This window comes from Vitis vinifera, chromosome 1, assembly GCF_030704535.1.
Source record: "Vitis vinifera cultivar Pinot Noir 40024 chromosome 1, ASM3070453v1".
NCBI lineage: Eukaryota > Viridiplantae > Streptophyta > Magnoliopsida > Vitales > Vitaceae > Vitis > Vitis vinifera.
This window is the reverse complement of record NC_081805.1, coordinates 22,356,319-22,500,497: the sequence shown is the minus strand read 5'-3', so window position 1 is coordinate 22,500,497 and position 144,179 is coordinate 22,356,319. Positions and strand designations below refer to the sequence as shown.

At 36.1% G+C, this 144,179-nt stretch overlaps 1 protein-coding gene across 5 annotated transcripts; it reads left to right on the top strand.

Moving 5' to 3' along the window:
- The first annotated feature begins 46,181 nt into the window (after positions 1-46,181).
- On the top strand, positions 46,182-140,294 carry LOC100261572 (ADP-ribosylation factor GTPase-activating protein AGD4). Of its 5 annotated transcripts, none has more exons than XM_010656264.3 (20): positions 46,182-46,355; positions 49,218-49,294; positions 61,801-61,901; positions 62,557-62,627; positions 74,797-74,859; positions 78,325-78,369; positions 84,305-84,370; positions 94,343-94,390; positions 94,478-94,573; positions 94,668-94,709; positions 105,205-105,420; positions 106,457-106,588; positions 111,456-111,674; positions 113,027-113,113; positions 113,189-113,473; positions 125,232-125,353; positions 129,006-129,096; positions 137,545-138,005; positions 139,022-139,160; positions 140,001-140,294. In XM_010656264.3, exons 1-19 carry the CDS (start codon positions 46,305-46,307, stop codon positions 139,134-139,136), a joined length of 2,388 nt encoding a protein of 795 aa, XP_010654566.1. In that variant the 5' UTR covers positions 46,182-46,304; the 3' UTR covers positions 139,137-139,160; positions 140,001-140,294. The 5 variants fall into 5 exon arrangements, with proteins under 5 accessions (XP_010654566.1, XP_059595074.1, XP_002272175.1 ...); XM_059739091.1 differs by lacking the exon at positions 140,001-140,294 and adding an exon at positions 139,873-139,985; XM_002272139.4 differs by having other exon boundaries at positions 46,183-46,355; positions 113,210-113,473.
- Positions 140,295-144,179: the final 3,885 nt, after the last annotated feature.

Genomic DNA, 144,179 nt, shown 5'->3' with positions numbered 1-144,179 from the left:
AAAGAATGACAAAAAAAGGTACAATATCATCAATACAAAAAAGAACAAATTAAAGAGCATTTACGAAAAATATTACTCATCAATCATTGAAACATTTGTGACACATTTTTAGTCCAAATGACATTAAATTCCATTCATAAAATCCACACAAACATGAGAATGTTGTGCATGGTTTATTTCTTCATCTAACCTAATCCACCAAAATTTGCTTTTACAATCTAGCTTAGCAAAGTATTTATAACCTTAAACTTTATTTGGTATTTTGTAAATATCATCAAATGTACTATCGTTTAATCTTTTATAATTAATTACAATTCTAGATTATCCTAGTTTTTCTTCACTATGGTTTTTTACCAAAAAAAGTTACTAATCTATGTGAATTAAAACTTCATCTAATAAGATTATTTTGTAGTAATTCTTCTATTTGGATTCTAAACTCCTTTGTGTCCATAAAATTACATGCTATGTCTTTTATTTTTATTGTTAGATATGGGTTTTTACTTGGTGTTTTACAAGCTGTTTTATTTCTCATCCAATTGTTTTTTAGGATCTTCACCTATAATACCCATTTTTCTACCTAAATTAAAAGGTTTTTTTAACTTATTTACATTTTTAGTTGTAAATAGTTATTTATTATACTATCTTCTTGTTGGCCTGTTTTATTAGTTTGATGAGAGGTTAAATTATAAGATTCATTTTAATATATTTTCAATATTTGTATAAACTATTATTGTAGTTTTAGAAAGACTTGGCTACCTTGTATTGTTATTCCTCTTTATAAAGAATATATAAAATTTAATCCTAAAATAAAATAATATAGACTTATTTTAGGTACAAGACAAGTTTGTAGTAGAATTAAAATTATACTTTTAATTATGATTAATAAGTTTGATACGTACTTGGTTATTGTTATATTTTCTTAGTAGTACTAGACTAATGCTACTGGTTGAAATAATGCATGTTGTTCGTTTTTAGGTACTAGGTTTTCAAATAGAAGATTTTTACCAACTTTGGTAGCTAACATAACATCTATTTTAAACTCTAAGATTATGTTTAATTGGTTGGACATAGCATAGGATAGGATAAAATAAGGGATAACATATTCTATCCCACCTTTAGTTAGCTCAAGTGTTCATTTGGTTATTAAGAAAAATCAAGAAAATAAAGAAATGAAATCAAAGTATTAAATCTCAAAATTCTACTTTCCTTTCATCAATCGAAGGGAAAATGAATGAAATGAGGGAAAGAACCGAGCAACCATCAAAAGCAACTTAGGAAGTTGAACTGAGAAAATCCGATGGAGTTAGAAGAAAAAATGATAGAAAACTGATAATAATTTTGCTTCTCCCGTCAAAGAGAGCTAAAAGAACATTAAAATGATGATTCTCTTGCACTCTCCATCAATTTTGCTTTCTCTCTATTTAGAGAGAGGGAAAAGCCCTTTAATTGTCTTCTCTCCTTTAGTTCGGGAAATGAGAAAATTAGAAGGGCAATTACATTTGAGGGAGAGATGGGGTTGATAATTTCATTTTAAAAAAAAATCAGGCAAAAATGCCATTTATCATTTACACATATCTATTTACATGTCTTTCTTGATCCTTAGTTTGTTTTCGATATCAAATCACCAAAAATATCATTTACACATTCATAAATTGTCAAATATAATTTTTAAAATTTATGCATATGCTCAAGGCACTTGTTCTAAAATGTACAAGACATTTGTACTATACAAGACATTTGTACTAAGTGTACAAGACTTATACAAATCTACCTATTTTGAGGGTCATTTTGAACCAGTTGTGATAGGAAGGTTTATAAATGCGAATCATTTAGAATCTCATGGTCCAAACATATTGGTCAGTCCAATGCGAATCAATCAAGTCGATTTGAAGAAAGAATCTCAATTATATCATGTGGTAAAAAACTTGTCATGAGACTTACCCCCCAAGGCCTCTATTGTTCATGTGCTTCAATTGGAATTGCCATAGACTATCGTTGGCATAAATCGAGTCCCCTATTTATTTACACATCCACCATGGGCATTCTAGTAAATTCAACCCAAAAGAAAATGCTACTCACAATTTAATTTTGGAACATTTGTGCTTTAGAAGAGATGAGGCTAATAATGGCTCTAAAGGGTATAAAGTTTGCATAACTGATGTGAAGAGGTAGAGAAAGTTTGGGAATTGCTATAGAGGATATAAGCCCATTTTGTTAATAAAAAATGCCCAAAATACCCTTCAAATGGTTTTTAAGAAATGGACAATAAAGTACTCATGATAATTAATATATTAAGATTCCAAATAAATTTTTAAAAAATATATTTCTCAAAATCTATTTAATATTCCCATAGTTTTTATTTTGTTTATTTTTTTTTTCAAAGTTTCAATTTTTTATTATATTGTATTCTCCATTATAGTATAAGATATTTGTTTTCATTTTCTTTCAAGTTCCAACTATTAATATTATTGATTATTATTATTTTTTATTTTGAAATTTAAAAAAAAATAATTAAATAACAACTATGTACAATTATTCACTTAAAACTAAAGAAAAAACTATCTCTCTTAATCAAAATTTAAAAAGTCTTCAATTATTAAGTCAAAACACTATTAATCATCATAAGAAAAAATTTAATTATATTCATTTAGGATTAGTTCAAGTTGCAATAAAACCTTTATTTCGTTTAGATTTAGATATTCTTGTGTTTGTCTATCTAAGAGATGCTAGGTCCACAAAATTTATTGATTCTATTCTTAGTATGATTGATTCAAACCTTGCAAATGGTCCTATTTATTTTAATTGTTTTCCCTTACTTTTCCATGAACATAAATGATCCAAGTATTCTTTCAAGTTTAACTTCAAATATTAAAACCAAAAATATGAATTTTGTAGAAGAAGCTCAAACCATAACAATAATTTATAGGATATATTATAAAGTCATGACAACTCAATTAAATCCTAGAGTTGTATGTCAATGTGTTAAAGATGGAACATTATTATTACAATATAATCTTAATAATACTCAAGCTTTTGTTCCTAAAAAATTAAAATGGAATGAAATTACTCAAAGAGGTCAATGGGAATTAAAAGATTTAACCCAGCCAAAACCAATTAAACCTCTAACAATTCCTTCAAAAATTATATAACATACAGATGGTACTATTCAAATAGAATTCAGTCCAACTTCTTGATATTCATTTAATCAAGATTTTATGTCCATGAGATCTTCCACTACTAATACAAACTTAAATAGTGTCGATTTTACTCCAAAAAATCCTATTCCTGTATATCAGCAACAAGAATCTCCTCCTATGTCATCTACTCATTCTGACATGTATCCTAATCAAGTTAACATTATTCATAAGAAAAATTATAAAAAAGACTCTTTTTACACCTAATGTAGAATGGATAAAATCAAATTATTTTTCCTCTCATAATAATACTAAAAGAGCTTATTTTCAAACACTTCCTTCTCAAGCTGAAAATGCATTAAGAAAACAATATGAAAAATACATGAATCAAAAGAAAATTACTATTCCTTTTTTCTATTGGTTTTTCAAACTCAAAAAGCAAAGAAAACAACTCATGACCCTAAGAAATGAAGAAGGACACCAATTAGCAATAAAACACTCAGAAAATATTCAAAAAAGAATTTTAACAATAACCTCATAATTAGGTTCCCAACCACCCTTAAATAATCATCAATTTAATTTTGATAATAATTCAATTTCTGTCTCACCCTTCAAAATTCCAAGAACCAAAGATGAACAAAGTCCCATAATTTACAAATATATTAGATAGGTTCAACAACAATTAAATCATACAAATCATTCTCTTCAACATTTAAATCAACAAACAACAAAAATTTCTCAATTTTTGTTTTCTTCTGCCCCAAGAGGGAAGATAGGAGAAACATCAAAAATCAACTTTTTCTTCAAAATTTTCTCCAACTTTATCATCATCATCATCTGCTAAGTCTTTAGATCAACCTTTTATTATTCCTATAAATGCTGCAAAATCAAATACACAACTAGCTACACCAATAGAAACAAGGTTAAAAGAAATACAACTTAGATTAGATAAACTTAGTATTAATGGTATTAATCAAAATAAGAATCAAATTCAAACTATAACAACAGGAAAATCATAAATCAATAAAATAGAATAAAAATTCAAAATGTCTCTTGATTCAATAGTTAAACCCCTTGCAATAGTCAATCCAATTTCTAATAATTTTGTAAATAGAAAAAATTAACATTCAAAACCCTCTTTTCCTGATGTTCAATTAGAAGAAAGAAATTATCAATTAGTTGCTATCTATAATGGTAGTAGTTTTTATTAATGGAATATAGATGGAATGAGTGAACATCAAATAATTAATTTACTTCATGAAATGATGATGGTCGCTAATGCTTATAGAATCAAGACTAGTAATTCTGACTTTCATGCTGTCGGTGCCTTAGTCATAGGATTCACTGGTTTGCTTAAAGGTTCGTGGGATCATTATTTGAGTCAAAATGATAGAGAATATATATTAAATGCAAAAATAAACAATAATCAAAGAAGAAGGAACATCAGTCCAAACCTATGAAGAAGACGTTGTCAATACGTTAATATTTGCAATAACAAAACATTTTATAGGAGACCCTGTCTATTTTCAAGAAAGAACTTCTGAAATTCTTAATAATCTTAAATGTCCAAAACTTCAAGATTTTAAGTGGTATAAAGATATGTTTTTAGTTAAAGTTATGTCAAGACATGATTGTGGAAGCCATTATTGGAAAGAAAAATTTATCTTTGGTTTACCAACTTTATTTGCTGAAAAAGTTAGACAAAAAATAAGAAATATACATAATGGAAGAATTCCTTATAAGTCATTAACATATGGAGAATTAATTACTTTCATCAATAATGAAGGTTTAGCTCTTTGTACAGATCGTAAATTAAAGAGTCAAATGAAAAAAGAAAAACAAGATAGTAAAAAAGAATTAGGAAAATTTTGTTCATATTATGGTTATGATACAACAATAGCCCCTTCAAAAAGAAAAAATAAACATAGTAATATAAAAGGTTAAAAAACCTTCAACATAGTCAAAATTCCAAAAGAAATTTGTAAAATTTAATCCTAATAAATCAAAATCTTCAAATAAATCAACTTTAATAAAGAAAACACCCACATGTTATAAATATGGAAAAGTAGGTCATTACTCAAAAGATTGTCAATTAGAAAACAAGATCAATTCATTAGAAATAAGTGATAAACTCAAAAATTTAATGATGGGATTAATGATTGATAAAGAAAATGAAGATTCTAGTGAAAATTATGAATTAGAAAAAGATAATCAAATATTAATAACACAAGAAATATCAAGTGAAGAGTCTAATCAGGATGAAGAATAATCAGATGATAAAAAAGATTGTGATGGTATATGTGCATGTTCATATAAACCAATAAATTTGATTTCAAAGAATCCAAAAACTCCCTTAAATATTCTTATTCATAATCATGTGCCCCTCATAAATTCAATATATTTTCAATTTTGGTATATTAAAGATAAACTCATTAGATATCTTATTTATGCTTCGAAATGTATACTAAATTTTGAATTTTCTCTATAAATGGAACAAGAAGGGATTAAGTTTGAGAAATTCACTCTTCCAGCGTTTCCTAAAAGTAATCTGTCATTTCATATTCATAAAGATATAGAAGGATTAGACAAATCACAAAAATGCATTTTAGACAACCTCTGGAATGAAAAAAAGTTATATTCAAAAGTTGGAAGCTTTAAATGCTTTATCTTTTCATTTTAAACAGTTAAATGATAATTTAAACAATTTTCCTAACCCTTCAAGTTTTGATATGCATTGCATCCCAATGGATACAAATCTTGAAAGTTTCAATTGTAGGAAAAGTCCAAAAGAATCTAAAGTTACCTTTTCAAAATATTTTCAAAATGAATTTTCAACACTTTCTGATGAAAGCTTAAAATTTCAAAAATCAAGATTTTCATTTTTCAGGCAAAAGAATTTGAATCTCCCTCAAGACCTTAGAGAGATAATCAGTCAAAAGGCTCAAGCTACAGGAGAAGCCAAGCAAGAGCATATAATGCAATTTCTTGCCGACTAAAGCACTTTTGGAGTTACTATTCAAGGGATGAGTTTCACTTGGATTACTCATTATGGCAACACTACTAATGATTGTCCAAAGTTTGATCCCTTGTGTAGGGAAATTCTACTAGAAAGGCATGACTGTAAGTGTGCTCTTACTTACAGTATTTGCAACTCCAATATTGACTTAGATAGTTAAAGGTCGATAATCATCAAGTTCAACAATGAGTCAATAGAGCTAGCTCTTGCACTCCTTATGGATTATGGAGTGCTTTATCAACTAATTTTCTCTCATCCTAATCAAACCGATGGATTTGGAAGAAAATTAGCAGTTTGTGTTTTAAATGCTTTCATCCGTGATTTCAAATTCGTTGAACTCATTATTGAAAGCAAGCCTCCTGAATGGTTGAATAATGGAGGAGTTTATCGTGCTCAACACCCGATCCTTCTCAAAGTCAATCATAGAAAACATCAATTGTTTGGTACAGAAATCCTTTGGCCCTATACTAAAGTCAGCCTCAAAAAACAAATCAAATATTGGAGGTCAAGAATGATCGCAAGAAACCTTGATTTTGAGATTTATAGTTCTTCAAACTATAATCTCATCGTTGAAGACAATATTCAAAAGATCATTTCTACAAACGATTTTTCATAAGTCCCTTTTCTGTTCCAAACTCAATTTTCTTATCTTGTTGATAAGTACAAAAAGGATTACGTCCATGAAAAGGAAACTCAACAAGTTTTCGAGAAATATCTCTTAGAAATGCTCAGTTAAGAGATATCAAGAATCTTTTGTACATCTGTATCTTTGTACATTTGTCTCCTTGTATTTATCCAGTAAAAAAAATTATGTAAAAAAGAGATTGTGAATAATGCGTATAAAATGCATGAAAAAAAAATCAAATAGTAGTGAATAGTGTTAAATAGTGACAAATAGTACTTGAATAGTTCAAATAGTAAAAAACAACTTGTGAAAAGAAAATAATTTTCTTTTCTACCTTACCTAAAGACGTTTCCTTCTACCAGAAGACTTTATTTATCAATGCTCCAACTGTCCTAACACGTGGTGGCGGATTTCAAAATTTTTTCAAGCATGAAGACTCAAAATCGACTCAAGTCTGATTTCTCCTTCTATAAATGGAGGATCAACTTTCATCATCAGGCAGAACTTGGGAGAGAACTTGAGAGCTCAAGAGTGCAAGCTTCTAAAATTCCCTCTCTTGCCTTTGTAGTCTCCTCTTCAAAAATTCTAGTTCTTTGTATTCATCTCTTTGTAATTATTATTATTTTTTATTTTTGAAATTTAATTACACAACAACTATATAAGACATGTTTATCTTAATTTATTTTTCATTAATTTAATGTTCTATTATAAATTTTTTATTTTGAAGATTTTATAATTTTTTATTTATTCAATTTAATTAAATAATAATTGTATAAGGCATGTTTATATTAATTTAACATTCAATTATTATCATTTTTAATATTAAAATTTTGAAAATTTTTATTTTTGAAATCTAATTAAATAACAACTACACAAGACATCTTTACCTTAATTTACTTTTTATTAATATAACATTGCACTATTTTTTTAAAAAAAAATTAATTTTTATTTTTGAAATTTAATTAAATAATAACTATAAAAGACATATTTATATTAATTTATTTTTTATTAATTTAATGTTCAATTATTATTATTTTTTATTATGAAATTTGGAAATTTTTTATTTTTAAAATTTAATTAAATAATAATGGTACAAGATATGTTTATTTCAATTTATTTTTCCTTAATTTAATGTTCTATTATTATTTTTATTTTATTTATTTATTTATTTATTTATTTATTATTATTATTATTATTATTTACTATTATTTTTATTAAATTTAATTACATAACAATTGTGGGAAGCTTCCCTCCACATGTCTTTCACAAGCTCAAAACCTTTTGGTCGTCCAAGGTAAGCAAATAATCCGTCTAGAAGCAATCCATCTGGACTCAGACAAGCTTCGTTTGGCACAAAGGAAAAACGGATTTCCTTCTTACCCAATGCCAGATGGAATGGATAGACCAAGCCGACTAGGGACTTCCAGACAAACAAACCAAGCTAGTCGAAAATTTCAAGCATTGAATGGATGATTAATCATCACCAATGCCTAAGTGAAAATCAAGACGGCATTTACACCCAAAAATGAATGTCACCCAATCATTACATGCAATCAACAACATTGAAAAATGTAAATGCACAGTTAATGATATGGTCTGAGATTCTTACATAACAGCCAACAAATGGCACTAATCAGTAGCTCTTGTCTAGTACAATTGCTCAATCCGCGATAAGATAATGGTGTTGACTACCTTATTAAGGCATAGTATCCACCACAATGGCATTCATCAACGTAGGAAAGGCATGAATGCACAATCAACGCTATGACGAAGGTGCCATAAGTTTTACAAAAACCCCTCCAGATGCATGAAAAAGGTACACGCGTACATAGCTATTCAAAAAGTTATATTCACTTTTGCTAGATTTTGACTTAAGCTTTGAAGAGGCATGCCTAAACCACCTGTCCGGACATCCTTTTGTGCAAGGAAAAAGTTCATCTGACTCTAGTGAAGCTAGACGGGCCTACATCTAGTTAGCACAACACAAACATTGGCATCATATGTGAGAAACGACTAAGGATGCCCACATCCTTAAGAAACCAATCATTAGCTATGGGTGATGAATACTATTTTGTCTGGTGTAAAAGAATGGAAAGACGCCAACGAGAAAATAAGCGGCAGATGCAAACTCTACTCCGCCAAACGGAAAGACTAAGAAAAGAGAACGAAGAGTTGTGGGCTCAAATGCCAATTATGGGCCTCTCTCAAAATCGACACACTCAAAGTTGGCAAACAACCTCACAACAAACTATTGAGGCATCTTTCATTGGGGGGCACAAAATTCTCCTTCAGTAGCTACTCGAGACAATCCAAGGAGGAGCCTTCTTCAGCTCGTCAAATGTAGTCGGACGAAGGCACTAGCTCTACTTGGGCATTAAAGAAAACGAGGCTCAATAGAAGGTCACATTTATCTGAAGTGATACGAGCCCGACTAGGACCCCAAGTACTAGGTGTGGAGGGGCAACCGTGCATTTTAAAGACCTTAAGGGCACGTTTAGGTCAACCAACCGCAACAATCACATCCGAATGGCTCTCTCAACCACCAAGGTAACAGCAAGCAAGAGTGTCAACAACGTGAGCCCCGTCCAACCCTATCAACCGATGGTTGGATGACATGCTCTCCACGCTGTTCGACGCCCATATTATTAGCTATGAGTCTCCCGGAGGGTTCGTAGTGTCAAAGCTCACAAGGTACGACGAAACGAGCAACCCGTTTGACCACATCATGAACCTCAAACAACTCATGACCCTTGACATGGGGAATGATGCACTGATGTGCAAGGTCTTTCCAGCTAACTTGTACAGCTTAGCTCTTTACCGATTCCACCGTCTCCCGTAGAGTTCTGTGAACACATTTCGGAACATCTCAAAAGTCTTTGTAGACCACAACCTATGTTCTACTCTTGACGAGCCAAACATAAGCACCCTACGGAACATCAAGATGCAGGAGAATGAAACGCTAAGTGATTTTATGAAGCAATTTGGGCAAAGAGTGTTTCAAGTTGAGTCTTATAATATGGATGTTATCCTGCAGATCTTCATGCGAAGCATTAGCCTAGGCATTCCATTTTTTGAGTTCCTCACAAAGAAGCCGCCCACAACAATGGATGACCTATTCAGGTGGGCGGACAAGTATTCTATGCTTAAATATGATGTTTGATCATCCTCTCAATAGGTCTTGGTCATTAATCATTCAACCAAGAATGATAAGGCAGGGAGTTTTAAGCCCTCCAACCAATCGAGCCAAGGTAAGAGGAGGCAAGACGGCCAGCAACAACAACAAGTGTGACTCACCCCCCTAAACATCTTCTATGAGAGACTCCTCCTGCAGATATGCAACCTATCGACTTCAGATGGCCAGAGCCAATCAAGACAGATCTGGTTAGACAGGACCGAAACAGAAGGTGCTTCTACCATAAAGATCACAGTCACACCACTAAACAACGTAAGAGTCTGCATTACTTGGTGGAGAAACTCATCAAGGTTGGGCACCTTAAACAGTACATCCACACAACCAATGGGCAAAGAAAGACGACACTAGAGGTAGCCCTCCAAACCCCTGCATCTCCAACAACTCCCAGAGTTGTCATTAACTATATACATGGAGGTCTAATAGATGACAAGCATGGCTCTAGGTGGCAAAGGCAAAGGTTGTTTTTTGCATAGCTTCTATAAGAGAACGGATTAGTTTCACCCAAGGCACTTTTGTAAAAGGAAGTGTGCATCCAATTGACGAAACAATCACCTTCTCTCTTATAGATGTTAATCGGGTGTTGCAATTGCATGAAGACACCTTGATCCTAACGTTCGGAGTGGGTGGATTCGACATGCGGAGAATTCTAGTTGATCCGGGCAATTCAGTTGATCTCTTGCAAATGTCAACCTACAAACAAATAGGCCACTCACCATATGCCCTAAAAAATCCAGGACATCTGCTATTCGAATTCACTTGAGCTACAACAACCTCCCTAGGCAATGTTGTGTTGCCCATTCAAGCCAGCCCAGTCACATTGAGCATGTAGTTTTCGGTGGTCAATGGTTTGTCTCCCTACAATGCTATAATGGGACATGCATGGCTTCACAAAATGAAAATCATTCCTTCTACATACCATCAAATAGTAAGCTACCTCATAGAAGTCGTGTGAATGTCGATCTCCTTGGCATCCAACTAGTCGTGTGACAATGCTATCAGGTGGCATTAGAGTCCAAACATCCGATGGACGAGAAGGTGCATTTGGAGCCATCAAACGCAAGGGAACAATAGCAATTATCGAGCTCAACGGAAAAAGATTCGTCCGTAGTTGATCTGCTCTAACCACTACTCTTTTCACATGACACAGATTAAATCACATACACCAGCTCCTTACTTGGGCAAGATAAACTAGAACTACTAGGGAATATATTTTGGAGCAATAAATACCTATTTGTCTGGACTCACTCTGACATATCGGGAATCCATCCAATCGTGGCCTCTCACAAACTCAATGTCTCACCCACCTCAGGGTCTGTCTAGAAAAAGGTCTGACGCTTTCATCAAGACCGTCAAAAAATCATTCAAACGTAAGTTAACAAACTATTGGTAGCCAAATTTATAAGAGAAGTCAAATATCTGAATTGGTTGGCGAATGTAGTGGTAGTTCCAAAGAAATGGGGGAAGTGGCAAGTCTACGTTAACTACAACAACCTTAATGATGTTTGTCCAAAGAATAGTTTTTCTTTGCCCTGGATGGATCAAATAATCGATGCCACCGCCAAGCATGGGATGTCCTCCTTTCTACACACTTTTTCTAGATACCACCAAATCCCTATGTTTCAGCCAGACAAGAAGAAAACAACCTTTGTGACACCACAAGGATTATATTGTTACAAAGTCATGTCGTTTAGATTCAATAATGCTAGCGCTACCTACTAAAGACTAATGAAAAATATCTTCAAGCCTCTGATTGACCAAACTATAGAAGTCTACATTGATGACATTGTTGTAAAAAGCGAGACTAGAGCTAAACACATCCAACACCTAGAAGAAGCATTTCGTCTTATGCAAACATATAACATGAAGCTCAATCTGGCTAAATGTGCCTTCGGCATCAGTGCAGAGAAATTTCTAAGGTAAGAGGAACTGAAGTTAATCTGGCTCAAGTGAAAGTCATCCTCGAAACACCAATTCCAAGCAATAAAAAGGAATTGCAGTGCCTCACATGCCATCTCGTGGCTTTCAGACGTTCATAACTCATTTCAAAAATAAGTTGCGACCTTTCTTTCTCATACTTAAGGGGGCAAGCACAGTCGACTAGATAGATGAGTGTAAGCAGGCATTTGAAGAAGTCAAACGCTACCTCACTAAACCACTCATTCTAAGCAACTTCAAGTTCGACGAAGAACTCTACATGTATCTAGCCTTATCTAACTGCGCGGTCAGCGTCATCCTGTTTTGGCATATACGAGACAAGGAGTAGAGACTCATCTATTATGTGAGCAAAGCAATGGTAGATGTTAAGACACGGTATTCCCAAGTAGAGCAAACTACTCTAGCATTGAAGAGTGTCACTCGAAAGCTCCACCCATATTTCCAGGCTCATCAAGTGACTGTACTTACAAACCAGTCGCTCTAAGTCACCTTGCATAAACCGGACCTATCTGGACAAATGTTGAAATGGACAATCGAGTTGAGTGAGTATGGGATTAAGTATTAGCCGCGGTTATCCCTAAAAAAACAAGTTATGACCAACTTTATAACTGAACTCCCTCAAAAAACAAACACATCTATTCAGCCGCCTTAGAGAGCAATGGTGGATACTTCATGTAGATGGAGCGTCCAGGGCATCTAGATCAGGGGTAGGTCTAGCCCTATAGTCACCCATTAGGAAACTAGTAAAACAAGCTATTCACCTCAACTTTCCGACTTCAAACAATGAAGTAGAATATGAAGCTATGTTAGTTGGACTAGATCTTACTCTAATGCTTGTTGTTGTCTGGTTGGAAATTAGAAGCGATTCTCAACTAATTGTCGAACAAATTTAACGAGAGTACGAAGCAAAGGGTGAACGCATAGCCCGATACCTCTCCATGGTGGAAGAACACCTGAAAAAACTAGACGACTAGATCATCAAACGGATGCCACAAAAGGAGAACAAAAAAATCGATACACTAGCTGAGGTAACTGCTACTCTCGCTATAAATGGGATGGTAATGTTGCCCATCTACCCCAAAGTCGCGCCTTCCATCACTCTTAGGTCAGTATGTAATATCGATCAAACAGACTCAGGATGAATGCTTGACATCATAAAATACCTCCAAACAAGGGATGTACCAGAAGATGAAAAACAAGCACACAAACTCCACATATAAGTAGCACGCTTCACTTTAATTAATGATCAACTTTATAAATGATCATTTAGAGGCCTATACCTAAAGTGTTTGAATTAGCCAAAGACCAAGTATGTCCTAGCCAAACTCTACGAGGGTGTATGCAGCAATCACCCAGGTGAACGAACTCTAGTGCACCATGCCTACACACAAGGATATTATTGGCTCACCATGAAATGAGACATTGAAAGCTATTTCAGAAGGTACAATTGATGTCAACGACACGCTCCCATTCCCTATGTACCTTAGGAAGCCCTCAACCCAGTCACAAGTCCTTAGCCATTTGCGGCAATGAGGGATGGACATAGTTGGCCCTTTGCCCACTAGAGCAACACAAAATAAGTTTTTGCTCATTGCAACTAACTACTTTAGCAAGTGGGTAGAGGCAAAAGCTTATGTCAGTATCAAAGACAAAGATGTCTCCAAGTTCATTTGGAAAACTATTGTATGCCGATTCAAAATTCCACGAGCAATTGTCAGGAGTAATGGACCCTAGTTTGATAGTGTCGTCTTCCGAACATTTTGCTTAGAATTAAACATCAAGAACTTGTACTCAACACCCCGCTATCCACAAAGCAATAGATAGGTTGAGGCAACAAATAAAACCCTGTTGAATGTTTTGAAAAAAATGTTGGAATGAGCAAAATGAAACTAGGTAGACAAATTGCCCAAATTTTTATGAGTCTACCGAACAACATCTAAACAGCCAATAGGAGCCACTTCCTTCACCATTGCTTATAGGATGGAAGCCATTATTTCAACCAAAATTGGAATGCCTACTACCAAAACAACCGTGCAAGATCAAATAAACAATGACGAAGAACTCATAAGGCAACTAGATTGGGCTAACGAAAAGCAAGAAACTACAGCTATCTGGATAGCTTCTTATTATCAGAGGGCAATCGCTCAATACAACAAAAGGGCATGACCACAATTTTTTCGACTAGGATCTTTGATCCTCAAAAGAGTCTTGAAAAAAAAGTTGAAGTAGGAGTCAGAAAGCTACAAACTAATTAGAAATGATCGTATGTTGTAATTAAGGCAAGAAACTTAGGGGCATACCACCTCCAAACACTAGATGGTGTGCCCCTACTCCGCTCTTGGAACATAACTAACTTGAAGTAATATTATCAATAAAAGTTGCTTATAGAAATAGTGAAGCAAGAACAAATAGTTAAAGAAAGCACACTTAAAGACAAATTAATAAGTGTGGTCATATTGAAGAAAAAAACAACAAAGAGCATACATTGTACGCACAAGTGTGAAAGTCCAAGCCACAACCAGCCAAAGTAAAGAAATAAAAAAGAAGTCAAATCCGCTCACCATGGGAACCATCTTCAGCGGAAGGTACATCTCCTGGAGCATGTCGGTCTCCTAGCATAGGCTTGTCTCGTAGGGTAGTGCCACCCAAAAACTCATCATCATCATCATCAAAAGGAAAGTTGGGAGTATCGTTAGTAATGTCATGTTTTTTCATACAACAACGATAGCCATAGAAGAACATGTCATCAACCTGCTTCTAGTAATTCGTTTCCAGATCCTTTTTCTAAGCGGCAAACCTTGCTCAGAGATCTTGTAGCTCCCACCTCAACTGGGCAATCTCATTTTTAGTCTTCTCCTTCTTGGTCATCATAGTCGTCTTTTCCTTAGCCAACTGGCAAGCCTCGACCTAAGACGCTTCCTTCTCCTCATTGGTCTTCCTCAGCAAACATGCGCCCTCCTCAGCCAACTTCCAGGCAACAGTAACCTTGCTCTTTGCCATCTCCAAGTCGACTAGGAACTCCTTGTTTCTGTCCATTTTACGGGCAATGTATGTCCTCATGGTTTTGGCTGCTTCCAATCGCTGGAAGAGGGTACGCTCGCTATCACATGAGGTTACAAACTCCGGCTATCACCTAAGGGCAACAAAGATTATTATGAAACAAGAAACCAAAGCAAAAACGAGAAAAATCACAAGTGATAAAAATGAGGACAACTTACCACTTCTGTTGTCTCAAAAGCAATATAGTCCTTCATATGAATGATGCGAGCAATGGTAGTGTACGAAGTATCGCAAGGAAACTGTGCCATGAAAGACTAGTTAGGATCTTCATCCACCTCAATTTGAATTCGTTGTGTAGCCGGAAAGAGCACCTCCATGTCTTGCACTGGTGGCTCCATTTCAGTAAAAGAGAGGATACGCCTCATAACTTTGAACACTTCCTCCCAACTAGGAATGTAGATCGACTTTGGGTGGTGGGGAGAAGGGTTTGGACACTCGAATGAATCCTCACTTACGCTCCCCGAGATGATAAAGGGCTTTCTCATCTTGTGGTAGGGAATGTCGCCAATAGATGAAAGTTTTTCATTCGAGCCCGAAGCGACGGTTGCAGCAGTATTAGGCAGTGTTGGTTTGGACGGAGAGTTTAGACTGAGTGCCGGACGAGCCTTCTTTGAAGGAAAGGGGTTGATAGCAATAGATTCGGATAAGCGCTTACACTGCCTCTCGCGGAATCCGACTTTCAAGTTGGAGGTCATCTACTCTTCTTCCTCTTTCTCACAAATAATACGAGGCACTAGTCGATTCACCCCTATTTCTACTTTGTCGTTGGAAGATGAAAAGAATGGAGAAGATGAACGAGACGAAGAAGACAATGAAAACTAAGTGGTAGGAAGCAGAATCCTCGCCTTTTGGACGAGACAAGTCGTAGGCTTCTCCTTTTGGGCAAAATGACAGACTGCAGAGCTGGAGGTTAGACGACTAGCAATTGGAGTTTGCCTCAATGTTCCCTCAATGCTTTTTTTCTCATATTCCTCTGAACAAGTCTAACATGCATCACAATCCGCCAACCGAGCAACCTCATAGAAAAGTAAATCATTCAACACAAAATGTTCGTTGGGCACTAGAAACAAAAAAGCTAGCAAGGGAAACACCGGGATAATGAAGGGCTTTGGATTTTCAATCAAGACCTAGAAGTTCTTATCCAATAGAAGAACGTTGTGAGCTCATTCAACAACATCAATCTCAAACAACTTGTTTAGACATGAAAATGAAGCCTTCTCCACCCACTCTATAAGATGTCCCCGCCTTTCCTTACCTGCATTAGACGAACAGAAAGATTATAAGTTAGTAACAAGGTTGGAATAACAATAAGACAAAATGAAAGTGGTAAAAGCATAGTCTACTTGGAATCTCCAACAAGCACTATGGAGAAAAAACTCCATTCGGACCCTTAAACAAACTGCTCCAAGGGTTGGACACCAAAACATGCCCCTTGGCACAGTTTTCACTTGAATCGGAAAGATTGGTCACAAGCTAGAGAGAAGGAATGTGAGCAAACAAGTTAAACCTCTCCTTTAGGCTCATCTTAAGAGTATAGATGAACAATACTTCCATTAGGGAGAGATCTAACTGGAAGAGCATGTCCAACATACTGCACTCCATCAATATCTAGACAACATTCAGATAAAGGAAAGCAGGCGAAATTTGTGTAAAATGAAGAAATTCTTTAAGAAATGACAAAAGGAGAAGATGGAGCCCTACAACAAACTGCTCATTGGTATAGTATATCATGTTATTCAGAAGATCAATTGATGATAAAGTTTCACCATCTATTATCTAAATTGAGATGGTGTCCAGAATATAAAAACAAGCTCGAAACTCCTGCTTATACAAGTTCCCAATTGGGTGATCCGGCCTAAAGTACTCGACTCTAGCATTTTTTTTTGTCCTCCTTTCTGAGGCCTTCCGCTAGTAGAAGTAACTAATCCTCTATCCATTAGATCAAATGGATCTGGGCCATGTGGAAACCTGCACGGATTAACGCAACTGTCAGAACCATCACCCGATTCGTCCGTTGTTTGATGTTGCCCTAGTGAAAAACACCTAAGCCTAAACAAGCTATAATTTGAATCTAAATGAATTTGGCTATGGAAACTTGCAAAACAATCTCCTTCGTTGACAGCAGACGAAGACTCGCACACATCACACCATCGTGACAACAGTAAAAGTGTGAAATGACAATACAAATACAATAATGGTGTAGAAGCAAACAAGAAGCCTAAAAAGCCCTAGATCTAAACACCAATACATCCACTCCAAACAAGCAAAAGGAGCGAGCAGGGAAACCGAAATGCCTCAAATCTAAACATTGATATGTTCATTTTCTCTCCAAACAAACAGCACTAACACAATTGGAAAAACAAAAACAAACACAATAAAGAAATAAATCGATAGTAGAAAATTTACCAAAGTCAAGATTGAAACACTTTATGGTGGAGAAAAAATCCTCCGGTAGCAACCAATCGACGATGGCAATGAAGGTGAAAAGGAACAACCGAAAATAAGCACAGTGATGGTGAATGAGTAGTGCAGGAAAGAGAACACTAAACGAGAGAAAGCCAAAAGGTGAACCAAATAGGTGGAACCTCACTATTTATAGAAAACAAAAACCTAGGCAAACTAAGAGACACGCTGCCTAAGAGCGCTTACCAAGATTAGTGAAGGGACACACCGTCTGACAACCAGCCTTGGTCGATGTGACCCATCATTAAAGCACCAAATGACATGCATCCCTTGAAGCCCAAAAACTTGAAAAAACAGACAATCCACCATGCATCAGCTCGTCAACAACCCGACCGGACAGAGGCAAACGAATTAGGGGGCATTGTGAGAAGTTTCACTTCCTACCACATGTCTTTTATAGATTCAAGACCTTTTGGTCATCCAAGGCAAGTAGATAATATGTCTGGAAGCAATCCATTTAGACCAAGACAAGCTTCGTCTGGTGCAAGAGGAAATATAGATTTTCTTTTTTCCCAATGTCAGACGGAATTGATAGACCAAGTCGACTAGGGACTTCCAGACTGACAAACCAAGCCAATAAAAAATTTTAGGCATTGGACGGATGATTAATCGCCACCAATACATAAACAACAATTAAGATGGCATTTACATCCAAAAATCAGTGTCACCCAATCGGTACACACAATTAGCGACATTGACAAACGCAAATGCACAGTTAACGATATGGTTTGAGATTCTTGCATGACAGCCAACAAATGACACCAATCAATAGCTCTTGTTTGGTACGATTGCCCAATCCATGCTAAGATAATGGCGCTGACTACCTTATTAAGGCATAGTATCTGCCATGACAGCATTCATCAATGCAGGGAAGGCATGAATGCACAATCAACATTGTGATGATGGTACCATAAGTTCTATAAAAACCCCTCTAGAGGCATGAAAAAGGTACGCGCCTACATAACTATTCAAAAAATTGGATTCACTCTTACTAGATTCTGACTTCAACTTCGAAGGGGGTATGCCCGGACCACCTATCTGAACATCCTTTTGTGCATGAAAAAAGTCCATCTAACTCCAGTGAAGCTAAATAGGCCTACATCCAGTTGGCACAACACCAATAACAACTATATAAGACATGTACAAATTTGTAAATCATGAATTTATGTATATATATTTTTTTTCATTTTCTTTGTTTGCTTTTCATACCAAATTACTAGAAAATTTATTTACATACATGCATAAATGTTAAATATAATTTTTTTTCATATGTTTACATAAATACAAGACAATTATACTAAATGTACAAAACATTTTCTCATTTTTATTAACATTCGTAAAAACATGCAAATATATTCACGATAGATATGCTTGTGTAGGCATGATACACCTAGTGCAAATACCTTATACATTTAGTACAAGTATCTCCTACATACATAAAAATATAAAATAATTGAATTTGACATTTATGCAAGTGTGTAAATTAATGGGATAAATACAAATAATGCACAACCAGGTTTTATCCCCTCTTATGAGAACCTAATATGAATGAATCAAATAGAGTAGCAAGAAGACACCCAATCAACAAGTATATGAACACTAATGATTTTAGCGTGGAAAACCTTCTCCAATATGAGAAGTAAAAACCACGAGACCCTTAGGCCACTTAAAAACTCCACTAATATAATTAATGGGTTACACAATTCTCTCTAGATAAAACTAAAGGCATACATCAACCATATCTCAAGACAAATTGATCTTGGCAATTTCAACAACTTTGCATAAAAACAATGGAGAGATCTCACCAAACACACCACTATTCTCAGACTAAAATATAACTTTTCAGAACTCCAAATCCAATCTCCATCGTTCAATATGAAGATCAGTGATTCTGAACGTGCTCTCCAAAAATCGGCTCAATCGAACCATGGATTAACCTCGATCGGAGTTCATGATCAAAACTGTCCGGATAGAAAACGCATCAAAACGGAGGCTCTGTTCTTGGACTGAAAGATGACCTTCCGAATCTCCAAATCTGATCTCCACCGTTCAAAATGAAGATCAATGAGTCACGAACCTCTCCTCCAAATTTCAAGTCGATCGGTCCACAGACGAAGCAGGATCGGACCTTTGATGAAATTTGGGCAGTGAAGAAAAAAACTGAATTTTTCTCTCTAACTTTAAAAATGGTGGTTCTCCCCTTTCTCTCTCTTTTCTCCTACATCTAATGGCTGCAAAAAATTGGAAGAAGAAGAAAAAAAATGATTATTTTTCTAGCCCTTTTATATAAAGGCCTAAGAGGCCTTAAATTTTGGGCTCTTAATTTGGGTCTTCCACATGAGAAAAAACCCAACATAAATAATATTTCCAATGATATAGAAAACAAACAAAGAAAAGGTTATAGACATCCACATATCTCTACACAAGGGTGATAGACAAGGGAAAGGTATGGAGGCTTCAAGAGAGTTTTAGAGAATTCTTGTATATAGCATTTGTGTAAGCATTTTTACATAATTCTTTAAGGATTCCAAAAAGTTCCTCAAATGCCTATAAATATGGAATGGTTTCATTTAGTCAAGACACCAAGCACTTGAGATCCTTCAAGCATTTTAAAGAGTTTTATTGCAATACAATCTTCATTTCTTTCCAGTGTTGTCTTCATTGTGCATTCTAGTTTATGAGGCTTAGCCTAACTAGCTAAGTACATGGGAAAGACTGACTTAGCAATGTCAAGTAGCTTAAGTTGTGGCTTGAGTTGTCTAAGTATCGCACATGAGCTTAGGAAAAGCCTAAGTCCATGACATCATGCTCTTATAAATAGACTGCTTCAAAAGAGATAAAAAGAAAGAAAGCATGGTTCAAACAAAGAATAGATGAAACAATAGAGAATCCTAATGAAAAGTGACATCCCACTCTTATAAATAGGTTGTTTTAGAGGAAAAGAACACAATTTGAAGCAAAGAAGACAGAATAAATATAGAATTTTAATGAAGGAAAAGAGAAAAACATCTAAAAAGCAAATAAAAGCAAAGACAAAGGCAAGTGGGGAGCAACTATGAGTACTTTCTCTCTCAAGGAGCACATGTAATTATTTCTAAAAATATAATATTGTAATAGTCTTTCTATGTTTTCTGTTAATGTATTTAGTTTGTACACCTCTAATGAAACAAATAGGTTAAGATAAAATTGATGTATTTTCCCTTGATCATTCAACTGTCCTTGATGGAAAAGTTAACAAAGATGGAAAAATGAGAAAGTATAGCATCCAATCGCTTTTGTGTTTGTATAAGTTGTTGTTCCCTTACTTTATAAACATTCAAGGATATGATTGCATATTTTACCTGTTGTTTTGAGGTTATAACTACATATTTTACCTATTGTTCTTTTTTAGGAACTAGGGTTTCAAATAGAAGTTTTTTTACCAACTCCAAAGCTAACATAGCATCTATTTTAAACTCCAAGGTTATACTTAGTTGCTTTGTTATAACATGGGATAGGATAAAACAAGAGATAAGATAAGTTATTTTGTTGTTTAGCTATTCTATATTCAACTAAATATGGAATAGGATAAGTGGTAAGATATATTATCCACCTTCTTTTTTATATCGTACATAAGATGCATTAATCCTAAGCTAAGATACAAGATATGCATATCTCATGTATTATAAATTTGGTTTTTTATTAATTTTTAAATTTTTATATTACTTATTTTTCAAAATAAAATTTTTTATTAAAAAACATTATTAATATATGTATTATTATTATTATTATTATTATTATTATATATTCCATTTTGTTTTTTAATTCATTTTATTAACTAAATATAATCATTGCATAGCATAACATATCTTGTTGAATATGCTATATTAAGTTATCATGTACATTGGATAAAATATCATATTCCATTGAAAATGATGTCTTAAGATATGCATTTCTTATCCAATAAGATACGATATCCTAGGATAAATATATCTTATCCTATCTCATCCTGCCAACCAAGTAGCCTAAGACTTTTAGCTTGATGATTGTTGGAAATATAATAGATTTGAATTTCTTTGTCATATTCATTATGTGGTTATATTCACAAGATTTATTGGTTCTTTATTATTTTTTTGGGTTTAGATCGTATACACTTGAATTTTCAATTTCAAAATCTAGTTCACTAATCAATTCTTCTTCCTCACTATCTATTCAATGTTCTTCTATTAGGCTAATTTTTGCTAGAGTTTTTCCACTTTGCTCATTTGTCCACATAATCTAAAATTTTCCTATTTCTTATATCTTATTTGGAAAGGTCATTTTTTATGGTAAGTTTTTTATTTTCTTCTCACAAATTTATTGTACTTCATCTTATATCTAAGTTTTCTCCTATTTGTAATGTATTGCAAAGTTATTAGTTTATATCTTGTTTCTTTAATTGGCTTTTTTTCTCATATACCTTTACATTCCCTTTCTAATCAATTTTTTACAAATTCTATTGTAGCTCCTATGAAATGAGAGTTTTTTAGTTCTGATGTTAAGAATTCATTCCATAATCTCAATCTAGGTCCTTTTATCTTTAATATGTATTTATTTATGTATTTGGGTGGTCTATCTACTCAAGCAAGAATTGCATATTTCCTAAATTTTGGTTTATATTCTTCTATATATATAATATATGTCACAAAATTTTAGTTGTTCTAATTTAGGAGATGTATTTCAAGTTCATTTGCATCCTATAAGTAGTTGTTCCTAAAAAATATAACTTCATTAAATTTATAAACGTATCCTTGTAGTATTGTTCCTCTAAGTGTACTTTTACAAAATTCATATATTTCTTAAAGAGTTTGAGAGATCCTTTTGGTTTTCTTAACAATTTTTTAAATAAAAAATTATAGATTGATTTAGTTTTATATTTAGAAAATTGAAATTGGTAAAATATTTTAATATTTGATCGATTTAGTTTGGTTTGATTTTTTGCATATCCAACTTTGAATAGCTTTATATTTTGACAAACAAAGAAGTAAACTTTCATTGATTGAAAATTTAAAATTATAAAAGTTATCTTATTTTTAATAATTCCCACACTTAACGTGATTATCCAATTTTTACAAAGACTAAAGGATTTGTTTTCTACAAGGAATAAATAAAAACAACCTTTTATTATATTGCACATCACAAGTGGTAAAGCAATTGTGCATATAAACGGTCTTGTCCTTAAACTTATTAAGAAAAGCAAATTTTTGTTTATCTAGAATTTTAAATTTTTAAAAATTATCCTTATTTTTAATAAATTTGTTATCACCATTTTTTTTTTTTTTTACTTCTTTACAATGTGTAAGGTCATGATCAAATTTAAAAAAAAAAAAAAATCATTTAGGTTATGTTTGATTCTTGGAAAATACTAAGGAAAGAAAAAAAAATGTAAAAGAAAATGATTTTTTTCATATTTGGTTATCCTATGAAAAATATTAAAGAAAATAAAATATAATTAAAACTAGTTGTTAAATATGTATTTTTAAATTATTTAATCTTTATATCAATGAGTTAAAATAAGTAAAATGAGTTTGAAGTAGCAAATAAAAATAATTTATTTACTTTTAATCTATTTTTTATTTTTCTTTACTTTTTCTTTTATTCTACTTTTCCTTTGTATTTTCTTTCCCTTATATTTTCCCTCATATTTTCCGATAACCAAACATAGCCTTAATAAATAAGATTAAAAAAAATCCTTTAACATCTTTTAAAATTGATAATTGAGCTTCAAATTTTCTTTTTTTAATTTTTTGTAGTACAATTATAAAAAATCTTTCTCTTATGTCAATTCACTATATTATATCATAAGTATAAATTTATTTCATGTGGGTTAACACAAATCTAAGAAGAAAACTAGATAGAACAAGCTAGAGTCAAACCTCCACTCATCAAGGAATTGATTAGGGGGGGTGTTTGAGAACCCAAAATCTTTCCATTACCTTGTATCGAGCTAAAAGAGAAATGGCTAACAAGGAACTGTGTGAGTGACGATTATCATAGCCACACACATACACTTGTAGAAACAAAGAAAAAAAAAAGATTTTAACATGGTTCGACGATTAATATGATTCTTACATAAAAAAGGCATATCAATGCTCAAGAATCTATTAATCAAATGAAGATAGAAATGTTATAATGCTAAAGACTCTCCTTATCCTCTCAATTGAAGCTATACAAAATTCTCTCTCTAATGAAACCATAATTCATAAGAGTATACAATAGAGGCAAACTTGTCATTCAATAAAAAAAAAATATTCAACATAATTGATCTAGGCTTCACAGACCAACAATCTCCCATTTGAAAACTGAAGTACAACTAAATATCCTCCTTCAATGATTAGTGACTATGGTGTGCTCAAACAACCTATCCTTACCGTTGACCATTAAAGTTAAGCACAATTTTAGTTTCTTTGTTTCACTGATTTTGGTCAACAATTTAGCTAGATTCTTGTTAACTTATATCTTCATAAATGTTAACTCTCCATTTTCAAGCAAAGACATAATGAAGTGATAATGAAGTTCTCTATGTTTAGTCCTTCAATGAAATATTAAATTCTTAACCAAATGTATTTCACTTAAGTTGTCACTGTGGAATACATTGATCACTTGTTTGATTCCCAACTTTGCTAACAAAATATAAAAATAAAATAATCTATTTGCTAACTTTTGTCACAATCATGTCTCTACAACCAAATCTCTTTCTATCTCTAGAATTTTTTTGGAAAACATCCACATTAAACAGACAAATTGGGGACCCCGCATTTCGGCTCATGCGTCTCCTACTTGATGGCGAGCTCAACTTTTATTTGAAAAATGATTTTAATTATTTAAGAAAACTGACTTGGATTCGCCACTTATTTTTGTTTTATTATTTTTTTTTTAAAAAGGGTAAACAAAATAAGAAAGAAAACCCTAAGTGTAACTCCTTGTTTTGGAAAAGATGGTCTGTGAAAAACAAGATCGGGCTCGGGGGTCAGGTTACTTATTGGGAAGGTACAGTACGAACCGTAGCACCCCTCTAAGTCCCTAAAGTCGGGTCTCTACTAATACAATGAAGCTGGTGTAGCAATCAACGAGAAAGTCAATGGATGCTCACCTCAAACATGCACAATAGGCGAATCGGAACATGCATAGAGAATGATCAAAATGAAAGTGTGTGCATACCTAGGCCACGAGCCAAAAGGCACTATCAAGAAACGGGGTTAGCACATAATTAATGAATACGGAATATAGTTCATGCATATCAGAATGCAAAACGAAGATCAAACAAAATGCATTAAGTACAACAATTGACGATCAAAAGGGATCAAGCATCAAGGCCCCACCAAAGCCTAATTTATGGTTCATGAATTAGTGTTACAAATTCCGTGTTCTAGAATTATGAAGAATTTATTTTTGCTTATGTAGAATCAAGAAGATCATAAGATTATTTAAGAACCAAAATGGAATTAAAACTTTTCGAGTGAAAATTGGATTCTTGGAGTTTATTTGAAAATTGGAGTATTTGGAATTAAATTTAAAAGATTAGAGCTCCGGTAATTAAATTGAAATTTGTCAAAGAAGATGAGAAATGAACATTAGGAAATTGATCTGCGAGAATATGGATTTTGAAAGTTGAATTTGTAATAATAGTAATAATAAGAAATGAACTTTAAGAAATCGGATTGCGAGAATATAGACTTTGAAAGTTGAATTAATAATAATAATAATAATGAGAAATGAACTTTAAGAAATTAAACTGCGAGAATATAGATTTTGAAAGTTGAATTAATAATAATGATAATGATAAGAAATGAACTTTGAGGAATTAAACTGCGAGAATATAGATTTTGAAAGTTGAATTAATACTAATAGTAATAATAATAATAATGATAATAATAATGATAATAACAGTAATAATAATAATAATAATAATAATAATAGTAATAATAATAATAATAATAATAATAATAATGATAATAAGATTTTGGAAAGTTGAATTAATAATAATAATGAAAATGATAATAATAATAATAATAATAAGATTTTGAAAGTTGAATTAATAATAATAATAATAATAATAATAAGATTTTGGAAGTTGAATTAATAATAATAATAATAATAATAACAATAATAAGATTTGGAAAGTTGAATTAATAATAATAATGACAATAATAATAATAATAATAATAATAATAATAATAATAATAATAATAATAATAAGATTTTGAAAGTTGAATTAATAGTACTAATAATAATAATAATAATAATAATAATAAGATTTGGAAAGTTGAATTAATAATAATAGATTTTGAAAGTTGAATTAATAATAATAATAATAACAATAACAATAATAATAATAACAATAATAATAATATAATAATAATAATAATAATAAGATTTTGAAAGTTGAATTAATAATAATAATAATAAGATTTTGAAAGGGTTTTGGGTTCCATCTCCATCATAAGCCCAAGTCCATAAACCCAAGCCCACGTCCATTCATTAAAAAAAGGGAAAATCATCTAATCATACACCAATTATAAAAAATATGAGATTTTGGAACTTTACTTTTTACTTTTTAATTTTGGTGTAAAATGGGAAAAAATATTGTCTATTCATGCACTCCAATAGTGCTTTCAAATTTGTTCCACAATTACCCTCAAAAGTAAAGGACAAAGTACACACCAATTTAATATCACCTGTTAACAAGTACATATGTCATTTATTTTTTATCATTTTTCTCAAATCAATAAATATCCCTTACCACTTGTCACGTTTCCACTTTTGACTTTTTTTCTTTATTTTTTTTCCTCTCCTACCACCATAATCCATTGTCACCTATTATAATTTTTATTATTATTATTATTATTTCCTTTATATTCTTTTTAACATGCTTGTGCATTTTCTCATAAAATTTCTTTAATTTTAATTTATTTTTACTCTCTAATTTATCTATATTTATTGATTTTAATTATTTTTTTAATATATTAAACTTAAAATGATAATATATAATAAATAATTAATATAACAAATTAAATAAAAACAAAATATATAATGGACAAAAATGAAAAATTATCCCACAAATAATAATGATTTTAAATATTAATTATAATAATACATTTTATAAATTAAGGTTTAAATTTAAAATTTCCATTTTACTATTTAGAACTTTATGATATAAGATTTTTTTATATTAATACTAAACAAAAGATTTATTTATTTTGTAAATTCTATCACATCTAAAAGTAAAAATATCATTGTAATACTATTTTATTATTTACATTATTTTTCTTTTAATTTTCATTTTAAATTTATCATATAAAAATCACAATAAGTGATGGTGCTTTTATCATTTTTCTTATGATTTTAAATTGATTGTGGATCTAACTTTTTTTGGGTTAAAATCTTTAATTTTTAATTAAAATAAAATATAAAAGAAAATCTATTTTTCATAAAAAATTGTATTTAACCTTTTATATTAATCTCATAAAAAATAGGTACATCCTTAAAAAAAAAAAAGGTAAATTAATGCTTAGGAGAACCGGAAACACTATTATACTTATCATGGTGTATATATTCCTTTGGGACCATCGATAAGTAATTGGAGGTATTTGCCCAGCCCCAAAAAGAACTTTGAGATCCTAGGTATATCCATTCTTAGAGGAACCAAGACCTCTATTTTAATTTTCATGTTTCATATATTCCTTTGGGGACCCTTGAAAAAGAATTAGAGGTAATTCCCCACCCTAAAACGGACATTGGAACCCAAGGTACATCCTAAAGACAATTTGGTACATCATTTCATAAAAATTTGGTACATATTTCATAAAATTTGGCACATCCTTAAAACAATTTTGTACATCCAATCCATGAGCTACCAGAACCTCTATATTATTACCCATGGTTCGTTTTTATTTCTTTAGGGATCTTTAGGAGGTAATTAGAGGTCGTTCCCTACTCCAAAACGAACTTTGGAACCCTAGGTACATCCTAAGGAAATTTGATGCATCGTTAAGAAATTTTGGTACATCCAATCCTCGGGCTATCGAGACCCCTATCTATCTTCCCATGGTCCATATTATCATTTGAGGACCCTTAGGTAGTAATTGAAGGTCATTCCCCACATCAGAATGAACTTTGGCACTCTTGGTACATCCTTTACAAAATTTGGTTTATCCTTAAAAATATTTGGTACATACTTGAGCTATTGAAACCACTATCTTATTACCCATGGTCCGTTTATTCCTTTAGGGATCTTTGGGAAGTGATTGGAGATCGTTCCCTACTCCGAAATAGACTTTGGAACCCTAGGTACATCATTAAGAAAATTTGATACATCAAATCCTTGAGCTAACAGAACACTTATCTCTATTTCCATAGTCCATTTTTTCCTTTGGAGACCCTTAGGAAGTTATTGAAGGTCGTTCCCCACCTCATAACGGACTTTGGCAACATTGGTATATCCTTTACAAAATTTGGTACATCCTTTATAAAATTTGGTACATCCTTCACAAAATTTGGTACATTATGAAGGATGTACCAAATTTTGGGCATGATGTACCAAGGGTTCCAAAGTGCATTCTGAGGTGGGGATCGACCCCCAATCACTTTCTTATGAGTTTCTAAATGAAATTATGAACCATCTATGTTGAAATGGGGGTCTCGGAAGCTGTCTGATCGAATGTACCAAATTTAATGAAGGATGTACCAAATTTTGTGAAGGATGTACCAAGAGTTCCAAAGTGTGTTTCAAGGTGGGGATCAACCCCCAATAGCTTTCTTATGGGTTTCTAAATGAAATTATGGAACATCCATGTTCAGATGGGGGTCCCGGAAGCGATAGGATCGCATGTACCAAATTTTGTGAATGATGTACCAAGGGTTCCAAAGTGCGTTTCAAGGTGGGGATCGACCCCCAAACGCTTCCTTATGGGTACCAAAATGAAATTATGTACCATCCATGTTTGACTGGGGTCTCAGAAACAATAAGATCAAATGTACCAAATTTAATAAAGGATGTACCAAATTTAATGAAGAATGTACAAAATTTTGTGAATGATGTACCAAGGGTTCCTGATTACTACCAAAAAGTGCTATTTTTTAGACCTAATTATAATGGTTTTAAGCACCTTTGAGTAGTAATCATATTCATTTAACCCAATTAATTCATTAAGGTCCTTAGTAATTGGTTTTAACCATTTTGTGGCAAGTTTACATGTTTATATCAGCTTATGAATCAATTCAAGCATGCCAAATGATGGAGGAGCTACTTGGACAAGTTAAAGCAAGCTTTTAGCTACACCAAAGCAAGCCAACAGAAAGAGAAAAGCAAAGAGAAGCAAAAAGAAGCAAAGAGGAAAATAGAGGACAGCAGATGCAGTCTTCTTTGGCACTTTTGGAGCACTTCCCGAAGTACATTTTCTACATTCTATATACCATTTCAAAGCTCAGGAAGTCAAAAATCCAACGCTTCAAACCGTGTACGATTTGGAGCTGAAATGAGGAAGATATGGCCTTTGGAAGACAACTGCTCTAGGCTTGTGCGAAAATTTCGCACAACACCTTCCAAATTCGCACAGCCCATGCGTGGTGCGAATTTTCCCCTGTTTCTGCCGACTCCACACGAGATCTTTTCTTTTGGATATTTTTGTATAAATTTCCATTCTTCTCCTTGTAATCCACCAATCATAAGATTTCTTAGCTATGAAGGTTGGAAAAACTTCTCTATTTATATCCCCTTGCATCCGTTGGAAAATATTGATATATTGATATATAGATATAGAATACATATTATGTTTTACACTTAGACGGATTTACAGAGCTCTCCCGTTTCTATTTTCTTAGTAGCCAAACAGCCTTTGAGGGTTTTTCCTCAGAGGATGATTGGCTAAAACTTTTAGTTTCTCAAAGTATGGATGTTATGTGATGACTTGGATGCAATCCCATGGAAATTTCTCGCACCTGGAAGGTAAGGTAGTCGTTTTTCATTAAAGGTTCATTAATGCAAAGTTTGGTTTTTATTTCCTTTGGACAACTTCCAATGGCCAATACTTGATAAGCTTTTGGATTTCTATCCATTAGTTATCTCCTACGAGCTATTGGAAGGTGAGGTTTTCAATTCCAAGTTTTGCATTAATCCGTTAGAACCAATTTCAATAGCCATTGAAAGGTGAGTTTATCACCTGGAATGACTTTGAGTTGCCAATATTTGGTAAGCTTTTGGCTTTAGACCATTAGTTATCTCTTACGAGCCATTCAAAGGAAGTCTAAGGTGAATAACCATTGATGAAATTCACTACCATCTGTTTTGCCATTTTAAAGGATTAAAACTTGATTTGCTAAATCCATACCGGTTCGGGAAGCAAGCATCACCATAGTTGCAACCCCAACGCGAGGAGCCTATCCTGAGATTTCCAATTTGCATAAGAGCCAGAGCATAGCTATCCTATCTTTGAGAAACTTGTTTTTACACCCTTTCATTTTAGTCTTTAATGTTAGCTTAGATTAGTTTAAATCTTTCTAAAACATTTACATCTTCTTTTAAAGCTAACATCCATAAGAAAATCACCTATTTTCCTAATTTGAATATCACTTGTGTTTGCGAAAACCCTTCCCAGTGAACGATCCTAGAACCACTATGCTATAGTAGCTTGGCTACTTTAGTAATAGTATTTAAGGTATAAATTTTGTTGATACGCCTTTAAAGCTAAGCTACCATGAGTCGAATCAGTTCCAAAGTGCGTTCCGAGGTGGGGATTGGCCCCTAATCACTTTATTATAGGTTTCTAAATGAAATTATGGACCATCGATGTTCAGATGGGGGTCCCGGAAGCAATAGGATTAGATGTATCAAATATAATGAAGGATGTACCAAATTTTGTGAATGATGTACCAAGGGTTCCAAAGTGTGTTCTGAGGTAGGGATCGGCCCCAAATCACTTTCTCATGGGTTTCTAAATGATATTATGGACCATTCATGTTCAGATAGGGGTCCCGGAAACGATAGGATCGGATGTATCAAATTTTGTAAAGGATGTACCAAGGGTTCCAAAGTGCGTTATGAGGTGGGGATCAACCCCCAATCACCTTCTTATGGGTTTCTAAATGAAATTATGGACCATTGATGTTCAGATGGGGGTCCCGGAAGTGACAGGATCGGATGTACCAAATTTAATGAAGGATGTACCAAATTTTGTGAATGATGTACCAAGGGTTCCAAAGTGTGTTCTGAGGTGGGGATCGGTCCCAAATCACTTTCTCATGGGTTTCTAAATGAAATTATGGACTATTCATGTTCAGATAGGGATCCCGGAAGTGATAGGATTAGATGTACTAAATTTTGTGAAGGATGTACCAAGGGTTTCAAAGTGCGTTCTGAGGTGGGGATCAACCCCCAATCATCTTCTTATGGGTTTCTAAATGAAATTATGGACCATCGATGTTTAGATGGTGGTCCCGGAAGTGACAAGATCGGATGTACCAAATTTAATGAAGAATGTACCAAATTTTGTGAATGATGTACCAAGGGTTCCAAAGTGTGTTCTGAGGTGGGGATCGGCTCCAAATCACTTTCTCATGGGTTTCTAAATGAAATTATGGACCATTCATGTTCAGATAGGGGTCCCGGAAGCGATAGGATCAGATGTACCAAATTTTGTGAAGGATGTACCAAGGGTTCTAAAATGCTTTTTGAGGTGGGGATCGACCCCCAAACACTTTCTTATTGGTTACAAAATAAAATTATGGACTATTCATATTCATATGGGAGTCCCGGAAGTGATAGGATTGGATGTACCAAATTTAATGAAGGATGTATCAAATTTTGTGAATGATGTACCAAGGGTTCTGAAGTGTGTTCTGAGGTGGGGATCGGCCTCAAATCACTTTCTCATGGGTTTCTAAATGAAATTATGGACCATTCATGTTCAGATAGGGGTCTCAGAAGCGATAGGATCGGATGTACCAAATTTTGTGAAGAATGTACCAAGCGTTCCAAAGTGCGTTCTGAGGTGGGGATCAGTCCTCAATCACCTTCTTATGGGTTTCTAAATGAAATTATGAACCATCGATGTTCAGATGGGGGTCCCGGAAGTGACAGGATTGGATGTACCAAATTTAATGAAGGATGTACCAAATTTTGTGAAGGATGTACCAAATTTTGTGAATGATGTACCAAGGGTTCCAAAGTGTGTTTTGAGGTGGGGATCAGCCCCAAATCACTTTCTCATGGGTTTCTAAATGAAATTATGGACCATTCATGTTCAAATAGGAGTCCCGGAAGCGATAGGATCGGATGTACCAAGAGTTCCAATGTGCGTTTTAAGGTGGGGATCAGCCCCCAATCACCTTCTTATGGGTTTCTAAATAAAATTATGGACCATCGATGTTCAAATGGGGGTCCCAGAAGTGACAAGATCGGATGTACCAAATTTAATGAAGGATGTACCAAATTTTGTGAAGGATGTACCAAATTTTGTGAATGATGTACCAAAGGTTCCAAAGTGTATTCCGAGGTAGGGATCGACCCCAAATCACTTTCTCGTGGGTTTCTAAATGAAATTATAGACCATTAATGTTCAGATAGGGGTTCCGGAAGCGATAGGATCGGATGTACCAAATTTTGTGAAGGATGTACCAAGGGTTTTAAAGTGCTTTCTGAGGTGGGGATCGACCCCCAAACACTTTCTTATTGGTTACAAAATAAAATTATGGACTATTCATATTCATATGGGGGTCCCGGAAGTGATAGGATCGAATGTACAAAATTTAATGAATGATGTACTAAGGGTTCCAAAGTGCGTTTCGAGGTGGGGATCAGCCCTCAATCACTTTCTTATGAGTTTCTAAATGAAATTATGGACTATCGATGTTTAGATTGGGGTCCTGGAAGCGATAAGATTGGATGTACCAAATTTTGTGAAGGATGTACCGAGGGTTCCAAAGTGCGTTATGAGGTGGGGATCGACCCCCAATGACTTTTTTTATGGGTTTCTAAATGAAATTATGGACAATCCTTGTTGAAATGGGGGTCCTGGAAGCAATAGGATCGGATGTATTAAATTTAATTAAGAATGTACCAAATTTAATTAATGATGTACCAAATTTTGTAAAGGATGTACCAAAGGGGTCAGTGTCCATTCCGAAGTAGGGAACGATCTCCAATCACTTTCTAAGGTTGTCCAAAGAAATAAATGAATCATAGGAAGGATGTTAGGTGTGTTGCTAGCTCAAGGATTGGATGTATCAAATTTTCTTAAGAATGTACCTAGGGTTTCAAAGTCTGTTTCAGAGTAGGAAACAATGTTTAATCACTTTCCAAAGATCCTTTAAGGAATTAATGGACCATGGGTAATAAGATAGGGGTCTTGGTAGCTTAAGGATTAAATGTACCAATTTTTTAGTATAGAGATTCAATTGGTACCATTTTATAATATAGATTGAAATTTATGTGAATGAAACAAAATATACTAGCTAGTTTCCTGTAATGAGGTAAATAAAAAAAGTAGTTAAAACTAAAAAGATAATATAAAATAAAATGATAATATAGATTTAAAATAAAATTAAAAATTAAAAATGAACAATTAATTTTTTTTTAAATGATAAATATTTTTAAAAAAATCTATGATTTTAAATCAACAAACAATCATTTCCATTGCTTATTTCATATGAATGTCAAGGGCCAACCTTTCAAGCTATCAACATGCCTTCATTTGCCTTACTACCCAACCCACACTTCAAATCTAGTCATCCTAAAGGCATGCCTCTGACAAAGAGTCATACTTATATTTTTTCCTACTACACATAGCTTAACAAAAATAAGTTTTTCACCCACATTCATGTGTCTTCCATGAAGGTTGTGCTCTTAACTAGTGCACATAGCCTACCAATATAATGGTTTCAGCAATAGGCATGCCTCTAAAATCAAGGGTGTGCCCCTAGTTTGCATATTGCATATAGTACACCAAAATAATGTTATCATACCCATGGGCATGCCTGTGCAATGAAGGGTGCACCCCTACTTTACTTTCTGCATGTAGCATAGTAATATAATGTCATTCACACATAGGCATGCCTTTTAAATGGAAGGTGCGCCCCTAGATTGCCTTATACACATAACATACCAAACTAATGTTATTGTATAAAGAAAATTCCATTGAATCTAAGGGTACAATGTAAACGTTTGAATGCCTTCCGAAGGTGTTAATAGATCAACCTCCCTTTTACTGACTCCTCACATAATATGAAGTCAATCCCCACCTCAACAATTTGGCACATCCTTCACAAAATTTGGTACATCCGATCCTATCGCTTTCGGGACCCCCATTTGAACATGGATGGTACATAATTTCATTTTGGAACCCATAAAGAAGTGTTTGAGGGCCGATCCTTACCTTGAGACGCACTTTGGAACCCTTGGTACATCATTCACAAAATTTGGTATATCCGATCCTATCGCTTCTAGGACCACCATTTGAACATGGATGGTCCATTTCATTTAGAAACCCATAAGAAAGCTATTAGGGGTCGATCCCCACCTCGAAACGCACTTTGGAAGCCTTGGTACATCCTTCACAAAATTTGGTACATCCTTAATTAAATTTGGTACATCCTTAATTAAATTTGGTACATCCTTCATTAAATTTGGTACATCTGATCATATCGCTTCTGGGACATCCATCTGAATATGGATAGTCCATAATTTCATTTTGGAATCAATGAGAAGTGTTTAGGGGTCGATCCCACCTCAGAACGCACTTTCGAATCCTTGGTACATCCTTTACAAAATTCGGTATATCATATCATATCGCTTTTGGGACCCCCATCTGAACATGGATTGTCCATAATTTCATTTAGAAACACATAAGAAAGTGATTTTGGGTTGATCCCCAGCTCGGAACACACTTTGGAACCCTAGGTACATCATTTACAAAATTTGGTACATCCTTCACAAAATTTGGTACATCCTTCATTATATTTGGTACATCCGATCTTGTTACTTCCAGGACCCCCATTTGAACATCGATGGTCCATAATTTCATCTAGAAACCTATAAGAAAGTGATTGAGGGCCGATCACCACCTCAGAACGCACTTTGGAACCCTTGGTACATCCTTCATTAAATTTGGTACATTCTTCATTAAATTTGGTATATCTGATCCTATTGCTTCCGGGACCCCAGTCGAACATGGATGATACATAATTTCATTTTGGTACCCATAAGGAAGTGTTTGGGGGTCGATCCCCACCTCGAAACGCACTTAGGAACCCTTGGTACATCATTCACAAAATTTGGTACATGAGATCCTATCACTTCCGGGACCCCCATCTGAACATGGATGGTCCATAATTTCATTTGGAAACCCATAAGAAAGCTATTAAGGGTCGATCCCCACCTCGAAATGCACTTTGGAACCCTTGGTACATCTTTCACAAAATTTGGTACATCCTTCATTAAATTTGGTACATCCGATCCTATCGCTTCTAGGACCCCCATATGAATATGGATAGTCCATAATTTCATTTTGGAACCAATAAGGAAGTGTTTGGGGGCCGATCCTCACCTTGGAACGCATTTTCGAACCCTTGGTACATCCTTCACAAAATTTGGTACATCCGATCTTATCGATTCTAGGACCTCCATCTGAACATGGATGGTCCATAATTTCATTTAGAAACCCATAAGAAAGTTATTTGGGGTCGATCCCTACCTCAAAACACACTTTGGAACCTTTGGTACATCATTCACAAAATTTGGTACATCCTTCACAAAATTTGATACATTCTTAATTAAATTTGGTACATCCGATCCTGTCGCTTCCAGGACCCCCATTTGAACATTGATGGTTCATAATTTCATTTAGAAACCTATAAGAAAGTGATTAGGGGTTGATTCCCACCTCGGAACGCAATTTGGAACCCTTTGTACATCATTCACAAAATTTGGTACATCCTTCATTAAATTTGGTACATCCAATCCTATCACTTCCGGTACCCTCATTCAAACATGGATGGTACATAATTTCATTTTGGAACCAATAAGGAAGTGTTTGGAGGCCGATCCCTACCTCGAAACGCACTTTGGAACCCTTGGTACATCATTCACAAAATTTGGTACATCCAATCCTGTCACTTATGGGACCACCATCTGAACATGGATGGTCCATAATTTCATTGAGAAACCCATAATAAAGCTATTGGGGGTCGATTCCCACCTCGAAACACACTTTGGAACCCTTAGTACATCCTTCACAAAATTTGGTACATCCTTAATTAAATTTGGTACATCCTTCCTTAAATTTGGTACATCTGATCATATCGCTTTTGGGACCCCCATATGAATATGGATAGTCCATAATTTCATTTTGGAATCCATAAGAAAGTGCTTAGGGGCCGATCCCCACCTCGGAACGCACTTTCCAACCCTTGGTACATCCTTCACAAAATTCGGTATATCCGAATCTATCGCTTTTGGGACCCCCATCTGAACATGGATTGTCCATAATTTCATTTAGAAACCCATAAGAAAGTGATTTTAGGCCAATCCCCACCTCAGAACACACTTTGGAACCCTTGGTACATCATTCACAAAATTTGGTACATCTTTCATTATATTTGGTACATCTGATCCTATTGCTTTCGGGACCCCCATCTGAACATTGATGGTCCATAATTTTATTTAGAAACCTATAAGAAAGTGATTGGGGGTCGATCCCCACCTCAGAACGCACTTTGGAACCCTTGGTACATCCTTCACAAAATTTGGTACATCATTTCTTAAATTTGGTACATCTGATCTTATCGCTTCCAAGACCCCAGTCGAACATGGATGGTATATAATTTCATTTTGGTACCCATAAGGAAGTGTTTGGGGGTCGATCCCCACCTCGAAATGCACTTTGGAACCCTTGGTACATCATTCACAAAATTGGCTACATGCGATCCTATCGCTTCCGGGACCCCTATCTGAATATGGATGGTTCATAATTTCATTTAGAAACCCATAAGAAAGCTATTGAGGGTCAATACCCACCTTGAAACGCACTTTGGAACCCTTGGTACATCCTTCACAAAATTTGGTACATCCTTCATTAAATTTGGTACATCCGATCCAATTGCTTCTTGGACCCCCATCTGAATATGGATAGTCCATAATTTCATTTTGGAACCAATAAGGAAGTGTTTGGGGGTCAATCCCCATCTCGGAACGCATTTTCAAACCCTTGGTACATCCTTCACAAAATTTGGTATATCCAATCCTATCGCTTCTGGGACCCCCATCTGAACATGAATGGTCCATAATTTCATTTAGAAACCCATAAGAAATTGATTGGGGGTCGATCCCCACATCGGAACACACTTTGGAACCCTTGGTACATCATGCCCAAAATTTGGTACATCCTTCATAATGTACCAAATTTTGTGAAGGATGTACCAAATTTTATAAAGGATGTACCAAATTTTGTAAATGATATATACCAATGTTGCCAAAGTCCATTATGAGGTGGGGAACGATCTTCAATAACTTCCTGAGGGTCTCCAAAGGAAAAAATGGACTATGGGAATGGAGATAAGTGTTCCGTTAGTTCAAGGATTTGATGTATCAAATTTTCTCAATGATGTACCTAGGGTTCCAAAGCCCATTTCGGAGTAGGGAATGATCTCCAATCACTTCCCAAAGATCCCTAAAGGAATAAACGGACCATGGGTAATAAGATAGAGGTTTCAATAGCTCAAGTATGTACCAAAAATGGACTAAGAATGAACCAAATTTTGTAAAGGATGTACCAAGAGTGCCAAAGTTCATTCCGATGTGGGGAATGACCTTCAATTACTACCTAAGGGTCCTCAAATGATAGTATGGACATGGGAAGATAGATAGGGGTCTCGATAGCCCGAGGATTGGATGTACCAAAATTTCTTAACAATGCACCAAATTTCCTTAAGGATGTACGTAGGGTTCCAAAGTTCATTTTGGAGTAGGGAACGACCTCTAATTACTTCCTAAAGATCCCTAAAGAAATAAAACGAACCATGTGTAATAATATAGAGGTCCTGGTAGCTCATGGATTGGATGTACAAAATTGTTTTAAGGATGTGCCAAATTTTATGAAATGATGTATCAAATTGTCTTTAGGATGTACCTTGGGTTCCAATGTCCGTTTTAGGGTGGGGAATTACCTCTAATTCTTTTTCAAGGGTCCCCAAAGGAATATATGAACCATAAAAATTAAAATAGAGGTCTTGGTTCCTCTAAGAATGGATATACCTAGGATCCCAAAGTTCTTTTTCAAGGGTCCCCAAAGGAATATATGAACCATAAAAATTAAAATAGAGGTCTTGGTTCCTCTCAGAATGGATATACCTAGGATCCCAAAGTTCTTTTTGGGGTGGACAAATACCTTCAATTACTTATCGAGGGTCCCAAAGGAATATATACACCATGATAAGTATGATAGTGTTTCCGATTCTCCTAAGCATTAATTTACCTTTTTTTTTTTAAGGATGTACCTATTTTTTATGAGATTAATATAAAAGGTTAAATACAATTTTTTATGAAAAATAGATTTTCTTTTATATTTTATTTTAATTAAAAATTAAATATTTTAACCCAAAAAAAGTTAGATCCACAATCAATTTAAAATCATAAGAAAAATGATAAAAGCACCATCACTTATTGTGATTTTTATATGATAAATTTAAAATGAAAATTAAAAGAAAAATAATGTAAATAATAAAATAGTATTATAATGATATTTTTACTTTTACATGTGATAGAATTTACAAAATAAATAAATCTTTTGTTTAGTATTAATATAAAAAATCTTATATCATAAAGTTCTAAATAATAAAATGGAAATTTTAAATTTAAACCTTAATTTATAAAATGTATTATTATAATTAATATTTAAAATCATTATTATTTCTGGGATAATATTTTCATTTTTGTCCATTATATATTTTGTTTTTATTTAATTTGTTATATTAATTATTTATTATATATTATCATTTTAAGTTTAATATGTTAAAAAAATAATTAAAATCAATAAATATAGATAAATTAGAGAGTAAAAATAAATTTAAATTAAAGAAGTTTTATGAGAAAATGCACGAGCATGTTAAAAAGAATATAAAGGAAAAAAATAATAATAATAATAATAAAAATTATAATAGGTGACAATGGATTATGGTGGTTGGAGAGGGGAAAAAAAAGTCAAAAGTGGAAACATGACAAGTGGTAAAAGATATTTATTGATTTGAGAAAAATAATAAAAAATAAATGACACATGTACTTGTTAATAAGTGGTATTAAATTGGTATGTACTTTGTCCTTTACTTTTGAGGGTAATTGTGGAATAAATTTGAAATCACTATTGGAGTGCATGAATAAATAATATTTTTTTCCCATTTTACACCAAAATTAAAAAGAAAAAAGTGAAGTTCCAAATTCTCATATTTTTTTGTAATTGGTGTATGGTTAGATGATTTTCCCTTAAAAAAAAGCTTAGGAGCCTCCACCTCCATCAAGCCCAAGTCCATAAGCCCACGTCCATTCATTAAAAGAGCTTTGGGCTCCATCTCCATCAAGCCCAAGTCCTTTTATTAAAAGAGCTCTGGGCTCCATCTCAAGCCCATAAAAAAAAGAGTGTCAAATAACCTTCAGCTTTAGCAAAGCCCAACCTAGGAGGCCCAAACAAACATTACCCATCCGGCCCAAACTAAAAGAAAAGGGCTTAAGGCCCACATGAACCTACTTAAGCCCACAAGTCAATGCCTTGGGAGCCCACCAACAAGACCCACTGCCCATAATATTAGCCATGAAGATCAAAGAAAGGTTTCACCCTTTTTTCTTAAAAAAAACCCTAGGTTGAGGCCAAACCTATCTGTGTCTTCCAAGAAGGGCATGCATGCGTCCAAACAATCATGCATATGGGTCATATGTTCAAGGGAAAGGGCAAGAAAGAGGTTCATGGGGAGAGGAACTGTGGAATGAGTGGGAAAAGTGGAGTGAGAAATGGGTATGCATGGAGAATATGTGGTGTAAAGAGAGAAAAGGTGGTGAGAAAAAAAATATGAAGGCTTAGAGAGAGGAATGGGTTTAAGGGGGTGTATTTGAATGAGGATATGTATAAGAAGGGGTATGGGATGAAATGGATTAGTTAGAAAATGGAATGCATGAAAGAAGTGTGGTGTAGAGAGAGAAAAGGTGATGATGGGAGAAATGGGTGAGTAGGAAATGGTTATGCATGGGAGGGTGATGATATACATGAAGGCATGGGATGGTGTGGGTACTAGTGAGAAAGGTGAGCAAATATGGTGGAGAGGTGAGCTATCGGCAATGGGCATGAAGAGAGGGAAGTGGGTATGCATGACGGGATGAATAAAGAAATGTCATGAGGGGAGTATGCATGAGCTGTGTGGATGTGAGAGGGTGGAGAATAGGCAAATGGGAAGTTAATGGTGTAGATGAGTACATGAGGTGATATGTTTGCATGGGAACTTAGGTTGGTGAGCAATGAAGGGAAACAGGTATATAAAAAAAACTAGAGAGAGAGAAATGGTGGTAAGAAAACGGGTACATGCATGGGAGTATGTGTCACGACCCAAATTCCGGGCGACCCAAAATTTGGCCCGTGACCCCAGGTCAAAGGTTTGACCCTAAGGGTTTCTCCTATTCCACGTTGGCAATCAACTAAAACACTCTGAATTTTTATTTTTATTTTCATATAAGTCCCACTAGGGTTCTCACCAACTAACAATATTTTAAACCTTACTTAAACACATCAAGATTTAATAAATATCATTGCATCCCAAAATAAAGTTTCATAAAAATCCCCTTAATCAAACTAAGGTCTTATTACATTATCCATAATTCACTTATTATAAGGTCTCAATGCCACAAACACAATAAAAATAAAAAATAAAACTTTTCCACTAAACCGCTCCAAGGGCATCCTGAAGTCCTCCCTGTCCCATCTGTGGATCCTCAGGAGTGATATCTGCATCTAAAAAGATATAAAAATGAAAGGGTGAGCATTTTCACATTGCTCAGTAGGGTGCCTAACACCCAAGGGGTTAATGGGGGATTACTATATTTTGAGAACCCAAACGCAACAGTCCACCAATATAAATCAAGTCACACAATTTAACATATAACATTAAACTCAATTCCACAACATCCAATCATTAAATGAATGCATATAAACATATGACACACAATCATACAATGCACTATCGTTCTCGGGCTTTCACCGAAGGATACGCGTCCGCACCCAAATATACTCCTCATTCGGAGTCTTCCCGGGGTAAACTTTTGGGTCTTTCACCCTAGGGATCTCTCTCCCTTCTTAGTTCGCCTCACACGGGCTTTCACTTTTCATCACTATTTTTTTTATTTTTCCATTTCATACACTTTTCACAATTTTTTTTTTCATACAACCATGATGCAAATGAATGCCACAAACTCCAAAATTCTTTAATAATTTCAACAATTCCAACATTTTCAATAACCCAATAAAATAAAATTTTCACATTAAAATTCCCGAAAATATACCAATGAATTTTCGGAAATTCACACATCAATATACTTGAATTTATATCACAATTTCAGAATTTTTCAATAATTATAATAATTCTTAATATTTGAAAATAACTAATTTTTAGCAATAAAATTACCGCAAATATTCCAATCAATTTTCAAAAATTCATAAATCGCTAGATTTGAAATCTTGCCCTAATTCCAAAATTTTCCTACATTTCTAACAATTTTTAACAACCTAAAATAATTATTTATCAATTACAAAGAATTCCGGAAATTACAAAAATTCGAAAAAAATTCCAAATAATCCAGAAAAATTCATACAACACCCATATTTTCTACTTAACTCATAATCACAATATTTACAATTTTTTTTTTCAAAGGAAAAACACATTAAATTTAAGTTTTAAGGTTAGGGTCCCCTACCACAAATTTGAGAATTTGGCCATTAAAAACGAAATCAACAATCGTAGACTTGTTCCTCTAGTCGAATAGAGTATTTCCTCCGAATTTGGGCCGAAACGGAGATCGTTTGATCGTCCAAACGGCCAATCAAAGATCCGGCGAGTGCCCTAATTTATGCACAGTAGTCTTTCTCTCTCTCTCTCGCCCGCGTGCTGCAGTTTTCCCATTCTCCCCCTTTTCCCTTTTTTTTTTTTTTTTTTTTTTTTAAGACCAAGGCTTCCTACCACCAGCCCATGTCTAAGCCCAACTCCATTAAAAAAAAAAAAAAAATTCTTTTACAACCCATTACCTTAACAACCCATATTCAAAGCCCATTGAATATATTTATTTTATTTTCTTTATTTTCTTTTGTTTTGTTTATTCTAATTATTTTATTTGATTTCCAATTCATTTTTTTTAACACACAAATTTATTTATTAACACCAATTAAAAACTAATTTTCTCAATATTATTATTCATCAATTTAATTTAATTTTTTCTTAATTAATTCTAATTAATTTTTTTTTTTTAATTTTCCTGAAAATTTCAATTTCTAAAATCCTAAGAAATTTTCTACCCTAAGGATGACATGACATAAAATTTCAACTCGTTTAATTGACCAACACAATAAAACGAAATTCGCCAATCTGAAATTGACACGTGTTCTCCAAACACTTTTCTTTTTGACTTTTCAACCATCACACAAAATAAGACTTTTCAAACTAAAAATGCTAACGTAGCATAAAATACCCAATCATTACAGTATGAGTCATGGGTATTAAAGGGGGAGGAATGGAGATAACGTGGTTAATGCATGGCCATGCAAAAGTGGGAAGCAATGGAATGGGTTTATTGGTGTTGAAGGGAGTTGTGGGTATGAGATCATGAGCATAAAGGGTGTGATGGAATGGGCTAGTAGTGAAGCCAAGAGAAACCGTGGGTATGATTATGGTGTAGAGAGAGAGTGGTAGGCTGGGTGGGGGTGTGTGAAGGAGAATACATCCCGTGAAAATGAAGACAAAACAAAACCCTCACATGATGCATTAGTAAGCTAAAACAGGGTTGTATTATCCTCAAATCATCCCAAAAAAAATAAACAAGATAGCAACAATGAACCCATAGATCAAACAGTAAACTCAAAACTAAACATAAAATCATGCAATCCACGGAAACTATTGAGAAAAATAAAAGAACAAGGCTTTATGCCAATAAAGTGAAACCCAAAAATCCACAGTAGTCATACCTTTCTCTTCTTCTTCCTCAAGCTCTCTTTCTCATTCTCTCCTGGATTCCTACCCCAAAAAAAAAAGACTTCCAAGTGATCCGTCTGTCTCCCCCTTCCAGCTCGCCTCTCCTCCTCTCCCCGAAGACCCTTCTTTTTCTTTACTTCTTTTTTTTTAGTAGCTCTTCTCCCTACCCAGATCCGGAAAGTTAGCACCTGCTCCCCTGTTCCCCGCTCAGCCCGTCTGGAGCCCCAACCACTGCCATGGCTCTAGTCATCTGCTTCGACACGCGTCTCCATGCAGCTGCTGTTTCAAGGAACTGGTCCCCCACTCCAAACGCCCTCCTCCGGGTGCTCCAAAAGTGGCGGGAAAAGCTCCAAATGACTAAAACAAATATAATATATGTAGAGAGAAAAAACAAGACCAAAAGAAGTGGTCTACACAAATGTAAAGTCCATGATCAATTTATCAAATCTATTAGAAATTGAGATTTTTGACCCTTAACCTTATGGAGCACTCATCTTTGGCTTGATTCAATATTCATTGGATACTCCAAATTGGGCATCTTTATAGATAATTGAGAAAGACTATTAATCTCAATTAATTTGATTGTTGTCCTCAATGGCTCCACAATTAAGAGGTTAGGGCTTTTGCTATCAAAGAGTATATTTAGAGATAGAATTCAATGAAAAGGCTCTATCTACCTCTAAAAGAGAATTTTCCATCTATCTCTCCTAGTTTTGCATTGTTCTCTAATAATGCTCTTGAACTATGGAAAATACATCCATGACACTAACAATAATTATACCCTATAATTTATAGGTGATTGACATAATTAAAAATCTGATTGATACTGATTTTAGAAAACGTTTTTAATTTAAAAAGTGTTTTTTTTTAAAAAAAAATATTTGGTGTATGATGAAATTTAGAAAACACTTTAAAATTTTTGAAAAATCACTTATGATAGTATTTTTTGAAGAAATACTTTGATTCTCCTAAAAATACTTCTTAAAAAAATACTTCCACTAAAAGTACTTCGAAACAAACCATTTCCAAAAGACTCTCCAAATGTTGGAAGGCTTTTGACACAAGATAATGGAAATTTGGTGGCTGCTTTTGAAATATTGAGTATAAAGGTTTATAACACTTCCAAAAAGCTCCTGACATTCATATCAAACCAATAATGATTGTTTTGTATTCCATGCATGCAGTATTTGACAAGATACACCAGATCTAAACTCCCAGTACTTTGTATATCCTTTTATTTATTTATGAGCCAATTTTAGAAATGTTTGTTTTATGTATTATTTTGATCTAAAATTTTTATATGAGTTAAAGAACATATGCAATAGCATGCCATAAAGAAATTTCCTAACTTCTTTTTTAAGGGGAAAAAATATTCAAATGTGAAACCTATAAACTTCGAAAAAAAATTGTGATGATATACATGCTTAAGAAATTGTGAATATTATTTAAGTTATATTTGATTCTCGGGAAAATGTAAGAAAAATAAATATAAAAAAAAAAGTAGAAAGAAAGAAAAAATGAAGTAAAATAAAAAATAAATTTAAAATCAATAAATTATTTTTATTTTCTATTTCAAACCCGTTAATAATTTAAAAATACGTAAATTTTTAACTAGTTTTAATTATATTTGATTTTTTTTAAAGATAATCAAACAAGAGAAATCGTTTTCATTAATATCTTTTTTCTTTCTCAAAACCAAACATAGCCTTAATCATCGAAAAGTCATTGTTAGTAGCTTTCCCGCCATATATCATTTACACGAATTAGGCTTCAAATGATAAAGTTATGAGCAATTGAATCATGGGTTAAAAACCAAAAATATAAATATGTGGGAATTCTTTGTTGGAGAACCTGAATATACTTACTTTTGCCCAGTGAAGGGTGGTGACAAGTATGGTGCTATGGTATCCATTCTTAACACACTTGGTATCATTGGATTCCATTTTTAATTTCCTTTCTGCTAGTATTTTTTTTCAAAATTTTAGAAAAATTGTATTTTTCTGAGAAAATATTTTTCCAATGAAAATGTCTATTTTTGGGAGAGTGAGAAATTGGAGAATTTCTAAATGGTTAGAAAAATTTACCAAAAAGCTTTCATTGTATTAGAAAAGGTTTCTAGAAGAAATGTGAGGAGAATGATCTCTATTTGTTAAAGTTTTAATTTTTAGCTAGATATGTGGACCAAACCAACTCTCATTAGGTGGAGAGTGTGATTCACCCCTACATAATATAGTGCAATTTTTATTTTTTTTAGAATATTATGCATTTTAATGATCATACATTAAAAAAAAAAAAAAAAATGACCAAGTTGGACGGTTTGGAAATAGGTGGATAAATGCATGTCCCACGTACTAAGGCAGAACATGTTATAAAACATGCAACAAGCCAAAAAAAGAAGAATAGTATAAATATACACAATGATGCAAAATAAATAAAATATCATGATGCTTTGGGTCTCTCACACTAAAGTGTATAAAAAAAAATTGATATAATGCACAAATACCCATGTGCGAGTGTATATCTATCAATCAATTATTGAAACATTAGCGTTTTTTTTTTCGATCAAATCCTTATTTTGTTTTGCTTCTCTCGATTGTTGAGCCTAATTGACTTGATTTTTTTTTCTTGCTCTTAGCCTCTCACTTCATTTTATTCTTATTTTGCATCGTCATTTAAACGTAGACACCCGATCGGTTCACTTTCCCAAATGCCCTTTATCGACCCTTCTCCTTTCCGGGTTTGGATTTTTCACATTGTTTCAATTCTCATGGTTGATGAGGAAGAAAGAAATGAATGAATGTTCTTTTAGGAAAATATAGAGTAACCTTAGCTCGAGTTTGAACTTTACCCCCTAACCATTTTTAATGGAGTCACTATTAAAAAAATAAAGTGATATAAAAATGATGAATAATAATAAAAGAATACATAAATGACATACATGATGGACTAATGAGAAGAGAAGTTTGAATATTGCATAAATTTATTTACAAAACTAAAAACAAAGATGGTATGAGATTGATTATTTTCAAAATAAAATAAAATAATTCCAACTCCTTTTAATTTTTAGAAAAATGATTTTTACCTTATTCTTAGTTCACAAAAACAATTTTATTGTTTGCCAAAAATGATTTAAAAAAAGAAATTTGATTTTTTTTTAATTTACAGAAAATAATGTCACTTTCTTAAAAGAAAGTGACTTAAGTAGTGTTGTTTTTTTACTTAATTTTAAATAAAAATTAAAATTAAATATTGTTTAATAGTTTTAAGTATTAAGTTATTTGTTTTTAAATATTTTATTTATATTTAACATTAAAAAAAAAATAACACATTATTATTTTTAATTAAAAAATAAATGATTATTCAGGAATTTTTAAAAAATCCTAAGACCTATCTTGGCTTTTACTCTATGGGATAGGAAAATGAAAAAAATAAATGATTATTATTTAGGAATTTTATTTTTATATATGAAATAATACTAACAGCATGTGCTTTTTTAACCAGCGGTAATCGTCCTCGTCGAGTTCACGATCGGCCAATAAACTTTCGTAAATGACAAAATGGCCCCTGTGCAATTATTTCTGACCATTTCCGTCGATCTCGAACTCTGAAACAGCAGAATCCGCAACACACCGACACACAAAAGAGAGAACAATGGCGGCTAATTTCATCAGGCTCGACGATTCCCCAATGTTCATGAAGCAGGTGACTTTCACTTATCAAATCTAGCATCATCTTCTATTCTACCCAAAGGTTTTTTTTTTTTTCTTCTTTTTTTTTTAGTAATTTTTTCCTTTTTTTTTGGGCATAAAATTATTGCTCTGATTCGGATTTCGGAGGAATGATTTCTCAGATTTAATGTCTTTTTTGCTTGATTTTTTCATTCAATTTTGGTTTTAGGGATGGAAAATGTGATAGAATGCCCCCTTTTTGTGGGAATAATTACACGGATGCGATTGCTGTCAATGGGCTTACTTATATTTTCTTTGGGAATTGTCTTGATTTGATGTAAAGATCAGAATTAATGTGGAATTCAATAACAGCTTGCTGTTATTTAGTTGTCTGTGTGTGCTTGTTTTATTTTTATTTTTTATTTTTTATTTTTAAATTTATCTGTACGTCATGGATAGTGGGTTACTGCTGAAGATTCAGACACAGAATCAGTATATTTTGAAATGAATATTTGAATCCGCATCCTTAGAGTAGGCTTAGAGTGGCCAAGATGTAGCCATTTAGTGTACTTAAACGGAATGAAACTTACTTTTCTATTTTGTGTATTCATTTCAGAAATGAAGGTTCAAGATGGACTGTTTGCTATCTCGATTAGTGTATAGAAATCTCTGTTTGGTCAATAATTTGTGTGAATGGATTGCCAATTTCCTGGGTTATCAACAGCATTGTTTTATAATTTTTTCCAGTTTCTTTATCTTTTAAAAAAAGATTGATTTCCAAAACAAGGTTTTAATATGAATTGCTTGATTGAACAGTCCAGTACCATATATATATATGAAGTCAAACCTTGAATCTTCCATCCTCCCCCCAACCCATTGCCACCTAATTTCCAATTATATGGGGGGATTTTATTAGGTTGGTGATATTTAGAATCCTTGTGGGGAAATGCAGGCCATTTATATGTTGTAGAACATTGTTTTAAGAGTTCTTGATTGTTATAGAATGGGTCTACTCTTTACAACTCAATAACAGATGATAAACTGTAATAAAACACAAAAAATAATGTATTTAATATTCATATTCATAGAATACATACATACATACACTATAAAAAAATATTCACTATATATATATATATATATATATATATATATATTTATATAGTGATATTTCCAACTTCTTTATGTGTGTATATATTACATAAATATGTTTTGTTTACCTATAAAAAAAATAAATAAAAGGAAAGAAAGAAATATTCATTTTTTTTGGTTTTTTGATAACCGTGGATGTCCGGGCCAGTTTACGTGCACCTCGACTAATTCCACAGGGCCCTGAAGTTAATGACCGGGTAAGTCTCTAGTGGCCTTGAGGGGACTCGAACTGGTGACCATTAGGGAGTAAACCCAAGGCCGGACCAACTGAGCTACCCCTTAGGGTTACAAAGAAAGAAATATTCATAGAGAAGCTGAAAATAAAGTAACCACTTTGAAGTAATAATATGAATAATCACACAACTTTGCTTGTATAATGTGGCAAAAAGACAACAATTGGGCAACCAACGAGGCATCCATGCTGGTATTCAAATTAAGCATTAGATAGTCATGCTACTTGAAGTAATGTAAACTGATGAGAAAAGATCTATTCTCATGTGTTGATTCACTGCAAAATATGAGTCCATGCCACACCTATCAATACTGCAAATATGTGTTTCCAAAATGGCAAAATCTGCATATCTTGTTGTAGCTTATACGCATTATGCCTCATTTTGCTTAGGACAGTTTAAAAATTTTAATATTAGTGTTTACTTTTCATCAAGGCATTTTACCTGAATTGGAAAAATCCAAACCCAAACCCCCCTGGCTTTATGGGAAAAATCCAAAGGCAAGCCTAAATAAGATGTGGGAAAAGAGTCAAGCTTGCAACCCAAAGCTGCATCTAGAACTGCCACCCCTTGACTCATAGCAATCATCTCTCTTTTCCAAATTCATTTTTGCCTTGACCTTGGCTAAACACATATCAAAATATATCTAAGTTCCCCATTTGAACTACAAATTAGAGAAAATGATGATGCCATCAGTATATAGCAGAGGCAAGATCATCATCCTTTTGTACTTTCCTCCTATCTAGTAGAAACCAATATTGCAACATGCATCCATCCACTACTTTGTTTGGTCTTGGGGCCACTCCTTTTTTCATTTTTTTGGACCATCTGAAAGGAGAAAAATCAGATGTCATTTGAAAATGAGGAGCAATCAGACCAAATGCTCAAATTTATTTTTCTAAGTAATTTTTTTAATGTGGGTTACCTTGTTTTTAGATGGAGGTTCAATGTCTTTATTTTACTTTGTAGATCGATTGTGTTCTAAATTTCTAATCAAGGGAGGGAGTTCTTTTTTTGTTTTCTCTCCTTTTGGCTTTGCCTTTTGGACTTTTGTGTATGTCCTGTGTACCTTGGTGCATTGCTTTGTTATATTTTGTGTATAATATTTTTTTGCTTGCCTATCAAAAGCATACATCCCTCCACTGCCTTAAAGACCGACTTATAAACAATTCCAGTAATGAAAAAGAGGTGAAAAAATGCATTTCCCCATTGAAGCCTCATCTCATTACCCCCAAAAATGAACTAGTTGAGGTTTTATTTCCTAAAATAGGGAATTTCATTATAGCTTCATTTCATGTTTAATAAGAGAACAACATTTTAATATATGTATGTAGGGAGAATGTAAACAAATTAAGAAAGGAGTGACAATTTGATATCCAATCTAATGGAGTGTCAAAAGGAACTCCCTTTCTTCTTACTGACATAAATTCAAAGTGTTGGGAGGTACACAAGTTCAGGTAAATAAGGCATAGGTGCTCTTATTTTCTTCTTTAATTATTTTTGTTATTGAACAGGTATATTCTCTTGAACAAACATCGGAGGACTTGAAAGATCGCTGCCAGATACTGTACAAAGGATGTAAAAAATTTATGTGAGTACTCTCATTATGCCCCATTGATATACTCTATAAGTATTACTGCTCCCATTTTAGACCCAAGGCACCTCTAATTGTCACTTTCTTCACTATTTAGATGCTGTTACAGTAAAATTGCCTTGGCCCTTCCCCTTTTTTAAATTTTATATACTTTACGTATATCTTGTCAAATTGGCTTTGCTAAGGACTTGGATGAGTTTTGGTTTTTAAACTTACTTTTGCTTTTATCTTAAGTGTGTTGAAATAGAAAATGGATGTTTCTTTACAACATAAATGATATTGTTGTTTCGTCATATTTTTGACTTTTTTTTTTCTCTGATCCTAACATAAGTTTCCTTGTAGGTTTGGATAAATACTTACTTAAATGAAATGAAAATAGGATTATATAGAATTATAGATAAGTATAAGTGGATTTCAGTCACAAAAAAGAGTAGAGGTGTTGTCTTCTCTTTATATTTTAAAAAGGAAGAGATTGGTTGGCTGTTGGAGCAGATGAAGAAGGCATGTGAGCTGGAGAGTTCCTTGGGAAGTTCAGAGGAAAAACAAGGACACATCTTTTGGAGGTATGTTTTAATAGCAGAGGAAGGTTCATCAAGCTGTCGGAGTTTGTAACAAATTGAAGAACCATCTTTATGGTGATTCTAAAGGGTGTCAGAACCAGAGGATGGGAAAACTTAAGGATGAGGATCTCATCAATGGCAGAAACCCCTTCTTGTGCGTTTTTGGTTAGGCAAACAAATGTGTTGCTCCCTGAGAAGACAATGGGCTATGGTGAGATAAGTGTAAAGTGTAAAGTGTTCTTATGCAAGGGTCATTGAAGAGGAGGGTCTAAGAAAAGGAGCTATTATCCCAGTGGTGAGGGGGTTTAGAGCTGTGGTTTACAAAAGTGTTGCAGGGATGGAGGATTGGTTAGGGTTGGGTAGCACTACTGACAACTGTAGGAATTTTGGGTATGAGGGGTGTGGTGCCCATTATTCCATTCTTGGTCTTTAAAGGGTTGTTGTTAGTGGATACCATAATTACCATTAAAAGGCATGTCAGCTTCAAGAGATGGGAGTGGCATCAATGAAAGTAGTTTCTGCTATTACTTTAAGCAGATGATCGCTAAAGGAAAACATTGTGGTGCTTGGAAAATTTTGGCAAGGCTGGATAGAAATAAGAGGCCTTCCCTTCCATTTGTGGTATGAGAATCACTTGCATCATTTGAGGAAATGTTGGGAGAGAGTTATTGAGATCAATTGGCGCACTTCAAGCAAGTCGATCTCTCAAAAATCAAGTCAAGAGTAGAACTGAATGCTAACATGGTGTCACCAGCATTGTTAGAGGTGAAAGATGGAGCATGGTGCTTTACAGTTTCTGTTTCAGTCATCGGAGGTGAAGAAGATGAGTTTTTTTGGCAGGGCTGAGTTAACCCATAGCAGAAGCAAGTTAGACTCAGACTCTGTGAGATGTGGCCACAATCCATGGTGTGTTCCCTTTCCAATGGTTAAGCAGTTACCAGATCCTGGGACGCGAGGCAGTAGCAGGGTGCAAGGGTGCAACAACTATCTTCCACCCCCCTTCCTCTTTTAAATTCAAATTTAGGGCCAATTGGAGCCTTCAGTGTGGGGAAGAATCTTAAGACAACCTAGAAGAAAGGAAAGAGGGTTGTTTCAAGTATAGGAAGCCCATATGGTTTGAGCTCAAGTGGTTGTGTCCTAGAATGTTTTAAAAAGGAGGCCAATAACCAAGAAAAGAGAAAGCCCAAAAGCTCAGGAAAGCCCATCACTTTTTAAGCCCAATCTAAATTGGATCTTTTATTAGTGGAAAGAAGTTCCGGTTCACCTTTAAAAGGAAAAACCCAAGAGCAAACTTCATATCAAAGGTCCACCTAATGTTATGCCTTCTCTTAAAGGTATGAGATCAGTTTCCAGCAGCACTATTTTTATCAGCAGGGGGTTGAAGGCCTGTAAAAGGTGTCCATCTTGTGGTCTGATGCCAATCCAGCCTCTCATGGCAAGATTTCAAGGATTGTGATTGTGCAAGGCATGGGAACAAGGCTGTGCAAGGAAAGAAGAGAAACTTAAATGCAGATGAGAAGCTTATTTTAGGGATTAAGAGTTTATGCAATAAGGGCTGCAAAGGCTTTTTTTTTGATAGGTAAGCAAAGATATATTGAAGTGCTTGCAAAACGGCGCAAAAAAGTACACACGGAGTATACAAATTAGGCCCAAAAGCAAGCCAAAGAAGGAAAAGAGGAGAAATACCCACCACCCTCACAACAAGTTGCCATAACTAAACGGAAAAAACAGAACCAATGAGAGAACCCTACGATTGGAAGCACCCTCTTCCCTCAAACCCTAGCCCCACTCCCCTTTACCTTAGCAGTGAAAGGAGAACTATTATAATTAATTGAACACTCTAACTTTTGGATTTCCCTCTCAAAATGGGAAGAACACCTTTTCTTACATCCTGACATCCTTATCCCCCGCCCTTTTCTTGACTCCATTTTTTTTCTTAGAGCACAAATATCCTTCTCAAAGCCTGCTATTGGCATCCCTAAACAATTACCGAACTCAACAAAACCAATGGGAAGGTTGTTAATATTCTCCCCCCCCCAAGACTCCGATTTCCACATCCCTTGGAAGTTCCATCTCCTCGGCCCTGGCAACTAACTTCATACCAGAGGGTTCCTTCACAGCCTTCCTCAAGAGATCCAACACGCTGCCATCTTGCAGAACCATCTTCAGCGGCTGACAACCAGGGCTTTGAGGACCCAAGGAGAGGGGAGAAGACCCCGTAAGCCTATTCGCCTCTGCCACGAGTGCCTCATCAGTAATCGCAACTCGAGAAGATAACAAATCCACATAAAAATGCTCATTGCCCCGATCACGCAGGACAAGGACATCAGGACCATAGGCAGCTTGACTCTAGGCTCCTCATCTGAAGCTGTACCTTACCGTCTTCTCTTGACTGAACCACCAAAACTGTCCCTTCCTCTGCTCTCTCACACAAGAAGAACATGCTCCTCCTACACCTTCTCTACAGAAGAAACGAGCCCTAGCAAGCTTGCTCCGCCTTTTAAAGCTCCACTTAAAGGCTCATTCTTCACAAAGGCCTTTCCCACCTTGGCTTCAGTACAAGCTTGGGTCAGGCCCAAAAATAGTGGACCCACCCCTCTTGAATCCAAAGACGAAGGGGCATCCCCAAATACACCATCGCAGGCCTCTTCCAGCCCCTGTCGGCCCAAGAACCTCCCCACCATCCTTCACAAAGGCAACAGACCCAACTGCCCCACTTTCTCCCATTAGAACTGTAACCCTTGTCACGTCCTAAGAACACCCCCCACCTTGGCAGAAATTGTTGCAGAGGCCACTGCAGCCTCTACTACCAACCTTGGCCTACAACAAGTCAAGCCTATTGCAACAACTTTTGCGTCAAAGCCTACAACATCCTCTCCTGCTGCTTCAGACCTGCAGCAAAGCGACTCGATGGTTGCTACTTGCTACAATACTCAAAGGATGCATCCCCATCCCACTCGCTTCGTCGGTGTGTGAGGAGACCTCCACTCCTCCCCCAACCTCTTGCTCATTAGGCACACAGTTTCTTTTTCTCAGCTCCACAAACGAAAAACCTGATGGAGCTTCCCACCACAATTGTAAAGAGAAACTAGAATTGCCCACTACCACTTGCAACGAACTAGGTAAAGAACTCCCAACAGGATGCACCAAAATCCTGGCCCAATGCAAATTAGTCATTAGAGTTGTGTCTTCGTCCACAACGACAAACCCTCCACATTCATCCCCAATTTTCTTAAACACCACCCGACTCCAAAGATGTAACGGGAAACCCAACACCCTTACCCACATCTCCTTGGCACAACCCCCCTTGCCCAGACAACCAACGCTGGGAGTCCACCTCGCCAAGCGCAACACTCTCTCCTTAACCCTTTGAAAACCCCTGGCAAGCACCCTTTCTGCCTCAGCAAGAATCTCAAAATCAAACAACAGTAAGGGACCTCCAAAACCTGAAATCTTCATCCCCCTTTAGAGACCAAAGGGCAGTCACAAAAGATTTCAAAAAGGATAAGTCAGATGGCTACCCTGACCCCTCATCAAACCAACCGACCAAACAACTGCACAGAGACTCCTCCTTGCCTTGCACCTCACTTTCTCTAATATGAACCTAGACCACTTCCCCTACCACTCCACAAGGCTTTCTTACAGCATCAGCAAAAAGACCCACAGGTTGTCTCCTCCTTACAGGCTCTCTTCGCCTTAGCAGGGGGGGCTCACTCTCCTAGCCTCAGTTGAGGGGGCTACACCTAAATATTGCAGCTTCTCCACTAGAATCGACCATCCCCCATGAAAACACTTCCCTTCAGGGAAAACCAACGAGAACCTCTTCTCCTCTTTAGCCACAACAAAGCAAATTAAAAATCTCCCTGCCTCTTTCGAGCGCCGTTCCAACTTGAACCTCTTGCCCCACTCCATCCAACCTTTGCTCCATCTTTCCAAATCCTCATCCTTGCAACAATCTTCTACCCCTTCCAACAAGAGTCTCAAACTCAAATCCCCGAGCCTAATCCAGTCAGAAAAACCTCTGCCCTTTTACACAATAACCCCTCTCAGTTTTTCCCCAACCTCCTCCATACAAAGGTTGAAAGTTTTTGACTCCACTGCAAACCAGCACCATCCACCTTTCATGGCCAGTAACCCCCTCACAGTTTTCCACCGTCCCTCTTATTTCTTATTCTACATTTATTTATTGTCCTATTTTCTTTCTTCCTTAAGGGCTGCAAAGGCATTGAATCTTCTAAAGTTTGGAATTCTATGATGAAAAGTGAGACTTATCCACTAAGTTGTAAAAGGGCCTTGGTACTTGTGTGAAGATTCTAAGGAGAAAGGGTCCAATTTTAGAGTCTTTGTGCTCTCCAACGGTCAACTAGAGAATAACCTATGAAGGAAAAGAATGCTTACAACATGGGAATCAACATTTTCCGGTGGAAGATAGAGGAAGTGGGAGTCCAGATTCTAGCAATTTTGACAGGTTTCCTCTAGGAGCTGTCTAGGTAGAACCTTATACTTCTATAACTGCTGCATGAGATCTAAGCTTATATGGGTGTTTTATTTATGATAAGGAGATGGAAGAATTTGCTAGAGTCTTCTCACCTTTGTTCCAAAGTGATCCTTCAACCCCTTTATTCTCTTCTCTACATTTCCTAGTATTGGGGTCTAGTTTCCCACTTGACTTGAATGTTATCAGTCCTAAATGTAAAGGGTGGGGTCTATAGATTCCTTTATCTGTACTATGGGTAGTAGCAATGCTTCCCCTGGTTTGGTTCCAAGTGCTTCCAAAGAGGTCGTTCCCTCCTATAGGGATCCTGTTAACCTTATGTTTCATTGTTAAGTAGTTAATTCCCTTGTGTCAATCTAAGCTTTACATTGTGGAAGGATGTCCCATCCTTCTTGATCTTTTAATTACTAGAAAAGATCTATTGGATTTCTGATTAAAAAAAAAAAAAGAAGAAAAAAACCACTTCCTCAATCTTGTCTTCAAATATTTTGACATTCCTCTCTAACTAGATAGCCCAAAATGTGTCATGATAGCTCTTATACACAAAACTCTGCCTCTAGGAGTCCTTCTGATTCGTAAGAGAATAATTTGCGTATTTGCAATGCCTCTCAAAGCTACCCAAAAATGAAGAATGCCAAATATGGGTGGCACTCTCAATCAATAGATGGGGTGAAGGTGAGGAAACTAGTGGAACAATGAATGATCCCTTAGTACCAAAAAGTGAATTGACAAGTTCTTACATAAATGAAGTGTTACAAATGAAGTCTTGATAGGTATAGTAGTTAATGGATATAATTTGGAATTTATAGGTCCCATCTAAAGTGAGCTTTTTGCTTGCAAAGTCAGCTAGGGAAAGATGTTAACAGTAGATCAACTTCAAAGGAGAGGGTAGCTCTTAGTGAATAGATGTTTTCTTTGTAAAGATGAAGAGAAATCATTTCATCACATTCTCCTTCATTGTGCCGAAACAATGGTTTTATTATGGCTGCTAGTCGTCTCTTTATCTAGTGTAGTTTGAGTGTTTCTGTCCTTGATCATTGGCATGGTTCTTTTCTAGGAAGAAAACATAAGGTGTGAAAAGTTGGTCCACTATGCATTTTTTTTTTTTGGGTTATTTGGAAGGGAAAAAAAAAAAAATCATTTGAAAATGAGGAGCAATCCGATCAAAAACTGAAATGTTCATTTCCAAGTAACCTCTTTTTATGGATTAGGTTGTATACCTTCTGCATACTTACTGCTTTTTAGCCGTATCTATAAATTTTATTTGCTTATAAAAAAGGCTTAGTTTATTGCTTCTTAAAAATACCAAACCATTTTTTTGATCAAAAAGGCAAAGATCCTACTTATTACTATGCAAATCATGTATGCTTTTAATAGCCTGATACCATAAGTCATTATGCTTGCTTTGGAAATGCCATGACCATTACCCAACTCAAGCACTTTAGGTTCAAGTAGAAGGCTGACTACCTCCATTCAAATTGTTGTAGCAGAATAATACCAGGGACAAAAGGGGAGTGATGTCAAAGGTAGTCTTTGAGGACTTGAAATCATTTGAGGTCCTTGTGGGAAATGTAAAGGGAGGATTAAAGGCAAGACTGAGGAAAGAGTTCAAGGGTAGTCAAGGTGGATTAAGATTAGCAGGAGTTTGGCAATGTTTGTTGGAGTCTTTAGAGTAGTGTTGCATTTGGAAGGAGAAAAAGTTGTTTCAGGGAGAGCTAATGTGACAGAACAAAGAAGGAAGGTATCTTTGGTATACTTCTGGTCTACACGGGTGCGCTCCTTTTTTTGTTAGGTTTAAATACATTTTTTATTTGCCTATCACATAAAAAAAAAAGGGAAAAAAGAAAAAGATTTATAGCTACAAAGAAAGAAAAGAAGTAGATATCCACTAAAATATTCCTTTAAAATAAATATTATTTTTTATTGAATAAATAATAATGACACAATAATATATATTGAGTTCTTAAAAAACAGAAACCTTTTCTAAGCAAGCATGGTCCTGAAAGCTTTACTATATGGGCATAGCTTCAGCAAAGTTCAACTAAATACAAAGCTATTGATTTATATAGCAATTAGGTGACATTACTTTTATTAGGAGTTAATTTTTTTTTTTCTTTTTTGATAAGTTTTTAGGAGTTTGTTGGATAGTGTATAGTTATTTAGGTTATTTACTTTTCCTTTTCTTTTTCTTTCCTTATTGTATTGTGGGTCCCACTAACATGTATATATATACCCAAGTCCAATGTGTATTTTTTACAGTTTTTCAATAACAATAATTAGGGATTCTCTCTTTTCTCTCTCTCTTCACATGGTATCAGAACCAAGGGAGAAAAAAAACCCTAATTATTTCTCGTTTATCCGTGAATCCATTCTGGGAAATCTTTTAGTGACCGTGTTTCATTCTGGTCACCCTTCCCATCTCCTAAAGCTTTTCGATCAACCGTATCACCATTAGAAAACCCTCACCGCCGACGACTTTTCCGGTGACGTCCTTTTCCGACACCAACCATACCATCAGGTGCGCAAGGAGGAGATCTTCAAGTTTTCTCAAAGCACTGGAGGGAGAATCTTAGCCACGCGCCGGTCATATGCGTTTCTTCTCCGGCGGCCTGAATCTCACTCGTCGGCGCGTGAGGGTGCGTGGAGCACTTTCCGGCCACGCACTTCCACCTCCAGCCTCGCCTGACGCCGTCTAGCCACCCTCCATCTGTGCTTGTGTCATCCGAGCCCTGAAAGTGCATTTTTTGGGTTTTTTTTGTCTCCGCCGGCCCTCTAAATAGCTTTTCCGGCGACCTTTGGTGACTTTCTCTCCATCCTGAGCCCTGCACGTGTCTTAGGAAGTCCGCGATAAGCCGTATTAGGGCTCTCTTCGATCCAAACGTATTTCGTTCACCAAATAAGTAGATATGACTACTAAAAGTTCCACTTTTTCCTCTGTCATATCTGGATCTCCTATGATTACTTCGGAGAAATTGATTGGCAGTGAAAATTATTTGTCCTGGTCTGCCTCTATGGAGCTTTGGTTTATGGGTCAAGGTTATGAGGATCACCTTGTTACGCAGGAGGCGGATATCCCTGAGGTTGACAGAGTACAATGGAAGAAGATAGATGCACAGTTATGTAGTGTGTTGTGGCAATCAGTTAATCCTAAGATTCTGCTTCATCTTCGGGCCTACAAAACATGCTTTAAATTTTGGAATCAGGCGAAAGGGCTATACACGAATGATATCCAATGTCTTTATAAGGTGACTTCTTCTATTGTCAATGTCAGACAACAAGACATGGATTTATCTACTTATATTGGCCAGATTGTCTCTCTTAAGGAGGAATTCTTGACCATGATGCCTCTTACTACTGATGTTGGGGATCAACGAACACAGATTGACAAGTTCTTCATGGTTCTTACGCTTATTGGCCTCCGTCTAGATCTCGAGACCGTCCGCGATCAGATTCTTGGCAGTTCCTTTGTTCCATCCTTGGATGATGTGTTTGCTTGCCTCCTCCGTATCTCCTCCTTCGTATCTCCTCCACTCAGACTTTGCCATCTGATAACACTTCAGATTCTTCTGTGTTAGTTTCTCAAACTAGCTCTCGAAGAGGACGCAGTGGTAACCGAGGTAGAGGCCAACGTCCTCATTGCACCTATTGCAATAAGCTTGGCTACACTGGTGATCGGTGTTATCAGTTACATGGGTGGCCTCCCCGCACTGCCCACGTGGCCCAGTCATCTAATCCTCAGTCGCCTCAGCCTCCCAGTTCCTCCACATCTCAGGGTATTTCCCTCACTGGCAGTGAGTATGATGACTATCTTCGCTATCAGGCCACCAAGTCAGCTTCTGTTGCCCAGACTGGTAATGCTTCTGATTGTCTTACCCACACATCTTCTCTTGGACCTTGGATTCTAGATTCTGACACTTCTGATCACATATTTGGTAATAAGGATCTTTTCTCTTCTATTACTACTACCTTTGCCTTACCTACTGTTACTTTCGCTAATGATTCCCAAACTATGGCTAAAGGTTTTGGTTTCGCTCATCCTCTCCCTTCCTTACCTCTCCATTCTGTCTTTATGCCCCTGAGTGTCCTTTTAATCTTATTTCCATTAGCAAAATAACTCGCACTCTTAACTGTTCTATCACTTTCTCTGATAAATTTGTGACCTTGCAGGACCGGAGTACGGGGAAGACGATTGGCATAGGACGTGAGTGTCAAGGCCTCTATTACCTCATTGCGCCTTCAACTCTTGTAGTTTGCATTTCCACTGATGCTCCCCTCCTCATCCACAGTCGCCTGGGCCACCCTAATCTATCCAAGTTCCAGAAAATGGTCCCTAGTTTTTCATCTTTGTCGTCGCTTGCGTGTGAGTCTTGTCAGCTTGGGAAACATACTCGTGTCTCGTTCCCAAAGCGTTTGAATAATTGGGCAAAGTCTCCTTTTGAACTTGTCCACACTAATGTTTAGGGTCCTTGTCGGACCGCGTCTACTTTAGGATTTCAGTATTTTGTCACTTTCATTGATGACTATTCTCGATGTACTTGGTTATTTTTAATGAAAAATCGAGTTGAGTTATTCTCTATTTTTCAGAAATTTTATGCTGAAATCCAAACCCAGTTCAATATTTCTATTCGTGTGTTGCGCAGTGACAATGCCAGAGAATATTTTTCTACACCATTTACTTCATTTATGTCCCAACATGGGATCATTCATCAGTCTTCTTGTGCTCATACTCCTCAACAAAATGGGGTAGCTGAACGTAAGAATTGACATCTTATTGAGACAACTCGTACTCTCATTCTCCATAGTCATGTTCCTTTTCGTTTTTGGGGGGACGCTGTTCTTACAACATGTTATTTGATTAATCGTATGCCCTCATCTGTATTACACGATCAGATTCCTCATTCCCTTCTTTTCCTTGACCAACCACTTTATTTCCTTCCTCCTCGTGTTTTTGGTTGTACTTGCTTTGTTCATATTCTCACTCCTGGACAAGACAAACTTTCTGCCAGAGCCACAAAATACATCTTCTTGGGATATTCCAAACTTCAAAAGGGTTATCGTTGTTATTCCTCTGAGACTCATCGCTATTTTCTCTCCGCTGATGTCACTTTCTTTGAGGACTCCCCGTTCTTCTCCACCTCTGAGTCTCTTCCTGTTTTTGAAGTCTTACCCCTTCCCATTATCTCCCCACCTGATGCAGTGCCTTCTCGCCCACTTCAGGTTTATCATCGCCGTCATCGTGTCGCTAATCCTCCTTCTTTGGCTGAGGTACCTGCTGACTCACTTCCTATCCCTTCGGCTTCTCCTGCCTCGGCTCTGCCTCCTTCTGCTGACTTACCCATTGCTCTTCGGAAAGGTAATCGATCTACTCGTAATCCTCATCCCATTTACAATTTTTTGAGTTACCATCGATTATCTTCACCCTATTTTGCATTTGTTTTTGCTATATCTTCTGTTTCTCTTCCCAAGAGCACCCTTGAGGCTCTTTCCCATCTAGGCTGGCGACAGGCAATGGTAGATGAAATGACTGCTTTACACTCCAATGACACTTGGGATCTTGTTGTTTTACCCTTTGGTAAATCTACAGTTGGTTGTCGTTGGGTCTACACAGTTAAGGTTGACCCTGATGGTCAGGTTGATCGCCTTAAGGCCCGCTTAGTTGCTAAAGGCTATACTCAGGTTTATGGTTCTGATTATGGTGACACTTCTTTCCTGTTGCCAAGATAGCTTCTATTCGTTTATTGCTCTCCATGGCTGCTATGTGTTCTTGGCCTCTTTATCAGTTAGATATTAAAAATGCTTTCCTTCATGGGGATCTTGCTGAGGAAGTTTATATGGAGCAACCACCTGGTTTTGCTGCTCAGGGGGAGTCTGGTTTAGTGTGCAGGTTACGCCGTTCTCTATATGGCTTGAAACAATCTCCTCGAGCATGGTTTAGCCGTTTTAGTTCTATTGTTCAGGAGTTTGGCATGTTCCGCAGTATAGCAGACCATTCCGTTTTCTATCATCATAACTCTTCGGGGCAGTGTATTTATATGGTAGTTTATGTGGACAACATTGTCATTATAGGCAGTGATCAGAATGGTATTCAGAAACCAAAGCAACACCTTTTCACCCACTTTTAGAGTAAAGACTTGGGGAAACTCAAGTATTTCTTAGGGATTGAGATAGCTCAATCTAGTTCCGGTGTGGTTCTTTCCCAAAGGAAGTATGCTTTAGACATCTTGGAAGAAATTGGTATGTTAGATTGTAAACCGGTAGACACTCCTATGGATCCAAATGTCAAACTTATACCAGGATAGGGGGAGCCTTTAGGAGATCCTGGGAGATATCGGCGACTTGTAGGTAAACTGAACTACCTCACCATTACTCGTCCAGACATTTCTTTTCCTGTAAGTGTTGTTAGTCAGTTCCTACAGTCACCATGTGATAGCCATTGGGATGTTGTAATCCGCATTCTTCGATATATCAAAAGCACACCAGACCAAGGTGTGTTGTACGAGAATAGAGGTCATATCCAAGTTGTTGGTTACACAGATGCAGATTGGGCTGGCTCACCCACAGATAGACGTTCCACTTCCGGGTATTGTGTTTTTATTGGAGGTAACCTAATATCTTGGAAGAGTAAGAAACAAGATGTAGTGGCCAGATCTAGTGCTGAAGCCGAGTATCGAGCTATGACTCTGGCAACATGTGAACTCATATGGCTGAAACATCTTCTTCGGGAGTTGAGATTTGGAAAGGATGAACAGATGAAGCTCATTTGTGACAACCAAACCGCTTTGCATATTGCATCCAATCCAGTCTTCCATGAAAGGACCAAACACATTGAAGTTGACTGTCACTTCATTAGAGAGAAGATCGCATCAAGATGTGTGGCGATTAGTTTTGTCAATTCAAATGATCAACTAGCAGATATTTTTACTAAATCTCTCAGAGGTCCTAGAATTAAATACATTTGTTACAAGCTTGGTGCATATAACATATATGCTCCAGCTTGAGGGGGAGTGTTAGATAGTGTATAGTTATTTAGGTTATTTACTTTTCTTTTTCCTTTTCTTTCCTTATTGTATTGTGGGTCCTACTAACATGTATATATATACCCAAGTCCAATGTGTATTTTTTACAGTTTTTCAATAACAATAATTAGGGATTCTCCCTTTTCTCTCTCTCTTCACAGAGTTAATCTTACACATATGATGTTGGAATTCCCTCATTTTTATTTATTTATTTGTTCCTTTTTCATTTGTCTATTGTAGGGCATCTTACCCCATTACTGCCTCTTTTTTTCTCAATAAAGATTTCTTTAGAAATGAGGAAAAGAAGTGATACACCTTTGCTTATCCTATGCTTTGCCTTCTTATGCTTATTTGTGTTCTTCCACATTTAGAGGCTATGTCTGAAGCTGTTCTTGAGGAGTATTGCTAATATTGCCATTATACTTTCAACAGGACAGCTATTGGAGAGGCTTATAATGGAGACATCTCTTTTGCAGATTCTTTAGAAGCATTTGGTGGTGGACAAGATGATCCTATTAGTGTGTCTATAGGAGGTTATTGAAACTCTCAATATTGATATTATGCTCTACTTCCATTTTAAAAGTATGATAAGGACCAAAATGATGCATTCTCATGGATGACAATTAAGCTTTTCATCGGGTTGGAAGCTGTGGTTTTACTTCTATAAACAATAATCTATACCTGTTAGCAGATGTAAAACTTGATATGCATACATATACCTAGGGCCTAACAAGTGTCCAGGTTAAACTTAAGCAAATGCAGAATTATTCTAACTAAATGTGTCTATGCATGAACGTGCGTGTGCGTTTGTGTGTGTGTTAAGTAATTAGTCTTTTTTTTTTTCTTCCATATATTTCACCATGCACATAATGTTCACATTTCTTCTTGTTTGAGTTGGTAGACAACCATTGAGTTCAAACTTCAGAGACATTATAGGCATTCATTATTTGAAATGTCAAACATATAGCAATAGTTGAATTTAGTTAGCAGGGCCTGTTTCTTTTCATTGGTGAATCCTAGATCCAAATCACATGTGGGATATTGAATAATTGATCAGGTAAAAAATAAGCTTGGCTCATGGTAATGCTGAAACACTAACATTTTGGTTTCATGGATTGTGACAATTTTAACCAGCAGAAAGAGAGACCAAAGATATCATTTCTCACTCAATTGCTTTCTTTGTTCCAGGTCCCGTCCTATCCAAGTTCATTACTGCATTTCGTGAGCTTGCTACATATAAGGAGCTTCTTCGTTCCCAAGTAAGTGCTCAAAATTTTCTTTTCAACAAAATGATCTTCCCAATTAAGTTCATTACTGCATTTCAAAAATTTTCCATTGTTATTAGATTTTGGGGTATACTAATTCTTTATGCTTTTCGTTTTATGAGGAATGAGAACACATTTCAACTAAAGACAAAAGGGAACAACATAAACTCCCAATCGGGAAGAGAGACTTCCTTATGAGAAAAAAAGAGCTAAGAGAAAACTTATAATCCTTGCATTCAGACTCTCATAAGGAAACTTGTTCCCTTCTAAAAAACTTGTTATATTGGCTCCTTTTAGATTTGAAAATATGTGGTTACTTCATCTTGATTTTAAGGACTAGAAAATTTTAGGTTGGGAAGTTTAGGATCTATTTGAGAACTATTTTCTTTTTTGATAGGTAAATGAGAGAATATATTAAAGAAAAAAGCGCATTAAAGTACACAACAAAGTACACAACACATGCTAAAAGTCTAGCAAGAGAAAGGGAAATACCAACCACATTGAAGTCAACCAAACCATAACATCCTAAAATAAATGGACTCCCTAATTGGAAAGACTAGTGCTAAAAACACAACCTACACCCAAACAACCCCTAAGGCCTAGGAACAAAGAACGTGCCAAAGACCTCCTCAAGCCTAAAACCTGCAACCTAGCAGGAATTGAAGAAAGTGACATCAACAAGAAGAAGCTTGTACCCCGTTGCTCCTCCTCCTTCCTTTGGTTGAGAGGGGAAAGCAATTGTAATTGTCCAAGCATTTGAGTTTTCAAATCTCCCTCTCTAAATGAGTAGCCTAAAACGCATGAGGTTATATTGAGTATCTATGGGACACATCCCAATGGATGGGACGCCAACAACATAGTTCGATGGTCACATCGTTGCCCCTAGAAGCCATTGCACACATTCTCTTGGTTTTTTCTATACACACGTGCTTGGTAGTGGGTGATGAGACCAAAATTCGTTTTTGGGAAGATTTTTGGTGGGGGAACCAATCGTTATGCTTACAATTCCCAAGACTTTCAGAGTCACCATAACTAAAAAACTTTCCATTTCAGCCATTTTGGGTAATGATACTTCTTCATCTTGGGATCTTATCTTTTGCCGCAATTTGACAGATGTGGAGATTGTGGATCTTGAAAGACTAATGTCTTTACTTTCCAATGTTCATTTGACTCCTTCTACTCCAGATGCGAAAGCTTGGGTTCCGTCCTCTTCAGGAGGTTTCTCAGTTAAATCTTTTCCTTTAGTCTTATCCAGTTTCTCATATTCTACTCTTTTCTACCTAACTCATTTTTTGTGGAAATCAAGAGCCCCCTATTAGGTTATGGCTTTCGCTTGGTTAGTGGCACATAAGAAGACAAATACCAATGACATGCTACAGTTGAGAAGATTTTTCAAAGCCCTTAGCCCTGATTAGTGCATTCTTTGTAGGAGGAGCAGTGAGGCAGTTGATCATCTCTTCTTATATTGTCCGATCACTTTGGCATTGTGGCATAGGATCTGCTCACAGGTGGGATGGCGTGGGTTCAGCCAGATAGTATTCGTGATATGATGGTGATCTCTTTCAAGTGTTTTGGAAACTCTATTAGAGGTAAGACTCTTTGGAGGATCACGTCTCTCTTTGTTGTGGATTGTGTGGAGAGAGAGGAATGTTAGGATCTTTGAGGACACTTCGAAGACGCCAGACATGATGTGAGATGCGCTTCATTTGCTTGTTTCTTTTTGGGCTTACTATACATACATTTTTAAACTCTATCCTTTGAGTGTAATTCAACTTAGTTGGTTGTTGATTTGCACCCCTTAGGATAGGGTCTATAGGACCAAGAGTTGTGACACTTGTATAGGCTCTTGTTTGTTTTGTTTATCCCCTTGTATAAAGGAGATTTACTTAGCTCTTTTTGATCAAGTCTGTATTTCATGAGGAGGATTTCTCATCATTTTCAGGTTTTCTATTCTTATTTAATATATTTGTCCATTTTTGATAATAAAAAAAAAACAAATAACTGAAAACGATTTCTTTTTTCACCCTGCAAACTTTTCTTGACTCCATTTTCCTAAAAAGGAAATTTATTTCCTTCTCAAACCCTACCATTGGGAGTCCCAAAAAGTTGTTGAACGTGAAAAACTTTTCAAGGAGGCTAACAAAGCTAATTTCCCCTCCTTCGAAACCCTACAAGTCTCTAGAGCTTTACTAGCCTCGAACTCTTCTACCCTAACCTCCAAATCCTTACCCAAGGAATCCTTTGTTGCACTCCTTGTGAGATCCACCAACCTCCCATCTTGAGGCAACAAATTTATCGACTGGATCCCCGAACCTTACGACCCCAAGGAAGGCCCCACTGCTGCAACATCACATGTTGTGCCATTGGGAGTCCCACCAACCTCTATCTTGACATATTGTCGAGACTTTCATTAGACCTAACAACCGTCACACCCTCCAAGTCTTTACTGGGTTAGCCTTCTCTTAAAAAGTCCCTTTTATCGCACGAAGGATGGTATGCTCCCTCGGCTTTGTGAGAAAGAGCTCATGGGGAAACTAAACCCATATCCTTGTTGGGAACCAAACCCCCAAGCCCATCACAATCACCCTTACCTTTAAGAGAACACCCCTTGATCTGCTTTCTTTGTTGACTAAGGTTGTTAGCCAAATCCATAGTTTTAAAAGGCGAGCTTAAAGCGTGCCTATGCTCAAGGCGCAACCACTCCCTAGCTATAGCGCTTTGCTTGCCAAGATGTGCACCTTGTTGAAGAGGTGCGCCTTATCTACTTTACTTTTCATTTTTAAACACTTTTATTATTAAAATTTCTAATTGCATATTAAAATTTATACAATTTTATTACTTTTTTTTGTTGAATGCTTGTTTTAAATGTTTGAAATCTTAAATTTTTTATTGATTGGATTGGATTTTGGATCATAATTTATAAAATTGATATGCATACTAGGTTAGGTTTCACTTCACTCAAGTGCACGCTTTGTGGTGTACCTTGTGCCTAAGCTACAAGATACTTTCGTGCCTTAGGTGAGCCTTGTATCTTTTAAAACTATGGCCAAATCCAACAAAACACCCCGCTCTTTGAGCAAAGAAGAAGAACCAGATGAAGTAGAAGGTTTTCTCCTCGTCCCTAACACAAAGAGATGGAAACTTACCCTTACAACCAACTGCTTCCACCAAAAGAGTGGCATCTGTAAAAGATGACCCTACCTCAAGGCTTTGAGCCTTCATCAAGCTACATGGGTCTGGAAGGAGACCTTGGGGAACCCTAACCTCATTGGTTGATGAAGTGGGCCTCTTAAAAGCACTACTAGGACCACTACCACCCAAGCCCAAGATGGGTTGCTTTTGACCCAAAGAACTAGATCAAGGCCCAGTGCTCATCGGGCCTCCCACCTCCTGGCCTAAAGAGACAAGAGGGCTTGAGACTTTGCCTACTAACCCATCATAGGCCAAAATAGGAGGCTTAAAGGCCTCTTTTTACCTCACCGCCACTAACTTACTACTATAGGGACTAGACCTTGGGCCCACCATGACTTGGTCAACATGTAAAGGTATTGAGTGCATTGTTTGACTTGCACGCTTCCCTATTTCTGCTCCCACGTATCTAGCCGTGCGTGGCCTCTCCTCGATCTCTTCCTTAACCTTTAACCCCTTGCAAATTTTCTTCGTAGAGACCAATGAGAAGAACCATGGTGGAGTCTCCCACCATAACTGAATGGCACAAGTCGCTGACCCTACCACAATAAGAAGAATCCCATATGCCTTCCTACCATTGGAGCTAACTAAAATTCTAGCCCATTGTAAATGACATTTTTTTTTCTCGTTCTTGTTGTGTCCACATCCATAACCACAAAACCCCCATAAGTATCCCCCACTCGTTTGAAGAAATCCTTTCCCTACAAGTGCATAGGCAACCCAATCACTCTTACCCAAATTTTATTAGCAGAACCCTTCCTTGAAACAACCCACCTCTTGAAAGCAGTTTTTTTTCAACAAAAAATAGTTTTTTGACTTGGAAAAAAGGTGGAATAAATTTTTTATCAAAAAAAGTTTTTTGAAAATTTGTTATAGAAATGTTAGAATAATTTTATGATGTTTTCATGTGTATTTTTGTGAAGCATTCTAAAAGCAATTAAAATTATGGAGAATATTTTGAAAACGTTTTCATTATACATAGTGCATAGTACCTTTACAAAGAGAATAAACTCCTAAATAGAATTTTATTCCTTAGAACAATTGGAAACTATTTTAAAAATCTGTTCTAAAAAGTTGTTTTGGAAAATGTTGCTAAACAAATCTTTTTTTTAATAAGAAACAACAATGCATTATATTGAATAATATCGTTGTGGAAGGAAAAAACTCAATATTCCACTATTTTTATAATGATTTCATTCCCCTCTATATATAGATGATAATACTCATCTATTTTAGGGATATTTACAACTTACCTAAAAAAAAATCAAAACTACCTAAAACAGAAAGCTATAAAAACGGAAATTTATACCTACGGATTTGGTAATAGACTACCAAATCCCCTAAAATCATGGGGTAAGAAAAGATGATCTGTTAGCTATAGATCTCCTCAATCTTAGCCCCTAACATTGCTGACATATCATCAAATTAAGTCTTCCTATAATTCTACACTCCCCCTCAAACTGGGCGGTAAATAATTATTAACCCTAGCTTGGAACTTAGATCATCAAACACCTTTCTTTGTAGAGCCTTGGTAAGAATGTCAACTGTTTGAAGGCATTTAGGCACGTACAACATCTTGATTATTCCTTCCTCTATCTTCTCCTTTATGAAAGGTTGATCAATTTCCACATGTTTTGTTCTATCATGATTTACTGGATTTTTTGCAATGCTGATTGCTGATTGATTATCACAAAACATTTTCATAGGTTCTTCATCTGAAATCTTTAATTCCTTTAGCACCCTTTTTAACCATATTCCCTCACAAATGTCGTGTGCCATTGCCCGGAATTCAACTTCTGCACTGCTCCTTGACACCACTGATTGCTTCTTACTTCTCCATGTGACCAGATTACCCCACACATATGTGCAGTACCCTAAAGTTGATATTCGGTCTTGTACTGATCTTACCCAATTTGCATCGCTAAACACTTCAATATCTCTTCTTTGGTTCTTCTAAAAAAATAATCCTTTACCTGGTGTTAGTTTCAGGTATCTCAAGATTCTATACACAGCCTCCATGTGTTCTTCATTTGGATTATTCATGAATTGACTTACCATGCTGACAGAAAAACCAATATCTGGTCGTGTGTGAGATAGGTATATTAGTTTACCCACTAACCTTTGGTATCTCCCTTTATCCACGGGTGCACAATTTTCCTTAGCTCCTAGTTTGGTTGTTGGATCCATAGGAGTATCTGCTGGCTTACACCCAAACATTCCAATCTTTTTTAAGAGATCTAGGACATATTTTCTTTGTGAGACAGAGATTCCCTTTCTTGACCTTGCAATCTCCATACCTAGGAAGTATTTGAAATTCTCAAGGTCCTTGATCTCAAATTCTGCAGTTAGAAAACTTTTGATGGTGCGGATTTCTTCTTCATAATCTCCCGTTAGAATTATGTCATGCACATATACAATGAGGACAACAAGCTTTCCTGTAGGAGAGTGTTTAACAAATAGAGTATGGTCTGTTTGACATTGGGAGTAGCCATGTTTCTTAACTACCTTTGTGAATCTTTCAAACCAGGCTCTTGGAGATTGCTTGAGCCCATATAGAGATCTCCTAAGTTTACAAACTTTGTTGCGTGTAGTTTATGTCTCAAATCTTGGAGGAATTTCCATGTAAACTTCTTTAGCTAGGTCCCCATTTAGGAATGCGTTCATGACATCTAGTTAGTGGAGAGGATATTCAAGGTTTGCAGCCAAAGATAGTAGAACCCGAATTGTGTTTAACTTGGCTACAGGGGCAAATGTCTCCTTATAGTCGATTCCGTATGATTGGGTGAATCCCTTTGCAACCAGTCGTGCCTTGAATCGATTAACACTCCCATCTTCATTATATTTGACTGTGAAGATCCATTTGCAGCCTACTAGGCGTTTTCCGATTGGTAATTTTGAGATTTCCCAGGTTCCATTTTTTTCAAGTGCATGAATTTCTTCATACATTGCTGATTTCCACTCAGGTGAGCCGAGAGCTTCTTGTATATTATTAGGAACCTGGATGTTGTCGAGGTTGGCAACAAATGTTTTGAACTTCGGTGACAGTCCTTCATATGACACAAATGTGTATATAGGGTGTTTTGTGCATGATCTTACACCTTTTCTCATAGCAATAGGAAAGTCACTATCATCATTAGTTTTGGGATTATAGTTACCTGATGGATCTTCACTTGATCTAGAACTTGGGTCAGACTCTTGGGTTTGCTCAAGAGATGCTTGTTGTTCCATCTCCTTTTGGTTCTTTCTCCTTCTTGAGTAGGTAATCAACTCATCATTCTTTGTTGATTGAATAGTGTCCAGATTTTGAGGAGGTGGATTAGTAGGCGGATTGTTGGTTTGATCTTGAGAAGGAGATTCTAGGAAGTAAGGAGACTCAAGGAAAAGATTTTGAGGAGGAATGGATTCATGAAGTGATGGGCAGGGTTGGTCAGAGAATTAGGAGAGAAATGAGACGATTCTTCAATATCCCAAAGCTGGTATTCCTGGATAAAATTAGTCTCCCCCTGAATATCAGATTTGGAGAAATAAGGTTGTTGCTCAAAGAAGGTGACATCCATGGAGTGATAAAACTGTTTAGTGACCGGTGAATAGCACTTATATCCTTTTTGAGTTGGAGAGTACCCAAGGAAAATACATTTAAGAGCTCTAGGATCAAGTTTGTCCCTGTGTTGTTGATGGACATGGACAAAAGCTGAGCACCCAAAAACTTTGAATGGGATTGTGGAGATGAGACGAGTATTGGGAAAGGACTGAAGAAGAATTTGACAGGGAGTTTGGAAGTCGAGAATACGAGATGGCATCCTATTTATGAGATAGGTGGCAATGAGGGTGGCTTCACCTCAGAGAAATTTTGGTACATGGGTAGAGAACATTAGGGTGCGAGCAACATCAAGAAGATGCCGGTTTTTTCTTTCGGCAATACCATTTTGCTGAGGAGTGTTGACATAGGAACTTTGGTGAACTATACCATGACTCAAGAGATAATCATTAAGAATGGAGTTGAAATACTCTTTGGCATTGTCAGTTTTCAGAATTTGGATTTTTACTTGGAATTGTGTTTAGATCATGGTGTTGAAGGTTTTGAAAATCTGGTTTGCCTCTGATTTTTCTTTCATGAGGAATAACCATGTGAGTCTAGTGTGATCATCAATAAATGAAATGAGCCAGCGAGAACCAGTAACATTTTTTATCCTAGAAGGACCCCATACATCACTATGAATCATGGAAAAAGGTTGAGATGCTTTGTAGGATTGGTTAGGATAAGAATTACGAATATGTTTAGAAAATTGACAGATCTCACATTGAAAATCATTTGGATTTTTATTATGGAATAATGAAGGAAATAACTTCTCAAGATACAAGAAATTTGGATGACCTAACCTATAGTGCCACAACATAATTGCACTATCATTATTAAACTGACTCACAGACAAAGAAATAGGACTACTGGACATTGAACAATCAGAATGATGAGTTGATCCTTGAGGAGGATCATTAACCTCTAGAAGATAGAGCCCCAAACACATCTTAGCACTGCCAATCGTCTTCCTCGAGTCCAACACTTGAAATTCACACAGATTTGAGCCAAATTTAGTAACACAGTTGAGATCCCGAGTGAGTTTACTAATGGACAGTAAATTGCAATTTAATTTTGGCACAAGGAGAACTGAATCAAGAGTGATGTTCTTTGAAACTCTAACAGAACCTGTACCAACCATCTTTGAGAGTGAACCATTGGCTATTCTCACAGTTAAATTTTTATAGCATGGATTGTAAGTGGAAAAAAACTTCTCATCTCCAGTCATATGATCAGATGCTCTTGAGTCTATAATCCATGGATTTAGCTTCTCCTTTTTAACATTTAGAGCACTAAAAAAATTACCTTTTTGTGCCAAGGAACCAGTACCAACCACAGTGGGGGCAAGTGCAGGCAAGGATTGGCTAAACAATTTCTGTAAGACTTCTATCTGTTCCTCACTGAAGGGAGTGGGTTCGGGTGATGGTTTTTCATCCATGGAGACGAGGTTGCCCTGTCCTTCTTTGTCATTGGCAAATCGGGAAGGCTTCCAATCTGCAGGTTTGCCGTGAATCTTCCAGCAGGTGTCCTTAGTGTGACCAGGACATCAGCAATGATCACACCATGGTCACCCTTTCTTTGGTCTGTGATCATTGTTGTTGGATGGATTTCCTCAAACTGCAGGGGTTGAGCTCTCAGGATTTATCACAGAATCTTGAGAGCCCATCATGATCTTCTTTCGACTTTCCTCTCTCCGAACTTCTGATAATGCTTCCCGGATATTTAGTAGTGGTTTGGATCCTAAGATTCTTCCTTGTACTTCATCGAGATTCTTATTTAATCCAATAAGAAATTTGTATATTCTTTTCCGTTCAATAATCTGTCTATACCTGATTCCATCGCTCGGACAACTCCAATTGTGCTCCTCGAACAAGTCTAGTTGCTGCTAGTAGTGATTAAGTGTGTTGAAGTATTGAGTCACCGTTAACTCTCCTTGGCGGAAGTCATGGAGAACACTCTCCGCCTCGAACAATTCCGACGTATTCTCATTGTTAGAATACGTTTCCTTGGCAGCGTCCCAAATCTCCTTTGCTATTCCATAGAGAAGAAAATTTTCTCCAATGTCATTTGTCATGGAATTAATGAGCCATGACATGACCATATTATTTTTAGCATTCCAGACTTTGAACTTTTCATTTGTCTTGTTCGGTTTGGTAGCAACTCCATTGAGATAATCGTCTTTACCCTTTCCGCATGTGAACATCATTACGGAATGGGACCATTGGAGATAGTTGTTCCCATTCAGTTTGTGTCCTGTAATGGGCATGAGGTTACTATCTGCACTATTGTTGCTGGAAGCCATGGCTTCCTGATTGGAGGTGATTTGGGAAACGGTAGCTGTTGAATCACGTTTGCCGTATTTGGTCATATGAGGGAATTAGGGTTCAAAGAAAGCTCTGATACCATATCGTTGTGGAAGGAAAAAACTCAACATTCCACTATTTTTATAATGATTACATTCCCCTCTATATATAGATGATAATACTCATCTATTTTAGGGATATTTACAACTTACCTAAAAAAAAAATCAAAACTACCTAAAACAGAAAGTTATAAAAACGGAAACTTATATCTACGAATTTGGTAACAGACTACCAAATCCCCTAAAATCATGGGATAAGAAAAGATGATCTGTTAGTTGTAGATCTCCTCAATCTTAGCCCCTAACATTGCTGACAGATCATCAAATTAAATCTTCCTATAATTCTACAAATAAGAATTAAGAAGTATAATAGAAGGATGAAGAATCCTCCCATAAATGAAAGCTAAACATATTGAATACCAAAAGCAAAAAGCCATATGGTAATTACAAAAAGCAACCTCTTCTTACTAATCCATGTCCTTGGAGCTACACACTGCTAACCAATCTAGTTGAACCACATTAAGGTGAATGCCCTTAAAAGTTGTGGTGCAAGATGCCCAAAAAGAAGTAAGGAAGTGAATGGTATCCCATGGAACCTCTAAATTCCTTGCCTTGTCCTAAAAAATTCTAACATTTCTTTCCTTCCACACAACTCAAATTAAAGCAATACAAGCGGTTTTCCATAATACTAGGCTTTTCTTGGATCCTCCCAATCTCTTATAATTAATGGTCATCATGTCACAAATGCTTTTTAGGGTAACCTAATTCATCTTGGCTATTCGTAATAATCTGTGTCATAGCCTCATCATCAAAGGATAATATAAGAAAAAATGATTTGTTGATTATCTATTCTTCATACACAACTTATAGATATCATGGCTGAGAGCTTTATAGAGCATTTTTAACTGTAACACGTCATTAGTATTTACCTTCTTGTATGCCACTAACCAAGCAAAGGACTTGATCTTAAAAGGGACTTGAGATTTTCAAATGAAATTAGCAAGGAAAGCAGGAGATGAATCAGAAAGGTGGGACAAGACTAAAAAGAAAGACTTGACTGTAAATAACCCTGAAGAAGATAGAAACCAGGCTTTCGCATCTGGAACAGGGGGTTAAGTGCAAACAAGCAAGAGAAGACATGAGGATTTCTAATTCTTCCATCTTAGAATCGAAAAGGTTACAATATAAATTAAAGTTCCTGGAGAAGGGATAAGTAAAACTAAGAATTGAAGAGATGTAAAGATTTTTAACTATGACTATTCTGAATAGTCTTGGAAATTGGGAACCCAAAGGTTGGTTCTCCCACCACAGGTCTTCCTAAAAACAAATGCTCTCCTCATCTCCCACCACAAATCGAAAGTACATGGTAAAATCCTGAAAAACTTATGCAATAGCTTTCCAAGGACAATAATGTGACCACCAGACTATAGTGTTGACATCCCAACCATTAGTATATGTCCCCATATATGCTTAGAATGACTTGATGTCATAGAGCATAACTCTCCCTAGGAAACCTCCACAACCATTTCCCTAAAAGAGCATGATTTCTTAGAGAAATCTTTAAACTTTATGCAAATAGAAGGGACTACAAGAAATTTAAATTATGGAATAAGGTCACTTTTAGGGACATCAAGGAAAAGAAAGAAGACATCTTTAGCAACATTGTCATATTAGATTCTTGTCAAGGGGAGGTTGTCAATGGGAGGGTACATTGTTACTAATGGTTTGGAGGGAAAGGAATAAGATAATTTTTTAGGATAAATGAAGGACTTTAGAATCTATTAGGGATTTAATGCATTTTTATTCATCCTTTTGAGCTTCTTCCTCTTTAGCTTTTGAGGGTTCTTCATTAAACATTTATAGCGGTTTGAATATGGTTTATAGGTTAAAGATCGTAGGTTTGATAACAATGAGTAGGAAAGGAATCTGACTCCTAAATTTTTAACATTGAGAGCCATAAAGAGATTGCAATTTTAAGTATTTTCATAGGATAACCAATGGTAGGCGAAACAAGAAGTTCATGAAATCCTTGGTGTCAGAAGAGGGGGTAACTCTAAGCACCATTGAAAATATTCTAGAGGAATAGTGCATTTTTTTTTCTTTTTTCTTTTTTTATGAGATATACTCCAAACCCTTAGGTGATTCTTAGAGGATTGAATGATTGGATTGGTCCCCCATATCTTGAGAGAGTGTTGCACGGCTAGACCATCCCTTTTTTGAAGATTTATGCCTTCCTGTTTTCCATTGGAATAAGGAAAAGGCCCTTGGGCCTAATGGCTTCACCATTGCAGTGTATTAGGAGTGTTAGGATGTGATATAAAGGACCTTATGAGGGTGCTATTAGTATTAGAATTCCACAATAATGGGATAATAAATCGAAGTACCAATACCACATTTATTGTTCTTATGCCAAAACAAGAATCAAACCAACAAAATCTCATATTCCAAACCTATTAGCCTGGTTACATGTTTGTATAAAATTATAGCTAAGGTCTTATCAAGGTGCTTACATAGAGTTCTTCATGAAACCATCTATATATCCAAGGGAGCCTTTGTTGAGGGGAGACCAAATTTGGATGCTATTTTGATTGCTAATGAAGTGGTGGATGAGAAAAGATGTTTAGGGGAGGAAGAGGTAATCTTCAAAATACTTTTTGAAAAGGCCTATGACCATGTGTCTTTATTGGGGATTTTTGGACCATGTACTAGAGTTAAAAGGGTTCAGCACAAAATAGAGATCTTGGATGAGGGGTTGCTTGTCTTTGACAAGTTTTGCAATCCTAGTAAATGGAAATGCCAAAGGTTGGGTTGAGGCAATCCTATGCAGATATATATCACTGGAAGCTTAATATCCTTGGCCCTATCTTTATTAGTCAAGGAAGTTGGAACTTGCATTCTCTCCACAATTCTATAAACACCACTGCTAGGAAGTTTTTAGTTGTTAATCAGCTCACATTTAACCAGAACGGAACCTAGTTCTCGTCCTCCTCTTGTGTGTTTTAATTTATTAATCTGAGATATGTGATATATTGCAGGTGGAGCATGTATTGCTTGATCGGCTGATGCACTTTATAACTGTTGATCTGCATGATGCTAAGGTATTTGTTTGTTTCTTCAATGGCTGTTCTAGAAATTGCTCCTCTGAATATTTATTCTAGAAATTTCTTGAAATGTTGTTTGTACTGTAGAATTAATCTTCTGGATGATAATTATTCTAGAGAAGTTTGTTTATTTATTTATTACTTTTTGGGTAGACTAATAAAAAATTGCAACCCATGTACACGCAATGTATAGAAGCCACATAAAGACGTGGGGATAAGAAATAATTTCCTTGACCAAACTAACCAACATCCAAGATATCAACAATATCTAAGAAATAAAGGTTCCCCATTAGACCACAAGAACAAAGTCTTTACAAGCACATACTTGACGCTAAAATCATCTACTCCCTTGGAAGTTCCACTGTTATGTTTTTTCCACAATATCTAAAAAACACACAAAGGGTTTACCCTTCACACTACCTTGCACTTGGCATCCAAAAGAGCACCTTGCCAACTAAGCAAAGCATCTCTCACTGACAGCAGAAACATCAAAGACCATAACTTGACAGCCCACTTGCAGTGGATGAGAATGTGATCTGCAGATTCAAAATCTTGCTCACAGAGGCAAAAAAAGAAGAGAGAGAGAGAGAGACCTTGTGAAGCAAAATAGGATTCCAAACCAAAAATGTATATTAAAAAATTTAATGTTCTAAATTGCATTGTTTATTAAAGAGGTAAAGAAAAACAATTACTCATTGGTTACTTTTAAGTTTGAATCCCTGGGTGGTGTCCACATGGTGTCATTTTATGAACTCGAGGAGATATTTTTTGTAAATTATGGCTTACAAAGAGTAAGAATTCACTATAAAGGTTATTAGATGTGAAAAAAATACCCTTATCCCTACTTGATGTTTGAAGTATGATTTCTAATTTTGGGGACAATTACTTCATTTATTGGAACTGTTGTCTTAGTCAATGAGGATACTAGTTTAGCTGCCATAGCAGAAGGATTATGTCCCATATAGTCCAATTTATTGACGAATTTATTAGTGGCAATGCTTTTGATTATCTCATGGACATTGATTATTAGCTAAATAACTAGATAGTTGGTCTCATTGATTCTTTGATCTATTGCTTTATGACCCTTTATGCTAGATTCTCATCCCTAAAAAATATAGCAGCAAAGTCAGCTACATAATCCTTCCTTGTGTGTTTTTTTTTTTTTTTTTCGGGCTATATCTTATATGAAATTATTGGTATCATTTATTTTCTGATTGACCTGTATTCTTCTTTCTTTATTTTATTTGTTATACTTTTTTTTATACAAAACAAACTTTCATTCCTATGAAAATAAAAAAGATGTCTATGATGCAATAAATTGTAAAAACTAAAAAGAAGGATGAAGATCCTTTTTGTGAAGAAAGAAGGAAAAAAAATTGATAGACAAAGCAATATCTATGATACTCCACACGTTGAGTGCAGTTGCCCATAAATGCCTCAAGTGATATGACTTTCTTGACACATGTTTGTAGTTATTTTCTGAATGCCCTCAGCCTGTATTCTTCATTTTTATCTTTCCTTATTTCTTTTCTTTTCTTTTTCTTTTTCTTATTCTTTTTTATTTGTTTCTAAATTTCTAATAAGAAACAAAACAGGGTTACTTTCAAAGTAAGATAAGTATGATGTACAAAAAAGTGAAAGAAAAGATGAGAGATCTTCCTACAAAGGTGAAAGAAAAAGAAATTAATATACAAAATAATCCCCTCCTATAATACTCCTCAAGTGGGAAGATTGTTCCCTACAAAAAGCCTTAATGTTGCGACCCATTTTCCTCCCCCTCCACAAATGGTGTCTAATTTGAGTCTAATGCCCTAAAATAAAATGTGTTTTACACAGTTTAAAGACATCACCATTTATGAATGTCATAAGAAACTTCTCTTCCTAGGCAATGTGGGATGTCACAAATCACACTTTCATATAGGCCCAATGTCCCGTCGGCGCATGACTCACAAGGTGCAACTCGTATTCAACCTCCCAAGTCTGACCTTTTTGTTGACCCATGGATCATTGACCTATGGATTGCAAGGCACTAGGCTCTACACACATCTAGTTAATGATTGACTATAATACCATTTATCATGACCTGTTATCTTATGCAGAAATTGTCCACTTTGGAGCCACCACCATCATAATTTCAAAATGCGTCTTACATATGTAAAAGGCTTCACTCCTTATAAATGATAGGAACTTCCCTCCTCCAAGGGTTGGACACAGTCATAAATGGTGATGTCTCTTAAATGTATAAGATGCATTTTAATACCATAAGAGGTGGTGGCCCCAAAGTGAACAATATTTGCCTAAGACAACAAGTCAGGATAGAGGGTATCATATTCAATTCTCAACTAAAAGTGTGTGAAATCCAATTCCTAGTGAGTTGTGTACTGATAGGGGGGTGAACTATGGGTTGCACCTTGTGAATTTTGGGCCAATATAGAGATTGGGCCTATATGGGAGGGTGAGTTGTGATATCTCACATCACCTAGGGAGAAAAAGTTCCCAACATTCATAAGAGATGATGCCTTTAAGCTATGTTATGTTTTAAAGCCCTAAGGGAGAGAGGCCTAAAGTAGACAATATTTGCACATGATGGTGTGTCATGACACTCAAGTATCTTTCTCCCCTTAGCCGGTTTTTTAAGTATCTTTAATGTTCTTGTAGCCTTCTACTTGAATCCATTTGCTTATTTTGAGCCTAGTAATTGGTCTTCAGAACATGTGGCTAAACCTTGAATGGTGATTTCCCCTCACCTTGTCATCATGTTCTTAGGGATCCTAACATTTCTTTCTAGCCAATATCCCACAAGGTGATTGGGATTGTATCCTTATTTTGCCTCTACAACCATTATATCAAAAACACCCCAAGAGCTATTTGGGCTAATCTTGCTATCAAAGTCAACCTATGCCTCAATTTTGAAGTGAAAGGGTAACATGATCGATCCAAGCTATTGTCTTGAAGGAAAGTAAAAGCTTGTTTTCTAGAATTATTTTTTGTACTTGTATTTGCATGTACATAAAAGAATTGTACTCTTAAAGTGCTTTTTATTTTGATTATCCGTCTTAGAGTGACTTATCAATGGAAGGACTACTAGTTGAATCACTTTCATTGACTGGTAGTTATTATTACTTAATAAAATCTCGCTCTTATAATAGTTACTTTTCTTTTATCTCCTCTCTTTTCCCTGTTGCTTGTAGAAAAAGTGATTATGTTATATTTTTCTAATTAGCAATGTTAGTAGGTTTACTGGTTTATTTTCCCTTTCAACTAATTATGTTCTAAATAGCATGCTTATGCTCATAATGGAGGCTATTTGAAAGTCATAATGGTTTGAATCATGAAACTGGAAAAATATCATTTAATTTTTTGGTTCTCTTTCTCATAATGTATTTCCAGGTCTTACAATGAAATGTTCTTGAAGTTTATGTTGTTATGCTATCCTCGTTCACCGGCCTATTCATTTTGCAGGAGTCTCGTAAGCGATTTGACAAAGCTATACATGCTTATGATCAGGTATTAGAGATCCCGTGCTTAATCTTAATATGGGATTTGTTCGACATGTTGTTGCCTTTTCCTTCTAAATAAAGCATAAAGTTTGTTAAGTAGCTAGGATAGAGGACTTCTTCTTGTTATAATCTAAAGTTAGGAGATCCATTTCACATGTTGCTGCCTTTTCCTTATAAATAAAGATTTTAAAAGTCTATTTAGTAGCTTAGAAAGACTTAGAGGTAGAGTGAATATGCCTAGTTTAAAAATTTGTGATTAATATCTAAAGTGGACCTTTTCAATTGTGGGATTGTGTCCCAAAATCTACCAAGCAAGAAGTCATTGATAAAATATGAGTGAGAATAGATCAACATGATGTTTTTTTTTATGTGGAGAACTCCAAAAGGAGGGGCGAAAATTCATAGGACAAATTTCCAAAAGATATCCAAAATTTGAGAAGAAAGGTTTGAAAAATTGACAATTTGATGGTATTTTTGCCAAAACATTGCCAAAAGAGGCATCTAGAAATCAAAATGTGGGTGCAAGGTGAAATTTGATGAAAATTGCTGAAAATTGACAAAAGGGGTGACCAACTGATTTTGGCAAAATACTATTACTTTAAATTTCGGAATATATTATTTACACTTTAAATATCATAAAATTGGGGTGTTCATAGTCTATAATTTCAAGGAAGATGTGGTCTAACCTATTCCCACCAAGTGCTGATTGCCGACAAGGACAACGGAGTAGCAGCGAGCCTCTTCCCCTACGGAGCGCATCGCCATTTAGCGAAGTCCGCAATCTGGAAGTGGATTGCAGGACGGGATCTCAAAAGGTATGAGGTATCAGAGAGAGTCCTATCTTCCGCTATCTTCTGTCAAGGAAATGTAAGAGCTGGTCGAGGGAAGAGACCTCGACGTCAAGAGGAGAGGTGGACTCGTGAAAATCCCTTTTCAAAGAAGACAAAGAAGGATTTACGGGCCGAGCGGGGTACGATCCTCGTGGTTTTTCAGTCACGAGTTCACCTTCTATTCCAAGAATCAGAGGTAAAGGAATCATCTTGGAAGGAAATTGTGAAATTCCGGGAGCGGAAAACATGGAGGAGAGTCAGCCTTTTTCTTCTCAGCCACCCGGGCCTTCTTACTTTCCTTTTTATAATCTGGAAAAGCTTTTGTCGAGTCCCTCTGGTCCTCATCTCCCAAATTCAGCTTTTCTTTCCCATTCTCCTATGGTAAATCAAGGTAATTCTAAAATTTTTTCTGAAAAAGGCATTGTTGGCTCCTTAAATTATGTTGGCATCCCTGTCTGTGCTGAGGATGAGAATTAGAGAGCTTTTTCTAACCAGTTGTCTGAGAGCTCTACCCCTAGGAAGTCTTCTAACCTGATGTTAGGTAGTCCGAGGGATACTGCGGCATCCTCACTGGGAGACTTTCTTATTGATGGCCTGTCCCCTAGGAAAATGGCTAAAGTGAGAGAGGTTCTATGCTCTTTGGACATTAAGGTGTACTCTAGGAGGAAGAATAGAGGCCCCATAGGTGATTGAGACCAGGTGGATTTGGATTGGAGGGTTAGGGTCTGAGAGTTTTTCCATGAAAATTATCAGTTGGAACGCCAGAGGTTTGGGTTTAAGTAATAAGTGAAGGGTGATTAAAGATTTCCTTAGGTCAGAGAATCCGGATGTTGTGATGATTCAGGAAATAAAAAAGGAGAAGTGTGACAGAAGGTTTGTGAGTAGTGTCTGGACGGTCAGAAATAAGGATTGGGTTGTTCTCTCGGCGTGTGGGGCTTCAGGTGGGATTTTGTTCATTTGGGACTCAAAAAAGCTGTGCAGGGAGGAGGTGGTATTAGGCTCTTTCTCGATCTCTGTTAAGTTCGTCTTGGACGGTTGTGGACCTCTTTGAATTTCTGCAGTTTATGGTCCAAACAGTCCCTCACTTAGGAAGGATTTTTGGGTGGAACTTTATGACATTTATGGTCTAACTTTTCCGTTATGGTGTGTGGGCGGTGATTTTAATGTCATAAGGAGAAGTTCAGAAAAATTGGGGGGCTCTAGGCTAACTTCAAGCATGAGGGACTTTGATAGTTTTATTAGAGAATGTGAATTGCTTGATCCACCTCTTCGGAACGCATCATTCACTTGGTCAAATTTGCAAGAGTCTCCCATGTGTAAGAGATTTGACCGCTTTCTTTACTCAAATGAGTGGGGGCAACTCTTTCCCCAAGGCCTTCAAGAAGCCCTTATTAGAAGGACCTCGGATCATTGGCCAATTGCTTTGGATACCAACCCGTTCATGTGGGGCCCGACACCTTTTAGGTTTGAGAACATGTGACTGCAACATCCTAGTTTCAAGGAGAACTTTAGAAAGTGGTGGAGGGGTTTTCAAGGAAACGGATGGGAAGGCCATAAGTTCATGAGGAGATTACAATCTGTTAAAGCCAAATTGAAGGAGTGGAATAAGTTTTCTTTTGGAGATCTTAATGAAAAGAAAAAAAGTATCCTCAATGATTTAGCTAACTTTGATGTCATTGAGCAGGAAGGGGGTCTCACCTCTGAATTGTTAGATCAAAGAGCCTTAAGAAAAGGGGAGCTAGAGGAATTAATTTTGAGGGAGGAAATCCATTGGAGACAAAAAGCTAGGGTGAAATGGGTTAAGGAAAGGGATTGCAACTCTAAGTTTTTTCATAAAGTGGCTAGTGGCAGGCGAAATAGGAAATATATCAAGGAGTTGGAAAATGAAAGGGGCTTAGTGTTGAATAATGCCGAGAGAATCACAGAGGAGATCTTACTTTACTTTGAAAAACTCTACGCAAGTCCTATAGGAGAGTCTTGGAGTATTGAAGGATTAGATTGGTCCCCTATTTCGGAAGAGAGCGCGATAAGGTTGGATTCCCCTTTCACTGAAGAAGAGATTTCTAAGGCCATTTTTCAGTTGGATAGGGACAAGGCTCTGGGGCCTGATGGCTTTACTATTGCAGTATTCCAAAACTATTGGGATGTGATTAAGGAGGATCTAGTGAGAGTGTTCGTAGAATTTCATCGGAGCGGAGTTATTAATCAAAGCACTAATGCCTCTTTCATTGTTCTTCTGCCCAAAAAGAGTATGACAAAGAAAATCTCAGATTTTAGACCTATTAGTTTGATCACTAGTCTCTACAAGATAATAGCCAAAGTGCTCTCTGGGCGTCTAAGAGGGGTTCTACATGAAACCATCCACTCTACTCAAGGCGCTTTTGTTCAAGGGAGACAACTATTAGATGCGGTTCTCATAGCGAATGAGATAGTGGATGAGAGAAGACGATCAGGGGAGGAAGGTGTCGTCTTCAAAATTGACTTTGAAAAGGCTTATGATCACGTAAGGTGGGATTTTTTTGGATCAAGTGTTGGAGAAGAAGGGGTCCAGTCCTAGATGGAGGAAATGGATGAGTGGATGCTTGTCCTCGGTATCTTATGTAGTATTGGTGAATGGTAGTGCTAAAGGTTGGGTTAAGGCATCGAGAGGATTAAGACAAGGTGACCCTTTATCCCTTTTTTTGTTTACTTTAATAGCAGATGTATTGAGTAGGATGCTTTTGAGAGCAGAGGAGAGAAATATGGTGGAGGGTTTCAGGGTGGGTAGAAACAGAACTAGGGTATCTCATTTGCAATTTGCCGATGATACCATCTTCTTTTATAACACAAGGGAGGAAGATTTGCAGACTCTCAAGAGTCTTTTGTTAGCGTTTGGGCATATTTCTGGGCTTAAGGTCAACCTTGACAAGAGTAATATTTATGGTATCAATTTGGATCAAGCTCATCTTTCAAGATTGGCTGAGACGCTTGACTGCAAGGCTTCTAGCTGACCTATACTCTATCTGGGTCTTCCTTTGGGTGGGAACCCCAGGGCGGGTGGATTTTGGGATCCAGTGATTGAGAGAATTTCAAGAAGATTAGATGGATGACAAAATGCATACTTATCCTTCGGGGGGAGGATAACTCTTGTCCAATCTTGCCTTACCCATATGCCCTATTACTTTTTTTCTTTATTTAAGTTACTTGCTTCAATCGCTGTAAAAATCGAGAGGTTGCAAAGGGATTTTTTATGGTCAGGGATTGGGAAGGCAAAAGAGATCATTTAGTGAGGTGGGATGTTGTGTGTAAACCGAAGGAAATAGGGGGTTTGGGTTTTGGGAATATTTCTCTGAGGAATCTCGCTCTTTTAGGGAAATGACTGTGGAGGTACCTTAGAGAGGGTTCAGCTCTATGGCATCAGGTCATACTAAGCATTTATGGTTCACACTCCAATGGTTGAGATGCTAACACTTTAGTCAGATGGTCACATCGCTGCCCTTGGAAGACTATTGCACAAGTCTTTCAGGAATTTTCCTCGTTTACTCGGTTTGTGGTAGGAAATGGGGAAAGAATTCGGTTCTGGGAAGATTTGTGGTGGGGGGACCAACCTTTGGGAACCCAATATCCAAGACTATTTACAGTAGTCTTGGATAAAAACATACCTATTTCTTCAGTTCTCGGTCCTACTCGTCCTTTTTCTTGGAATTTAAATTTCCGTCGTAACCTGTCAGATTCTGAGATGGAGGACTTAGAAGGCCTCATGTGGTCTCTCGATGAATTGCATTTATCTCCTTCGGTTCCAGATGCCAGATTTTGGCCATTATCTTCTTCAGGGCTTTTTTCAGTTAAATCCTTCTTTCTAGCATTATCTCAATTTTCTGGATCTCCTCAGGTTTTCCCTTCTAAGTTCGTTTGGAATTCTCAAGTTCCTTTCAAAGTGAAGTCCTTTGTCTGGTTAGTGGCACACAAGAAGGTGAATACTAATGACATGCTACAAGTGAGAAGACCCTACAAAGCCCTTAGTCTTGATATTTGTATTTTGTGCATGAAGCATGAGGAATCAGCAAATCATATTTTTCTTCATTGCTCCTTGATGATTGGGTTGTGGCACAGGTTATTTCAGTTAGCTAAGATGGATTGGGTCCCCCCGAGGAGCATCTTTGACATGATGTCCATCAAATTTAATGATTTTGGTTCTTCTAAGAGGGGGATAGCCTTGTGGCATGCTGCAAGCATCGCTCTTATTCGGGTTGTGTGGGGGGAAAGAAATGCGAGGATTTTTGAGGATAAGGCAAGGAATTCAGAGTATCTTTGGGACTCTATTGTTTTCCTTGCTTCTCTTTGGGCTTTTTGTTCCAAGGTTTTTATGGGGACTCCCCTTAATGTGATAGAACTTGATTGGTTAGTGGTGTGTACTCCATAAGGAATGGTCCTTTTAGAGTGTTCGCTTGTTTTTCAGTGTAATTTACTATAGTTTAGCTTTCTATGGCGGGAGGATTCCTCATCCTTCTTTTTGTACTTCTTTTTATCTATCAATAAATCTATGTGTCGTTTCCAATAAAAATAAAAAAAAAATAAAAAACTGTTTTCTATAAAAAATTTGCCAAATGTGTTTTCAACTATGGAAAATATAGTTTTCTGTTTTTAAGAAAAAAAAAATTTATTTTAAAAGCAATTCCCAAACAAACTCGATTTTTCTCACCAATGCCAAAGATGTTAATTCAGCTTGGCTCCTATCAAAAAATTATTAAACGTGTTTTCAACTATGGAAAATATATAGTTTTCTGTTTACAAAAACAAATAACTTTTTTTTTAAAAAAAAACAGTTTCCAAACAAACTTGAATTTTCTCACCAATGCTAAAGATGCTAATTCAACTCAGGGTTGTATTGAGATGTAAATTACCAGGAGTACATGGGTTTCCAACATTTTGAGACAATCTTTCTTTGATAATTTTGTTTAATTTATTAAAAATCAGAGGTTAGATTGATTATTACTGCAAAATTCTTTTTAACCAATCTGTATATATGCTGGTTTTGTGTATCCAATCTTCATTTTTTTGTGGTACATCTTATCTCTAATAAATTATGATTACTTTAGAAATTCAACATGTTGATTGTTAATTGCGTTGCAGTCACGTGAGAAGTTTGTGTCTTTGAAGAAGGGTACACGCGAAGACATTGTGGCTGAACTAGAAGAGGTAAGTGGTTTATTTTAGTTCAGTTACATTACTGCTGTGTGCTTGCATACATTTGTCTGTGTTATATTTAATGTAAATCAAGAGTGTTTTAGATAAAAAGAGAGAAAAAAGGATGAGATATCCTTCCAAAAAGTGAAACAAATACCACAAGGAAATTGACCCAAAAACACTCGTAGCAGCTACCCTATGCTCAAAAACAGTCGAGGGTGGGTGTCCTTGACAAATATCCTGGAATCCAGTACCCCTCTTGGTCAAACAGTCGGCTAGCTAGGTGGTTGATTGAGGTGTCCAAATAAAAAAGTTAAAATATCTATTGCAAGATTTCTCATTCAATGAACAAGCTGCCAAGACCAACCCTATGTAAATAACCTTGGATATCATATTTCACCTGTGCATTTAACTAAAAGCTCAACATCTATAGTCATCTGCATAGCAGCTGTGCTGATAACACCTCTTTTCTCTAGTGTCTATTAACATGAACTTTCTGAAGTACAATCATCAGAATTCTTGAAGTTTCCATATCAGGGAGGAGACCAAGGCAAATAGTTTTCCTTATTCTCTTGTTACCCATGCAACCAAATTTTTTATCCAAAGATATCAATGCAAACACTAAAAGATTTGGTGGGCCCAAATTATATCAAAATGCTATAGTAGGTGACACATGCTTGCACCTAAGAAGCCAATGTCTTCCAAATTCAACTATAAGTAGCTTAATTGATTAATCAATTTAAGGCATTGTCATATCTGACAATTTGAGCAAGATATTCCAACTTAATCTCAAAAGGCAAATTTAGTGTGCTTGCAGGAAACTAAAATTCAAGAGATGACCATTGGGATTGTGTGGAGTCTTGGGGTGGGAAGATGTTTAGAATGGGGTGGGGGGGTGTGGGTGGTGCGTGGTGTGGTGTTTTGGGACAATCGGTGTTATAGTTGGCGGAGTTGGAGGAGGGGAACTTTTCAGTCTCTTGTTGTTTCAAGAATTGTGAGGATGGTTTCTATTGGAGCTTTACAGGGGTTTATGGACTCACGTTGAAGATGGAAAGGGAAGGTTTTTGAAGTGAGTTGGGGGCTGTTAGAGGATTGTGGAGTGATCCTTGGTGTGTGGTAGGTGATTTCAAAATGATTAGATTTTCTTCAGAGCATTGATTTTTTATGAGGTGCGAAAGGAGCAGATGACATTTTTTTGTGTTGGCTGTTGATGTGGTTTAAGACAATCTTTGGGTTGAGAGTTAATATGGATAAAAGTGAGCTAATCCCGGTTGGAAGGGTGGAGAATGTGGAGGATTTGGATTCAAAGCTTGGTTGTAAGGTGGGAAGGCTTCCGTCCACTTGGGGATGCCGTTGGGTGCTCCTTTTAAATTTGTATTTGCTTAGGATGGAATTGAAGAGAGATTTCGCAAAAGATTGGCTATGTGGAAGCAACAATATATCTCTAAAAGGAGGGAGAATCACCTTGTATAACTACCTATTTGTTTCATATCTATTCTCCAGTTGCTAAGAGTGGTTAGAATGAGATTGGAGTAGATTCAGAGAGATTTTCAGTGGGAATGTGGGGCTTTAGAGTGAAGATATCACTTAGTAAGGTGGACGACTGTTTGTCTAGATAAAAAAAAGGAGGGCTAAGGGTAAAGAGCCTTGTGACACTTGATAAGGCTCTCCTTGGCAAGTGGAGTTGACACTTTGCAAATGAAAGAGAGGTTTTTTGGAACCCAGTGATTAGGGGGAAATATGGGGAGGAAAGAGATGGGGGGTGTTCTTGCGAGGTCAGGGAGGGGTATGGAGTTAGGTCGTGGAAAGCAATTAGAAAGCCAGAACATCTTGTGAGCTCTAGACTTTCCTTTGCGGTGGGAAATGGTCAGAGGATGAGTTTTTGGAAGGATAAGTGGTGTGGAACTACACCTTTGTGTGAATCTTTCCCCTTTTTATTTGCCTTAGTTGCATCCAAAGAGGTCTGGGTAAAAGATGTTTGGGCAGTAAACGAAGAAAGGGGGAGGGAGTTAGAGCCCTTATTTCTCTAGGCCTTTCAATGATTAGGAGATGGATGAGGTGGAAAGATTGTTATTATGTTTGGGGGGGAAGAGGGTGAATTTGGATGAGGATAGGGTGAGGTGGTTGGAATCGAAGGATGACAATTTAGATTCATCAGATTTTTTCCCAAGGAAGATAATCTGGAACTCTTGTGTGTAGCCAAAAGTAAGCTTCTTTGATTGGGAAGCTTCATAGGGAAAAGTTCAACTTTGGACCAAATTTAAAAGAGGAGATGGGCTTTAGCAAATAGATGTTATTTTTGCCAAGCGTTTGAGGAGTCCATCAACTATCTTCTTTTCCATTGCGAAAAGACAAAGGAAGTGTGGAAGTTGCCCTTTTCTTTGTTTGGAGTGTCTTGGGTGTTTCCTTCCTTGGTTAGGGAAACCCTTTTGGAATAGGTCTTTTGTGGGTAAAAAGCGTAAGGTTGTTTGGAAAGTGGGCCCTTTATGCTTGTTTTGGTTAATATGGAAGACAAGGAATAAAATTGCCTTTGAAGATAGTGTACTGTCCATCCAAAGACTGAAAGCTTCTTTTGTGTATTTACTTTGGTTGGAGACCAAATTGTTTATAAAATATGGTCATTTGACCTTAATTGATTTTATTGATTGGGTGGGTTCTCCGTGAGGGAGGGGTTGTTTTTTGTATATCTTGTTGGACAATTTTTTGTTTCAATTGTAAGGGGGTGTGTGTCCCTTTCCTGTACATCTTTGGGCAGCTATTTTAACACCTCGTCATAATATAATACTTTTACTTATAAAAAAAAAATTGAATTACCTCAACTTTCTTAAATATTGAGGTTTTTATTTTATTATATATATTTTTGGGTTGGGGGGGAGGGGGGGTTGGGAATGGGAAGCAACTCAACAAAAGAATGGACAAAGCTTTGCTCAAATTCCAAGGAATTTCATATGCCAATGGAGTAAGATGAAAACACAAATACAAGTGCCCTTCATTTTTCAAAGTCAAAGACTAAGATGATTATAAGGACATGTTTTCAAAAGCATTAGTTGTTGAGATGTAAATGCAAGACATGCATTTGAGTCTCTATCCATCTTCAAGAGATTAAACCCCACACCTTTAATGACTTGGCTACTTGAGCCCATGACATGGAACTCAATATTGTTTGTCATGGTGTATAGAAAGAACCCTGTAATCAAACGATACAAGGCAGTCAGGGAAAGAGGCTTGATGTGAATTTGAGGAAGTATGACAAGGGATTAATGTTAGTTAACACAACTAGAGTCAAATTCTCAATGTAGGTTAAAAGGGCTGTTGGAAGTGTAATTAGTTTAAAATAAAAATAAAATGTTAGTTTAATGTTAAAGAGATGGAACAAAGGAATGCCATGTTCTGTACTTTGATATATTTGACATGCTGAAGGATTTGGTCTAGAAAAAGGGTCATTGAGTTACCCTAGTGAAAGTGCCCTCAAGAAATGACCTAAAGTACTACAAATACCATTTTTTTTTCAATTATCTGGTGGAAAGGCATCTTGTAGAGGAGTTAATATGGAAGCATGCCAATGAAGTATCCATTTAGATCTTTTTTTTTTTTTGATAGGTAAAGGAATGTATATTAAAATTAGAAAAAATAGCCAAGTACACCAATGTACATAAGACGTATACAAGGAGCACCTAAAGCAAATCCCTTAAAAAGAGCATAAAAAACACTCAAGGCCTCAATAAGACCCCACCCACTCTACAAAATCAAACAAGGGCATTGAGTCTCCCTTTATGTACATGCTAACCCAAGAAGAGAGATTACAAAGAAATGAAAGTTTTAACCATTGGTCATTTTGTTCCTTATCTTCAAAAGCTCTTTGATTTTTTTTGCTCTAGATTGTCCAAAAAATGCAAAGAGGAGCAAGGTTCTATACCTTTTTCCTTTTCTTCCCAACAAAGGAGCCTTGCTAACTTAAGAGCAGAACCCTCATTGAAGAAAGGATCACCCTTGCCACCCTAAATAAGGAAAACGATAGGTGCCATAGAAGCCTTACTTCAGAGCAATGAAGAAGTAAATGATCAATAGACTCCCCTTCTTGCTTCACCCTCTCTTTTGGAGATTATCTAAAGTTAGCACTCTTCTTCCCTAATTAGATTTCCATGCAAAAAGGTTACTTTGGACGGTACCCACAAATTCCAAATAATGTTCTTTAGAACAATGATCACCCTCCTCACATCTAGAACCTCATAGAAAGATTTGATGGAAAAAGATCCCTTCTTATCATTTTTCCAAACCACCTTGTCGTTATCGTCCCTCCTAATCAAATTCCCTTTCAACCTAGAGAGAAACGTCTCAACAATGCCCAACTCCCAATCACTAAAGTGCCTGGTGAAGCATGTGGTCAAATGTCCCATTGCTCCTGTGTCATCCCAAAAATCCGCCACCCACAGCCAACACATATCGATAAGGGAAGGACAGACACAAGGATTCCTCCCCACACCAATTGTCCATCCAGAAAGGACGTTCTACTAAAGAATAGATCCCACCCCTTCCTAATTACTTTCCAAACACCAACCTCATATCCATCCCTAACTTCACATGGATGCCAACCCACTCTTTCCTTCTACTTCCCAAAGAAATTCCCATCAAAGACATATCTCAAGCACCACTTACCAAGAAGGGCTCGATTCAGGAGAGAAAGACTTCTAATTCGCACCCCCTCTCTTGTTTGTGCAAACAATCAACCAACTAACCAAATGAGGCTTTTTTTCTAGGGATGACAAACAAGGCCATGTAATAAATTGACAAGCTCAATAACTGACTTCTAATCAAAGTAAGTCTCTCTCTTTTAGACATGTATTGTCTTTTCCACAACGACAGTTTTATGTGAAAGTGTGAAACTTTTCTTCTACAACATCCCATATTGCTTTTGATCTACATGGGGCTCCCAAAGGTAATCCTAGATAAGTGGAAGGAAGTTTCCCCACCTTGCAGCCCAATTCTGTTACCAGAATATCTACATCTGTAACCCTTCCAATTGGAATCAATTCGCTTTTATCCAGGTTGGTTTTGAGCCCTGATAATGCCTCAAACCACATGAGCAACCAACTTAGATGAGTCATTTGCTCTTGGGAATCCTCATATAAGACCAAAGTGTCGCCTGCAAATAAGAGATGGGACACAACCATCCCCTCTCCCTCCCTCCTCCTCCTTCCCCCTCGCCTTGATACCAGACAAGTAGCTCCCCTCTCGGGCTCTCTCCAACAAGTGACTCAAGACCTTTATAGCTAGAACAAACATAAAAGGGGACAAAGGATTCCCGTCTCAATCCACTCGAACTCTAAAAGAAACCAGAAGGAGTTCCATTAACCAAAATTGAAAACCTTGCTATGGAAATGCACCATTGAATCCATCTAATCCATTTATGGACAAAATCCATTTTTTCCATAACTGCAAACAAAAAAGCCCAATGGACATGGTCGTATGCTTTTTCTATGTCCAACTTGCAAATGACACCAATGGATCCGACCTTTAAGGTTGAATCAGTTGCATCATTTGCTACAACAAATGCATCTAAAATTTGTCTCCCCTCTACAATGGCATTCTGAAACTTAGAAACCACTTTTTCCACCACTTAGAATCAAATCATGCCACTATTACCTTCCTATCTTTCAAGCCCATACATTTTACCTTGCTAAAGTCATTGATGCCTTTATTTTCCTCTTGGAGAAGCAAATATCACATAAAAATGCTTTCATCTATCTTAACTCTGATTTTATAGAGGACAAATATTGGTGACTAGAAGGAAGTTACGTAGTAAGCATGTCCCACTTTTTCTAATAGTGGATAGTGCAATAGCACTTATCAACACTTGAGTAGGAAGGTGAAAAAATGTTAACAAGAGGAATGTTCCAAAAATGTTGGAAGGTAACAATATGGTTATTTTGTTTCTGAAGTAAAATATTAATTAAATGCCTTCATCATGCAGTATGTGGGCAGTATACATAAGCCTCACAAAACCTGTAATTCAAATTCAATAATCTGAAGATTCTGAGCTTTTATAATTACCACTTATTCTTATTAGAAAAGCAGGCTTTCTACAAAAATAGAGCTTGGAAAGAATTGGTAGTTGATTGATTGATTTTTTATTTTATTTTATTTTATTTTAAAGTAGGTTAATAAGGAAAAGGTTTCTGGAAATTTATCTTTGGAGTAACCACTCAATAAAACAAGGTTTCTAAAAAATTTCTTCATATATATATGAAATATGCATTTTATGAAATTTAGATTTCAATTGTCTTTTAAGGATGTAAATAGTTAATTCTTTTAAGGAGTATTCTAGTAATAAAGGTCTCAACAAACTAATAATCTGTAACAGAATTGATCTTCTGGTTTTAGTTAGAAAATCATCAATTTTGAAAGCACCTCAGTTTTGGGCTAAACATATTTCAATTAATAACTTATAAGTGATTTTGCACATAAAAAGTTGAGTTTAAAATTTTATCCTAAATGAAAAGGTCTAAAATCATGACCTCTAGACAACTCAATAGTTTTAGAACCACTAGTGCATATCAAAATGTAAAATTCAATAGCTCTAGTAAGTTATTTGAAAAAAATTTGAAACTTGTAAAACTCAAAATAATTCAAAATAGATTTTTGTTTAATTAATTTTTCCATTAGGGCTTGTTTAAGATTTATTATATACCCTTAGAATGACTTTCTTATAACTTTCCATAACTAATGTGCTTGATAAAATAAGAGGAAAGTGAGTGTTAGAGAATCTTACTCATTTTGGTAGTTATTTTAGAAGCAAGCAAGAGATAGCATTTTAAAAGTGATTGTACAAGAATCAGGTATCTTCTTTAAATTATCCAATATCCTCATATAATTTGTGAGATATTAAATAGTAAATGGAATATTAACAACTAATTGATGAGCTATTTTTATTTCTTATTAATGATACAATTATTTAATATTGTATACAATAAATAAATATTATATAATTTTATTAGGTATTTTAAATTGAATTAAATTAAAGTATATATGTATTGAGTATATGAAATTATTTAATGTTCATTAAATATTTGATTAAATTTTATTATATAGAATAATATTATCTTTAATTATATTATTTCTTTTTCTCCAATAATTTAATTTTTTGTTTTTTTGTTTTTTTGTTTTTTTTTTTTGTATTTGAAATTAGCTACCAATTGTCCAAATCATAATGAATGATTCATTCAAGAATTAATATTGTTGTAACTTTAGTAAACATATGATGATGTTAAATGTTAGTTGGAACTCTTTTGTTGTTGATGTGATACCTTTTTTGTTTTTTTCTTTCCTTTTTGATAGGCTATAACAAATTGTATAAAAAAGAGCCAAAAACCAGCAAATCAAGGTTACTAGGGAAAAGACTCTTAAAAACAAGAACCCAACCAATGGAAACTTTCTCCCAAGCAAGAACCCTATCAACCAACAAAATCTAATTGACTGAGCTTTCCTCTATGCATAACTTTACCTACACAAAAAAGGTAACTAAGGAAAAGACTCTTAAAAACATGGACTAACTGCTCTTCCTTTTCAAATGATATTCTATTCTTCTCTTTCCAAACTATGCGAAAAATGGATAACAAAGCAAATCTCTAAACCTTCCTTTGATTCTTTTAAAAGAGTCTCTATGACTATGGGACAAAATCCAAGTGACGCCAAACAAAGAGATGAGCAATTGCCAAAGAAACCTTATCTTGGTTCAGTGCAGCAGTGTGATCAATTGATTCTTCTTTAGGAGAAGCATCTATTAACCAACATTCATCCTCTTTTTTTGAAGTTGATCAAGTGTCAATACCTTTCTCAAACAAGCTTTCCACACAAATAAGTGTACTTTAGATGGAAACAATGGATTCTACTCTAGTTGGAATAGTGATTAAATTCCCCAACTCCAATGCAGCATAATGAGACTTCACAAAGGAGGAATCGTTCCTTGAATCTAGCTACATTGCTTTGTCCTCCTCTCTATTCGCCACCTTACCTTGTAGTCTAAGAAGAGCAACTCCATATCATCCAGCTCCGAATATACTTGTTTAGGGTTTATATTTAATACTACTTGTCTAAAATGGCAAATAAAAAATTATTATTATAACTACGCTTACTTCAGCTTAGTTAAAACAGACAAAAAGAAAAAAATGAAAATATTCCTTTAAAATATAAAGATGGAAAAGAAAATACTAACAATTAGTTTTTAAATGGTATGATAATTTATTAATTAAAGATTGAGTTTATATCAAAATAAAGGAAATTGATTAATTTTTTAGCATTACTACTTTTGTTATTATAGATGTTCACAACAATTTTTTTAACAATCTAATTTGTCAAACACTTAAATGTTATTTGTAAAACTCAACACTTTTAGAATTTACTAAATGCTTAATTGCTTTACGTCACAACTAATTTTTCTCTTAGGACAACTGAATTGATTTTCCTAAAAACTGCAGCAATAATAACTTGGCCTTAATATTAGTTTAGGAAGATACAGTTTCTACTGAAATACATGAATTATCTATACTAATAATATCAAAACACATTGAACATTTTGACAACATTGAAGAAGTGAAGTTAATGGAATTTGTATTTCCATCCCAATGATGATTTCTTATGCATATGTAATGGAGAGGAGAAGCCCAAACTTGGTTCCTCTCTCTCTTGAGATCCCTTAGTATAAAAAAGTGTTAGATTTCTCCCCAAAATATTTCTTTTATATTTTTGCAAAAAACAAACAATAATCATGAAACTACCACTTGTAGGCTTTGTTTAGATACTAAATTTAAATTGTGGGCAAGCTAGTTATAGCTTTTTCTAGCAATAATTTGCATTATCCCTATGGCCAAGGACTTGCTAGGGAAAGATTATGGAAATATGCCTAGTGGTGGAACAACTAAAATCAAGCTGTAATCATGTGATTGTACATAGATCCTACTAGATTCATAGAAAGTTAATAATTATTAAAATTTTAGATATTGCACTCAAACTCCAAATGCTAATATTAGGATTTATATGCCTAAATTCCTAGTAGTGCAAATTTTCCAAGTATTCTTCTGCCTGTGGAACAGCCAAAGGTCAGTGTGCTCCATCAGCTGAAACCCCTTAATTTTATTTTATTTTTTTAATTTTTTTTATAGGTAAAGAAAATTCGTATAAAAAGTAAAGAGGAGACACCAAAAATAGTGCCCTCAAAGTATACAGGAAGTGTACAAAAAAAGTCTAAAGGCTCAAACCAGATGGGGAGGGAGAAAAGCAAAAAACATCACCTGCCCTTACTTAGAGCCTAAACATCGCCTGCCCTTAATTATTTCCAAGTTAATTGGAGTCAAAGGTGGTATCTTTTCTGATAAAGCCTTCTTATTCATTTGTTCTCTTGTCTCCATTTTCATAATGATATAAGAGTGGATTTGGTTGATAGGTAAATGGATTAATATTTGATCCAAAAAAAGGACCATGATTTCATTTCTTTTGATTTTTATTAGGGGAAAAAAACCATTCTTCTGATACTGCCATTGACTTTGGCCTTTGGCCATATGTTCACTGATAAATAATTTCTATCGCATGGTTGAAGCTTATTTGAAGAATGTTTCATTGCTTGTCTTTGTTGTACTTGTCCAATATTTGGATGGTATGGATTAATGATGTACAAGCTTTTGGTATTCAATATGCTTAGCTCTCTTTTGTGGGAGGATTCCTCATCCTTCTTTTGTGCTTCTTATATCCTATTTCAATATAATTCATTGTTGTTCTATCAAAAAAATGATGTAGGAGCTTTTAGGAAAAGTGCATGTGTATTGTTGACCTCTTGTTTACATGGGTTGCTTCTCTCATAACTCACCTTGAAGTAATAATATATGAAAACTTGATGGTTTGCATGTAATTCATATATTCTAAAAAATTAATTTTGATTTGTGCATGCTTATGGACAAAATTGACAATCTTACAAGCTTCTTTTTATGACAGGATCTACAGAACTCAAAGTCATCATTTGAGAGAAGCCGCTTTAATTTAGTATGCCTAATACTTTATTTATGTTTTATTATTTCTTCTCAATCTCTGGTTCTAATTAATTTTTCTGTGTGGTTTTAAGGAATGCAGGTAAATTCCCTTGTGAAAATTGAAGCAAAAAAGAAATATGAATTTTTGGAATCTTTTAGTGCTATTATGGATGCTCATCTGAGATATTTTAAGCTGGTTTGTTTCTTTAATTGTTAAGACATTTCCTTCTTTACAAGTGGACGTGATGCCATGGTGTGGACTAAACATGGTTGACTGCTTTATTCTCTAGGGATATGACTTGTTGAGTCAGCTGGAGCCATTTATTCACCAGGTATAACTCTAGCCCAGTTTTCTCTCGATACAAGTGTTAAATTGGGTGGGATACTCTATTATAGCTGATGGGCAGGAAGTATCAACTACCCATGGCCTGTGCCATATTTATTATGGCAAATTTTATGGTTCAACTGGTGCTCAACTTGTTTTACAATTTAAGTGTGACAATTATGTTATTGAATTGACTTTCTTCAATGCTCCGTCATTTTTCAAGCTTCTGAAATAAAGTTATTATGTAGATCCTAATAACTAGATATTCCAATTCCAAAGTGGGTATCTGCTTAATGGGTAACGTATGCCCATGTGTCTAGGAAGGATTTCCAATTGACCATGTTCTTAAGGTTTCATAGACATGTGTAAAACAGTGTATTACCATTAACTTTGCATTTAGGAATAGTAATGGATGAGATGTTAACATTTTGGTTAGATGGTCACACAGATGTCCTTGGAAAGCTAGTACACAAGTTTTTCAAGACTTTTCCCCATACGCTTGCTTTGTGATGAGGAATGGGGAGAGAATCCGATTCTAGGAAGATTTATGGTGGGGAGATCAATCCTTGTGTTCACAATTTTTAGGTCTTTGTAGAGATGTTTCAATGAGAAATCTCATCATCTTAATCGTCCTTGGTAATTCCTATTCATCTTCTTGGAATTTTAACTTCTAATGCAATGCCACTTATTGAGAAATTGAACTTCTCAAAAGACTCATGTCTTCACTTAGTGTACTTGTATCTTTCTACCACATATTCAAGAGCTTGGTCTTTACCCTCCTTTGATTTATTCTTAGTGAAATCCTTTTTCATAGTCTTGTCCAAGTCCTTAAATCCGATCTCATTCCTTCCAACTAATTTTATTTGGAAATCAAAAGCCCCTTCAAAGGTCAAGGCCTTTGCTTAGTTAGTGATGCACAAGAAGGAAAATACCAATGACATGTTATAGGTGAGAAGACCCTATACAAAGGGAGTGCAGAATCAATTGAGCATCTTTTTCTACATTGCCCGATAACATTGGGGCTTTGGCATAAGCTCTTTAGGGTGGCTAATATGGAATGGTTTCCTTCTAGGAGTATTGAAGAAATGATGATTATCTTATTTAGAGGATTAGGGACTTCAATCAGAGGCAAAACTCTTTGGCATATTGCTTGCTTCACTATATTGTGGATTGTGTGGTAAGAGAGAAATGTTAAGATTTTTTAGGAAAAGTGTAGAACAGAAGGGATGTTGTGGGATATTCTTCACTTCTACTCCTTTTGGACCTCTTATATGGCCACTTTTAGAGGAATTCCACTTTATGTTATTCAACTTAGTTGCCTTTTGGTTTGTAATTAGGAAGAGGTGGATAACATTGAGAGAGTTTTGATTTCAGTTTTTAGGATATTTTGTACATGCCTTTATGTTGAGGAGGATAGTCTTACTCTGATTAGGTTTTATATTTTGTGGGAAGAACCTCTCATCCTTCTTTTGAACCTTACTATTATCAATATTGTTTTGTTTCTGATTAAAAAAAAAATACTATAATGAAAACTTTTTACTAAATGCATATTGAAGCTAGGCTTTAGATACCATGACAAATTTTTTTCCACAACAAAAGATCCTTTTTTTTCTGCATTTTTGGTATTTGCTCCTTTTTGTGTATTATCTTGCTTTCTTTTACTCCCTTTTTTTGTGTCTAAGGAGAAAAGGCAATAACAACCTACAAAGTCTTGAATCAAAGATGTTCATCCAACTCAAGTTCAATTTTGATGGTTGTGATTTGAGGAACCTTGATTAGTTGGGGACAAGAGGGCTAATAAAGACCATAATGATATTGTGGTTAAAGCTTTTTCAAAACTTACAATAGAAGGCTTATCCATTAAGGCAAAATTTTAGCCTTTTTAGAGGGCTTGTAGCAAGGAAAGGCTTTAACCTTTCTAACCTATAGGTGGAAGGGGGCTTTGCCATATTGATATCTTGGGTGACTAAATTAGAAAGAGGGATTTGAAGGTGTAATGGGTGGCTCCATCAAATATTAGATGTGACATGCATCTTGATCTATTCTTTCTCTTGGTGTCATTATTTAACCGATAATGTTGCTGATATTTTAACAAAGAGAGGAGCAATGCTCTGGGTTCATTTTGTTAGAGATTTATTACCCCCTTGAGGAGTGTCAAGTCGCTTCTCCTTTATAGTTTCATGCGGTGCTCTAGCGATATATAGTTCTCCTTACTCATGGAGAAGTTTCCTCCAACTCTTCTTTTGATTAGATTTTGTAAATTTTGCAAGGATTTCCCATCCTCCATTTATACTTTTGAATCCATATCAATAAATATGCTTCTTTATGATTAAAAAAAGATAAAATGCTCATCTGTGTCATTGAAGCCTTAAGATGAAGCCCTCAATCCTTGCCATCTCCCAATCATTCAGATTCCTTGAAAAGCGAGGGTTCCAATGCCCTCTCTTGCCTTACTGATCCCAAACATCTGCTGCCCAAGCATACTTTGTCAAAACTATGGAATACAAAGATGGGAAAGACTCTCTTGGAGATGAATCACAATGATTTATCTTTTGAAAACTTCATCCTTCTCCCATTACCCATGCTAAATGAGGTTATGTTGTTAATATTATCCTAACCTATCCTGATGGCCTTTCACCAAGTCGCATAGTTTCCTAAGACACTAAGTTGCCTCCTCCTCTCCACACTTTCCAACAATAACCTGCTTCCTGAGGGAATCATTCTCTAAAGCCAACCTTCGAATCCACTTACCTAATAGCTTTTTTTTTTATGATTGAGAGTTTAATAATATCAAGGCCTCCACTATGTTTTTCCCTACAAGCGGTTGCTTATCTCACCCAATGTGGTTTCTTTAAATGATCTCCCTCCCCATAAAAGGTCTCTTGGAATCTTCTCAATTCTCATGCTCACTTTCTTAGGCAACACAAACAAAGTCATATGGTAAATGGGCAAGCTTGATAGAGTGCTCTTGATAAGAGTAAGATTGCCACCTTTTGAAAGATATTGCCTTTTCCATATAGCCAACGTCTTGTGAACTCTCTCTGCCACTCAATGCCAACCAGTCCTTGATTTATAGGGGCCTACTAGAGGTAGACCCAAATACACGATAGGGGAGTTCCCCCTTTCTACAGCCAAAGTCAGCCACCAACTCCTCCACATTGGGAACACTACCTACTAGAAGTAACTCACCTTTCTCCAAATTGATCTATTGGAAATGGTTTCAAACCACATGAAGATCTAACTTAGATAGAGCACTTGTTATTTATTGTATGATTATAAAAGATTTTCTAATAAGTGTGTGAGACCCACTAAAAGTGCAACGTATTAATACAAATCTTCCTAGACATGCTAATTAAAAGTTTTCTTATAATAGCATTTATTTTGTAAATCCACCAATTACAAAATTATAGTTTTTCATGGTAACCAAGTGCATGGACTATCAAATGGGGAGAGATTCTTTATAGCATGTGAATAATTCCTCTTAAGAAAGGGGATAGAATATTTTTCAATTTTTAATTTTGAGATTTCATGAATTAAACATGCTGAGGGTTTACATTTGCTTTGATTAGAAATAAAATTTTCAAGTAACTTTAAATTCAGTTGTTCATGAAATTCATTTCTTTATGCCCTTATAAAAAAAAATAAAGAACAAGGAAAAAGACTTCACATTTTTTTTTTGGTCAAAAACAAGAATTGTGTTAATATCGTGTAAAGATTTCATGAGAGGGATGAAGAATCCTTACCACAAATATGCAAACCTAATCTAAAGCATTAAAAACTTCTATTATACAAGGAGATTTGTACAAAAAGAATGCACTAGAGGAACCTCTCCTAAAAAAAAAAACAGCTAGGCTCCTCTCAATGGTAGCCCAGCCCTAATGGTGTACATATTGCAAGCCAACTGAGCTGAATGACGTTTAAAGGATAACTTGAAAAAAAAAGAAAGACTTTACATGAAGGTAGCGTAGGACAAAGGTAATAGTAATTCGATTTTTAGCACTGTAGAATTATTGTGCTAGGTAATACCTGCAAGCTTGCTAAAAGTCTATATGATTTAATAGAATTATTGTGTTAGATAAATTATTGTATTATGAAAGGAAAAGTATTTTTAATAGTTCTTTAGGCAGATAAAGATTCTTTGTAGTTGAAATTTTATACAAGAAGGATCAATATAAAGAAAACAAAGGTTTTTTTATTTGATGATTAATGTAGAAGTGAAATTTCAATTTAAACATTATAAAATTATTAAAACATTTTATCACATTTTGATTTTAAGTCATTAGTTAGGTCTTTCTTACTTATTGCCTTAAGCTATATTAGGTGATATTCAATTGATTTTTACTTTTAAGTGATTAGTCACTTATATTATTGTTGAAATAATGCCAAAGTTAGGATTTTAATTTAGAAAAGTATTTTAGGAATAAAAAAGGAGAGATCATTTAGGATATTTCCTTATGATTCAGTTTCCTAATTTTAGGAGAGAATTAAGCTAGATTGATTTTTTCTTATTCAGTCATTTGTGTATATATATGTGTATGGTGTGTACCGAATAAAATCAATAAAGGAGTTCAGAAATTCTTCATGGTATCAGAGCTAGTTTTCTGAAACCCTAATCCCTTCTGGCCACCTCTTATTCAGGCCATCATTCATTCCGGCCAAATCTCTCTAGCCATCTCTTAATCCGACCATCTCTCTCTCTGGCCATCTCTCATTCCGGTCATCAGTCCCTATTCTCAGAGGCAAGGGAGAAAACGCTTTCCGGTCGGTCGAATCGTCGTCAGAAAACATTCACCGCCGGCAACTTTTCCGGCGAACTTTCCGGCAACGGTTTTTTTCTACACCGCAAGGAGCGCCTGGAGGAGATCTCCAATTTGTCCCAAAGCACCGGAACCAGAAACCCATCCACGCGCCGTCCACGCGCGTTTTTCCGGCCGGCGACTGCATCTCACGCGCCGGCGCGTGAGCCACTTTCCGGCGACGCGCTTCCTCCTCCAAGCTCGCCTGACGCCGACCAGCCACCCTTCTTACCTGCATCCGAGCCCTGCACGTGCCTCTTTTGGGGTTCTTTTGCTTCCGTGGGCCCTTCGATCAGTTTTTCCGCCGTCCTCCGGCTATTTTTTCTCAACTCCAATCCCTGCACGTGCCTTGGGAAGTGTTCTTCTACCTTTCCGGTCCATGACAAAATACGGAATGGCATCATCACAAGTATCCAACGTCACGTCACCAGAATCAGGGGGCAGATCTGAAATTCCAAACCTTAGTGGCAATGATTCCTCTCCTATTCTCATCACAGGACACAAATTAAATGGCCATAACTATTTACAGTGGTCACAATCTGTGTTGCTGTTCATTTGCGGTAAAGGAAAGGATGAGTACCTCACTGGAGAAGCAGCCATGTCAGAAACTACAGAACCGGGTTTCAGGAAGTGGAAGATTGAAAACAGCATGATCATGTCATGGCTTATCAATTCCATGAACAATGACATAGGAGAAAATTTCTTGCTGTTTGGGACTGCAAAGGACATATGGGATGCAGCCAAAGAAACTTACTCAAGTTCTGAAAATATTTCAGAACTTTTTCAGGTTGAATCAGCCCTACATGACTTCCGCCAAGGAGAGCAGTCAGTTACTTAGTATTATAACACACTCACAAGGTATTGGCAGCAACTTGACTTATTCGAGACTCACTCATGGAAATGTTCGGATGATGCAGCAACATACAGACAAATTGTGGAACAAAAGAGACTGTTCAAGTTCTTCCTAGGACTAAACAGGGAATTGGATGATGTTAGAGGCCGAATCATGGGCATTAAACCCCTTCCAAGTCTCAGGGAGGCTTTTTCAGAGGTTAGGTGTGAAGAAAGTAGAAAGAAAGTGATGATGGGATCCAAAGAGCAACCTGCCCCAACATTGGATGGCTCTGCCCTTGCTGCTCGGTCATCTAATAGTAGTGGTGGAGATCGTCAGAAACGAGATAGGCCTTGGTGTGATTATTGTAAGAAACCAGGTCATTATAAGGAGGCTTGCTGGAAGCTTCATGGCAAACCGACTGATTGGAAACCAAAGCCACGGTCTGACAGAGATGGCAGAGCACACGTGGCTGCCAACTCTGAGAGCACATTTGTTCCCGAGCCGAGTCCATTCAACAAAGAGCAGATGGAGATGCTACAGAAACTATTAAGCCAAGTTGGCAGTGGCAGTACTACCGGGATAGCCCTCACTGCTAGTCGAGGAGGAATGAAGCCGTGGATAGTGGACACAAGTGCTTCTGATCACATGACAGGAGATGCTGCCATTCTTCAAAATTACAAGCCAAGTAATGGTCATTCATCCGTCCATATTGCTGATGGTTCAAAGTCAAAAATTGTCGGGACAGAATCTATAAAACTTACTAAAGACTTATATCTTGACTCTGTCCTCCATGTTCCAAACTTGGATTGTAATCTTTTGTCCATTAGCAAATTGGCTAATGATCTCCAATGTGTTACTAAATTCTATCCAAACTCGTGTGTTTTTCAGGACTTGAAATCGGGGAAGATGATTGGCAGTGCTGAACTGTGTTCCGGGCTCTACCTCCTCTCATGTGGCCAATTCTCAAACCAAGTCTCTCAAGCAAGTTGCGTACAGTCTCAGAGTATGTTAGAGTCTTTCAATTCTGTGTCAAATTCTAAGGTCAATAAAGATAGTGAGATTATAATGTTACACTATCGCCTTGGTCATCCTAGCTTTGTTTACCTTGCAAAATTGTTTCCCAAATTATTTATCAATAAAAATCCAGCATCTTATCACTGTGAAATTTGTCAGTTTGCAAAGCATACTCGAACAGTATATCCTCAAATCCCATACAAACCTTCGACTGTTTTCTCTCTAGTTCATAGTGATGTGTGGGGTCCCTCCCGGATAAAAAATATTTCTGGCACTCGATGGTTTGTGACATTCGTTGATGATCATACTCGGGTAACATGGGTTTTCCTTATGAAAGAAAAGTCAGAGGTCGGGCACATTTTTCAAACCTTCAATCTTATGGTTCAAAACCAATTCAATTCCAAAATTCAAGTCCTCAAGTCAGATAATGCAAAGGAATACTTTACTAGTAGTCTCAGTACTTATCTTCAAAATCACGGCATTATCCACATAAGTTCTTGCGTTGACACCCCACAACAAAATGGGGTGGCTGAACGCAAGAATAGACATCTCTTGGAGGTTGCCCGGTGCCTTATGTTTTCCTCTAATGTTCCAAACTATTTCTGGGGGGAAGCTATTCTCACAGCTACCTATTTGATTAACCGTATGCCATCCAGAGTGCTTACCTTTCAATCCCCACGTCAACTTTTCTTAAAACAATTTCCTCACACCCGTGCCGCCTCTTCTGATTTACCACTCAAAGTATTTGGTTGCACGGCATTCGTTCATGTGTATCCTCAAAATCGTAGCAAATTTGCTCCTCGAGCAAATAAGTGCATTTTCCTAGGGTATTCTCCAACCCAAAAAGGGTACAAATGCTATTCTCCAACCAACAAAAGATTTTACACCACCATGGACGTCTCTTTCTTTGAACATGTCTTCTTCTATCCCAAATTTCATGTTCAGGGGGAGAGCATGAATGAACATCAAGTTTGGGAGTCTCGTCTTGAGGGTGTACCTTCTTTTCACTCAAAGTCACCAAATCCTTCCCAATTCGCGCCCACTGAGTTGTCCACACCCATGCCGTCATCAGTCCAGCCAGCCCAGCACACAAATGTTCCTTCTCCCGTGACCATCCAGTCTCCCATGCCTATTCAACCTATAGCCCCACAACTTGCTAATGAGAAGTTACAAGTTTACATCAGGAGGAGGAAAAGACAGGAATTAGAGCATGGATCACAGTCAACATGTGGCCAATATATTGACTCCAATTCAAGTCTTCCTGAAGAGAACATAGGTGAGGATAGGGCTGGAGAGGTGTTAATTCCCAGCATTGATGATTCTACTCTGCCGATTGCATTGAGGAAGGGTGTTAGGAGATGTACAGATCATCCAATTGGGAATTATGTTACGTATGAAGGGCTATCACCATCTTACAGAGCATTTGCTACTTCTCTTGATGATACTCAGGTTCCCAACACAATACAAGAGGCATTAAAAATTTCAGAATGGAAGAAGGCAGTACAAGATGAGATTGATGCACTTGAGAAGAATGGGACGTGGACTATCACAGATTTGCCGGTTGGGAAGAGGCCTGTGGGGTGCAAGTGGATTTTCACCATAAAATACAAAGCAGATGGATCAGTCGAGAGATTCAAGGCTCGTTTGGTAGCTAGAGGGTTTACACAATCCTATGGGATAGACTATCAGGAGACTTTTGCTCCTGTTGCAAAACTGAACACTATCAGGATTCTTCTCTCATTGGCTGTCAATCAAGATTGGTGCTTGCAACAACTGGACATAAAAAATGCGTTTCTAAATGGTGACCTAGAAGAGGAAGTCTACATGGAAATACCACCTGGTTTCGAAGAAAGTATGGCAAAGAATCAGGTTTGCAAACTCCAAAAATCCTTGTACGGCCTTAAACAATCTCCCCGAGCCTGGTTTGATAGATTCACAAAAGCAGTCCTGAAGCTGGGCTACAAACAAGGTCAGGCTGATCATACTCTATTTGTCAAGAAGTCTCATGCCGGGAAAATGGCCATATTGATAGTCTATGTCGATGATATTATTCTATCTGGGAATGATATGGAGGAATTACAGAATTTGAAAAAGTATTTGTCAGAAGAGTTTGAAGTTAAAGACCTTGGAAATTTGAAATATTTCCTTGGTATGGAAGTGGCTAGATCAAGGAAGGGAATTGTAGTCTCTCAAAGAAAATACATACTCGATCTTCTTAAGGAGACCGGTATGCTTGGATGCAAACCAATTGATACTCCTATGGATAGTCAGAAGAAACTTGGTATCGAGAAAGAAAGTACACCAGTAGACAGGGGGAGATATCAGTGGCTTGTCGGGCGCTTGATTTATCTCTCACATACTCGGCCAGATATTGGCTTTGCAGTGAGTGCTGTAAGTCAATTCATGCACAGCCCCACTGAGGAACACATGGAAGCAGTCTACAGGATTCTTAGATATTTAAAAATGACACCAGGGAAAGGTCTATTCTTCAGAAAGACAGAGAACCGTGACACTGAAGTATACTCAGATGCGGATTGGGCAGGAAACATCATTGACAGGCGGTCCACTTCTGGATATTGTTCTTTTGTCTGGGGAAATCTTGTTACCTGGAGAAGTAAGAAGCAATCAGTTGTAGCCAGAAGTAGTGCAGAAGCTGAGTACAGAGCTCTTGCACAGGGAATCTGTGAAGGGATTTTGATAAAAAGGGTTCTTAGTGAACTGGGACAAACGAGTTCATCTCCAATTCTGATGATGTGTGATAATTAGGCAGCTATAAGCATAGCAAAGAACCCCGTGCATCATGACAGGACCAAGCATGTTGAGATTGACAGACACTTCATCACAGAGAAGGTGACTAGTGAGACGGTTAAATGGAACTATGTTCCTACCAAGCACCAAACCGCAGACATCCTCACCAAAGCTTTACCTAGGCCTAACTTCGAAGACTTAACTTGCAAGCTGGGATTATATGATATATATTCTCCAGCTTGAGGGGGAGTGTTGAAATAATGCCAAAGTTAGGATTTTAATTTAGGAAATTATTTTAGGAATAAAAAAGGAGAGATCATTTAGGATATTTCCTTACGATTCAGTTTCCTAATTTTAGGAGAGAATTAAGCTAGATTGATTTTTTCTTATTCAGTCATTTGTGTATATATATGTGTATGGTGTGTACCAAATAAAATCAATAAAGGAGTTCAGAAATTCTTCAATTATTAAAGTAGCTTAATGAAGCTCGCAATTTTTCCCCTTGTTAGCACTTAAATATAACTATGAAACATCGCTTAAGTTTTGATTTTTTTTTACTTCTTTTATTTATTGTTGTTGTTAAATGCTTCTATTGTTTGCTTAGATTTATTTTAGGTGTTCATGATTTATTTTTGTTTTTTTCCACTTGTTAGCACTTAAATATAACTATGAAACATTGCCTAAGTTTTGATATTTTTTTTTTTCTTCTTGTTTGCTTAGATTTATTTTAGGTGGTGATGATTTATTTTTGTTTATCAATCAAAATCCATATACTTATCTATTAAGGTGTGATGTTTTTTTCCACTTGTTAACACTTAAATATAACTATGAAACATTGCCTAAGTTTTTATTTTTTATTTTTATTTTCTTATTGTTTGCTTAGATTTATTTTAGGTGTTGATGATTTATTTTTGATCAAAATCCATATACTTATCCGTTAAGGTGTATGCTTGTCACACCTACATTTGCTCAAGGCATAAAATTTTTGTTTTTATTAGCTTTAGCAAGTACTCTCTTATCATTGTCATGACTAAGTCTTCAAACTTTGGTTGCTTAAGGAAAAAACATATGGTTCCCATTTGTAAATTTGTTGTTTTTCTTGAAATAAGGTATTGACATATGCACAACAATCGAAAGAACTAGCCAACATTGAACAAGATAAACTTGCAAAAAGAATTCAAGCATTCAGGACACAAACAGAGTTGGAGAGTCTAAAAGCTTCCACTAACATGGAGGCCTCAAGACATGCTAGTGGCATTCATGCTGTTGGTATGAGTTCTTACAAAAACATAGAAGCAATTATGCAATCCACTACAAAAGGGGAGGTTAGTTATTTTTTTAAAGCTATTTTGTTACAACTGTCGTAATAAATTTTTGATTTCTTGCAATTTTCTGTCCTTAATATGTGTCTCCTAGGATAAAGAATGAAAATGTTGATCTCAATGGAATATCTATGGTTTGATTTTATAGAACTATTGCTATCAATATCGATATTAGTAAAGGTAAAAGAAATTATGAATATTGACCTCCAAATATGAAAAATTTTGGATGAAATTTTAAAGAATAATAAATAAATAAATAATTCATTAACTATTTTATTAATGTGTGTGTGCATATATAGATACATTGATGTAGAATAGTAGAGAGAAAAAGAATATATGGGGCAAAATTGAAGTAGAAGAGAGATATTCCAACAAAATTACAAATATTATTAATAAAAAATGTTTGTTTTTTGTGGGCAAAAAGAGAAAAAAGGTTTAGAGAGCAACTCTTTTATGTCTATTTTGGATGGTTTGGAAGGAAAAAAATCTCAAGTGTTTGAGAATGAGGAGCATTCAGTTCAGTTTTTGAAGATATTCTTTTTTAGAAATTTGTTCTCTTGGGTAAAGCAATATATAGAGATTGATTCTATTCTTTACTTGGTTTTATTGAGTGGTTGGGTTTTGGTTAAGGGAGAGGGTTGTTGTTAGGGTTTTTTCTTGTTTCTGTACACTATTTGTGTACATCCTATGTACTTCGGAGTGTCCTTGTGGCATTTTAAATTTTTAATGCCTTTGGTTTTATTTGTCAAAAGAAAAAAAAAAAAAAAAGTTTGTTGTAGTTGACATTAGCAGGTCTATATATAGGTAGAAAATCCTAACTCTAATAAAACTTTGTCAATAACTAATAAATTGATAATAACAAAATCCATCACTTCCTATATTTACGCCTAACAGAAGTGTGTGACTTAACATTGCTATCTCCATCATATATATATATATATGTGTGTGTGTGTGTGTTATTTCTAATCCTTTCTTATAATATATTTAAAATTTTGTCTCATTCATTTTTTATTTTTTTTGTTTCTTTTTATTTATTTAGGTGCAAACGATAAAGCAAGGCTATCTCTTAAAACGTTCTTCAAGTTTGAGAGGAGATTGGAAAAGGAGGTTCTTTGTACTTGACAGCCAGGGGACTTTATATTATTATAGAAATAAGGGTACGAAATCCATGGTATGTTATATAGCTCACTCTCTCTCTCTCTCTCTCTCTCTCTCTCTCTCATATCAATGGACAAATTAGGAAACTTTAAATTATTATTATTTTTACCGACCTTTTGTTTAGACCAACCATAAATTTGACTTAGAATTCTCATTTATTTTCACAAGGTTCATAATGTTTTAAATACTAAATACTCCTAATAGTATAAAAATGATATGTTAAGGTACAAGAAGGAAAGATGATTTCTAGAAGGGCCTAACTGATCACCCCTTTTTGAAATTGATAGTATATTACAACTTTACTCCATTTTATGCAACACTTAATCAATCTATAACAACATTATACCAGGCTATGAAGCATCGACTCAATAGGAAAATGGATATCTCATGATGTAAGGAGGGGAGAACATGTTTGACATTGACAATAATGCTTATGCTAGTTATAGGGATATTGTTGATATTTTTGTCAATGTAAAAGAAAAAAAGAATGAAGAAAGTTGAGAACTGTTTTTGTTAGTTGTTAAAAATTTTTGTTCATAGGCTTAAGAAAGTAGTAGTAGATAGAGTAGTATCAAATATTCTCATAATCCACTTTGTGGAGGATAGACAAATTTTAGATGGGTGCGTATTGCAAATGAGGCCATAGATTAAGATTGAAGAACTCTAATGGTTGCTTGATTTGCAAGCTAAATGTATTGAGAAGGCCTATGATCATGTTATGGTTTCCTCTCAACAATCTTAGCAAGATGGATGTCAATTAGAAGTGGATTGGATGCATCAAATGGTGTATATATATGGCAAAATTCCATGTTGGTCTATGGAATCTGAATCCCTACGAGTTTATCTTAGAGTACAAGAGCTTTGAGACAAGAGGATCCTGTATCACCTTATTTATTCATTTTGGAAATGAAAGCTTTCCATTGCCTCTTGAAGAGGGATAAGGAGAGATGATTCATCTCAAGCTTTAAGGTGGGTAGAAGGGGTTGTGAGAGGTTGGAGGTGTCCTATTTTCTTTTGCAAACAATACCCTTAATTTTCGTGATGCATGCCAAGAGTAGCTAACTTATTTGAGATTGATTCTCTTGTGATTGTGTTTCTAGTAGGAAGGGTCCCTCATTGTGAAAAGTTGGCTTCTTTCTTTGAGTGCATGGTGGAGGAGCTCTTTTCCACTAATTTGGATCTCCCTTTGGGTGCTTCCTTTAATTTGTCTATAGTTTGGAATATGGTAGAACAAAGGTACCTCAAGACGCTTGCTTCATGTAAGAGGTAGTATTTATCAAAGGGTGAAAGGCTTGCTCTAATTAGAAGTATTTTATTCACTTTGCCAATTTATTTCGTATCCGTATTTGTTATCCTTAAAAGTGTGTGCATTAGACTAGAAATCATTCTAAGAGGCTTCCTTTATGGAAGGAGATCTTGTGAGAAAAGACTTCACTTAGTGAAATGTCCAATTATGTGTATGGAAAAAAGGTGGGCTGGGTATTACAGACTTACCTATCCATAACAAGGCTCACATTGGCAAATGGTATTAGAGTTTGCCTCAAAAAGGGAACTACTATAGAAATGGGTCATCATTAGGAAGTTTGCAAAAGAAGCCAACGATTGGTGTTTAACAAACATGAAAGATGGATATGGAGTAGGATTGTGGAAGACAATAAGAAAAGAGTGGGATGGTTGTAAGAGTAGAACTTGCTTTGTAGAGGGTAATGGCAGGAGTGTGAAGTTTCGGAAAGATGTTTGGTGTGGTTTTATAGCTTTGAATGTCTCCTTTTCCCACTTTTTGCCATCACTACTTCAAAAGAGGTTTAAATATTGGAGAATTTTCCATTAAATTATTTAAATATTGACATTGAAAATCATGATGATAGGTAAACAAAAACTTTTATTTAATATATTAGGTTTTGTTTTAGATTTTTTATTTTTTTTTCCTGAATAAGGAAGAAATGATGACAAACATGAAAAGTTGGAACTTTAGAGATAACACATAAGGATATATATATATATCACATAAGTACATATGTCTAGTTAGAATTTGAAACTAAAAATCATATCTAAAAGTTTGTTTTTATGGATTTTGTGATAAACCTAATGCTAAACTCGTATTTTATTAAATTAAACTTTTTAAAACTCTAGCATTCAATGTTTTCATATGTTAGTGAAGTCTTTTAAGCTATCAAGGGACATTTTGGGGAAGAATTGGATAGAAGGTTGCTCTGTTGTGTTTATTTTGGATAATTTGAAGGAGAGAATTGCAGATTGTTTGAAAATGTGAAACAAATGGATTAGGCTATCAAAAACTCGTTTTATTCCTTTTTGCTTTTGGCTATTATGTTTACAAAAGTGGATTTTATGTCTAGTTTAGATTTTATTGATTAGTTGAGTTTTGCTTGATGGGACTACGGTGTTTTTCTATTCTCTCTCCTACTTTTTTCTGTTTGGCAGTCTTTCTACACCCTCTGTGTACCATGATGAGCCATATTTTGCTATTAGGGGTGTGGGAGGGGTGGATGGCCAAATTTTGCTATTAGAGTGACAGATAATGACAAAAAGTATTTGTAGGTGAACATCTAACATATCCACCCATGGAATAGCATTCTTAAATTAATTCAAACCTCTAATAGTATGATTTGATTAAGTATAACATGCATACATAAGAGATTCTCACCAAACTATCTTAACTATTCAATACCATGTAGCATTTTTTGTGGTTTGAAAGCATTCTTGTAAAGACCTAGTTAGAACTGTTTACATCTCATTTATTTGTTTTACAGCTTGTTTTTAGGGGTTCATTTAACATGACACTGCTTTGTTGATGTAGCCCTTCTATTGTGACATAACAGGATGTGGATGAGTACTTTGCTTAGGGCCCAGAGCGAGACAATGGAGGGGAGTATAATTGAAGGTTGCAGTAGTAAATAGGGTTGGGAAGAACTATCTGGACTGTCTTATAAATCCCTATCCTACTTGGTTTATAGGTGTCTTAAACTTAAGGATCATGAAGGGCTCTGTGGACTATCTATCGAGTTTCCAGCACCTTCAATTAAGGTCATGAAGAGCTCTTTTGACCTTTTTTTTTACCTCGGTTTCTAGCATCTTTGATTGAAGAAAACTCTACCTTATGATCCCCTTGGATTTTTCTTTATAAAAGCTCTAGATTTCTGTTTCTCCAATAATATTACCAAAGTTTAATGAATCGGGCGTATTTAGAGAGAGGGTAGATGTTTGTCCTTTTAGATTATATTTTTATGCTTAATGTTTTATGAGAGAATATTTCCTTCAAGATTCTTGGTTGAACAGTAAATATTTGACAGCCAGCTGGTAAATTAGTTGCTGTTGTAATCTGATTTGCTCTTCGACCCCCCTCCCCCTCTCTTCTTGAAGACCATCACAAGAAGGTGATCTGTTTAGTTTATAAGTGGGTGCACAGAACTAATTTGGTAGAGTTGAGGCCTTTACAAAGTGAATTGGGATGCTTCTATAGCTGGCAAGAGACCTGCCTCATACTATTGTGCTTTGTTTCTAGCAGCCTTGAAACTTGGTGAAGTAAGAAAAAAACAGTAGTGGCAAGGCATATTGTAGAAGTTAGAATTTGTAATCATAAGCAATGATATTAGTGAAATTGTTTGTAGAAGATTGAACTTCCCTATCACTTTGTGGTTCTAGTAGCTTTTAGAATTCTCTTTGACTATTTTCTTCAAAGGCTTTGGGAATCATGGAAAAGGAAAATTTCTATGGGGCATTGCAATCCTTAGTATGATTTGATCCATTTGGTGGAAAAGGAATGTAAGAATTTTTGAAGATACTATGATGACAATGGATGCAGTTTGACACTTATTTTACTCTTCTTCCTCTCTTTCCACCTATACTAAAAGGGCTCCTTTTAGGTCCTCCCCCCCCCCCCCCCCCAAGCCTTATACCGTTAGATTGGTAGCTTGTATGCAAGTCAAGGAGGTTGGTCAAAAATATTTCACATGCGTGGTTAACTCATTGAAGGAGTAGTTAAATTTGAACTTTGATGGATGTGCCTTGGGCATCCCATGGCAATTAGGATTGGTAGTGTGACTATAGATCATCAAGGTTTAGTAATCAAAGCATACTCTAAACCTGTAGGTGATGGTTGTAGTGCTTCTAGAGGGCCTTGTACAAGCAAAAGCTTTAGGTTTATCCAATTTTGTGGTGAAGGGGGATTCTATTGTTGTTATCTAATGGATTGCTAAAAAGGAGGGAGGTTCATGGAGACTTGATAGGTGACTGTGCCAATTTTTTTATATATTTACAGAGTTGGGATATATCATTCAATGGGTTCCTTGCTCACTGAATCAGGTGGTAGATGGACTAGCTAAAAGAGGAGCAAAGGAATTGATATCTTTTGTTGGAGATTATGTGCCACCTTGAGTCTATCCAATGTTTGTTTTGATTGTTTCCATTGTTTCACTTCTTTTAATTTCTCCCATTTGTTTAGCCATTGGGATTCATGTAATGGTATCCATTCCCTTGTTTTAATCTAAATATGTGCTTTGTGGAAGGATGACTCGTTGTTCAAGATCTCTTTAATTAATTGAAAAGATCTTTTGAGTTTCTGATTAAAAGGAAAAAAAAAAAAAAAGAATTCTCTTTGAATTCTATGCCTAACATGATTTTAGTACTTATATAGTTTGTGTTCAATACAGTGTGGATGCTACATGGATTTCACGTATCATGACAAGGACCTAATTTTCTACATGAATAACAGGATTCCAATGTGTATTTTTTTTAAAACTATAGTCCAATATTATGCTTTATGTCAAAGTTGTGAGTATATATGCTGTTGAAAATTTCTGGAAAAATGTTGTGATAATGGTTAAGCTAGAACTCTTTGTCTTGTCCTTTTTTGGCACTAGGGATCTCAACCAAACTATTCAGCTGGTTCAATGGAACATAATAGCAGCATGTTCAGTAGATTCCGCTCAAAGCACAATAAAGCATCATTACTCAATGAAGAAAACTTGGGTTGTCATACTGTTGATCTCCGTACTTCAACAATAAAGATTGATGCAGAAGATTCAGATCTGCGGCTTTGCTTCAGAATAATATCTCCAGCAAAAACTTATACATTGCAGGTGAATGATTTAGAACAGGTCGTTTGATTATGCCCCCAAATGGTTTAGCATTTATGTTTCAGCCAACTTGCTAAATGTGCCTGACCAAAAAGTGAAGAAAAAGGAGGGGAAGCTTATCACTGTATTTATTGGTTGAACATCTAATTTACACATGTGGTATTGGATTGACCATAGTCCAAAATCCCAACCTACCAAATTATATATTTTTTTTTTCTTTTTCCACCCTTGTATATTTTTATGGAAACACCTTGAAGAACATGGTTGATTAAAAAGCTTGAATATTTAGGTTTTTGCAATCTTAGTATGGGCTTAAAATAGTATTTGGTCATTTAAATTATTCAGCTAAGCTAGTGGCTGTGACTTTTCTAGCAAGTGGTTGTGGTGGTTCCCTAGTGAGAGTGGTTCTTTGTGGTACTAGGTGATTAAGAGTATCTGTAGAGTGGGATGTGAACTTTGTATGAGAACTGCATACAGATGTTCATTTCCCATATTCATTTCACGGTTGTTGTTGTCCACAGATCTGATTTGGGGATTGTGGTGGGGGGCCAAATCCTTCTATGACATCTTTCCTCTTCTTATCATCTTGTCTTGGTTGAGAGGTTTCCTCATTTCTGGCTTTTACAATTTAGGCATTACTACCTTTCTTGGAGCTCTGACTTGCAGAGGAGCTTAAGAAACTGTTAAATTGATAACCTTGCTTCCCTTTTATTGTTTCTTCATAACTCTTATTTTATTCTTCTACATTGGATGAGAGGTGTCTGGGTCTTGTCTTCCACTGGTCTTTTTCTTTCTCTTTCTTTCTTCTTCTTCTTCTTCTTCTTCTTCTTCTTCTTCTTCTTTTTATTTTTTCCTGTTTGCATGTGTTTTTGCTAAGTCAATGGGGTCAGCTAAGACTCCTCCAAACATCAGAGCCTTGGCTTGTTTGGTCGTTCATAAGAAAGTGAATGCTGATGATTCACTCCAGCTCAGATTGTTGCTTGTGCCTGGAGAGTGGGATCATGTTGACCACCTTTTCCTCCATTGCTTTTCTGCGCCAAGTTTATGGCAGATACTATTATCTTTAGTGGAAATTTTGTGAAGAAATCCTAGACACACTGCAGATTGATGATGATTTTCTTTGAGAGTTTTGGGAGAAATCCTAGATGTAGAACTTTGTAGTAAGTCAAGAGTGTTAGAGGAATTTCCTAAGTGGAAAAAAAATTGCTTTTTGGGTATGTGTTATAGACCTAAATTTTACTGCTCATGTAGTAATATGGTCATGCGGTAAAAAGACAGCTGCTTGTTTCTATTCTCCCTTTTGATGGATAGATGAATAAAATATTGGGAGTGTTCTGATAGCCTACTTTGTGCAGGCTGAAAATGGAGCAGACAGAATGGACTGGATAAACAAAATAACAGGGGTTATTGCATCCCTTTTAAATTCTCACATTCTGCAACAGGTATATTTTAATGAAGCTTTCTACTTTTTCTATATCATATGGAGCAAGTATAAGCATTGAAGTTCTATCTAAAAGAGTGATTTATATAAACTGCAGCCGCACCCTGGAACAAAGCTTCTAGACAATAATGACTCTGCCATTAGTGCTTATGACGTTCGATCATTAAATGGTCTTCCTGAGGATGATCTGAAAGTCAATCAAGCTGATAATGTTTCTAAAGTTCTCAGAGAAATTCCTGGAAATGATCTGTGTGCAGAATGCAGTGCTCCTGAACCTGATTGGGCATCTTTAAATCTTGGCATTTTGTTGTGCATTGAGTGCTCTGGTGTTCATCGGAATCTTGGTGTTCATGTTTCAAAGGTACACTATTTTATAAATTAGTACTTTAATTAACTGCTTTCATTTTTGTTTCATAGTTACAGTTGCCTGTAGTTGCTCTAGAACCTGTTGATAATACTTTAGAACCAAGGGAGGTGGTATATATTGTTTTAATAAGATTGTTTAATGCAGAAGCCATACTACTTACATTTGTTTTGTGTGTGCTTGTATTTAAAGTTCCATTTTCAAGGTTATAAACGTTGATGGCCTAGGAATATGGGACACCTTAACTTGGGATGTTTAACAATTAGCAACATGCCACACATCGCATAAGCAAAAAAAAAGGAAAAACCATGACACATAAAAAAGAGTTGTCAATCTTCATGAAATATTTGATGGAATTTTTTAGACAAGTAACTCAAAAAAACATCCTTATTGAATGAGGTTGGATTCTTGTTGTAGCATTGCTAAAATGTGGAATATTTTTGCTGCTCTCATAAAGGAGTAAAGAGAGTACTTGGGTTCTCCCAATAACTAAAAAGTGTATCATGCCTGAATCTAACTAGGGTTCGCAGTGGTGGAGAAACTGTAGTCATCAAAAGTTTATGCCCAATGGAATATCTGTGTAAGCATTTCTCATATATTTATAATTGAAAGGGGGTTCCGCCATTTTAATTCTCATATATCTTTTGTATGTAACTTGTGGAGTTGGGCTAGATTGTATATTGGAGAGGAGTCTTCACTTATAGGTTTTTTGGAGTGGTTGGCATCCACTTAAGGGCTAGTGAGGTTTTTTGTTTCAAAACTTGCTCTTAGAGGTTGTTGAATATAATGTATATATAGTGTACAATCTTTCCTTTTTTAATATAGGTTACATGTATGGTAGTTAGTTCTCCTAGGCTTGTATATATATATATACTTCTCAATTGTAAGTAGTTAATCACATGAATGAGAATTAAGGTTTTTCTTCTTTCTCTCTCTCTCAACATGGTATCAGAGCCAAGGGAGAAAACCTAATTCTTTCCAGTTTCCTGTGTCATCAACTCCAGGAAACCTTCCGGTGACCGTGTTTCATTCCGGTCACCTTCCCCATCTCCCAATACTTTCCGGTCAGTCGGATCGTCGTCAAAAAACACTCACCGCCGGCAAAATTTTCCGGCGAAGTCTTTTTCCGACACCAACCATACCAGAAGGAGCACCTGGAGGAGATCTCCAACTTTTGTGAAGGCACCGGAACCAAATGCTCACCCACGCGCAATTTTCCGGCCGGCGACTGCATCTCACGCGCCGGCGCGTGAGGGCGCGTGAGGCCTTTTCCGGTGACGCGCCTCCTCCTCCAGCTTTGCCTGATGCCGACCAGCCTCCCTACATCCCTGGTTCTCCCATCCGAGCCCTGCACATACCTCTTTTGGGGATTTTTGTCTTCGTCGGCTCTCCAAACAGTCTTTCCGGCGAAGCTCCGACTACTTTTTCTCCACCCCAATCCCTGCACATGCCTTGGGAAGTGTTCTTCTACCTTTCTGGTGATTTGACGCCGTGATCTGAGGCCGTCTCCCTTTTTCGGTGGTGCCACGCTGCAATCTGAAACCGTATTAGGGCTCTCTTCGATCCAAACATACTTCGTTCTCCAGATAAGTGGATATGGCTACTAAAACTTCCATTTTTTCCTCAATCATATCTGGATCTCCTATGATTACTTTGGAGAAATTGGTTGGCAGTGAAAATTATCTTTCCTGGTCTGCCTCTGTTGAACTTTGGTTTATGGGTCAAGGATATGAAGATCACTTGGTTACCCAGGAGGCAAATATCCCTGAGGTTGACCGCGTACAGTGGAGGAAGATAGATGCACAGTTATGTAGTGTATTATGGCAATCGGTTGATCCCAAGATTCTTCTTCATCTTCGGGCCTACAAAACTTGTTTTAAATTTTGGACTTAGGCCAAAGGATTATACACGAATGATATCCAACGTCTTTATAAGGTGGCTTCTGCTATTGTCCATATCAACCAACAGGACTTGGATCTATCTACTTATATTGGTCAGATTGCCTCTCTTAAGGAGGAGTTCTTGACTGTGATGCCTCTTACTCCTGATGTTGGGGCTCAACAAACACAGCTTGACAAGTTCTTCATGGTCCTTACTCTTATTGGCCTCCGTCCGGATCTTGAGCCTATCCGTGATCAGATTCTTGGTAGTTCATCAGTTCCGTCCTTGGATGATGTGTTTGCTCGCCTCCTCCGTATCTCGTCCACTCAGACTTTGTCATCTGATAGCACTTCAGATTCTTCTGTGTTAGTTTCTCAAACTACCTCTCGAGGAGGACACAGTGGTACCCGAGGTAGAGGCCAACGTCCTCATTGCACCTATTGCAATAAACTTGGTCACACTCGCGATCGTTGCTATCAGTTACATGGACGACCTCCTTGCACTGCCCATATGGCCCAGTCCTCTGATTCTCCGCTGCCTCAGCCTCCGAGCTCCTCCGCATCTCAAACATCTCAGGCTTCTATTGCCTCTGTTGCCCAGCCTGGTAATGCCTCTGCCTGCCTTACCCACACATCTTCTCTTGGACTCTGGATTCTAGATTCTGGAGCTTTTGATCACCTATCTGGTAATAAGGATCTTTTCTCCTCTATTACTACTACCTCTGCTTTACCTACTGTTACCTTAGCTAATGGTTCTCAAACTGTGGCTAAAGGTATTGGTTTGGCCCTTCCTCTACCTTCTCTACCTCTCACTTCTGTCCTTTATACTCCTGAATGTCCTTTTAATCTTATTTCCATCAGCAAACTCACTCGTACTCTTAATTGCTCTATTACCTTTTCTGATAAATTTGTGACCTTGCAGGACCGGAGTACGGGGAAGACGATTGGCATAGGACGTGAGTCTCAAGGCCTCTATCATCTCACCTCGGATTCATCTGCTGCAGTTTGCATTTCCACTGATGCTCTTCTCCTCATTCACAATCGTCTGGGTCATCCTAGTCTCTCCAAGTTCCAGAAGATGGTCCCTCGTTTTTCCACTTTGTCGTCGCTTCCATGTGAGTCATGTCAGCTTGGGAAACATACTCGTGTCTCGTTCCCAAAGCGTTTGAATAATCGGGCAAAGTCTCCTTTTGAGCTTGTCCACACTGATGTTTAGGGTCCTTGTCAGACCACGTCTACTTTAAGATTTCAGTATTTTGTCACTTTCATTGATGATTATTCTCGATGTACTTGGTTATTTTTAATGAAAAATCGAGCTGAGTTATTCTCTATTTTCCAGAAATTTTATGCTGAAATCCAAACCCAGTTCAATATTTCTATTCGTGTGTTACACAGTGACAATGCCAGGGAATATTTTTTTGCCCCATTTACTTCGTTTATGTCTCATCATGGGATTCTTCATCAGTCTTCTTGTGCTCATACTCCTAAACAAAATGGGGTAACTGAACGTAAGAATCGACATCTTGTTGAGACAACTCATACTATCCTCCTCCATAGTAATGTTCCTTTTCGTTTTTGGGGGACGCTGTTCTTACCGCTTGTTATTTGATTAATCGTATACCCTCCTCTGTCTTACACGATCAGATTCCTCACTCCCTTCTCTTCCCTGACCAACCACTTTATTTCCTTCCTCCTCATGTCTTTGGTTGCACTTGCTTTGTTCATATTCTCACTCCTGGACAGGACAAGCTTTCTGCCAAAGCCATGAAGTGCCTCTTCTTGGGATATTCCAGACTTCAGAAGAGTTATCGTTGTTATTCCCTTGAGGCTCATCAATACTTTATATCCGCTGATGTCACCTTCTTTGAGTCTCTTCCTGTTTCTGAAGCCTTGCCCCTTCCCATTGTCTCCCCAACTGATGTCGTGCCTCCTCGACCACTTCAGGTTTATCATCGTCGCCCTCGTGTCGCTGCTCCTCTCCCTTTTGCTGAGGCACTTGCTAACTCACTTCCTACCCCTTCGACTTCTCCTACCCCGACTCTGCCTTCTCCTGATGATTTACCCATTGCTATTCGGAAAGGTACTCGCTTTACTCGTAATCCTCATCCTATTTACAATTTTTTGAGTTATCATTGATTATCTTCACCCTATTCTGCTTTTGTTTTTGCTATATCCTCTGTTTCTCTTCCAAAGAGCACCCATGAAGCTCTTTCCCATCCAGGCTGGCGACAGGCAATGGTGGATGAAATGGCTGTTCTTCACTCTAATGGCACTTGGGATCTTGTTGTTTTACCCTCTGGTAAATCTACAGTTGGTTGTCGTTGGGTCTACGCAGTTAAGGTTGGTCCTGATGGTCAGGTTGATCGCCTTAAGGCCCGCTTAGTTGCTAAAGGCTATACTCAGGTTTATGGTTCTAATTATGGTGACACATTCTCCCTTGTTGCCAAGATTGCTTCTGTCTGTCTGCTTCTCTCCATGGCTGCTATGTGTTCTTGGCTTCTTTATCAGTTGGATATTCAAAATGTCTTCCTTCATGGTGATCTTGTCGAGGAAGTTTATATGGAGCAACCTCCTGGTTTTGTTGCTCAGGGGGAGTCTGGTTTAGTGTGTAGGTTACGCCGTTCTCTATATGGCTTGAAACAATCTCCTCAAGCATGGTTTGACCGTTTTAGCTCTGTTGTTCAAGAGTTTGGCATGCTTCGCAGTACAGTAGACCATTCAGTTTTCTATTATCATAACTCCTTGGGGCAGTGTATTTATCTGGTTGTTTATGTGGACGACATCGTCATTACAGGTAGTGATCAGGATGGTATTCAGAAACTAAAGCAACATCTTTTTACCCACTTTCAGACTAAAGACTTGGGGAAACTCAAGTATTTCTTGGGAATTGAGATAGCTCAATCCAGTTCCGGTGTGGTCCTTTCCTAAAGGAAGTATGCTTTAGACATCCTGGAAGAAACCGGTATGTTAGACTGTAAACCGATAGACACACCTATGGATCCAAATGTCAAACTTGTACCAGGACAGGGGGAGCCTTTAGGAGACCCTGGGAGATATCGACGACTCGTAGGTAAATTGAACTACCTCACCATTACTCGTCCAGACATTTCTTTTCCTGTGAGTGTTGTTAGTCAATTCCTACAGTCACCATGTGATAGCCAATGGGATGTCGTAATCCGCATTCTTCGATATATCAAAAGCACATCAGGCCAAGGTGTGTTGTACGAGAACAGAGGTCATACTCAGGTTGTTGGTTACACAGATGCAGATTGGGCTGGGTCACCCACAGATAGACGTTCCACTTCAGGGTACTGTGTTTTTATTGGAGGTAATCTAATATCTTGGAAGAGTAAGAAACAAGATGTAGTGGCCAGATCTAGCGCTGAAGCCGAGTATCGAGCTATGGCTCTGGCAACATGTGAACTCATATGGTTGAGACATCTTCTTCAAGAGTTAAGATTTGGAAAGGATGAACAGATGAAACTCATCTGTGATAACCAGGCCGCATTACATATTGCATCCAATCCAGTCTTTCATGAAAGGACTAAGCATATTGAAGTTGTTTGTCACTTCATTAGAGAGAAGATCGCATCAGGATGTGTTGCTACAAGTTTTGTTAATTCAAATGATCAACTAGCAGACATCTTCACTAAATCTCTCAGAGGTCCTAGGATTAAATACATTTGTAACAAGCTTGGTGCATATGACATATATGCTCTAGCTTGAGGGGGAGTGTTGAATATAATGTATATATAGTGTACAGTCTTTCCTTTTTTAATATAGGTTACATGTATGGTAGTTAGTTCTCCTAGGCTTGTATATATATATACACTTCTCAATTGTAAGTAGTTAATCACATGAATGAGAATTAAGGTTTTTCTTCTTTCTCTCTCTCTCAACAGAGGTTTAGGCTACCTTGTATACATCCTGAATACTTTGTGGATGTTTGCTTTTTGATAATATACTTCTTGTTTATTTATCAAAAAAAAAATTAGCCTTGTGAGATTTGATTACAATCTCAATAATTCAAGAATATTCAATCACATACAAAACACTAGCTAGATACGAAAAATCACTTATTTGCAGATGCAAAAACCACAGATCTGTCATTCGTAACAAAAATCCACTAAATATGAAAGAATCACATATAGTTTTACTTGGCCTGGATGGTTCTACCTCACAAGTTTTACACCAACTAGAACTTAAATGTATTCTTCACGTCCATGATGTAGCACACCCCTGTGGTTCTTAATGTATCACTTCAAAGTTGTATTTTGGCTTCGCGACTTAAATCCTTGACTTCTACCTTTCTTCCCAAAGGGTTTGCAAAATTCTTTGAACAAGATCTTGATTTTTGGAGTTTTCAAAATTAGGCCAAAACGACGGTGCCTTCAAGTTTTTAGCATTATTTCACAAAACCCAAAATGAAATTTAAATGAATTTTTTAAATCCTTTTTATTCCTAAACCCTAGGTCTTTAGTTGTATCCATTTAGCAAAAACATATAATTATAAAATTTTGAACTATTGAAAAAAAAAATCCAAGGAAAATATTTGAGGCGCTTGAGTGTCCCTATAGTGGATATTTGAACGTCTAACCCATTTTTCATATTTTTTTGCTTTTGACCACTTGATTACTCCTGGTTGCTTTCAAGCATTCATAACTTGCCTAATAAATCTTAATTGCGACTAAATCATGTATTATAAACATTAATGTTTTGTTCTAATTCCAAACTTGAAAGCTACTTATTTGAGCTTCCAAATTATGTGTCTTCAACTCAAACATGTCAATATAAGACTCATGATGGTGAAGCTGTCTCAAACCAATAATCTTTAGCGCAAAATGGTCAACTTGAACAAATATATTTACATGTAGCATTGAGAGGAAGCCGCCATCAACTACTAGTAAGGATTGTACATTCTTAAATTATATCATAGTAGAACATTTACCATCATTTTAGTTTCCTTAGGGCTTGAAATATCAGTCTTTATTCTATTGCTTCAGTTGTTGGCAATCCTCCTCAGATGAAGACTGTTGGTATTAGTCAATATAGTCACAAGCTGAGTTTCTCAACATGAAGAGTAGAATTCAAAATTAGAATAAGAAAAGATGAGATAGGAAAGAAATAGGCGGGTGAGCAAAAAGATTAAAATTTATATAAGGTCTGTCTTTAGTTATTTGATACTTTTTTTTTTCTTAGAAACAAAGAAAATTATATTAATAAAAGAAAAGATACAAGAGAAAGAAGAGATACAAGAGAAATCTTTAGTTATTTGATACTAGTAATCTTAAGATGGTAAAGATGCAAAGTAACTCTTTCCAAACACCACCACCCACACCCCTCTACCCCCCTTCCCCTTTTCAGCCTAGTGTATTGATGCCACACATGCCTATCTTGGTTAGGCTACCATAAAAACTCCTAGATGTCACCCCTTTGGTTAAGAGATTGAGAAGTTGCTCTTTGGTTTGTACAAGAAGAATATAAGTAACACCACTATTTAGGCTTTCCCTTGTACATTCAACTCTTGAACTTGATTATGGCAATATTTTTATTCATTTTCATAGGTGTCTCCCAAACAGAAGGGTAGAACAAACCAAATGATGAAAAGGGCTCCCATCACTTGAAATGAAGGAAGTCCCTCAGAGAAAAAATTCTAACAAGGTGGTTCGTGCTTTGTCAACTGATCTGCTACCCGGTTGGCTGATTTAGGTTTCCATAAACGAAACTCCCTTCTTTTTGGAGAAATCCAAAATGTTTCAAATTCAAGCATCTTCCTCATATAATTAGTTATTTCTTCTCCAAAAAAATAAATTTGCAAAAATGAAGGATATTTCACTCGTTATTAAGTGAAACTGCTTAATCAACATCAGTGTAAGTCTCTGCCCTCAAATGGGCATGATTACCAAATGGAAGTCCTTTTTCTGGGAGAAGAGTTTAAGTAGCAAAAGATCTTAAAATGCTCTTTAGATGAAAGGATTTGAGAGCATGCATGTATCAATTAAGTATACCATATATGGAATGTTGGGACAAGTATGTGCAGGATGAATAAGCATCCCACTTCTACCATCTACTAGTGCCTACTTGTTCATCATCATTATCTGCCCCCAATGTTTCACAATGTGGTATGTGCCAATAAGAACACGAAAGCCTTTGTAGCACCAGTGGTACACAGAAGTCATGACCTGATTGTAGATTCAGTGATTCAACACTCTTTAACATATCCACCTCATGTAGAAGATTGCACTTATATATTCCTTTAGAGAGATGAGAATAATCCCCTTTCTAGACCTAGCAAGTAGTAACTTCAATTCCAGGAATACTTTAACTTGCTGAACTCTTTTAACTACAAATTGAGCCAATATCATTTTGGCCATCATTATATCATCAAAAAGGACATGACCTGCAATCTATATGTACCTATAATTCTAGGATGCCAAAGTCAATCTTGTTCTATTAAATGCCTATAAATACATCCACCAAATAAGGCCTTCATCAAACAGACCCCCTCAAGAGCTAACCACCTCATGCTTAGGTTCACACATTATCCTAATTAGTAAATGGCCTGTACAGAGTTCTGCATGACCTGACCAAAGAAAATTCTCTAAAGGTTCTTAATAGAGGTGGCAACTAGAAACACTAGTCATTGTCTAAAACAAGAGAAGAAATAGGTAGGAATGTACACTAGGCAAGATCAAATTGACACAATCCTCCCTCCTAAGAAAAACTCATCATGTCTTTTGTCAACTTTTGTGAACTTAAGATTTTGAAATTCAAAGTGTGAGGTTTACCTCCAAAAGGAAGGCCAAGATACTCCAGAGGCCACTTGTTAATCCCACAAGGTACACTTTTAATAGATGTTAACTCAAGACAAATGCTTTTGTTAATTTTCATTTTTGGATAGAAACCAAAAGCTTTAAGGATGATACTTAGATTAGTTAAATTGCCTTATGCTAAGGTTGAAAGGATCTATTGTGGGGAGACAAGCTCTTGTACAATCTCCTTCCCCATCTTTATTCTTTTTCAAGCTCAAGGGGTCTTCCTATTCCTAGCCTACCATCCTTTGTGCATGGCTCTCCCACTTGAAATTTTGAATTCTGAAGAAATCTTTTAGATTGAGAAATTGAAGATCTGTTAGACCTTCTGTTGTCTTTCCAAAGTGTCTTTCTCTCTCTCTTTCCCCACCTGATGAAACGTATTGAACCTAGGGGAGTTAGTTTCTTCTTCTCTAAATCTTTCTTCAAGCACTTTTTAAAGTTGATTCACTTTCTATTTTCCTCCAAGGAAAACTTGTTTAAACTTTGAAACTCACCCAAAACTTGGGGCTTTTGCTTGGCTGGTGACTAATACAAATGTAATATAGGTTATCTGCTTCAGTGAAGGAAACCTCATTAAGTCATTAGCCCTAATTTCTGTATTTGATGCTCATACAGTTGGGAATGTGCTGGCCTTTCTCTTCATTGCCCCTTTGATCTGGAACTGACAGAAGCTGTTTTTAGTAACAGGAACAGCCTTTGTAGCTCCCAGAAATGTTTTCATATGATGATTGCCTCTTTTTAAGTTTGGCTGGAGCCCGTAATATATGGGTGCAGGGGGAAGTGGACCAGCTATTTTAGAGACCTCATGAGCTGTTTGGCTGGATAGAAATGTCAAGATCTTTGAGGATGGGAAGAGAACAATAATTGAATTGTGGGAGAATATCGGTGCTCTCACATCACTTTGAATGCACATTTTTCGCACCAGAAGCAAAGAGTGAGGGTTAATTGAACTTGTTGTATGCCTAATTTCACAGCTAGTGTGGTGGTCACTTTTGAGTCCATTAGGGGAGTCAAGGATTTAATCAGATTGCGACCAGTCTCAAATCATATTCATTATCTACCCAGTACCTTTAGGTGCCTGTTGTATACCTCCTATATGCTCTGGGCCTTCTGTTGGGCGCCCTGTTTCTTTTAATATGCTCTTTTCTGTGTCTTTGCCTATAAAAAAAATTAAAATAAAATAAAATAAAAAATTATCTACCCAGTACCTGTTCTGAAATCATTGTCTGACTAGGGATCTCATAGGAGCATTCTCTTGTAATTGGATAAACATCAGCCCTCTCCATAAATAGTTAACTCCATAAAAAAATTTCTGGTCATTGAATTTCTATCAAACCTCGAGACAACTTTACAGCCTTTACAGGGAAAACCAGTGGAAGATCTAATTAAGAACTACTTGAAAATGAATTATGGTAGGGGCTAGAAAATCAGCCTAAAGAGCTCTTCGTGATCCACAAAAGCAAATCCAGTAGCATTTGAAAGACAATTTAAAGAGCTCTTTATGATCTCATTGTTATTGCCACCCTCGATCACTCTCCTATCAGTTGTCTCATTCTTTCCTCAAAGTAGGCACCCTAGGTCCCAAGGTACAGTTTATGTCAATTCCTCTATTTAAATGAACTCCCCCTACAGTTACACAGTACACATGCTTTAGCAACTAAGGGCACCAAAATGGGCAATTGAGAAGACCTGAACTCTTTTCCATCTTGGGACCTCATATTGGCAAATCGGAGCCACGCATAGCCCAATGACATCCATGCCAGAGGCAACAGTGAATACCAGCTGCATTAACATCTTCTGAAAGCCAACAAACTAGAACCCAACCCTAAGGAACTTGATTGCAAATGTCACTGCAGCAAAGGTAGTTGTTATGACTGAGCACTTACTTTACCTCCTATGGTAATGTCACAGCTTCTACCACCTTATCTGCAGAACTTGGTGTAGCAACTGCCATATGTGGAAGCCTCAACAATGACATCCACTAAAGCAGCTAGCTCTGATTCTAACATTTGTGACAGTGGCAGATACTGAGGACCTCATTTAGCTTGCAACATGCCATCACCTATGCCAAAGTTGAGTTTCATCGTCCACACCCATGGAATAGTTAGCAAACTCTATTCACAAGTTTACCCTAGTTCTACATTTCTGTAGTACAATGCAGAAACTGGGAAAGCCAATGAATTTGTTGCTGTTTTTTAATTGATAATTCAGATATTAATGGCTTGATCAAGAACTCTATCCATGAGAGTTCTGCAAATCTCTGACAAGGTGTGGTGTGAATTGGGATGAGATGATCCATCCTTTCCATATACGGTTTTTAGATGCTGGAGAGAGTCATCCTCAACCTAGACTGAGAGTGGCCATTGGAATGACATGGAATTCTTGAAGTTTTATGTGTACACTAATTATTTTTTTATTTCTTTTTGGCAAAATTTTTACTGACCTTTGCCCTGCTATCCATTCTGCAGTGCATGGTTCCCTTGATTTCTTGTATATTACACTCATGTACATTTGTCCTGACTTTCAAGAGATCTGACAGAACAATTCTATTAAAAATATAGCCCCAATATGTTTTGACTACTAAAATATCAATGGTTCTAATATGGTTTCAGCAATGAAGTTTTTGGTTGAATAAATTTTAAACTGTATTTTAACTTCAATGTATGTCCTGTTAGGGATAATGTCCCTTAACCTATAACTGAAAGGGAGGGAGGGAGGGAGGGAGGAAGAGAAGCAGAGATAGTGCCATTGTATCACCAATTGTAATGTAGTTTGGGCAGTGAAATTTGCAGCTGAATACACTCTACTCTGTGTCTTAAGACTCAACTAAAAGTGCACCCTCCAGGGGATAGTGATCCTTAGCTCATTACTGACAGGGAGGAAGGAAAGGAAAAAGGAGAGGGCCATTCTTCACTGTATCTTAACTTCGAAGCATGCCTTGCAGGGGATATTGAACCCTTAGCGAGAAAACTATACAGTATAAATGTATAATCAGTGCCCTGAATGTGAAATACTTACAGGAATCAACAATGAGGGTGATATTTTTTCTTCCAACTGCAGGTAAGATCTATCACATTAGATGTCAAGGTTTGGGAACCTCCCATCTTGGATCTGTTTCGCACTCTTGGAAATACGTATTGTAACTCTATCTGGGAGGAACTACTACTACTTCAGAAGGAAAGGTAAAAGATCTCCTTGATTTAAATTCTACATGAAGATTGGATTATGGAATTGATTTTATTTAAATATGGTCTTTTCAAATTAAGCTCCTTTGTGGGGTATTTGGCATCGAACATCTTTGAAATTGTAGATTTGTGTGTTGAATCACTGGTAGGATCGAGTTTATTTATATTTAATTTGATTCAGATATTTCTATGATTAAATAATATTCTTCTCTTGCAAAAATCTCCTAGTGGTGCACAGTGATTCACTAAACTACACGCAGCTTTATGAATTCTTATAAGATTGTATGAATAATCATGTTGAACGTCCAAAGGAAGCACACTTGAAAGAACAGTGTCTCTCATAGAGGCAAAACCATCAGCAGTTTCCCTACTTCACTTACTACATATGTCAGGCAATATTATTAGTACTGTCTAAAAGAAAATACACTTTAAATATTGTGTTCTCTCATAAGAAACACGGTTATTCTCAATTTAAATTGTAACTATTTATAACAGAGAAACTTTGTGGGCTAACCAGCAGCATAACCCATGCAGTGCAAGAGATCTCATCCTCATCATCTCACAAGCTGTATCACATTCCCTTCCTTGAGTTTCTAACTTACATCAAATAAATGAAAATTTTGACATTAGAGTGACAGCATAACAAACATTTCCAGATTCAGCGTCATAGAATCTATTAATATTCAATTGTTTGTTTTCCTGAACTTGAGATCTTTCCAAGAGTGAATTCTTTGCTAACTCAAGTATCACAAATAGCTTCAGTATGGATACAAGAGTGATGTTTTGTTGACTAACTATATTGGTTGTCTTACTCATTGTCAAGTTAGCATTTGGGTTCTTAGGACTTTAAACAGACTCCTTCTATCCCTAAGACAATTTTTCAATCAACTGAGACCTTTCTATTGAAAATACTATTCAGATGAGCCTTGAGGTTACTATTTACATGATATTCACTTACTGTAACGATGATACTGTACATACACAGGCAAACCAGTAATACCATTGCATTTCTGAGGAACAAACATATAATGATGAAAGGAAGTCCTTTTTTATAACCCATACAAAAACTGCCATTAAATTGACCTAATATAAGCTAGGTGGCTACTGTACCTGCTCATGAATTAGTTTTCCTTTCATGCCTTGTTAACTTTCCCTAAGCAACACAACAGAAGGTTGCTCTATAAAAACCTCCTCCTAAAAATCGCTGTTAGAGAAAATAATTTTTGATACGATGTTAGTTGAAAGGCAATCTTGGATTCAATCATGGATAGAACTACACAAACTGAATTTAGCCTATGGAATTGTGCTTATAAAAATATATTGGTTTGAAATTTTCTGGTCCGCTTTCCCATACAACAAGCTTTTCATCTCTATATAGTACTTGATGTATACAAAGTGCATATTTTGGGGAGTTAGCTCCAATGTACATTTTGGGCTAGAACCCCTCACACCCTAATCTGTTGCATGTTTCCTCATGGAAGAATATAGTGCCTGTTGGTAAAAAAATTGAAGAGAAATGGTAGATAATAGAAGAACAACATTATGGTAGAGAGACATCTGAGAATAATATAAAATTTGTGTTCAAATGTTCTAAATGGCAGTGATACCTTGTTGATGTGCAATTTGAAGGTTAAGAAGAGACCTAGGAGTGAAAATGTAAGCAGAAGGCATGCTCTGAGCCAAAAAAAAAAAGAAAACTCTCTAAGTTGTGATTCTTACTACACTTGAAATGATTTCCATTTTCCTTTTCTTGGGCTTTGAAGAAATAGTGACACAAAGAAGAGGGATCCTGATAACAAAGGAATGGTATAAACCTATTGTTATGAATTTGTCTATAAAAAATTTGAATTATTTTCTCAAAATCAACTCCATATTTGATTACCAAAATTATCAGGCCTAGCCATTTTCAGGTAATTGCAATAAATAAATAAATTATATTGTAATAATTTAATTGAACTAGAATTACCGCTTATGATTAATGACCCAAAATTTTCAATCTTATAAACCGATTTTGATCTATATATTTTTTGTCATGTTCATTTAAACTATTCCTTAACAGTTATGCCAAATAAAATAAATATGGGATTATGCAAAAATAAAATAAATTGGGGGACATCTCCATTGTTTCTTTGACACAAAGAGAATGTCTATCTTCCTTTTCCCAAAATTTTGTTCAAAATGCTCTGATAAAAAAAAATGTACAAAATGCATAAATCTAAAAGTATGAAGTAGGCCCCTAAGGCATGGCTTAGGTAGCAAGTGGTTGATGTAGGGATAGGAAAGGTTCCAGGTTTGATTCCATAAGAAAATTTTTATCTCTATTAGATAGACGTTAGTAGTTGATTAGTAGAATACCACAACTGATCATCCAGAGTAAACAATGGCTTATAACAAACAATATACTAGGTAGTCCTCAAAACTACTTTGGTATATCCATATCCATCGTTGAGGTATGGCTGCTCTTAACCAGTGTGTTCTTTTTGCCTAAGGACCTCATGTTGTTTAGGAGTACACTGGTCTATAACAAGAACACAACATAGTCACAAACTTATGGTGTTAGCTGTGGATGTAGTTCCAACATAAAGTCTTTAAAATCTTGCAGATAAAACTGAAGTCGGTAACTCAAACTATGTATCTCATTGAGATGAAGATATCTGTGAAGACATCTGGTTTGAGAAAGATTGGGTCGGTAACTGGAAATGGCACTTGAAAGTTGTCAGTAGAAGCATTCATGAAGACGAGATTGTAGTGCATAGAACATCAAACAGAAATGTAGCTAGGTTTGCCACAAAGTTGGCACAAGTAAGGTAAATGTCCTACATCCATTTTTATGAGCTCAAAGTATCTCACCAGACATGTATTATTAGGGCACCTCAGGAAGGGTCATTGCTTTTCTAGTTTTATTTCATAACCTTATGGTTGTGGACTGTGGAACTTTTTAATGCTTAATGATCTGCTCATGATATTCCTGTCTTGTATGCTTCTAATCATTTATCTAGGTGGAGATTTCTTTTGTAGTGTCGTTAATTTTTTAAGGTCCAGTTGAAGGAGTGCTGTCATGGACTCTGCTAGATGGGATCTTTTAATACAACTAATGGAAAGATCATAATTATGGCAAAGAATGGAAGCTTTCCTATGTTGCTCTAGTTATATATAGGAGAGTTGACCTAGTCATATGTAGTAGAGGTATGGGGTTTATGAATTGTGTACTCTCCTGCCAAGAATTTTCCACTTGCACTAATCAAAAAAAAGAATTTTCCACTTGCTAAGTTCTACCATGAGGCAGGATCTACAGAGGCACTTCACCAGGAAACTATTGTCTCTAGTGCTTACTACTCTTGACTGCTAATGCTGAGTTTGTTTTCAAATGTGTGATTTCAACTAAAAATATGATGAACTCATGTTAACCACTCATATACATGAGTTCAAATTATTAATCTATTTTAGATACTGGAGGAATGGTGAACTCATGTTAAACAATCCTATTATATGATAAACGGATGAGCCAGTTGCAAAGTCAGCTGTTTCTGTGGACTGTAAATGGAGTAGTTTTGAAAGCACTTACGGTTTTAAATCCCTTTAATTTTGTGTGTGTGCAATCTTATGCTTTATAGTTCCTTATAATTACTGTTGTAATAATATTATGCAGATTAGGTGAATCAAATGTTTTCTCCTCAACAGTTATGAAGCCATGCCCCAAAGATGCAATTCACCAAAAGGAAAAATATATTCAAGCAAAGGTACTTAATTTAGTTCTTGTTAGTCTTGTATGGAACTGTATATTCAATTATTTAGTTTCTTTTCAATGTGATCATAGCTATTTTACATAACAATTTCCTTATGGAATTCCAATTTTATCCTATCCTTTCTCTCACATACACTCTATTTGGCTAGGATACTTGGATGTTTTCATTTTGTGTCAACAACTATATATATTATCAGTCAGACTATTCATCGATATGAATTTTAAGTAAAAAGGATGAGAAATCCTTTCAAAATCGAAAGGATGATAAAAAAAAAGGAGGAATAATCGAACAAAGTATTGAGATAGTTCATACCAACCAAGTATAAAACAAGAACATGGACAAGATATGCAACAATGTACAATTTAATGGGTAAAAAATCTCATTTAAAAGAAACTATTTTCTTAGTTCCATGTTTGGCTAACCCATCTACAACTTCATTTGTTGAATGAGAGGACCGAGAGAAGGAATAACCTAAGCTACTAGCTAGATCAAATATTTGATAGTCATATGTCATACTTCCAAGGACCTCTCTCCGACTTAGATACCCATGAGATTGCTACTGTGGGCTTGGTTGCCTAGAGCACACCCATCAAAGTTTAACTTAATCAAAACCAATGGAGGTGGAGTCCTTACTGAAAACATTTTACAACCTACCATTTTTTACCTACACACCATGTTGCAATCAAACTATAGAATATTCAATTGAGTGTGCTGAAAAGCTATAGTAGAAGAAGCATAAAAGGGTGAATAGAAATGTAATCAAATTCCAAATAAATTCTGAGGTCCTCTATATATCCTAAAAAAATTGTTGCATTCCTCTCCCTAAACAATTTGTAACAATTTGAGGGAAGCCACAAGCCAAAGCATCCTTCCTCTAATAGTATCCCCAAATCCTCTAAAAGAATAAACAATGTATCTCTCACACTATTGAAAGGAACCTAATGTATTCCAATAACACTAAATAACCTATTCCTTAGGCTCAAAGTCACTAGACAATGTAAGAAAAGATGCTGAATCGATTCCTTGCTCCTTAGGCACATAACACAACAATCCAGGTTGAGAACTTTGAAAGACCTCCTCACTTGTAGCAAATCATTGGTGTTAAACTTTCTTATTGGCCTCTAACAATGCAAGGGCCTTGACCTTAAATGCAGCTTTAGAGTTTCAAATGAAATTGACCAAAAAAAAATCAAGAGTTTGGAAAGAGCTAAAAACAAAGACTTTTACAAAAAATAAGTTTGGGGAATTCAATGACTAAATTCTCTGATCCTCGATGGAAGGTAATAAATCCACGAAGATAAGAGATAACATGAGAAGTTCAAGTTGTTCAATTTTTGAGTTATTGAGGTTTCTATGAAACTGAAATTCCAGTTCAAAGAGAAAGAAGATCTAGAATGGATGAAATGGAAGAGCCTCTTACTCTTACAATTATGAGAAGGGTAGGAATTTGAGTGCAAAGTAGCTAACCTCCCAGCCATAAATCTTCCCAAAAGTGAACCTTTGTACCATCACCTATAGAAAAATGAGTATAACTTGAAAATCAGAGAAAACTTGCAAAATGACTTTCCAAGAACCAGGGTGTGACTACCTTGATTGCGTCAACTATTCATGTCTGAATAACTCACCAAGTACACGTCTAAATAGAAAGTTAGCAATTGTGTCCCTGTATATGCAGATGAGGACACATCCAACAAACAAAAACTTCATCAAGTATCTAATCTCTATTTTAGAGTCCACTCACTGCCAGTAGTTGAAGAAGGCTTTATGTCATTTTAAGGTCCTTTCTTCTGGTCATCTTCAAAAATGACTGTCTGATGGATGATATTCCCTGGCATAGTTGATATAGATGTGCTACATTACTTTTACATAAGTAGTTCCGGTTAAAGTCCCAAATATGTAAAGTGCTTGATAAAAGTGAATAAAACCTTATCCCTTCTGGGTTAATCTTCTACTTATTTGTGAAATTCCACATTTTTAATTAAATAAGGTGTTGTCTGCACATGCTTTGTCTTTACCAGTTTTGAAAATTAAAATGTTTCTTCAATTATGTTTTTATTTTTAATAATTTTTTTCTATTTTTATAGATATTAAATATTTTGGTAGTTCAAATTTTGTTGAAAATCAATAGAAAGATTAGGCTCCCACTCTTGCAAGAACGGACTAACAAGGTCAACTACTTAGCTAACCTTCATAATTAAATACTAATATTTTGGTAGTTCAAATTTTGTTTCTTATTTATAAAAACAATGACATGCTTAGTAAATTTGTACAAGAAGTTTAAAAAACAAAAAAACAAAAGAAAAAAAAAGGATGATTTTCCAATAATTTTTTGTGATACTCAATGGTTTTAATATTCACAAGTGAGACACAAATGTTGTTGGTTCAGTTAAAAAAAATAAGAATAGATAAAAATAAATAAATAAATAAGATGTGGGCGAGTCATGGGTGTTAATTCCTCAATTTTAATTCTGCTTCAAAAAAAATAATATCTTTAGGATCTGTTTGGATACACTTCCAATTTTATGTTTTTAAAATCAGAAAATAATAGAAACTTTTATATAAAATCCAAAAATTCTTGGAGGCTTACATTGAAAAAGAAATGGTTTTAAAAACTGTTTAAACAAATTGAGGTATCAAAAATTTTTTAATACCTCAAATTTTAAAATTTTTGAAAGTTATTTTTAAAGATATAAGATGAAGTTATATTTTTTGTATAAAATGTTTTACTTTTACATTGAAGTTTCTAATTTAAAAATAGGAAACATGAAGTTCTTCCAAATGGACACTTATTTTTAAAATTTATGCTATCAAATTTTAAAATGAAAGTAAAAACTACTGACCAAACATGATTTTCAAAATTGCTTTCAAACTTTTAATCTTAAAACAGTAGTGTAATCAAATGCATCCTAATTTGTTCAATAACAATAAAAGTTTGTTTTCCTCAAGTTAGCTGCTAGAGTTCTGTACTTTAATGTAAATATTGCTTGTATATAAAAGGCTATAATTTTTTTTCCCATCCTTCAGGGATGTTTGGTAGGTACTGTTGAATATAATGTATGTATTGTATAGTATACTATCTTTCCTTGTTAATATAGGTCACATGTATGGTAGTTAGGACTCCTAGCCTTGTATATATATATCTCTCAATTGTAAGTAGAGATTACAATGAATGAGAATAAGGTTTTTCTCCTCTCTCTCTCTCTCTCTCAACATGGTATCAGAGCCAAAGGAGAAAACCTAATTTTTTCAGTTTAGCCGTGTACTCAATTCCGGCGAACCGTCAAGTGACCGTGTTTTCACTCCGGTCCCCTCACTCTCTTTCCGAACCACCCCGAACAACCTCATCGCCGTCGGATCTCCACCACGCCGGCAACCTTTTCCGGCGAAATTTTCCGGCGACCTTTTTTTCCGGGAAAAGACCACATATTCCGAACAGCCGGAGGCTGATCTACACGCCAGTGGAAACCCCATCGGCAACCGGCATCTCACGCGCCCCCACGCGCCGCCCTTCTCCTCCGGCCTGTCACCCACGCGCCGGCACGTGACGGCGCGTGGCTCACTTTCCGGCCACTTCCGACACCTCTCCAGGCTTGTCCGGCGCCGTCTTGGCCTTCTAGCCCTCCGGCAGTCCTCCCCGAGCCCTGCATCTCCATTTTTTCCCTGTTTTTGGCTTTCTTGCCATTCCGGCCACCTCCGACAGGGCTCCCCCTCCATCCCCGAGGCTTGGGTGCTGCTTCTCTTCCTCTCCAGGCACGTCACGACCTTTTTTCTCCATTGATTGCACCTCTCACAGCCATCTGAACCCATCTTAGGGCTCTCTTCGATCCAAATACGTGAATATGACCACCAAAAATCAGATCTTTACGTCTGTTCTCTCTGGATCTCCTCTGATTACCTCAGAGAAATTGGTTGGCAGTGAGAATTATCTCTCCTGGTCTGCCTCTGTTGAACTTTGGTTTATGGGTCAAGGATATGAGGATCACTTGGTTACCCAGGAGGCAGATATCCCTGAGGTTGACCGCGTACAATGGAGGAAGATAGATGCACAGTTGTGTAGTGTATTATGGCAATCGGTTGATCCCCGGATTCTTCTTCATCTTCAGGCCTATAAAACTTGTTTTAAATTTTGGACTCAGGCCAAAGGATTATACACGAATGATATCCAGCGTCTTTATAAGGTGGCTTCTGCTATTGTCCATCTCAGCCAACAGGACTTGGATCTATCCACTTATATTGGTCAGATTGCCTCGCTTAAGGAGCAGTTCTTGACTGTGATGCCTCTTACTCCTGATGTTGGGGCTCAACAAACACAGCTTGACAAGTTCTTCATGGTCCTTACTCTTATTGGCCTCCGTCCGGATCTTGAGCCTATTCGTGATCAGATTCTTGGTAGTTCATCAGTTCCGTCCTTGGATGATGTGTTTGCTCGCCTCCTCTGTATCTCGTCCACTCAGACCTTGCCATCTGATAGCGCTTCAGATTCTTCTGTGTTAGTTTCTCAAACTACCTCTCGAGGAGGACGCAGTGGTACCCGAGGTAGAGGCCAACGTCCTCATTGCACCTATTGCAATAAACTTGGCCACACTCGCGATCGTTGCTATCAGTTACATGGAAGACCTCCTCGCACTGCCCATATGGCCCAGTCCTCTGATTCTCCGCTGCCTCAGCCTCCGAGCTCCTCCGCATCTCAGACATCTCAGGCTTCTATTGCCTCTGTTGCCCAGCCTGGTAATGCCTCTGCCTGCCTTACCCACACATCTTCTCTTGGACCCTGGATTCTAGATTCTGGAGCATCTGATCACCTATCTGGTAATAAGGATCTTTTCTCCTCTATTACTACTACCTCTGATTTACCTACTGTTACCTTAGCTAATGGTTCTCAAACTGTGGCTAAAGGTATTGGTTTGGCCCTTCCTCTGCCTTCTCTACCTCTCACTTCTGTCCTTTATACTCCTAAATGTCCTTTTAATCTTATTTCCATCAGCAAAATCACTCGTACTCTTAATTGCTCTATTACCTTTTCTGATAAATTTGTGACCTTGCAGGACCGGAGTACGGGGAAGACGATTGGCATAGGACGTGAGTCTCAAGGCCTCTATCACCTCACCTCAGATTCATCTCCTGCAGTTTGCATTTCCACTGATGCTCCTCTCCTCATTCACAATCGTCTGGGCCACCCTAGTCTCTCCAAGTTCCAGAAGATGGTTCCTCGTTTTTCAACTTTGTCGTCGCTTCCGTGTGAGACATGTCAGCTTGGGAAACATACTCGTGTCTCGTTCCCAAAGCGTTTGAATAATCGGGCAAAGTCTCCTTTTGAGCTTGTCCACACTGATGTTTGGGGTCCTTGTCGGACTGCGTCTACTTTAGGATTTCAGTATTTTGTCACTTTCATTGATGACTATTCTCGATGTACTTGGTTATTTTTAATGAAAAATCGAGCTGAGTTATTCTCTATTTTCCAGAAATTTTATACTGAAATCCAAACCCAGTTCAATATTTCTATTCGTGTGTTACGCAGTGACAATGCCAAGGAATATTTTTCAGCCCAATTTACTTCGTTTATGTCTCATCATGGGATTCTTCATCAGTCTTCTTGTGCTCATACTCCTCAACAAAATGGGGTAGCTGAACGCAAGAATCGACATCTTGTTGAGACAGCTCGTACTCTCCTCCTCCATAGTCATGTTCCTTTTCGCTTTTGGGGGGACGCTGTTCTTACCGCTTGTTATTTGATTAATCGTATGCCCTCCTCTGTCTTACACGATCAGATTCCTCACTCCCTTCTTTTCCCTGACCAACCACTTTATTTCCTTCCTCCTCGTGTCTTTGGTTGTACTTGCTTTGTTCATATTCTCACTCCTGGACAGGACAAGCTTTCCGCCAAAGCCATGAAGTGCCTCTTCTTGGGATATTCCAGACTTCAGAAGGGTTATCGTTGTTATTCCCTTGAGACTCATCGGTACTTTATCTCCGCTGATGTCACCTTCTTTGAGGACTCACCATTCTTTTCCACCACTTCTGAGTCTCTTCCTGTTTCTGAAGTCTTGCCCATTCCCATTGTCTCCCCACCTGATGCTATGCCCCCTCGACCACTTCAGGTTTATCATCGTCGCCCTCGTGTCGTTGCTCCTCTCCCTTTTCCTGAGGCACCTGCTGACTCACTTCCTATCCCTTCGGCTTCACCTGCCCCGGCTCTGCCTTCCTCTAATGACTTACCTATTGTTGTTCGGAAAGGTACTCGCTCTACTCGTAATCCTCATCCTATTTACAATTTTTTGAGTTATCATCAATTATCTTCACCCTATTCTGCTTTTGTTTCTGCTATATCCTCTGTTCCTCTTCCAAAGAGCACCCATGAAGCTCTTTCCCATCCAGGCTGGCGACAGGCAATGGTGGATGAAATGGCTGCTCTGCACTCTAATGGCACTTGGGATCTTGTTGTTTTACCCTCTGGTAAATCTACAGTTAGTTGTCGTTGGGTCTATGCAGTTAAGGTTGGTCCTGATGGTCAGGTTGATCGCCTTAAGGCCCGTTTAGTTGCTAAAGGCTATACTCAAGTTTATGGTTCTGATTATGGTGACACATTCTCCCCTGTTGCCAAGATTGCTTCTGTCCGCTTGCTTCTCTCCATGGCTGCTATGTGTTCTTGGCCTCTTTATCAGTTGGATATTAAAAATGCCTTCCTTCATGGTGATCTTGCCGAGGAAGTTTATATGGAGCAACCTCCTGGTTTTGTTGCTCAGGGGGAGTCTGGTTTAGTGTGCAGGTTACGTCGTTCTCTATATGGCTTGAAACAATCTCCTCGAGCATGGTTTAGCCGTTTTAGTTCTGTTGTTCAAGAGTTTGGCATGCTTCGCAGTACAGCAGACCATTCAGTTTTTTATCATCATAACTCCTTGGGGCAGTGTATTTATCTGGTTGTTTATGTGGACGACATCGTCATTACAGGCAGTGATCAGGATGGTATTCAGAAACTAAAGCAACATCTTTTTACCCACTTTCAGACCAAAGACTTGGGGAAACTCAAGTATTTCTTGGGAATTGAGATAGCTCAATCTAGTTCTGGTGTGGTCCTTTCCCAAAGGAAGTATGCTTTAGACATCCTGGAAGAAACCGGTATGTTAGACTGTAAACCGGTAGACACACCTATGGATCCGAATGTCAAACTTGTACCAGGACAGGGGGAGCCTTTCGGAGACCCCGGGAGATATCGACGTCTCGTAGGTAAATTGAACTATCTCACCATTACTCGTCCAGACATTTCTTTTCCTGTGAGTGTTGTTAGTCAATTCCTACAGTCACCATGTGATAGCCATTGGGATGCCGTAATCCGTATCCTTCGATATATCAAAAGTACACCAGGCCAAGGTGTATTGTACGAGAACAGAGGTCATACTCAAGTTGTTGGTTACACAGATGCAGATTGGGCTGGCTCACCCACAGATAGACGTTCCACTTCAGGGTACTGTGTTTTTATTGGAGGTAATCTAATATCTTGGAAGAGTAAGAAACAAGATGTAGTGGTCAGATCTAGCGTTGAAGCCGAGTATCGAGCTATGGCTTTGGCAACATGTGAACTCATATGGTTGAGACATCTTCTTCAGGAGTTGAGATTTGGAAAGGATGAATAGATGAAACTCATCTGTGATAACCAGGCCGCATTACATATTGCATCCAATCCAGTCTTTCATGAAAGGACCAAGCATATTGAAGTTGACTGTCATTTCATTAGAGAGAAGATCGCATCAGGATGTGTTGCTACAAGTTTTGTCAATTCAAATGATCAACTAGCAGACATCTTCACTAAATCTCTCAGAGGTCCTAGGATTAAATATATTTGTAACAAGCTTGGTGCATATGACGTATATGCTCCAGCTTGAGGGGGAGTGTTGAATATAATGTATGTATTGTATAGTATACTATCTTTCCTTGTTAATATAGGTCACATGTATGGTAGTTAGGACTCCTAGCCTTGTATATATATATCTCTCAATTGTAAGTAGAGATTACAATGAATGAGAATAAGGTTTTTCTCCTCTCTCTCTCTCTCTCTCAACAGGTACCTTGGCCTCCTAGAAAATCCTGTTGCTTGAATACTTCAAGACAGATGTCAAGAGTAAAAATAGCAGAGATATATGTTGTTTTCACATTGTCATGTGTGCATATGCTTCTTTTAGCTGCTTAATCTTTAGCATATGAAAATGCAATTACAGGTCTTGATCATGATTTTTCAGCTATATGTTGGTTCATGTGCACAACTTCTTGTCATTTGATGTTTTTGAGAGAATGAAAGAACATTTGAATGCCTGATATTCCCCATGTGCATGGCATATGAAACTGTCATATTAAACTCTTTCTCATTAGCCTTTACCGTATTGTGTTGTACGTTGGTGAGAGGATGTGTGTCAGATATGAAGCCTGACATTGTTTGCTCTAATCCAGTATGTAGAGAAACATCTTGTCAGCAAAGAAGCAACTGTAGCTGACATTCCTTCTGCCAATAGCATCTGGGAGGCTGTTAAGAGTAATAATTTGAGAGAAGTATATCGCCTTATAGTGAAATCAGATGTGAGTATCATCAACACCACCTATGATGAGTTGGTTGGTGTTAATTTACATCACACCATTGATGCACAAGAGTCAGAGGTTGGTTGTCACTCAGTAGAAAGGAAGCAGTATGATCCAAGTGTCTGTCAGAGGATTAAGGATTCCAGCTCTCCAGCTAATTGTCTTCAAGGTTGTTCATTATTGCATCTAGCATGTCATTTGGGCAATCAAGTGATGGTGGAGCTGTTGTTGCAATTTGGTGCTGACATAAACATGCGAGACTTTCATGGAAGGACTCCTCTGCACCATTGCATTTCCAGAGGGAACAATAAATTGGCAAAGTTTCTACTTAGAAGGTAATACATACACTATGCAAGAAAACTCACATAATGGAAATTGTTTATTTTATTGGAGAAGATGGAATTGTGTTTTCTTTTTCAATAACAAGTGAAATGCATTATCAGATCAATAGTCCCAACCATGCATATATTCCAGCCTAAATGATATTGATGAGATGATCTAACTGCTTTTGTCATCTTTTTCTTTTGTCTGACTAAATGTATTTAAGTTGACCAGAAAGAAATTGCCCAAGGATCCCCATTACTAGCATTCCTTCAGGAGGATGCAGTGCTTGGATTGATTGGTTTAGCTTCAGATAAAATGTCATGGATAGCATTTCCTGTATCCACTGACAGGGAAAATCTTTGTAAATGGCATAAAGCAGTTATCATTTTTAAAATTCAAGTAAACACTGATGTCATTGCTTGTCCATCATGTATACAATAGATGATTAATATTGCAATTAGTCTTCTTGTACCAGTTGAAATTTGCAGTCCTTTCTAATGGTTAGCTGATTTTCTACCCAAGAAAGAAAAGAAGGGGAAAAATTTGAGTTATTGGGTTCATCTTTTATATAGGTCCTTAAAAACTATTTTGTGTCTACAACTAGTTTCTACTGAGTGGAGCTCTAGGGTTTACTGTGTCTAATCTTACAAATCTAGACCCTGATGGAAAACAACTTTACTCATCTAAAATGGGAAATTATCTCTTGATTTCGTGATTTATTGATTTTAACTCAGGGTTTTTACTTGGAAGATTGAGGTGCCAATGTGTTTTTCCCCTTTGGACTTTAGTAGGTGGGGTCAAAGAGTATTGTGGGTATGGATGTGGTTGTGGGTGTAGGGGTGGGGTGAAAACATCCAAAGCAAATTCATACAAGAGATACTACCTCTTCCACCCAGATCCACCCAATCTCCGATAGGTTGAGGGTCATCTGGGGATATGTTTTGATTGGGGGAGCTGATGTGTTTTGCCCTCGTTTTTGTGCCCAATGTTTCCCACTTTATGGCATGCTAACATTTCTTTCATCCAGAGGTGTCCGTCCTTCAATCAAAGATGGTGGAGATCTAAGTGCATTGGAAAGAGCAATGGAGTTGGGAGCCATAACTGACGAGGAGCTATTTATTTTGCTTGCCGAAGGCCAATGAGAACATAATGTCCCACCTCAGTGTGTAAGACTCTTTTCATTTCTTTCTTTCACTAGTATTGGCGGACCTTTTGTTGTCAAAATTAATAAATTCTGATATTTTCTTTGATTCTTCACTTTTAATAGGATTTGATTTGTATATTTAGAAAACTCAATCTTTCTATTGGTTATTTTATCTGATGCTTACTACTATTTTCTCTTCAATTTTTGGTAGTCTGTTGCATGCTCTGAAATTTTTATATTTTCAACTCAAAAATGCTTTTATTTAATATCATCTGAAATTTATTTTCATTGATAATATTCAATGAACTTGCTGTTAGTTTTGCAACGAATTGAACATAAATATTCTCTAAAATGAGTTGTGGAATATTATTGTCAAAATGAAAAGATATATCAGTATGTCTGATTATAGGGGTAAACACCAATTATTTCATACATTATTTTGTGTACTGCTTTCCTTTTAGGGGAAATGCTTGGTATAGAATCCTTTAGTGATGAGGAAATTTTGATGTACTCCCATTTGGAAGAATGGATTCTCACATTGTCTAAAAATCAAAAAGTCAACACATTCTTTAGGATTGATATCTAGATTGGAAGGAATATTTCTCTAATGTAGTGTGTTCTATCCTTTGCCCCTTCCACCATATTAGGTCTGCCATCTGCGTTCTTGGCATTAGCAAAGTTATGAAGGGTAGGAAATATGTCTTTAAACAAACTCTCCCCCACTCATCTGCCAGGATTCCCTAATCATGTTGCATGAGAATTTAGTCAAGGTTAAGGCATGTATTTTTTAAGTCAGAAGTCAAACGTTATACAATTATCTTTCCCATAAAATGTGCTCACTGTTTGTCTCTATTTTACACAGATAATGTCCGCAGTACAATGCCATTCAGTGTATCTATTTTCAATTGAACTCCAAAATCTTAGCATTTCAGTCAAGATTTGAGCAAACAAACATTCCTGGTGGCAAGACCTTTGTTGATTGAGAACGGCCTCTCTACTCTGTAAGAGGAAAATATGTTGTTAAAGAATGATGTCTCCCAAAATGTATTGTATTTCATTACTGTCCTGGAGTTGTTGTCTTTGAAATTGCTTGACAAAATAATATGTGTTTCCTATTCTTTCAAAGGTTCTATGAGTTAAAAATTTGCTTGCAGAATATAGGACGGTTAGTTCTTCCTTTCAAGATGACTTATGCATGTTCCCTTTTCCATGCTTGCCCAACAATGCCTCCAACTCTTTTGGGAATGGAGGATTCTTAGGAGGGGTATGAAGGCGAAAACCCAAAAAGCTGATACTGTTACAGTATTGAGTACTAGGAGCTTGTGGAATCTATGGAATACTTCTCTTTTTGTTTACTTTTTGTGTTTCGTAGTTTTCTGCATCCATCTATAATGTAAGGCCAGAAAAGAAATGTAGTTTGAAATGTGATATTTCATTTGTGACAAGTTCAAAGTCTTGGTTGAGAATGTTCTTTAGTGAATTGCTAAGTTGTGAGGGAAGAATGAAGGCACATTGGCAAAGGTGGTTTCTTGTCAATTTGGGTTGAGTTTGTAGGGTGTGTTTAGTTGCATAGGAATGAAAATTCCATTCTCCTACTATGGTAACTCCATGATTTTTATTGCTCCATATGCCCTAGTTCTCATTCCTCCCTTCAAGCATGAAATGGTACAAAATAGTATGAAAACAAACAAAATATTATAATTTTGTTACATCTCATATTTTTATGTTGTTTTGGTGGATAAGTGAAATTTTTGGTTGATCAAGAAAATGGAGGATATGAAGAGAATGAATCTTCATATATTGAATAGCACTTTTTTCAATTCAATCTCATCTTGTTCATGGATTTGGATGATGAAAAATAGAGAAGTGGAAATTTTGAATAAGTTATGTTTTACATTACCTAAGAAAACAATTTTGTCCAATTTTCAAGAAATTAAAATGGAAATTAAAAAATATATAGTTTTTCTTTTCATCCTTAATTAGTTCTTTGTGTTATTTGATAAGAAAATGATGAAAAAGTTGAGTAAATATTGAAAAGATAATATTCATTCAATATGCTTGCTTTTATAATTTAACTTCATCATTTTTTCAAAATTAAGATTATATTTGATTGATTAGATATAACACGAGATAGAATAAGAAATAAAATATCTAAGAGATAGAACAACACATTCATCCCACTTTCGTTTTATATATACATCCATTCATGTGATTTTGTTTGTTTATTTTTATAATTTTATCTCTATCATTTTCCAATGCTAAAGTTATGTTTGATTGGTTGTTTGGTCTAGTCTATAGAATAATGATATAGAAAAAGAGAGAATAACATATTTTATTTCACTTATTATACATGTCTTTAAAACTAATACATAAATATAAATTACATAAGAATGCTTGTGCATGTAAAAAAAATTCTTACAAAAGAATATGAGATACTTTTCCACCAATTGCCAAACACAAAAACAATTAAGCTAATTAAAAATTTTAGGTTAGGTATCCTTCATTGAAAGTTTGTGGGTAAGAATACTCTCATGTTGTTGCTAATGAAATAAGGTGGTGGTGAAAGTTCAAGAGCTAGCATTGTACGCACACAATTCAAAAAACTCACATAAATACTTTACAAAAAACCGATGTTTTCAAAACCAAATCGAATATTAAATCGAAAAAGTTATCAATTCACAGTTCATTAATCGGACCGGTGGTTGAATCATGATTGAATTGGTGACATCATAAAATTTGTATTTTATATATTATTAAAATTAATAAATAATTTACTTTCAAATCAAATATTTATTTTAAATTTAAAAATTAGAATTTCATTTGAAAATCAATAAAAATTTCAATAAATTAAAATTTCAATGTGTAATAAATAAACAAAAAATTATAAAATTATAAAAATTTAAATATTAAACATAACATTAAAATTATAATCAACAAAAAAAAAAGACATTAAATATTAAGAAATTAAATGTAAAACATAAAAATTAAATTTTAAAAAATAAAAATGGAAGTTTAAGGTTGGGGCATGGCCCTGGGTGAGGGGGAGGGGAGGCAAAGAGCGGTGTTTGGGTTACAGACTACTGGTGTCAGGCAAGTGTAGAAAAGATGTTTTTATAGTCATCAAAATGGCATCGTTTTGATGCCTTGGTTCGCTAGTCAAACTATCGATTCACCCGATCTGATTTCAATTCAATCATAATCCGGCTTAATTTGTCGGACGGGATCGAAACTATGATCAACCGGCAGTTGGATAGGAACCATGACCGGTCAGCAGTCGTACCAAACGATCTAGTCCAGTTTTTAAAACTATGAAAAAAAAAACTAAGAGAATGAGAAAAGAGAAATGGAGATGATATCAATGTTCCAACCAATGACTTAGATAGTATTTGTTTTTTTACTTAATTCTAAATAGAAATTAAAACTAAATAGTACTTAATAGTTTTAAATATTAAGTTGTTTGTTTTTATAATATTTTATTTATATTAAGCCTTAAAAAGTAAAAAAAAAAAAATTATTTTTTCATTTAAAAAAAGACAAATATTTTGGTTTTTTTTATTCAACCAAAAATTTATAATAAGTCATAAAAAAAATAGAAAAACAAACAACCTAAATAAGTAAATTACTTTAAGTAAAAAGTTAAAAAAAGAAAAAGAAAAAAAACAAACACTCTCTTACATAACAAACTCTATTACTATGAATTATAAATATATTCTTTTTATTAAATTTATTTTCAATTTTATGATGTCACTATAGTGTTCTATATTATTTACAAAAAAACATCTTAGTATTTAATTTAATTGTATTTAATTAGAAGTTAAAACTAGTTTAATATTAGTTAAAGTTAGTTATAAGTTAAACATCACTTTAAGTTTAGGTATTAGTGAGAATATGGCCTGATGACTAAGAATTTGGGGACTCGAATTAGGATTTGGGAAGCCTTAAAAATCAAATATGGGAGCTTAAAACTTAAGGCTATGTTTGGTTCCCAAAAATGCTGGGAAAAGAAAAAAGGAAGGAAAAAATAAATATAAAACTTTTTCCTTATTTGGTTATCCATGGAAAAGGGAAAATGAAGGGAAAATAGAATCAATATAAAAAACAATTTACAAAATAATAAAAATATTTATAAAATTAATTTACAATTTAAATGAGTTTTGAAAAATTAGGTAATTTGATTCAAATGCAAATGCAAATAAAATTTATAATACTCATTGAAGAAAAATAAACAAAATCCTAGAAAGAATGAGTCTTGATTCCATGAAAATAAAATTTTTAATTTTATTCTCACCTCTGACTGAGTAATCCAAGCACGGTAATGACTAAATAAATTGAATGAATTTCTCTTTCTTATTTCTTATTTGAATGTTTCCAATACATCTGAAAATTTGCAAATTGTATCTTTGTTTTTTTGTAAATTACTAAAATTACCCTTGTATTTTCATTAACTTCGCATCTTTTTCTTGAAGTAATGTCAATTCTAAACTATGTCCAAATATCAAATAAATTTTTATAACCCGTATAAAATGTATGTGAATTATTCCAAACATATTATATGATTAAAAACCGATCTTGAAATTTATATGCTCAGAAGTATTGATTTTTGTATCATTTTTCTCATAAAAAATCTTAGATTATGTTTGATTCCTGAAAAATAATAGGAAAAGAAAAAAAACGATAAGGTTAAAATACAAATAAAAAATCAAATATAATTAAAATAAATTTAAATCAAATATAAAGTATTGATTGTATTATGAAAAATACAAATAAAAAATCAAATATAATTAAAATAAATTTAAAACTTATTTATTTTAAAATTATTTAATTATGAAGGAGTTAAAATAAGTAAAATGAGTTTCAAATAATATATAAAAATAATTTATTAATTTTAAATCTATTTTTTATTTTCCTTCTATTTTTTATTTTTATCTTCTTTCCTTTAAATTCTCCGAGAATCAAACATAACCTTAACAAAAGATCATATTTAGCATTTCAACATAGTTTAAAATTAACATGGCTAAAAGGTTAAAAATAATAATAATAA

Excerpts from the sequence above, each read along its gene's own strand:
- LOC100261572 (XM_010656264.3), top strand. The coding sequence starts at position 46,305 with ATGGCGGCTAATTTCATCAGGCTCGACGATTCCCCAATGTTCATGAAG. Across the intron at positions 46,356-49,217 it reads CCCCAATGTTCATGAAGCAG|GTATATTCTCTTGAACAAAC; the intron begins GTGACTTTCACT and ends GTTATTGAACAG. Across the intron at positions 61,902-62,556 it reads TATTAGTGTGTCTATAGGAG|GTCCCGTCCTATCCAAGTTC; the intron begins GTTATTGAAACT and ends TCTTTGTTCCAG.